The sequence below is a fragment of the Brassica napus genome, unplaced genomic scaffold, assembly GCF_020379485.1.
Source record: "Brassica napus cultivar Da-Ae unplaced genomic scaffold, Da-Ae ScsIHWf_168;HRSCAF=305, whole genome shotgun sequence".
In the NCBI taxonomy this organism is placed as follows: Eukaryota; Viridiplantae; Streptophyta; class Magnoliopsida; order Brassicales; family Brassicaceae; genus Brassica; species Brassica napus.
The window spans coordinates 61169-188399 of record NW_026015107.1 but is presented as its reverse complement, the minus strand read 5'-3'; the positions used below and the strand labels follow the sequence as shown (position 1 = coordinate 188399).

At 35.1% G+C, this 127231-nt stretch overlaps 23 protein-coding genes, 2 non-coding genes and 2 pseudogenes across 28 annotated transcripts; 19 read left to right on the top strand and 8 right to left on the bottom strand.

Moving 5' to 3' along the window:
* The first annotated feature begins 2268 nt into the window (after window positions 1-2268).
* TRNAY-GUA lies at window positions 2269-2352 on the top strand. The gene is given in 2 exon segments: window positions 2269-2305; window positions 2317-2352. It is a non-coding gene; the product is annotated as a tRNA-Tyr (tRNA).
* A 454-nt stretch (window positions 2353-2806) lies between these two features.
* LOC125598282 (callose synthase 10-like) lies at window positions 2807-16996 on the top strand. The gene is made up of 50 exons (XM_048772477.1): window positions 2807-3192; window positions 3329-3426; window positions 3654-3820; window positions 3925-4036; window positions 4218-4328; window positions 4433-4558; window positions 4646-4735; window positions 4820-4917; window positions 4998-5115; window positions 5442-5570; window positions 5976-6052; window positions 6135-6213; window positions 6476-6568; window positions 6652-6754; window positions 6861-6984; window positions 7075-7261; window positions 7332-7384; window positions 7694-7754; window positions 7859-7940; window positions 8237-8286; window positions 8443-8529; window positions 8629-8714; window positions 8849-8876; window positions 9373-9470; window positions 9563-9644; window positions 9731-9891; window positions 9989-10109; window positions 10829-10926; window positions 11024-11114; window positions 11205-11365; window positions 11458-11567; window positions 11650-11784; window positions 11926-11994; window positions 12076-12241; window positions 12584-12692; window positions 12854-12973; window positions 13267-13382; window positions 13472-13555; window positions 13793-13905; window positions 14043-14095; window positions 14188-14364; window positions 14442-14489; window positions 14840-14998; window positions 15110-15223; window positions 15320-15408; window positions 15518-15676; window positions 15794-15896; window positions 15988-16107; window positions 16227-16277; window positions 16374-16996. The coding sequence occupies exons 1-50, from the start codon at window positions 2985-2987 to the stop codon at window positions 16791-16793; spliced, it is 5694 nt and encodes a 1897-aa protein (XP_048628434.1). The 5' UTR covers window positions 2807-2984; the 3' UTR covers window positions 16794-16996.
* Window positions 16997-18502: 1506 nt separating this feature from the next.
* LOC106451090 lies at window positions 18503-19814 on the top strand. Its single transcript, XM_013892949.3, has 4 exons — window positions 18503-18767; window positions 18835-18945; window positions 19069-19137; window positions 19535-19814. Exons 1-4 carry the CDS (start codon window positions 18618-18620, stop codon window positions 19583-19585), a joined length of 381 nt encoding a protein of 126 aa, XP_013748403.2. The 5' UTR covers window positions 18503-18617; the 3' UTR covers window positions 19586-19814.
* Window positions 19815-20453: 639 nt separating this feature from the next.
* LOC106451088 (UDP-glycosyltransferase 73C12-like) lies at window positions 20454-22047 on the top strand. Its single transcript, XM_013892947.3, has one exon. The coding sequence runs from the start codon at window positions 20504-20506 to the stop codon at window positions 21992-21994; it is 1491 nt and encodes a 496-aa protein (XP_013748401.2). The 5' UTR covers window positions 20454-20503; the 3' UTR covers window positions 21995-22047.
* A 569-nt stretch (window positions 22048-22616) lies between these two features.
* On the top strand, window positions 22617-25879 carry LOC125598286. Its single transcript, XM_048772482.1, has 7 exons — window positions 22617-22635; window positions 22860-23722; window positions 23792-24055; window positions 24153-24452; window positions 24526-25004; window positions 25074-25182; window positions 25250-25879. Exons 1-7 carry the CDS (start codon window positions 22617-22619, stop codon window positions 25877-25879), a joined length of 2664 nt encoding a protein of 887 aa, XP_048628439.1.
* A 2190-nt stretch (window positions 25880-28069) lies between these two features.
* Window positions 28070-29702, top strand: LOC106451089 (UDP-glycosyltransferase 73C12-like). Its single transcript, XM_013892948.3, has one exon. It carries the CDS (start codon window positions 28165-28167, stop codon window positions 29650-29652), a length of 1488 nt encoding a protein of 495 aa, XP_013748402.2. The 5' UTR covers window positions 28070-28164; the 3' UTR covers window positions 29653-29702.
* Window positions 29703-30181: 479 nt separating this feature from the next.
* On the bottom strand, window positions 30182-32119 carry LOC125598298 (annotated as a pseudogene).
* A 2435-nt stretch (window positions 32120-34554) lies between these two features.
* Window positions 34555-36628, top strand: LOC125598297 (UDP-glycosyltransferase 73C3-like). Its single transcript, XM_048772497.1, has one exon. It carries the CDS (start codon window positions 34739-34741, stop codon window positions 36326-36328), a length of 1590 nt encoding a protein of 529 aa, XP_048628454.1. The 5' UTR covers window positions 34555-34738; the 3' UTR covers window positions 36329-36628.
* A 1619-nt stretch (window positions 36629-38247) lies between these two features.
* LOC106451096 (UDP-glycosyltransferase 73C1-like) lies at window positions 38248-39911 on the top strand. The gene has a single exon (XM_013892955.3). It carries the CDS (start codon window positions 38345-38347, stop codon window positions 39830-39832), a length of 1488 nt encoding a protein of 495 aa, XP_013748409.2. The 5' UTR covers window positions 38248-38344; the 3' UTR covers window positions 39833-39911.
* Window positions 39912-43935: 4024 nt separating this feature from the next.
* Window positions 43936-46515, top strand: LOC125598296 (SWR1 complex subunit 2-like). Its single transcript, XM_048772496.1, has 12 exons — window positions 43936-44018; window positions 44097-44184; window positions 44273-44342; window positions 44415-44486; window positions 44581-44624; window positions 44698-44959; window positions 45042-45117; window positions 45193-45312; window positions 45399-45467; window positions 45561-45603; window positions 45730-45795; window positions 45929-46515. The coding sequence occupies exons 2-12, from the start codon at window positions 44114-44116 to the stop codon at window positions 46134-46136; spliced, it is 1101 nt and encodes a 366-aa protein (XP_048628453.1). The 5' UTR covers window positions 43936-44018; window positions 44097-44113; the 3' UTR covers window positions 46137-46515.
* Window positions 46516-50470: 3955 nt separating this feature from the next.
* On the bottom strand, window positions 50471-52353 carry LOC106454698 (pentatricopeptide repeat-containing protein At2g36730). The gene has a single exon (XM_013896813.3). It carries the CDS (start codon window positions 52076-52078, stop codon window positions 50570-50572), a length of 1509 nt encoding a protein of 502 aa, XP_013752267.2. The 5' UTR covers window positions 52079-52353; the 3' UTR covers window positions 50471-50569.
* A 1099-nt stretch (window positions 52354-53452) lies between these two features.
* On the top strand, window positions 53453-81314 carry LOC111215829 (probable pectinesterase 15). Its single transcript, XM_022719999.2, has 5 exons — window positions 53453-53562; window positions 54229-54256; window positions 54320-54526; window positions 80778-81028; window positions 81107-81314. Exons 1-5 carry the CDS (start codon window positions 53453-53455, stop codon window positions 81312-81314), a joined length of 804 nt encoding a protein of 267 aa, XP_022575720.2.
* LOC106454699 (probable pectinesterase 15) lies at window positions 55650-57405 on the bottom strand. The gene is made up of 5 exons (XM_013896814.3): window positions 56942-57405; window positions 56669-56840; window positions 56385-56591; window positions 56066-56316; window positions 55650-55992 (listed from the first exon to the last, which is right to left on the bottom strand). The coding sequence occupies exons 1-5, from the start codon at window positions 57310-57312 to the stop codon at window positions 55782-55784; spliced, it is 1212 nt and encodes a 403-aa protein (XP_013752268.1). The 5' UTR covers window positions 57313-57405; the 3' UTR covers window positions 55650-55781.
* LOC125598295 (probable 2-oxoglutarate-dependent dioxygenase SLC1) lies at window positions 62183-68469 on the bottom strand. The gene is made up of 5 exons (XM_048772495.1): window positions 68376-68469; window positions 68011-68297; window positions 67678-67925; window positions 66781-67108; window positions 62183-63241 (listed from the first exon to the last, which is right to left on the bottom strand). Exons 2-5 carry the CDS (start codon window positions 68284-68286, stop codon window positions 62987-62989), a joined length of 1107 nt encoding a protein of 368 aa, XP_048628452.1. The 5' UTR covers window positions 68287-68297; window positions 68376-68469; the 3' UTR covers window positions 62183-62986.
* On the top strand, window positions 72789-76468 carry LOC106451098 (E3 ubiquitin-protein ligase CHFR). 2 transcript variants are annotated; one of them, XM_013892958.3, is made up of 14 exons: window positions 72789-72922; window positions 73009-73159; window positions 73227-73324; window positions 73714-73775; window positions 73872-73963; window positions 74053-74176; window positions 74277-74363; window positions 74549-74642; window positions 74901-75008; window positions 75159-75262; window positions 75566-75631; window positions 75711-75798; window positions 75934-75994; window positions 76117-76468. In XM_013892958.3, the coding sequence occupies exons 1-14, from the start codon at window positions 72856-72858 to the stop codon at window positions 76313-76315; spliced, it is 1401 nt and encodes a 466-aa protein (XP_013748412.1). In that variant the 5' UTR covers window positions 72789-72855; the 3' UTR covers window positions 76316-76468. The 2 variants fall into 2 exon arrangements, with proteins under 2 accessions (XP_013748412.1, XP_013748413.1); XM_013892959.3 differs by having other exon boundaries at window positions 72820-72922; window positions 76191-76468.
* On the top strand, window positions 79437-80703 carry LOC106453452. Its single transcript, XM_013895699.3, has 2 exons — window positions 79437-79597; window positions 79737-80703. The coding sequence occupies exons 1-2, from the start codon at window positions 79537-79539 to the stop codon at window positions 79940-79942; spliced, it is 267 nt and encodes an 88-aa protein (XP_013751153.2). The 5' UTR covers window positions 79437-79536; the 3' UTR covers window positions 79943-80703.
* A 618-nt stretch (window positions 81315-81932) lies between the features above and the next one.
* On the top strand, window positions 81933-83971 carry LOC106451100 (vacuolar protein-sorting-associated protein 37 homolog 2). 2 transcript variants are annotated; one of them, XM_013892961.3, is made up of 7 exons: window positions 81934-82143; window positions 82580-82768; window positions 82965-83052; window positions 83143-83182; window positions 83263-83309; window positions 83393-83513; window positions 83594-83971. In XM_013892961.3, the coding sequence occupies exons 1-7, from the start codon at window positions 82130-82132 to the stop codon at window positions 83755-83757; spliced, it is 663 nt and encodes a 220-aa protein (XP_013748415.2). In that variant the 5' UTR covers window positions 81934-82129; the 3' UTR covers window positions 83758-83971. The 2 variants fall into 2 exon arrangements, with proteins under 2 accessions (XP_048628447.1, XP_013748415.2); XM_048772490.1 differs by having other exon boundaries at window positions 81933-82143; window positions 82965-83182.
* Window positions 83972-84943: 972 nt separating this feature from the next.
* LOC125598289 (aspartic proteinase 36) lies at window positions 84944-87601 on the top strand. 2 transcript variants are annotated; one of them, XM_048772487.1, is made up of 11 exons: window positions 84944-85373; window positions 85458-85472; window positions 85547-85676; window positions 85762-86012; window positions 86082-86309; window positions 86388-86550; window positions 86632-86705; window positions 86775-86871; window positions 86951-87014; window positions 87099-87170; window positions 87253-87601. In XM_048772487.1, exons 1-11 carry the CDS (start codon window positions 85108-85110, stop codon window positions 87405-87407), a joined length of 1515 nt encoding a protein of 504 aa, XP_048628444.1. In that variant the 5' UTR covers window positions 84944-85107; the 3' UTR covers window positions 87408-87601. The 2 variants fall into 2 exon arrangements, with proteins under 2 accessions (XP_048628444.1, XP_048628445.1); XM_048772488.1 differs by lacking the exon at window positions 85458-85472.
* An 11-nt stretch (window positions 87602-87612) lies between these two features.
* LOC125598290 (protein CHUP1, chloroplastic-like) lies at window positions 87613-91004 on the bottom strand. Its single transcript, XM_048772489.1, has 2 exons — window positions 90017-91004; window positions 87613-88146 (listed from the first exon to the last, which is right to left on the bottom strand). Exons 1-2 carry the CDS (start codon window positions 90758-90760, stop codon window positions 87676-87678), a joined length of 1215 nt encoding a protein of 404 aa, XP_048628446.1. The 5' UTR covers window positions 90761-91004; the 3' UTR covers window positions 87613-87675.
* A 5036-nt stretch (window positions 91005-96040) lies between these two features.
* LOC125598285 lies at window positions 96041-97507 on the top strand. Its single transcript, XM_048772481.1, has one exon. The coding sequence runs from the start codon at window positions 96041-96043 to the stop codon at window positions 97505-97507; it is 1467 nt and encodes a 488-aa protein (XP_048628438.1).
* A 5626-nt stretch (window positions 97508-103133) lies between these two features.
* On the top strand, window positions 103134-104580 carry LOC125598288 (late embryogenesis abundant protein ECP63-like). Its single transcript, XM_048772484.1, has 3 exons — window positions 103134-103813; window positions 103879-104057; window positions 104134-104580. The coding sequence occupies exons 1-3, from the start codon at window positions 103217-103219 to the stop codon at window positions 104465-104467; spliced, it is 1110 nt and encodes a 369-aa protein (XP_048628441.1). The 5' UTR covers window positions 103134-103216; the 3' UTR covers window positions 104468-104580.
* Window positions 104581-107186: 2606 nt separating this feature from the next.
* Window positions 107187-109872, top strand: LOC106451103 (sulfite exporter TauE/SafE family protein 4). Its single transcript, XM_013892965.3, has 9 exons — window positions 107187-107487; window positions 107719-107878; window positions 108011-108273; window positions 108345-108396; window positions 108464-108519; window positions 108609-108695; window positions 108793-108843; window positions 109007-109340; window positions 109433-109872. Exons 1-9 carry the CDS (start codon window positions 107326-107328, stop codon window positions 109654-109656), a joined length of 1389 nt encoding a protein of 462 aa, XP_013748419.2. The 5' UTR covers window positions 107187-107325; the 3' UTR covers window positions 109657-109872.
* A 1030-nt stretch (window positions 109873-110902) lies between these two features.
* Window positions 110903-112332, top strand: LOC125598291 (60S ribosomal protein L24-1-like). Its single transcript, XM_048772491.1, has 5 exons — window positions 110903-111094; window positions 111455-111530; window positions 111606-111707; window positions 111793-111941; window positions 112028-112332. Exons 1-5 carry the CDS (start codon window positions 111084-111086, stop codon window positions 112176-112178), a joined length of 489 nt encoding a protein of 162 aa, XP_048628448.1. The 5' UTR covers window positions 110903-111083; the 3' UTR covers window positions 112179-112332.
* Window positions 112333-112531: 199 nt separating this feature from the next.
* LOC125598292 lies at window positions 112532-113431 on the bottom strand (annotated as a pseudogene).
* Window positions 113432-120009: 6578 nt separating this feature from the next.
* On the bottom strand, window positions 120010-120082 carry TRNAR-UCU. The gene has a single exon. It is a non-coding gene; the product is annotated as a tRNA-Arg (tRNA).
* Window positions 120083-120391: 309 nt separating this feature from the next.
* Window positions 120392-121898, bottom strand: LOC125598287 (probable C-terminal domain small phosphatase). The gene is made up of 6 exons (XM_048772483.1): window positions 121531-121898; window positions 121382-121463; window positions 121227-121293; window positions 120955-121116; window positions 120816-120876; window positions 120392-120729 (listed from the first exon to the last, which is right to left on the bottom strand). The coding sequence occupies exons 1-6, from the start codon at window positions 121787-121789 to the stop codon at window positions 120560-120562; spliced, it is 801 nt and encodes a 266-aa protein (XP_048628440.1). The 5' UTR covers window positions 121790-121898; the 3' UTR covers window positions 120392-120559.
* A 683-nt stretch (window positions 121899-122581) lies between these two features.
* On the top strand, window positions 122582-125734 carry LOC125598284 (bifunctional enolase 2/transcriptional activator-like). The gene is made up of 13 exons (XM_048772480.1): window positions 122582-122707; window positions 123179-123307; window positions 123386-123433; window positions 123532-123618; window positions 123709-123789; window positions 123889-123990; window positions 124081-124161; window positions 124292-124507; window positions 124613-124807; window positions 124897-124947; window positions 125025-125165; window positions 125250-125306; window positions 125393-125734. The coding sequence occupies exons 1-13, from the start codon at window positions 122642-122644 to the stop codon at window positions 125471-125473; spliced, it is 1335 nt and encodes a 444-aa protein (XP_048628437.1). The 5' UTR covers window positions 122582-122641; the 3' UTR covers window positions 125474-125734.
* Window positions 125735-127231: the final 1497 nt, after the last annotated feature.

Genomic DNA, 127231 nt, shown 5'->3' with positions numbered 1-127231 from the left:
TTGTCGATCAAGCTCCTAATATATATTATTTTGATATTTGGATTCTAATAATAATATAAATCACAGTCAAAACCTTAGATAAGAAAAGAGCCACTTCAAAATAAAATTCCACAATTATTTTTCCAAAATACTATTTTTATCAGTAAAGTTCTTGGAAACAATTTGGAAATTTAATCTAAGTCAGCCGTAAATCTTCCTGAATATATATATATATATATAATTAAGATATCGTAAATATTGAATCATATAAATAAATGAATTATATGTGTTTTGGGAATCACCGTTAATGATTAATTAGTCCCCTAAACAGAAATATATTCTCATGATTTTTTAGATAGGTAAGTAGATACATTGTTTAGATTATACACTTTATAAATTTCTGTGAATGACATCCGAAAACATTATTCACTGGTCAAATGAATTTTTATCGCATGATATTAAAAAAACAATATCTTCTGTGATATTTTTCGTATTATTTATAAATAAATGGAATGATGGTTGAATACGACTAAACAATGAGCAGGAGTATTCCATCTGAATTTGGTAGATGCGTACAAGACGATTGAAAACATCAAACATTCGTTAACAAAAATAGCCCACAAGCACTACTGACCCATGCTTCTCTTTTCCTCTTTTGGTATTTTATGAGAACGTTGACATTCATTCATAACTTCAAATGTGGTTGTAGATGTTCGAATGTAACTTTATTTTTTTTTCATTATGATTTTTTCATATTCTCTTAAGAACTAATTTTTTTCCAACAAAAGATATAAAATAGATCGTAAGCAGTTTAGATGGAATCCGTCCATGTCTTCCCGTGGACATTTATGCGAGTGGCAGAGTAAGCCATAATCAAAGGTAGGAACCGTGCGAAAACTAGTACTGTGAGCTCTTTTTTTTGGGACATCACTGTGAGCTCATAAGTATTACTATAATGGTGGTAAGAAAAAAAAAACTTGGGACAAAGCATAAATCAGTATGTCGTGAATTTAAATTCTGCTAAAATTTACTATTTGCTCGACCAAATGACATGAAACCATATATATTTCAAGTTTCATTAGAAAATACCAGATCAAATTTCCCGTTAGTACTGTCATCATCAAAGATTAATTGAACTTTGATCCAAATATATATCTCATAAGTGAACTGACCCTAATCTTCCATTAAAATTATGTTCTGATAGATAATTGTCGGAATTGGCATACTTTATTCTTAATAAAAAGTTAAGATACGCAAAACGATTTGAATTTTTTTTATTAAAGACATTGAAAATGTTGCTGAAAACTAGATTCAATCTTTCGAAGCTAATAAAAATCTATCTCTACGTTGTTTCTCCCACGTGCTTCCTAATTGCGACGTAAGAAATCTAATAACACTCAATCAGAGTACTATGTAGAGAATACGTTGTTAAACTACCGAGAGGCTTTATCATACAACATCTTAGAAACAATACACTAGTCTATAGTGTCCATCGTATGGAATTTGTGGAACATCAATATATCATCATGGTAACCCTTAGAGTTTAGAGTAAAAAATGCTTCAATGGTACTCTATTTCTCACTCTATAATAGAGTAAAAAATAGGTTTACTCCAAATATAAAGTAATTTGTTTTTTTTTGTTCATCACTCTATTTTCTACTCTGAAATAAAGTATCATTGGAGCAAACTCAAACTCTATTATAGAGTTACTCTATTTTAGAGTAAAAAATAGAGTAAGCCATTGGAGATGGTCTTAGGATTAGAAACATTTTTTTTTAATGAAAAGCATTAGAAACACTAATATTATCGACAATACTAGAAACATTATTATCAGAAAACAAACAAAAAGCCAAGGGCTTTCGAACTTTCACGTCGAAACGATTTCATTGGGCATTGATGAGATCTGCATATTATAGTGGGTTGGCTAGCCTTGTCTTTGAGTTTCGACAGACATTGTCTCCTTTCAAGCAATGTCCTTTTCTATATCTCTGTCTTTCCATTTTTTTGTTTGATTATTTTCATTGAGTATAGAAAAATTCATACAATCTATTCTTTTTGAAGTAGTTATAGTTAATCAGCAAATAGTGAATTTTTGTTTGAATGGTTTATCAGATAGGTTGAGAGAATAAGATGTGAGTAGTTCAAATGATATACAAGATTAGTAATAATTTAATATTTGAGACTTAATCTATAATTATTTTTAAACCGTTTTGCATGAGTTAAAGCATAGAAAGCACAAATTTCCATATATAGTGGATATATACAATTTATAGCAGGAAAATATTAATCCCGACCTTAGCTCAGTTGGTAGAGCGGAAGACTGTAGTTGTAGCTGTAATCTTTAGGTCGCTGGTTCGATTCCGGCAGGTCGGAATTTTAATTTTATATTTTTTTTTCCCTAAATATCACACGGCCATGAATCTTGTATTTAATAATGGGCCGATAAGTCCATAGCTAGGCCTGAGAGGTAGAAGTTAATCTTCTAAAGACCGTAGTTAGTTGCTGATAATCTTTAGGTCAATTTGAAGCCCACAGACTTTGTTTTCAGTTTCCATTTGTTTTGGGTTTTGTAAATTTATTGAGCCCTATTAATATTGTAATCATGGGCTGAAATGTCAACATATAGAAAGTAGAGTGTAAAAAGCATCAAGCACGCGGTTTCACAAAGGAAAAAACGACAGCGTTTAGTAGTCAATCCGTGTTTCGACCCTGACGGTTACATTTTCAAACGTAGGGTCAATACCGTAATTTCATTCGCTCCACCTTTTTCTTCTGTCAAACCCACTTTTATTTTTTTTTCTTTTTACATCTTTTATTTCTGAAAAACCACTATACGAAGGAATCTTCATCGACTCGTTTATTCACAGATCCGACACAATACCGCCACATCCGGGTTCGAATCGCATACCCCGGGTCGGGTTTTCGTTCCTTCACCTTCTTCAAGCTTTCAACCCCCATGCTGGCTCAGCGAGTTTAGGGCCCGAGCTTTTGATTCTGAATCGAGAATGGCTAGGGTTTACAGCAATTGGGATAGGCTGGTTCGAGCCACCTTGAGAAGAGAGCAGTTACGAGATTCAGGCCAAGGCCATGAGCGTGTCAACAGCGGACTCGCCGGAGCCGTTCCGCCGTCACTCGGCCGAGCTACGAACATCGATGCTATCTTACAAGCTGCTGACGAGATTCAGGCCGAAGATCCTAACGTCGCGAGGATCCGTAAGTTTTTTGTGTGGGATTCGTTGATTTTGAGAGTATAGCGTTGTTAAGGAGAAGAGATGATGGATGAATGAGTGAGGAGAAAGTGATTGTGATTGTTTGCAAATTGATTAGACTCTGCTTTTGTGTGATGCAGTGTGTGAGCAAGCGTACTCTATGGCGCAGAACTTGGACCCTAACAGTGATGGTAGAGGTGTTCTTCAATTCAAAACTGGTTTGATGTCAGTCATTAAGGTATTTTTCATCTTCTTGACTTGTATATATATTTGTCAATTGTTCTTTTTGTGTATTGGTTTTGGTCACATGTAGTCTATGGTTTTAGTATGATTGTTACTCTCTGGCTACCATTATATGTGAGATTTAAGGTGGAAACATCATTCTTTCTTGTGTTTTTTTTTCTATGTTATGTCAATTGGTGTGATTACTTGTTCTGAATCGAAGGGGTTTGTTTACTTTTGCAGCAAAAACTTGCCAAGAGAGATGGAGCTTCGATAAACCGTGATCGTGATATTGAACGACTATGGCAGTTTTACCAACTTTATAAAAGACGGCATAGAGTGGATGATATCCAAAGGGAAGAGCAAAAATGGAGGGAATCAGGAACTGCTTTTTCGTCTAATGTTGGGGAGTATGTGCTTACTTAATCCTTGTGGTTTTCTTATTTTGGGACAAATCTTTGGGTCCTTTTTGACTGACCAGTACTTTTTTTCTTTCTCTCTCCCTCTTTCATAGGATCTTGAAGATGAGGAAGGTCTTTGCCACTTTGAGGGCCTTAGTTGAAGTGTTAGAGGTGTTAAGTAGAGATGCAGATCCAAATGGTGTTGGGAGGTCTATCAGAGAGGAGGTACTTCTCTTGTAATTCTAAAGAAATTTAATCTGCTTCACGCTTCCTGTTTTGGTGATGCCTTTCGAAAGATCTTACTGAATGGTTATAATTGTTTCCTAATATCATTAGATCAGTCATTGGAAGTTGTCATCTTATATACTTATCTTATATGAGCTAACTGAGTTGTTTATGTTTTCAGCTTGGGCGAATTAAAAAAGCTGATGCAACTTTGTCTGCGGAACTAACTCCTTACAATATTGTCCCTCTAGAAGCGCAGTCCATGACCAATGCAATAAGTGTTTTCCCAGAAGTGAGTCAAACAAGAATGAAAGCAATTATTTTCATTTTTTTGTTAGTATTTTTTTACCTGCCAAGTTTTTCTTGCTCAGGAAAGAGTCTTTTGTCTTTATTTAGGTCCGTGGTGCGATACAGGCGATTAGATACACTGAACATTTCCCTAAGCTTCCTGATGATTATGAGATTTCCGGACAACGTGATGCAGACATGTTTGATTTATTGGAGTACATCTTCGGGTTTCAGGTATACTGTTATTATTGTATCAAAATCTTCCCTTGATTGCTGTTGATTCTTGTCACTTACACTATTATTTATTGAACATTATCTCAGAAAGATAATGTAAGGAACCAAAGGGAGCATCTGGTTCTCACACTTTCAAATGCACAATCTCAGCTCGGTTTACCCAGCCCGAATGACCCAGTGAGTTCTTCCTTTTTGACAACAGTCATGATTGTCTCGTTGGTGTAGTGATTGTCATCTTAAAATCTTCACCTTTATGTGTAGAAAATTGATGAGAAAGCAGTCAATGAGGTTTTCTTGAAGGTTTTGGATAACTACATCAAGTGGTGCAAATACTTGAGGATACGCCTTGTTTACAACAAGTAATTTTTTTGGTCTAGTTCTGATATGGAAATGGTGGCTTAATTTATGTAATTTGATCAAATTTGAGTTTCTCTATTAGGTTAGAAGCCATTAACCGGGACAGGAAGCTGTTTCTTGTTTCGTTGTACTTCCTAATCTGGGGTGAAGCTGCTAATGTCCGGTTTCTTCCAGAGTGTATCTGCTATATTTTTCACAATGTAAGATACCATCTTAGTGTTAATTACATACCGACTTTCCGCTATCAGTGTACTCATATTTTGTTTTCTAGTTGCTTAGTGAATATATATTTTTATTTTTTTTGTTAGTGTTGTTATGCTGTTCATAGTTGTTTTTTCCTCCTGTAAACCACACACACACACAACCAAGCCAAGAAGAGATTTGTCAGCACTGCTGTAGCATTTGATTCCCTCTGCATCTGGCTCTTAGTTTCTTTTAAAGCACCAGCCTGACATGATTTAATTTAGAAAGGACCCTTATCCTGGAACGACAGATCTTTTCACACGCAGTTGCTTTTGTTTGTTAGATGGCCAAGGAATTGGATGCAAAATTGGATCACGGAGAAGCTGTCCGTGCTGACAGTTGCGTAATTGAAAATGGTTCTGTATCATTTCTTGATCGAGTTATCTCCCCTATATATGCAGCAATGTCAGCGGTGAGTCCCTGCTATTACAATCATTTCTGTGCATCATAACTTTTTTTTTTTTTCTTAATTAGCTTTCTTTTGACGGTTTCTCACTCAGTTATTGGTATGTTGTTATTGTTAAGTATATTTAGTATCCAAGATTGTGTATTAAACTTCCATATTACTTATAATGCTTATTGTAGTATCTCCTAGCAGAACTAATCAGGTTCTTGACATAGTATCCAAGTGTTTCTGGTTCTGTGTTTGCAGAACATCCCTACTTCGTTTAAGTTTAGATCTTATTTCTATATTTTTGAGGAATTCGTAACATACTATCTTTGAAACTTGAAAGGTGGATTTAAGGGTGTGTTTTAATGGATATGCTACATGGTCGTGCAAGAACTTAACTTGGTTTTGAAATTGATATTCATGTAGGAAACTCTTCGAAACAACAATGGGAAAGCTGCGCATTCTGAATGGCGGAATTATGATGACTTCAATGAATACTTTTGGTTTGTTGTTTGCTAATATTTTTACATTTGTTAGTATAATCGCATCTCGAGGAGTATCGACTAATTGTGTTGTTATGTTCAGGACGCCTGGCTGCTTTGAGTTAAGCTGGCCTATGAAAACAGAGTCAAAATTTCTAACTGGTCCCAAAGGGCGGAAAAGGGTGAGTCTTGTTCATGCGGCTTCATTTTTTATGAGTTCTGCTCTGCTTAAGAGTTATTTTTCTCTTCTGTGTCTATATAGGGCATTTCTCCAATGAGAATTAGTTTCCAACCATTTTAATTATAAAGCACTGCATATACTTGTCAAGAGTCATTTTCATTTTCACTACCAAAGATGTCTCAGCTTCTTCTTCTATCTTCTTCTTTCATTTCCATGTGTCTACAAAATCTTTTGACATCCATTTTTCTGAAATTCAATGATAGACTGGTAAAAGCAGCTTTGTTGAGCATCGGACATACCTTCACCTTTTCAGAAGTTTTCACCGACTTTGGATCTTCATGGTTATAATGTTCCAGGTTGGTGTGGCAATTACGAACAGTATTCTCTGCTTAATTTGATAATTCGACTTAATTATTATTGTTATTTTACCTTTCTTCAGGCTTTGGCGATTATAGCCTTCAGGAAAGAGCATCTCGATAAAGATACTTTCAAAATCTTGCTCAGTGCTGGAGCTACATATGCTATAATGAACTTCATTGAAAGTAAAATTCTCTGATGGACTCTGTTACCATTAGAAAACTCAGAATCAGATTGTAAAGTTCTACTGTACCTTGTTTTTTGAGCATTACTTGTTTGTGATCTATGCAGGTTTTCTTGATGTTGTACTTATGTATGGCGCCTATAGCATGGCAAGAGGAATGGCTATATCCAGGGTGTTTATTAAGTTTTTCTGGTGGGGCTTGGGCTCAGTATTTGTGGTATATGTTTATGTGTACGTATCCAATCTGTCTACTTCGAGGTATCTTTTCTTGATAAAATTTGTATGCAGAACAGCTGAACTATTGTGAGAAAATTATTGCAGGCAAGTTCTGCAGGAAAGAAATAAACGAACCTCAGATGAGTTCTTCTACCGCTTATACATTCTTGTATTGGGTAGTTATGCCGCTGTTCGCCTCATCTTTGGACTTTTAGTCAAGCTTCCAGCATGCCATGCTCTGTCAGAAATGTCAGATCAATCTTTCTTCCAGTTTTTCAAGTGGATATATCAGGTATTCATTCAGTAAGACTTCAGATATCATAAATAGTAAGGAAATTGTTGACGTTTCTTCTCTCTTTCAGGAACGTTACTTCGTTGGCCGTGGCCTCTTTGAGAACATTAGCGATTATTGCAGGTTTTGAATACCTGCCTTTTCAAACTATAGATAATTACCAAAAAGAATTCGGTACTCACTGGCTAGTTGAAATAAGATTTGGAATTCGAATAAACTATTGGCATATATGATTAGTTAGTAGGGGAGTTGGCTGTTGAGAGTAGATATCCTGAATGTCTGTGTACCAGTTTCACCTGATGTAATTCGTGAGGTTGCACATAATGATTTAGTGGCTTTTAGATGGTTACAACTGATTTGGACTCTTAGAAAAATTTCGTATTTACACGCACGGTTCCAGAGTTTATTCGAACTTTTTCCTATATTATTCAGGTATGTGGCGTTTTGGTTGATTGTCCTGGCCTCCAAGTTCACGTTTGCATACTTTCTCCAGGCAAGGATGTTTCTACAGCTATATATTTTTGCTACTGTACATATTTAACTAACTAAGCGCATCTATGATAATGCACTGACGGTTAAACCTTCTTCATGTTGCAGATCAAACCACTTGTTAAACCCACCAAGACGATCATTGATCTTCCTTCGTTTGAATATTCATGGCATGATATTGTCTCAAAAAGTAAGTGCTTGTATACTTAGGTACTCGATCAAAATTATTTGCTGGCTGTTACTTGGCTTAATATGATGTGACCAAAAACCATAACATACAACTCAGTAACCTGGTAAGGTAGCCATGCACTTAACTCCTATTTGCCTGCTTCATTGGCTACACGAGCCTCTGGAACCTCAACTGAAGAATATTAGTTTTGTATATGATCAACTATAATACTAACTAGAACCTGTTGTTGAATGCCGTTTGGCCGTCTTTCAAAATGTTGCTGACATCAATGGTTCTGCGGATTATAAAATTGGCAGGTAACGATCATGCGCTGACCATTGTTAGCTTGTGGGCTCCAGTTGTGTGTGTGAGTATTTACCTTACTGTTCCTCATAATTTCAGAGGTTTGATGGTCTAAGATCTCGTTGTTATTTTTTTCTTTGAGGCCTGGTTTTCTTTCGTCAGTTATTTTTAATAAACTTGTGGGCTTAAAGGTTACTAATTGTGGAATACTAATGTCCAGATATATCTTATGGATATTCATATATGGTACACACTCTTGTCTGCTATCATTGGTGGTGTGATGGGAGCAAAAGCTCGTCTAGGCGAGGTACTGTTGAATACTAGTCTACTGGAATTCTTTTAAGAAATGTGCTACTCTTCAAAATCTTGGTCCCTTTACTAAACATGTTCAGTTTGTCTATTTTAGATACGCTCCATTGAGATGGTTCATAAGCGTTTTGAGAGTTTTCCAGAAGCTTTTGCCAAGAACCTTGTCTCTCCTGTTGTAAAAAGGTTATCTATTATGATTACTAGTTTACAATTTCCTTGACACTAAAAAAATAATTTTTATGATTACTAGTTTATGCAAAGTTTTTTCTGTTGGGCTCACTTCAAGGTCTAAACTCTGTTGTAATTTTATATTTCAGAGTATCATTCGGCCAACATACTTCTCAGGTTAGTAATAAGTTTAACTATTTGTCTCATCACTTGGCGTTTTAAGAACTATTCTTGCATGCCTTCCATTGTTAGTTCTTCCAAAATTGGCTCAGCAATCTTCTATTGAGTTTTTGGGCTTTGTATCTGTTGACAGTGAGAACTGATAATGTGTTCGCAAAAAGTAGATGTTTAAACTAACTGTTTTGGCTGTACTGAACATTCCTTCCTATCTTGTGCTTTTAGCTCTGTACTTAATAGGAAAAATAAAGTAGGTGATACTTGTGATTGTATCTGGAAATTTATTTGCCTACTGTTTCGTTCTCTCCTAATACTTTTCCGTAAATGTACCCCTCCCCCTTTTTTATACTTCATTGGTAGTTGTGCATAGCGCTGACTGTTATCTTACTGTTTCTCTGTCTATTGCTTCCTCCTTTGTGTAGTGGAATTTTATATGTTGATTACCAGTCTATAACTTGTTTTTTCAGGGTAATGATATATTCCGACTGTTTTGCAGGATGGTCAAGACATGAACAAGGCATATGCTGCAATGTTTTCCCCTTTTTGGAATGAGATAATAAAAAGCTTAAGAGAGGAAGATTATATAAGCAACAGGTTAATACATATTTCTTGCTTTCTTGTTCTTTCGTTTATTTGCCATTTTCTGCAAGGCCTCTAAGTTATACTTTTGAGTACTGTGATTATAGGGAGATGGATTTGCTTTCTATACCCAGTAACACGGGAAGTCTTGGACTAGTCCAGTGGCCCTTGTTTCTTCTCTGCAGTAAGGTCAGTTTGTTTTAAATTTCATCAGGTGTGATATTGTTCTCTCCTGTGTGAATTATTCTGAATTCCTTCTGTTTTTTTTTTCTCAGATTTTGGTAGCCATTGATTTAGCCATGGAGTGCACAGAAACGCAGGGTGTACTTTGGAGACAAATATGCGACGATGAATACATGGCGTATGCTGTTCAGGAGTGCTATTACAGCGTTCAGAACATATTGAATTCCATGGTTGATGGTGTAGGGCGACGTTGGTACAGTCTTTCAATTTGTTTATTTTCAACAGATCGATATTTTTGGAATTATACTTGTGTCACTTCAATTTATGCCTCGTTTTCACACTGGTAATAGGGTGGAAAGAGTTTTTATGGAAATTAGCAACAGTATACAGGAGGGTTCCCTTGCTATAACTCTGAATCTTAAGAAGCTTCAGTTGGTCGTTTCCAGATTTACGGCATTAACTGGGCTTTTGGTACGCTTCTCTGGCTTAATTCTGTGGCTAGTACTCTTTTGTTTGAAAGTTTAAACATATTGGATGTACTAAGCCAGTTATGCCAAACGTTCTAATTTCTGTGAGATAATCCCGTTTTCAGAAATTCATAGATATATCCATGCAAATTGAATCATCTCTTGCTGCTTGGATGTACCAAACCAGTTTTTGTTTTTACTGTTTTTCATTTTCTGACGTTGGTTTAATAAGCACTAAATGTGGAGAAGAAAGATTTTCCCTGTTGATCCTACTGGAACCCGGGCACGCTTAGACACTCTTTCTTTACCTTTCTCATCTCTGTTTTTGTTTGTATCCAACAAAACTTCTTTCTTTTCCTTAAAGAGTTATGATCCTTCTTACAAATATTGTAAGCTGTTTAATTTTCTTAGTCTACTTGGTAGGTCTGACTTCTCTTTTTCAGTTCTTATTGGTTCGAAACAAGCTTCTCTTAAATTATATCTTTCCTTCTATCATGGAGTTTAGGTAGCTTAAGCCGTAGGTAAGAGTGGTCTTATTGTGTCAATAAGTACTACCGGATATATGTTTTTAGTAGAAGTGTCTTTACATCTGATATTTTAGAATCATACTCAAATTGTAACTGCACATGTATATATACTATTGGTTGTTAGAATTTCAATTGTTTCACCTCGTGTTTGCTTTGGTTGCTGAACATTCTCTATGGAATAAATGACATGTCCCAGATTCGAAACGAAACTCCAGCTCTTGCAAAAGGTGCGGCAAAAGCTATGTTTGATTTTTACGAGGTGGTCACGCATGACCTTCTTGCAGAGAATTTGAGGTATATTGGAACGATTACTTGCTCACACAAATATCAACCTGTATTGGAAACCGTCCTGAAGAAAATATCTTACGGTTTCACTTATGTATGCATCCAGGGATCAGCTCGATACATGGAATATTCTAGCACGGGCTAGAAACGAGGGGAGTCTCTTTTCTAATATTGAGTGGCCTAGAGATCCAGAAATTGTAAGCCCCTCGAGAAGAAGCAAGACGGAAATTCATTCCAAATACTGATTTTGTGGTCTTATGCAATAATATTATTTTGTATATTTGCAGATAGAGCAGGTCAAGCGGCTACACCTTCTTCTTACTGTGAAGGATGCTGCTGCTAATGTCCCAAAAAATCTTGAAGCTAGGAGAAGATTGGAGTTTTTTACAAATTCTTTATTTATGGATATGCCCCAAGCAAAGCCCGTTGCTGAAATGGTACCGTTTAGGTATGTATGGTAGCACTTGCCTTACATTTTAGCCTCTTTTGTTTTGTTTCCAATAGATTAATATAGCTTTCTTAAATTGTTTCTGTGAACAGTGTCTTCACCCCATACTACAGTGAGACAGTTATCTATAGTTCCTCAGAACTGCGAAGTGAGAATGAAGATGGGATATCTACTCTCTTTTATCTTCAGAAGATATTTCCTGGTAAATAGATACTACTTCTGGGCGTGTTAGGTCGTTTCTTAGTCCATAGTCTTTAGCTGAGATCTCTTGTTTCTGGATATAGATGAATGGGAGAATTTTTTGGAGAGGATTGGTAGGTCTGACTCAACAGGGGACGCAGATCTTCAAGAAAGTGCAACTGATGCTTTGGAGCTTCGATTTTGGGTGTCTTTTCGAGGCCAGACTTTAGCAAGGACAGGTTAGATACTATCTATGCTAATCATCACTCCAAATATAGTTTCGCAAATAGAATTACGCTCATTACGTTTGGGTTTTAATGTGAAAATTTGGTGTTTCACGCTTGAATGCCTGATTCAAATTTGTTTGTCTGGACATAAAGTGCGAGGAATGATGTATTACCGAAGGGCGTTGATGCTCCAGAGTTTCTTAGAAAGACGAGGCTTGGGAGGTACTTGATTTCTAACTTTTGTTGCAGTTTTACCTTCATGGGAAAGGCATGTTCTGTAACAGCAACTTTTTTTTTCTACAGTGGATGATTTTTCTCTGACCAACATGCCACGAGGGTTTGAAGCATCACCTGAAGCACGAGCTCAAGCAGACCTGAAATTTACATATGTTGTGTCATGTCAAATTTATGGGCAACAGAAACAGCAAAAGAAACCAGAGGCTACTGATATCGCACTTTTGTTGCAAAGGTATGAGTTATTTTTTTCCCGCCAATCATTTATATTTGTTTATAAATTTTGAGGCTATAATCATTCGTTTTGTCATAAAGTGCAATGTCTTATAGGAACGGCTAAATAGTTTTTTCAATTCGTCCCATTTTCTGTTGATTGTTCTTTGGTTGCCGAGATACTAGATTGACCTGGAACCTTGCAGATTTTCTATTTTACCTGCAATCATTTTTTTTTCTTATGTATGAGTGAATATATGAGTTTGATACAGTTGCTATCTTTATATTCAGTCTTCAATGGAACATCTTTTAGTGATATCATCTTACAGAAATTCTATTAATCCATATTTACTGTCACAACTAGATTTGAGGCACTTCGAGTCGCTTTCATACACTCAGAGGATGTTGGTGTTGAAGGGAAAAAGGAATTCTATTCTAAGTTAGTAAAAGCTGACATTCACGGAAAAGATCAGGTACATGATATTTCTGTCGAGGCTTGCAGTGGTTAATTTGGAAAGATGGTTTTAGATGTTGAAATGCACGAAAAACCAATAGTGATTTTGGTCCAATAGTGCTTATTTTCCTGATCTGGGTAATGATATACAGCATACAATAAGTCTCACTTTTTCTACAGGAAATTTATTCAATTAAACTTCCCGGAGATCCTAAACTTGGGGAAGGAAAGCCTGAGAATCAAAATCATGCGATCGTTTTCACTCGTGGAGAAGCCATCCAGACCATAGATATGAATCAGGTTATTCATCATTTATCTGTCATTGCATTAGCAATATGAAAATTTAGCGTTGTAAAAGTTGTGTGTTTGAGTGAGAGAGTCGTATTGGCATTAAGCTAAACCTGTCGTACATGCTAGGATATTCATTGTCTTAGATTCCTAAGTTCCGCTTTTGGCCATCATTACGTGGCCAATTGTCACTTTTCTTCTCCCATATAACAAGGATTGGTAAAATTAAGTAGCAGCAATATGCTGGCGTCGTTCATATTGTAGCACTTTTCGCTGATCCACTATATTCCTATTTTTGTCTTCAGGACAATTATCTCGAGGAGGCAATCAAAATGAGAAATCTACTTGAAGAGTTTCATGGAAAGCATGGAATTCGACGTCCTACCATTTTGGGCGTTAGAGAGCATGTTTTCACGGGAAGGTTTGGAGTCGTCTCCTTGATAAATTAGTTGTTATGTTTAATATTTTATTGTTTATCTCCTTTACACTGATGTTAAATTTATATTGCAGTGTTTCATCATTGGCGTGGTTTATGTCCAATCAAGAAACCAGTTTTGTGACTCTGGGTCAACGTGTCTTAGCATATCCACTTAAGTGAGTATACTCGCTTCAGACTTTTAACTTGCCCAATAGGAACATATTTCATTTTAAATCTTTTGTTGTGTAGCTTGTACTTGTTATAGCATTCTTCTCATCTGTTTCCATTACTTGATTCCGGTTTTAACGTGATTTTATTACTTGTTTCCGGTTTACTGGATTGTTTTAATTCAATCTATTTCCACTTTTTAGTGACAGCTTAGTTTTAATCTGTGCAAAACTAATCTTTTGCAGAGTTCGAATGCACTATGGGCATCCAGATGTGTTCGATAGAGTATTTCATATAACTCGCGGTGGGATCAGCAAAGCATCCCGTGTTATTAACATCAGTGAAGATATATATGCTGGTATGCGTTGTATATAGGTTTATTCATTACATAAATGTTGAGTCGTTACTGTAATATTTTGAACGTGTGTGCAAACTGTTTGTAATACACTCGGTGTTACCATTTCTGACTGAGCTCAACTCTGTAATATTTCGTAGGATTTAACTCGACACTCAGGCAGGGAAATATCACCCACCATGAGTACATTCAGGTCAACGACTTTTTACACTTGATACATTTTTACTTTACTAGTATCTCCCGTAGATCTGAAAACGTGATCTATATACATCTTCTTTCATGTAGGTTGGTAAAGGAAGAGATGTAGGACTCAACCAGATTGCCCTATTTGAAGGGAAGGTGGCGGGTGGAAATGGAGAACAAGTTCTTAGTAGGGATGTCTACAGGATTGGGCAGCTGTTTGATTTCTTTAGGATGATGTCGTTCTACTTCACAACGGTTGGGTTCTATGTCTGCACAATGGTACTTTCCTTCTCTAGCGTTCTATACTTCTGTTTCCTTCATTATCACATGTAGTAAAACCTTTCTCTTTGATGCAGATGACCGTCCTTACTGTGTACGTGTTTCTCTACGGAAGAGTGTATCTGGTATGTCATAGAGCCTTTTTCTTCATTATGAAATGAGAGTAGTAATTGCTCTCTCCAATGTGGAGAGTGGCGAATGCTTAATCTCTTAAAACATCTTTGTTTTCTGCAATTTTTAGTATCGATACTGTTATTTTTGTTTGTTGTCCTCTATAGAGCGTACTGGTCTATGTAGTAAGCTTTAGTACATGTGGGGTACTCCATAGTACTTGGCCTACCACCTTTTGAGAATTGAAAGCATCTGTGCACTGATTTCACTTTTGTGTGTTTCTTTTATTTGTTAAGTCACTTCTTATAGTCATGAAGCTTTTGACATACTTCATTCGAGATGATATACTTTTTGGTCTTTTCAGGCCTTTTCGGGTTCTGATCGTGCAATCTCAAGAGTAGCCAAACTCTCTGGTAACACTGCACTGGATGCTGCGCTCAATGCACAGTTTTTGGTCCAGATTGGAGTCTTTACTGCGGTTCCTATGGTTATGGGTTTCATACTTGAACTTGGGTTACTGAAGGTTGGTCGACCAATTCTCTATGTTTTGTTTTGCTTACAAAACAGAAATAGCTTTCAGAATGCGTGCTCTTCAACTGAAGTCTCATGAAGCGTAATGTTTTTCATGTCACAGGCTATTTTCAGCTTTATTACGATGCAATTTCAGCTGTGCTCGGTCTTTTTCACATTTTCACTTGGGACAAGGACTCATTACTTTGGACGTACTATCCTTCATGGTGGTGCAAAGGTATTTTTCCTTGTATACATGAAAATAAACATTTACTTCTTTCTGCTTGTTAACTTTTCCAAACGCGTGTTCATTTTTTTTTTGTTTTAACAACAGTATCGAGCTACTGGCAGAGGCTTTGTGGTTCAGCACATCAAGTTTGCGGATAATTACAGACTCTATTCCAGAAGTCATTTTGTGAAAGCGTAAGTCCTCTGGCATGCTCTTTGATGTTCACAATGGTAATAAGAGCTTCCAAAGTTCAGTATCAGTTACAATGTGAACTGACTGATGTTAACCTCTTTCTCTATCCAGTTTTGAAGTAGCTCTACTGCTGATTGTCTACATTGCCTACGGGTATACGGATGGAGGTGCTGTCTCGTTCGTTCTGCTTACTATCAGCAGTTGGTTCCTGGTAATCTCCTGGCTGTTTGCACCGTACATCTTCAACCCATCTGGATTCGAATGGCAAAAGTAAGTATAATTCCTATTGTTTGGTCTTCATTTCATTTCGTATTCACTTGATTACCTGTGGTGCCACATCTTAAATTGTGTTCAATATTGACATTTAATTTCACCTGCTTGAGTTAGGACCGTTGAGGATTTCGATAATTGGGTCAGTTGGCTGATGTACAAAGGTGGAGTAGGAGTAAAGGGAGAGCTCAGTTGGGAGTCGTGGTGGGAGGAAGAACAGGTTTGTTCAATATTTTTTCTGCTTTAGGGTATTTGCTATTGTACTCTATACCTCACTTAAGTTTCTGTAAATATCATGGGTTCCTTCACAGATGCATATCCAAACATTAAGAGGACGGATTCTGGAGACCATTTTGAGCTTGAGGTTCTTCATGTTTCAGTATGGCGTCGTGTACAAGCTCAATCTCACTGCGAAAGACACCTCACTTGCGGTAAAGCTGACTTTTGATTCGCTTGTATTTAATTCACTTTAATCGAGTATTTGCAAATTGTTATGCAATACCCCTTACTATTATTGCAAGAAAGTTAATTTTGCTTTTTTGCTTTGCAGTTATATGGCTACTCCTGGATAGTGTTGGTTGCAGTTGTGCTCCTGTTTAAGGTATGTGCTAAGATTTTCGATTGTATCTTTCCATCTCCAGATTTGATTTTATATTTTCCTACTCATCCGCTAACATTTGTATCATTGTCTCTTCAGCTATTCTGGTATAGCCCCAGGAAGTCCAGCAACATCCTGCTGGCTCTGCGTTTCCTTCAGGGAGTGGTTTCTCTCGTAGTCATCGCCCTCATCGCTTTAGCAATTGCGTTGACAGATCTATCCATTCCAGACATGTTTGCATGTGTACTCGGCTTCATCCCGACAGGTTGGGCCATACTGTCTTTAGCCATCACGTGGAAGCGGTTGATCAAGCTGTTTGGGTTGTGGGAAACGGTCCGCGAGTTTGGACGTATTTATGATGCTGCGATGGGGATGCTCATCTTTGCTCCCATTGCTCTCCTCTCCTGGTTCCCGTTCATCTCGACGTTCCAGTCTCGTCTACTCTTCAACCAGGCCTTCAGTCGTGGACTCGAGATCTCCATCATCCTTGCCGGAAACAGAGCGAACGTTGAGACTTGAGAGGTTTAGTGTTGGAAGTAGAAGAAACTTATTTGTTGGGAATGTAAATGAGCTTTTGTAGAGTTTTGTTAGAACGTCATTGAAAGCTCGCTTTTGGATTTTTTTTTAATCTCTTTGGAATCTTGTTTGTGTGTTTTTTTCTCTAGCTTGAATGTTGTGATACTGAGCTTTGACTATGCATTGATTGATGATGACTTACTTCATTTTGTGTAACGGGTTTCTTTTACTTGGCTTAATCGTGTTCTTACACACGCGTTTAAATCACTTGTCAAAGATCAGAAATGCCTTGTCTATGATTTTATAAGAACCTTCAAGGATTTCAACATTCAGGTTTGTGCATATGGTTTTCTCATATCTGTGAGATGGACGTGCTAATTTTGCAATCCGATTGTTGGGAGATCCTCGACTCAAAGCAAGGAAGATGCATTGATCTATACTATTAAAGCAGAATCCTTCTTAGGACTATGCCCCTGATTTTTCAAATTAAATACAAAAATTTCCATTAATTTTTTAATTGTTTTTAATGATTTTCAGAAATTAAAAGCCCAACATTGCTTCTATCCAACTAAACAAAACAACCCAATAATTTAAAAACTTAAAGTCAAAGAAGCCCAACAGTGTTTTTTAAAAAAAAATAATTATAAGTCAATTTAAATATATATTATTATTTAATATTTGTGTAATTATAATTTAAAATTTATGCATTATTTAAAGGTATGCAGAATGAAAAACGTAATGTCTATTACATTTTTCATATAATATTTAATTAATAAGTTAAAATTGTAAATAAATAACCTTAGCAAATATAATCACAATATGATTAAATTTATTGAGTAGAAGTTTACCATTTTAAAATCTTTTAACTAAATAATTAGTACACAAATTTATTATTATATAATAAAAAATAAAGAAGACAAGATTATAAAAAAAATTACTATAAACAAATATTAAATCTATTAAAATATAGATTAGACAAATATTTATTAATTTAAATGAAATTTTAAAAAGAAATAATTCCGCGCTTTGAAAGCGAAGGTCAAAATCTAGTTACTTGTTTAAGAGCAGAGCTTGAACAATCTTTGAGAGTGGTAATGATGAATCAAGGACCAGATACTGAAACCATGTGGAGTTTTATCACGAAAAGGATGGCCACAAGTCTTCCACCACATTGCACTTGCCCCGAAGAACATCTTCTCGGTGTATAACTCAATCCAATCACACCATTCAAACTCACAGCAAAAACAGACCTTAACAATGTGCTTAACAGGCTGTAACTGGAAGATAGTTGGCGGGAAGCAGAGAATGTGAGGTGGACAAAGTGTTGATCAACTAAGAAGATATCTAACCGGTCCAGAGAAACAAATATTCAGACTTGAGAAACATCAGCTCACCTCAGACACAGAGCAAGAGTATATGCTGTAAGATAGTGACGATTACGATTTAATATGTAAATATATGGTTCGAGTTTGATTGTTAGTTTAGTAGATGAAAGTGGTTTGGTAGAAAGAAGAAGCTAAGCTAATGGTTCGAGTCCTTTGTATTTGTATAGGGCTGAGACGTCTTTGAGAATGGTCCTTTGTCTTCCTCTCTTCTACTAAATGGGTCAAGTTAAAAAGCCCAATAGCGAAAATGGCAGATCCGTAATTAAATGCTTAATGAGGGGTAAAATAATTGAAGGAGAAACCGAAAAAATGGAGCATCTCTTTTAACAAGAAGCACACGAACACAATCCGAAAGCTAACCACAAAGCTTCTCACTTTCGCAATCACATAAACCTTTCTTTCTAATCCTATCCAGAAAGAAAATAATCGCTTTAGGTGAAAAATGGCGAAGAAAGGAGGAGGAGGAGCAACACTCGCCGAGGACGCACCGTGGCGTGTCTCCTCAGTAAAGCCAGTCCCTCGAATCAGCCGCTCACCTGTTCTCTCCATCTCTCAAAGCCCAGAGACCGATTACGCCATTGCCGTCATGAAGGTTTTGCCTTTTTGATTGATTGTTAATATATTTGGAGAGACTCAATTGTGTTTTGATTGCTCTGCAGCATCCGAATCCGGTGGGAGGTGGTTTGGCGATGGAAGCAGTGCTTGAATCTGCAGGACCTGAATGCGTTGTTCCTGGTCAAGTCACGCCTCTTCGCCTTCTTGGTGTTAAGGTTACACTCTTGATTACGACTTTGCTTTATATTTATGGAAATGTCTTTTTTATTTATTTGCGTTTATGAGGTTTCGATTTGTGTAAGAGTTGTTTTCATCATGTTTGTTTGATGTTTGTGTAGGTGTGGCCTGTTGAAGTTGATCTTAAGTTCTTGGAACCTGTGGGGAAAGAGCTGAAGATGCTTGGGAAGGTAAAAAAAGACACGACATGTTATTGCTTTTGTGTCTGAATTTGATGTAATTCACTTTTTCTAGTATTAGTCAGTATCTCAGAGGACATCTTAAGGCTAGTGTGTGTGTGATTTGAAGTTTTGGTTTTTCTATATCAAGATCATAGTTGGCATCTTCTTTTTGGGTTTAGCTTGTTTCTTTGGGCAAAGCTGAAACTATCCATGGGGTTACCCTGAGACTGTTTCTGGTCTAAGATTCTTTATCGTAAGTAGTAATGAAATGTGCTCAGAACATAGCATGAACGCATTGGTTACATAAGCACGTTGTACTTATTTTATTGTTTTGTAAGACTTTTAAGATTATTCATTCATGTTGATTTAACAATTGATTCTCTCTGTTGTACCTCTGATACTGCAGTTCATGGATAATGCTGTGGACCTGATGAATAAGTCCTTCATCGACCGTTAAGCACAACTGGTTTGGTTATGTACTTGTCAAGGTTCTTCTACGGCTAGAGTTTTGGAATTGCGGAACTTATTACAGGCAGATAAAGATATATGATCTGAGCAAAGTTGAATATGGTGTGTGTATAGAGAGGATTATCTCCTTTGAATATTGTTACAGAAAAAAATCTATATGCTATCAAATCATTGGTTTGAATTACTGTTTTTTTAAGAATAATATTCTTAAAGTTTCATCCAATGTTCTTCAAGCTTTTATTAGAGAATCTTTACTATTCCTCGTCAAAGAGGTTCAAAACGGTTCCTGCCAAAAAGTTTTGGAGTCGTAAAGTGATTTATGTTTTTTTTTTTATCTTAGAAGGAAACTGTGACTAGTGTGGTAATCTAAATTACCGAACTCAGGAAAGAAACATACACACGAAAAGTGTTGTATGCTTCTGGACCTCTTGCTCCTCTTTTGTTGATTGTGATTTTTGAGGCTTCTTGGTACATATAGCTGTCTTGAGAAGAGTCCAAAGTTGTATTTATCTTCTTACTACGGCTTTATATTAGACTTTAATCAATCTTTAAAGTTTCAAACACAAATCAATATACTGCCTTTATTGCAGCAATTCATAAAAGTTGCAGTAGATGTGGCTAGCGAGCCTCCAAGTTTTTGCTTTTGTGTCTAAGGGGAAGACAATAGAGGATGCAAGATAGGGTCACAAACAGACAAACTATGGATTGGCTAAGAATGTCTTGTAGTAACATCAATCTGTGTGGACTTGGTTGGATGTGTTCGGCAAGTAAAATCTGTTTTACGTCATCTCTTACGTCTACAGCTAAGTTTCTTTTTGCTCTCCACGCATCTTTGTTTCTATATAAGCTCCTCACAAAGTATAATCAAGAATCAAAACAAAACTTCTCTTTTAGCTGAATCATCAGCATGGGTTCCGAAACAGCTCAAAAATCTTGTCCTCCTCTTCACTTTGTTCTCTTTCCTTTCATGGCTCAAGGCCACATGATTCCCATGGTGGATATCGCAAGGCTCTTGGCTCAGCGCGGCGTGACCATAACCATTGTCACAACGCCTTACAATGCAGGGAGGTTCAAGAATGTTCTAAGCCGTGCCATTGACTCTGGCTTGCCCATCAAAGTAGTGCATGTGAAGTTCCCATCTCAAGAAGCTGGCATGCCAGAGGGAAAAGAGAATATCGACATGCTCGACTCCATGGAGCTGATGATACCTTTCTTTAAAGCGGTTAACATGCTCGAAGAACCGGTCCAGAAGCTCATGGAAGAGATGAGCCCTAGGCCAAGCTGCTTAATCTCTGACATGTGTTTGTTTTATACAAGCAAACTCGCCAAGACGTTCAATATACCAAAGATCCTCTTCCATGGCATGTGTTGCTTTTGTCTTCTGTGTATGCATGTTTTACGCGAAAATCTTGAGATCTTGGAGAATTTGGAGTCAGACGAAGAGTACTTCACTGTTCCTTATTTTCCTGATAGAGTTGAATTCACAAGACCTCAGGTTCCTGTGGAAACATATGTTCCTGGAGACTGGAAGGAGTTCTTGGATGAGATTAAAGAAGCGGACAAGACATCCTATGGAGTGGTGGTCAACACATTTCAAGAGCTGGAGCCTGCTTATGTCAAGGGCTACAAGGAGGCAAGGTCAGGTAAAGCATGGTCCATTGGACCTGTTTCCTTGTGCAACAAGATAGGAGAAGATAAAGCTGAGAGGGGAAACAAAGCGGTCATTGGTCAAGATGAATGTTTTAAATGGCTTGATGCTAGAGAAGAAGGGTCGGTGCTATATGTTTGCCTTGGAAGTATCTGTAATCTTCCTCTGTCTCAGCTCAAGGAGCTTGGCCTAGGCTTAGAAGAATCCCAAAGACCTTTCATTTGGGTCATAAGAGGTTGGGAAAAGTATAATGAGCTTGCTGAGTGGATCCTAGAGAGCGGCTTTGAAGAAAGGGTGAAAGAGAGAGGGCTTCTCATAAAAGGATGGGCACCTCAAGTGCTTATCCTTTCACATTCTTCTGTTGGGGGATTCTTGACACATTGTGGATGGAACTCAACTCTTGAGGGGATAACCTCTGGTCTCCCACTCCTCACATGGCCTCTATTTGCAGACCAATTCTGCAATGAGAAACTAGTTGTGCAGGTACTAAAGGCCGGTGTGAAAGCCGGGGTTGAGCAGCCTATGAAATGGGGAGAGGAAGAGAAGATAGGAGTGTTGGTGGATAAAGAAGGAGTGAAGAAGGCAGTTGAAGAGTTAATGGGTGAGAGTGATGATGCAAAGGAGAGAAGAAGAAGAGCCAAAGAGCTTGGAGAGTTAGCTCACAAGGCTGTGGAAGAAGGAGGCTCTTCTCATTCCAATATCACTTCCCTCTTAGAAGACATAATGCAACTAGCACAATCCAATAATTGATTATGTCATTGTTAAAAGAAATACAAATATTTATACATTCTTTATTTGGAGGATAGGAGACTTAGTCCAACACGTCCATAAAGTTAGGTTAAACTTCTTTTAAACATATCTAAAAACTTTAATGAACAACTAGAATTTTTGGTGGATTCTCAACCAAGTAAATCAAATATAAATCTGTCATATAAGTTTGATATCGTCAGCTTCCTTTGGTTTTTGTTCACTCATTTTCTATAGAGTAATTACCTAGACTAACTCACATTCATCTTAAAATTACTACAATAACTCATATTAAAATTAAATTACTAGACTAAAATGAGGGATAAGCAAAAGTAGTAAAAGCCCATTACTAATTTGATTAACTACAAAATTGCCACTAAAAAAAAAGTAAAACATATCGACAAAAAAAAAGAGAAAAATAGAAACAAACCTTTTCTTTCTTCCTCTCACGACGACATCTACTTCTCCGTCGTCTGAGTTCTCTGTCACAGCCATCGTCGTCAAGACCTCTGCCACAGCCGCCGTCGACAACTCCTCTGTCACAACTGCCGTCGACAACTCCTCCTTCACAGCCGTGGTCGACACCTCCTCCTCAAGTTGCAATCGGCTTTGATTTGGGTAGGAGATGAATCCCAATTTCAACTGTAAGTGCTAAATCAATTTAATTACCACTAGTTATTACACTTTTTTAACATATTTCTTGATTCAGATGTTTGATTTCGAAAACCCTAAATCCCAATTTCAACATTCTTTCACTTTGAAATTTCAAAACTTTTTTTTTCTGTTATTAAAGTTTGGTTATGACAGTCTGTTGATCGGAGAATGTTTCTAGACAAGAAACTAACTTGTTAAGTACTTTATTTTTCAGGTACGGTTTCTTCTTCGGATATAAGAAAGTATCCTCGTCGTTTGTATGAGGTTGGGAAAACCCCAGTTCAGAGTAGGAGCATGAACCATAGTTGTTATCTCTCCAACATTCAAACCGTGAGAGAAGAACTTGGGGAAGATGTTTGGTCTGAGTTGAGGGAATCAGCTATTGGAGTTATTGTGAAGCTGAAAGAGCTGCCTTATATTTGGTCTGCGAAAGTTGTTCACCATTTTCTTGCCAATCAATTGGCAATTGAGAGCAGTCATGAGATTTGGTCTTTGATAGATGATTCTATGCCATTGCGTTTCTCTTTGTATGAGTTTGGAGAGATTACAGGTCTGAATTGTGATCCTTTCGACAAGCATGACGTTTGGGATGTTGACCATCAAGAGTTTTGGCTGGAGATGAACGTTCCGACATCAGATGGACCTACATTGCTAGAGTTGCAAGCCATATTGCCGATTTGCAGAAACTGGCCTCGAGAGAAGCGAGTGATGATTGGTTTGCTGTGTCTGCTATCCATTGGCATATTTGGCATTTCAAGCAACAGCAGAATTCCTTTGCATTGTGCTAAAAGGGTGATGGACACTGCAGCTTTCCAGCGATATCCATGGGGCCGTATTGGATTTAGCAGCCTTGTCGATTCCATTAAAGTACTCACATATGAAGCAGAGAAGAGTTACACACTTCACGGCTGTGTTCATGTGCTGTTAATATGGGTTTATGAGTCTGTCCCTGGTTTAGGAGAAATATATGGGAATCGGATTGATGGAGCTGATGTTCCTCTTCTGTCATGGAAGGGATCTCGTACGCGTATAAATTTCTCAGATTTTTGTGCCCAAGAAAAGAGAAAATATCCAAAGGTATAAACACAAGTAGTATTTCTTCCATTTAAATTTTGTGTCTTACTAATCTTGTATATTACTTTGCAGGTTCGTGTGAGGCATATGATTATGAAGCCAGTGGAGGATATATATCCGAAGTGGGACAATGATAAAATCTATACTGATCTGGACAACATGATAAAAGACATCCTTAATGGTCAGCTAAATGAGAAGTTTTGGGATGCAGTGCCCACTACCAAATGCCAGAAGAGAAAAAATGGTGTTGCCGCATCTGTTGTTCCAAACCAGAGGCCTTCTACTATGCGAAGAAAAGACAAAGAACCTGCTGATGGAAGTGAAGCATCTGATATAGTATGTACAAAATGTTCTTGTAGTTAGTAATAGAAAAATGTCTTTTTTTAATTTATTTTGTTAATGACATGGTTTTGTTTTGCCTATGCATATGAAGGCTGCAGCTCACAACGTTGCCATAAGTGGGTTAGCTGAGTTGGTTAAAATCCTCACTGCGAAAATGGAAGGCATCGATGATAGTGTAGCTGATAAGGTTACTAAAGCATTAGATGCTACTATTGACTCTAAGGTGAAAGCAAGAGTGCGAGCATATGAGTCTGACTTACGGAATCAGATTGCAAAATTGGAGGCACAAATAAATGATAGTAAAAACAACGCTGATGTGAACATTGCTCCTGATGTCGCCACCTCCAAAGCGTATGAGGATGAGGAAGATGGTGCTTGTAGCAATGACTTGGTACAATTCTTTATCATTTGTTCTTGTAATTTTTTTTAAAATTGTATACTAATTCTCACCGTCTATTTCTCAGTCATGGATTGTTCAAAAGAAGATCAATTCACAAGATGGACTGCCAGTTGATTGTGTTGTGAAGAAGGAGAAAAAAGATAAGAAGACGATGGATAGCACACAGAATCTTACGACTGAAGTGGTGATAAAGACTGGGAAGAAAGCTGGAATTCCACCAAGAAGAGTTAAGCAAGAGAAGGCCTTCGAGATCCCACAGCTAAATGATGAATTCATATCTTCAAAAGATTTGGAAAATCATCTACTGTGGGAGAAGAGTGTAAAATGTAGGGCGGTGTTGGAAGCACTTGCTTCAAATTTGAAGGAGCCTACACGCAGACGCAAGCCTCAGTTGACAAAGACTCAAGTTTGGCCGTTTGTTGGAAATTCAACAGTGAAGCGTATTATAAGTGGTGAGAAAGTCTCCAAGGAACCTTATGACCCATTAGCTAAGGTGGAGGCAGAGAAACTGCAGAAAGTTTTGGACTTCATCAACTCTGATTTGTAAGTTTCCTCTTGTACATCCTTGCTTCTTATTTCGATAGTCTAATAATTTATTTTTCTTGTTTGTAGGGAAGCAAAGGAGCCTGGTGTTGGAGATGAAAGTGCTGGATTTTTCTTGAAGTTATTGATACCTAGGGATGATTGGCCAACAAAAGACTACGGCTGGTTGAATGACTCCGTAAGTTTAATTTCTGATTTTTAATCTCTACGGCTGGTTGCTGACTGTAAATTGTGTCTTGTCTTAGCACATTGCAGCAGCAATGCTTATGTTTCACAGACGGTCCAGGCAAGAACAGTCTCCATATTCCTCTTCTCGAATTGCATTTCTGTCTCACTGGTTTGTGAACTCATGGGTGAACGACTACAAGAGCTGGGACCAGAACACTGAGTTGTCAGAAATGTACACCAAGGCTTTTAATGGAGAACACCCGGCTGATTTTGTCACAGGTAATAAGTGGATTGCAGACGTCGACGATCTTTTCCTCTGCCACCATGTTAATGGAGATCACTGGGTTGCTCTACGCATCGAGCTGCTTAAGGGGAAAACTCATGTCTATGATAGTATTTGCACACATGTGAGTGATAAGGAGATGAAAGAGGCATGCCGGCCTTTCATGAGAATGATACCAGCATTGCTTAACAAGATGGTGCCTGCTAAAACGAGAACGAAAAGTGGAAAGCAGTTCGGTTATATTAGGCACAAGAAGATCCCCCAAAATGAGAACCCGGGAGATTGCGGTGTGTACTCTTTGATGTACATTGAATGTCTAGCTCTTGGACGTAACTTTGATGGCTTGAATGATCAGATTATAACACAATTGCGCTTGAAGTTGGCAGGAGATATTTATGAGGAGGTGACTAAGACAGCCGAATAGTTTGGTTTCTAGCTTTAGAGATGTAACTTGATGTTTTTTTGGTTTTAGACGGATGTATAACTTGATGGTTTTTGGCTTTAGCGGATGTATAACTTGATGGTTTTTGGCTTTAGCGGATTTATAACTTGTTTGGTTTTTGGCTTTGCGTTTATGAGGATGTGTTTTGTTTAAAGTAAAATCTAATATACTATAAAACCATGAGGTGGTTCTTTACTCGGGAATGTAAAGCATAATCAACTTATTTTCTAGAAAATAAAATGGCAAAGGGACACCAAGGCAAATGCTTTGGATTCGTCCTCTTACTATGCTTCTTCAGTTCAACTGTCGCTGAACTCATCTTTGTAGGAGATCCCTGACTCTCTTGTACTTGGTCTGGCGGAAACCCATATGAGGTAAAGTTTTCGTCATCAGACGTTGCTCCATCAGAATCGTCGCAGTAATCAAATCGATCATTGTCTTCATCTGAATCTTCATCCTCTGCCAACAATGGGTCATCTTTTTGCAGGAATTCTTCTGGTTCTTTGCTAGCTTCTTCAACCTCTTTTTTCTTCAGTTTAAACTCTACACAGAGTCTAACGTTTTCGACTTTGTGAAGACACAAAAATCCATGAAATTGCCTATCGTTTCTTACTTTCACAGGAGGGGTATCGAGGTTTTCCTTGACCAGTTTAGGTTTTGGCAAAACGTACGTTAGCTCCAACTCGTGTTCTGCGAAATCAACTTCATAATCCTCATATATGGTTTTCACAAAATCTTCATATCTAGTTTCCTCGTTAGCTGCAAGTAATTTACTACCTTGATCATTATCCACTTCAAATAACCATTTTTTTTCTTTCAAATTTCTACTTTCCACAGACCAGAATGATGTGATCCATGTTTCTCCAACCAATAAGGATTGCAACAAGTGTTTAAAATAGAATGAAAAGAAACAACTTGAAAAGGAAGAGAAGAGGGATGAAAGAGATGACGACAAGTACAAAATTTCCCTAATTCTAAGTTTAATTAACCTAAAAACTAAACCAGATTCGGAATTATTAGTAAACCGGGTCGAAATTAAAATTGTTGTACATAAACCCAGATTTTCATTAATAAATCTGCCGCAACATAAACAAAAAGTCTGCTATCACGTAAAGAAAAAGTCTGCCACTTCATAAAAAAAAAGTCTGTCAACAATCTTAAATCGGCTATATAAATCTGCCTTAAGAAAATAAGTCGATCACAAAAAGTAAATCTACCCAGAAAAAAATAAGTTGATTTTATAAATCTACCATTTAGAAATAATCTACTACCATATTCGATAGACATATTCTTAAAAATCTGTTTTTTAATCAAATCTGACAATTAAATCTGCCGTGTGAACAAATCTGACGTTTTCTAAAAAATCTGCCACCACTTTAATAGTAGTTTTTTTTTTCTACACAGATTTTATAAATAGACTTATTGGTCGATAGATTTATTTTTTTGAAAACAAATCGGCCGTCGATTAAATAATAAGGGCATTTGGGTAATATTTTTTTTTTGTTATAACTATGTGTATGGGCAATTTCGACCAAAAAAATATTTTAATAAATTTTAAAAAATATGAGTCATTCTAGTAATAACATAACTAATTTGTGTCATTTTAGTAAACTTCCCTTTTCTATATTGCTCCTTTTTGCATTCACCTTTCTAATCTTTGTTTGATCTAATTCTTAAAAGTCTTATCATCTCATTATCTATAGAATCTTTTTCCATTACCGAACTCAGGAAAGAAACATTCACACGAAAGTGTTGTAGGCTCTGGACCTATGTTCTTTTTTTTTATTGATTGTGATTTTTGAGGCTTCTTGATACATATAGCTGTCTTGAAAAGAGTCCAAAGTTGGATTTATCTTCTCGTACTGTTTATATTGGATTGGAGTTTAATCGATCTTTAAAGTTTCAAACAGTTCTCCTTGGGGTTAAATTATTAATTTAGGTGCCTTTATTGTAACAATTTAAGGATTTACAGAACATGTAGCTATCAACAGGCCTCCAAGTTGTTGTTTTTGTGTCTGAATTATCTTCTTTGTGTAAGGGAAAGTCATTACAGGATGCAAGATAGGGTCGCAAAGGGACAAACTATGGATACACAATCTGTGGACTGTATTGGATGTGTTTGTCAAGTAAAATCTATTTTACGTCATGTATTACGTCTTCTGTTCAGTTTTTTTTTTGCTCTCCACGCATCTTTGTTCTATATAAGCTCTCTCTCTCTCACAAATATAATCCAGAACCAAGACAAAACTTGAGAGTTTATCATCAGCATGGGTTCTGAAACAGCTAAAAAATCTTATCCTCTTCACTTTGTTCTCTTCCCTTTCATGGCTCAAGGCCACATGATTCCCATGGTGGATATCGCAAGGCTCTTGGCTCAGCGAGGTGTGACCATAACCATTGTCACAACGCCTTACAATGCAGGGAGGTTCAAGAATGTTCTAAGCCGTGCCATTGAGTCTGGCTTGCCCATCAAGGTAGTGCATGTGAAGTTTCCATCTCAAGAAGCTGGTATACCAGAGGGAAAAGAAAATATAGATTTGCTTGACTCCATAGAGATGATGATACCTTTCTTTAAAGCAGTTAACATGCTCGAAGAACCGGTTCAGAAGCTCATGGAAGAGATGAGCCCTCCACCAAGCTGCTTAATCTCTGACATGTGTTTGTTTTATACAAGCAAACTCGCCAAGACGTTCAATATACCAAAGATCCTCTTCCATGGCATGTGTTGCTTTTGTCTTCTGTGTATGCATGTTTTACGTGAAAATCTTGAGATCTTGGAGAATTTGGAGTCTGACAAAGAGTACTTTACCGTTCCTTATTTTCCTGACAGAGTTGAATTCACAAGACCTCAGGTTCCTGTGGAAACATATGTTCCTAGAGAGTGGAAGGAGTTCTTGGATGGAACTAAAGAAGCTGATAAGACATCCTATGGAGTGGTGGTCAACACATTTCAAGAGCTGGAACCTGCTTATGTCGAAGACTACAAGGAGGCAAGGTCAGGTAAAGCATGGTCCATTGGACCTGTTTCCTTGTGCAACAAGGTGGGAGAAGATAAAGCTGAGAGAGGAAATAAATCAGATATTGATAAAGATGAGTGCCTTAAATGGCTTGATTCTAAGGAAGGTGGTTCTGTGCTCTACGTTTGTCTAGGAAGTGTCTGCAATCTTCCTCTGTCTCAGCTCAAGGAGCTTGGCCTAGGCCTAGAAGAATCTCAAAGACCTTTCATTTGGGTCATAAGAGGTTGGGAAAAATATAAAGAGCTTGCTGTGTGGATCTTGGAGAGCGGCTTTGAAGAAAGGGTGAAAGAGAGAGGGCTTCTCATTAAAGGATGGGCACCTCAAGTGCTTATCCTTTCACACCCTTCTGTTGGAGGATTCTTGACACACTGCGGATGGAACTCAACTCTTGAGGGGATAACCTTTGGTCTCCCACTGCTTACATGGCCGCTATTTGCTGACCAATTCTGTAATGAGAAATTAGTGGTGGAGGTGCTAAAAGCTGGTGTGAAAGTAGGGGTTGAGGAGCCTATGAAATGGGGAGAAGAGGAGAAGATAGGTGTGTTGGTGGATAAAGAAGGTGTTAAGAAGGCAGTTGAAGAGTTAATGGGTGAGAATGATGAGGCTAAGGAGAGGAGAAAAAGAGCCAAAGAGCTTGGAGAGTTAGCTCACAAGGCTGTGGAAGAAGGAGGCTCTTCGCATTCTAATATCACATTACTGTTAGAAGACATAATGCAACTAGCACAATCCAATAATTGATTTATGTCATTGTTAAAAGAAATAGACATTTATACATTATTCTTCATTTACTTTGTTTGGAGGATATGAGACTTAGTCCAACACGTCCAGCAGAAGACAAGTCAGTGATAATAACTTTCCCTTTTTGAAGTCAAGTTCAGAAGTTAGGTTAAACTTCTTTTTAAACATATCTATAAACTTTTATGAACAACTAGAATTTTGGTTGATTCTAAACCAAGTAATCAATATTGTCATATAAAATTTGATATTGTCAGCTTCCTTTTATTTGTTCACTTTCACCTTTCTAATATCTGTTTGATATATTCTTAGAAGTGTAATCATGTAATTATTTGTAGGGAAATTGGTCAAATGTTTATATTTCTTTTAACATTAGACTTGGCTATTAAGAAGCAACAAAAATCTACATATTCAAAAGAGGAGGTCATGAAAATATATAAGTAAAAGCTTGATTTAACAGTTTTCAATTTTTTTTTGTTTTATTTTTTCTTTTAAAGTCGAGAAAAACATTTTTGAGTCAACATTTATAATAATAAAATACACTCATGTTAAACTGTATTTTATTTAAGAAAAAAAATTATTTGTAACATCTATTTTATAAATTTAAACAAATATATATTAAAATAACTTAATTAGTTCTTGGATTGTGCTAATTGCGATATGTCTTGTAAGAGGAATGTATGTTAGAATGAGAAGAGCCTCCTTCATCCACAGCCCTGTGAGCTACCTTTCCAAGCTCTTTGACTACTCGTCTTCTCTCTTTTGCATCATCACCATCACCCATCAATTCGTCAACTGCCTTCTTCACTCCTTCGTTATCCACCAACACTCCTATTTTATCCTCTTCTCCCCATTTCATAGTTTCTTCAATCCCAGCTCCTACACCAACTTTAAGAACCTGCACAACCAGTTTCTGGTTGCAGAACTGGTCTCCAAACAATGGCCATGTGAGCAATGGAACACCTGAGGTGATTCCTTCTAGAGTCGAGTTCCATCCACAATGAGTCAAGAATCCTCCTACAGAAGGGTGTGAAAGGATAAGCACTTGTGGTGCCCATCCTTTTATGAGAAGCCCTCTCTCTTTGACCCTTTCTTCAAAACCACTCTCTAAGAACCACTCAGCTAGCTCATTATACTTTTCCCAACCTCTAATGACCCAAATAAAAGGTCTTTGGGATTTCTCTAGGCCTAGCCCTAGCTCCTTTAGCTGAGACAGAGGAAGATTGCAAATACTTCCAAGGCAAACATATAGCACTGACCCTTCTTCTTTAGAATCAAGCCATTCAAAACATTCTTCTTGATCAATGACCGCCTTGTTTCCCCTCTCGGCTTTGTCAGCTCCTTTCTTGTTGCACAAGGAAACAGGTCCAATGGACCATACTTTCCCATCTCTAGCCTCTTTGTAATCTTTGACATAAGCATCCTCTAACTCCTGAAATGTGTTGATTATTACACCATATGATGTGTTTTCTGCTTCTGCCATTGCATCCAAGAACTCCTTCCAGTCTCCAGTTGCATTGATTCTCACTGGAACTTGAGGCTTTGTGAATTCAACTTTGTCAGGAAAATTAGGAACAAAGAAATACTCTTTTTCCGACTTCAAATTCTGCAAGATCTCTAGGTTTTGGCGTAAAACATGCATACACAAAAGGCAAAAGCAAGAGAATCCATGAAAAACGATCTTTGGTATATTGAAGGCCTTGGCGATTTTGCTTGTATAAGGCAAACACAAATCACATATTAGACAGCTTGGTCTAGGCTTCATCTCTTCCAGTAGCTTCATGACCGGTTCTTCGAGCATGTTAACCATTTTAAAGAAAGGTACTATCAAATCCTTGGAGTCAAGCGAATCCATGTTCTCTTTTCCTTCTGGCAGCCCAGCTTCTTGGTATGGAAGCTTCACATGCACTACGTTGATGGGCAAACCAGCCTCCACGGCACGGTTTAAGACATTCTTGAACCTCTCTGCGTTGTGGGGCGTCGTGACAATTGTTATATGGTCACGCCGCGCTGAGCCAGGAGCCTTGCAATATCGACCATGGGAATCATGTGGCCTTGAGCCATGAAAGGGAAGAGAACAAAGTGAAGAGGTGGATGAGCTTGTTGAGGTTTTTGGGAAGCCATACTTGTTTTAAATCAGTGAAGAACTTTCGAGTTTTGTTTTTGACTATATGGAGGATAAGAAGAGTGGGAATAAAAATGGCTTAACCAAAATGATGTAGTAGATGACGTAAAACTGTACTTTAAAGACAGATTATTACGTTCAAGAAGACACAAATCAAATTGAACTCTCTCTCTCTCTCTCGGACATTACCAAAATCAATTTGTCTTTGAAAATTCAACGTTCAGTTCAAAGTCTCCTAATCTAAGCTTTGCCCACGGAAATAACTATCAGAGGCAGCAAAAATCAAATTCAATGGACTAACATGTTATTCTAGGATTCGTGTCTAACATATTATTATATGACAAGACTTTCTATGTAACGAATATACTTTTATTATATAGTATATTGAAAACTGAAAAATAATCTATCTAATTAAAAAATATTGCATAACATTATATTTAGTGTAATTTGTATGATATATCATATTATAATACATATCTTTTGAAATATTTGATGACTTGAATGAATAATTTTTGTTTTTAATTAAAAGCATCATATGTGAAAACTTCTATAAATAAGTATATATTGTTGGCTCTTTCTCATTAACCGATTAATAAAAGTGATTTATTAGTATATGTTGTGATAATATAAGGAAAGCTTTTTTATTTTTTATTTCTTTTGTTATATACTTAATTATGTTTTTTTGTCATTCAGCTCTATTTCCCTTGCTTTATTTATAATTGGAGACTTAGTCAGCAAGTCCAGCAGAAGACAAGTCAATGATAATAACTTTCACTTTCTGAAGTCAAATTCCGAAAGTCAGCTTAAATTTCTTTTAGACATATCTTAAAAATTTTATAAATGAATAACTAAAACTAATACCAATCGTGCAGGTTCTTAAAGCCGGTGTAGGAGCTGGGATTGAAGAGGTTATGAAATGGGGAGAAGAGGAGAAGATAGGCGTGTTGGTGGATAATGAAGGTGTGAAGAAGGCAGTGGAAGAATTGATGGGTGATGGTGATGATGCTAAGGAGAGAAGAAGAAGAGCCAAAGAGCTTGGAAAGCTGTCTCACAGGGCTATGTATGAAGGAGGCTCTTCTTATTCTAACATCACATTCCTCTTACAAGACATATCGTAGTTAGCACAATCCAAGAATTGATTACGTCAATATTTTCTTAAAGCTATAAAAAAATGTTACCAATAATGTCTTTCTTAAGAAAATATAGTTTATCATTCTTCTAATAATATAGTTTATCACAGAAAAGATAAACAATACTAAAGATAAATAAAATGTTGTAAAATGTTGGCGACTCAAGCGACTATCTTTCATCTTTGGAAACAGAGAAACACCGCTTATCACAACAGCTGTGTGGTTCTTTCTCCTGTGATCTCGAAAATGATTTATAAGGATGTCAACAATACGATCTTGGCAAGAAGAAATAGGAAGCAATTTCGTACCCTCTTGATCTCTTTGGATCACTTAATCTTTGTGTAATGTTGCTCTACTTAATCTACCTTTGTTTTATTTGTTTTTGCCTAGGTAGAGTTTTTTTTAGATTCTACTTTGTAAAATCTGAACATCATTAAATATGATATTAGCATTCTTAGCAAAAAAATAAATAAAATGTTGTACGACGAAGCTTTCATTTATATATTTGCATGGCAAGTCTTTTTTTTTTTTTTGCATGGCAAGTTTATTTGGCGGCTGTGGACTTAATACACAAGTGTTGTGATTTACTTATCTTTTGATGGTCATGATATATTATGAACGTGAAGTAATAGATCTTTTTTTCATTTTTTGTTTTATGAGGATTATCTAATATATATCTTTTGATGGTATATATATTAGTACTTTTCGGTTTCATAAATTTTTTTTTTTGTTCATAGTATTAAGAAGACATATTAAATTTATAATAAATGTATTAATTTTTATAAATATATTTTTTTAATAAAGTTACGATTTGTTATCATTAAATAATATAAAATTTACAGAATACACGAAAATTCTATATTTGCAAAACAAAATTTTCCCCAAACTTTTTAGTGGAATTAACGGAGGTAGTATCAATGAAACAAAATGATAAATGGGTGAAACCTATACTTAGTTCCACCATTTTCTTCGAGTTCCAACAATTTTTGTAGTTCCACTTCGAGTTCTAACACTCTTTACTCCAGTTCCAAATTCGAACAATCTTCTTAGGCGCAAAACTTACGTAAACAACAGCTTTGGATAATTGGCTTCAGTAGTAGGTATTGTCTCTTTGTAAAAAAATATGGGGGACCATGATTAGAATCCACGAAAATTTCAATAACAGTTTGTCACTATACATGTCTTCATGTCTTAAATGACAAGAAAACTGATCAATGTGCTTAATAGATAAGTCTAGAGTTAATTTGGTCTGGTTAACAAAAAGAAACACGTACGTTATATGCAAATTAGTCTTTAAAGCTATGTGGCTAGACAGAATATGAACCCTCAAAACAAGGACTAATATATACCATCCCTTGGAAGATTTTGGCATGCAAAAACCATAGTGGTACAGCATATATCTTAGTATGTAATTGTCCTATATACTTTTGAAGATGAGTACTCTTAAGTTTTATGCCTTTTTATTGGTGCTTTGATGGTTGTAAATATCAAATCTATGTTTATCCAGATAATGTTATAGAGATTACCGTGGGCGAAGTTATAGAGATTACCGTGGGCGAAGCTTGATTTGAAGGCTTTGAAATGAACGTTGAAGTTTCAAAGACAATTTGATTTTGGTAATGTCCGAGAGAGTTAAAATTGATTTTGCGTCTTGCGCATCAAGTATCTTAATTAATTTTAATTACCTCTTAGTAACTTTCAAGGGAAATAAAGGACACTAGGAGACGCAGAATAGTCACAAAAGGACAACAGAAGAAAGTATTGGCCAAGAAACGTCTTCTTGAACGTAGTAATCTGTCTTTTATGTCAACAATATTATGTGTTGCTTGACGTCATGTACTACATCAGTTTGGTCTTATACATCTTATATAAGCCAACGATCAGTCGATCACACACCCACAACACAAGCAAAACAAACTTGAAAGTTGAAATCACTATGGCTTCCCAAAACTCTCAACAACTTCATCCTCCTCTTCACTTTGTTCTCTTCCCTTTCATGGCTCAGGGCCACATGATTCCCATGGTTGATATTGCAAGGCTTCTGGCTCAGCGCGGTGTGACCATAACAATTGTCACAACTCCTCACAACGCAGAGAGGTTCAAGAATGTATTCGACCGTGCCATCGAGTCTGGTTTGCCCATCAACGTAGTGCATGTGAAGCTTCCATATGCAGAAGCTGGGCTGCCAGAAGGAAAAGAGAATCTCGACTTGCTCGACTCGATAGAGTTCAGGGTACCTTTCTTTAAAGCAGCTAACATGCTAGAAGAGCCGGTCCTGAAGCTACTAGAAGATATGAAACCTAGACCAAGCTGTCTAGTTTCTTCTTTTTGTTTGCCTTATACAAGTAAAGTCGCCAAGGCGTTCAATATACCAAAGATCGTTTTCCATGGATTGTCTTGCTTTTGTCTTTTGTGCATGCATGTTTTACGCCAAAACCTAGACATCTTGCAGAACTTAAAGTCTGACAAAGAGTATTTCTTTGTTCCTAGTTTTCCTGACAGAGTTCAATTCACAAAGCCTCAGTTCCCTGTGAGCACCAATGAAAAGGGAGGTTGGACGGACATCTTGGACGCAATGATAGAAGCAGATAACACATCTTACGGTGTAATCACCAACACATTTCAAGAGCTGGAACCTGCTTATGTCAAAGAGTACAAAGACGCTAGAGATGGGAAAGTATGGTCAATTGGACCTGTTTCCTTGTGCAACAAGATAGAAGACAAAGCTGAGAGGGGAAACAAGGCGGTTATTGGCCAAGAAGAGTGTATCAAGTGGCTTGATTCTAAAGAAAAAGGGTCGGTGATATATGTTTGCCTTGGAAGTATCTGCAATCTTCCTCTCTCTCAGCTCAAGGAGCTAGGGCTTGGCCTAGAGAAATCTCAAAGACCTTTCATCTGGGTCATTAGAGGTTGGGAAAAGTATAATGAGCTCGCTGAGTGGTTATTAGAGAGCGGTTTTGAAGAAAGGGTCAAAGAGAGAGGGCTTCTCATAAAAGGATGGGCACCTCAAGTGCTTATCCTTTCACATCCTTCTGTTGGAGGATTCTTGACACATTGTGGATGGAACTCAACTCTAGAAGGAATCACCTCGGGTGTTCCATTGCTCACATGGCCATTGTTTGGAGATCAGTTTTGTAACCAGAAGCTGATCGTGCAAGTTCTTAAAGTCGGTGTAGGAGCTGGGATTGAAGAGGTTATGAAATGGGGTGAAGAGGAGAAGATAGGAGTATTGGTGGATAATGAAGGTGTGAAGAAGGCAGTTGAAGAGTTGATGGGTGATGGTGATGATGCTAAGGAGAGAAGAAGAAGAGCCAAAGAGCTTGGAGAATTAGCTCACAGGGCTGTGGATGAAGGAGGCTCTTCTCATTCTGACATCACATTCCTCTTACAAGACATATCGCAGTTAGCACAATCCAGGAATTGATTATACGTCAATATTTTCTTAAAGCTATAAAAATAAAGTTACCAATAATGTCTTTCTTAAGTAAACTATAGTTTATCATTCCTATAATAATGTAGTTTATCATAGAAAAGATAAACAATATTAAAGATAAATAAAATCTCAAGTAAACTAGTTTATCATACGACGAAGCTTTCATTTGTATTTCTACATGGCAAGTTTAATTTGGCGGCTGTGGACTTAATACACAAAAGTGTTGTAGATTTACTTATCTTTTGATGGTCATGATATATTATTATGAATGGCTTTTTTTCATGAGGATTATCTTTCTTTTTCAATCTTTAGTACTGCGGCTTCATAAAAATATTTGTTTTCGTTTATAGTATTAAGAAAACATATTCAATTTATAATAGATGTATTAATTTTTATAAATATAATTTTTTACGATTTATTATCATTAAATAATATAAAATTTACTGAATACACAAAATTATATATTTGCAAAACAATATTTTCCCCAAAACTTTTAGTGGAACGGAGGTAGTATCAATGAAACAAAATGATAAATGGGTGAAACATATACTTAGTTCCACCATTTTTCCAGTTTCAACAATTTTTTCCGTTCCAATTCGAGTTCGAACACTCTTTGCTCCCGTTCATAATTCGAACAATCTTCTTAGGCGCAACACTTACGTAAACAACAGCTTTGGCTTCAGTAGTATAGGTAACATATGTGTTTTATCCCTTTTAAGCAAAAAAAAAATAACGATTAGAATCTCCCACGAAAATTTCAGTAACAGTTTGTCACCATAAATGTCTTAAACGACAAAACTCAATGCGCTTAATAGATAAGTCTAGAGTTAGGTCTGGTTAACAAAAATAAACAAGTTATATGGAAATTAGTCTGTAAAGCTATGTAGCTAGACAGAATATGAACCCTCAAAAACAAGGACTAATATATTCCATCCCTGGGAAGATTTTGGCATGCAAAAACCATAGTAGTACAGAATATCTTAGTATGTAATTGTCCTATATACTTTTGAAGATGAGTACTCTTAAGTCTTCTGCCTTTTTATTGGTGCTTTGATGGTTGTAAATATCAAAGCTATCTTTATCCAAATTTGAACCCCAAAACAAGGACTAATATATTCTATATTTTTATCCAAATAATGTTATAGAGATTACCGTGGGAGAAGCTTGATTTGAAGGCTTTGAAATGAACGTTGAAGTTTCAAAGAAAATTTGATTTTGGTGATGTCCCAGAGAGTTAAAATTGATTTTGTGTCTTGCGCATCAAGTATCTAGATTTAATTACCTATTAGTAACTTTCAAGGGAAATAAAGGACACTAGGAGACGCAGAATAGTCACAAAAGGACAGGACAATGAGAAGGAAATATTTGATTTTTGTTAATCTCTTACGAACCGCTTGTGTTACATAACGATCACATTGTGTTACACACGAGTTCGAGAGAAAGAATAAGATAGACGTTTCAGGCTTATAAACTTTTCTGAAAATACTTTTGTATTATTGAGATTCGGTGATGTGTTTACAACAGATGATTGATCTTTATATAGAGATCGAATCAGTACAAGTATAAGAGATACAACACTTTATACTAAAGAACACAATATGAAGAATTACAACTCTTTGTGTAATAACATAAATAACTAACTTATGTAAATGTATTAAGGAGAGATTAGATTATAGTTTAACAATTTTTGAGGCTGTGAGCTCTACGCTATCTTTTCGTTGTAGTTCTCAAGAATATTACTCCAGTTCTTTTTGGCATATAGTTATATAAATACAAAACGACGTATTCGTCCCCGCCAAGGAATGTACTTGTGAACCATATTGTGTTTTGTAATGAATAAACCAACTTGTTATTGTTCTCTTTTACAACACTTTTTATTTATTTTTCTTGAATTCCATTCTTTTCATGAGTCTATAAATATACATATATGTAAGCAGAGCAATTACACAACACACACACACAATCCAAATCAAAGCAAACAAAAAAAAAACTTAAAGAGAGTTTCTCATGGCTTCCAAAACAACCCGACAATTTCATCCTCATCTTCACTTTGTTCTCTTCCCTTTCATGGCGCAAGGCCACATGATCCCCATGGTCGATATTGCAAGGCTCTTGGCTCAGCGAGGTGTGACTATAACCATTGTCACAACACCTCACAACGCTTCCCGGTTCAAGAACGTTCTTAACCGGGCCATTCAGTCCGGCTTGCCCATCAACGTTGTCCAGGTGAAGTTTCCATCTCAAGAACCGGGTTCACCACAAGGACACGAGAATGTGGACTTGCTTGATTCATCGGTGCCGTTAGCATCTTTCTTTACAGATATTAATATGCTCGAGGAACCGGTGGAGAAGCTCTTGAAAGAGATTGAACCAAGGCCAAACTGCATAATCGCCGACATGTGTTTGCCTTTTACAAACAGAATCGCCAAGAACTTTGGTATACCGAAGATCATCTTTCATGGCATGTGTTGCTTCAACCTTCTTTGTCTGCACATCATGCGGCAAAACTACGAGTTTTGGGAAACTATAGAGTCTAATAAGGAGTACTTCCCCATCCCAAATTTTCCAGGCAGAGTTGAGTTCACAAAAGCTCAGCTTCCGCTGGTAACTGGTGATGGAGATTGGAAAGAGATTTTGGACGGGATGATTGATGGGGATAACACTTCTTATGGTGTGATTGTCAATACGTTTGAAGAGCTTGAACCAGCTTATGTTAGAGACTACAAAAAGGTTAAGGCAGGTAAGGTATGGAGCATCGGACCGGTTTCCTTGTGCAACAAGGTAGGTTTAGACAAAGCTGAGAGGGGAAATAAGGCGGCCATAGGTCAAGAAGAGTGTTTCAAATGGCTTGATTCTAAAGAAGAAGGGTCGGTGCTATATGTTTGCCTTGGAAGTATATGCAATCTTCCTCTGGCTCAGCTCAAAGAACTAGGGCTTGGCCTTGAGGAATCCCAAAGACCTTTCATTTGGGTCATAAGAAGTTGGGAGAAGTATAATGAATTAGATACATGGATCTCAGAGAGCGGATTTAAAGAAAGAATCAAAGAAAGGGGTCTTCTCATAAGAGGATGGTCGCCACAAGTGCTTATCCTTTCGCATCCTGCCGTTGGAGGATTCTTGACACACTGTGGATGGAACTCGACTCTTGAAGGAATCACCTCAGGAGTTCCTTTGCTCACATGGCCATTGTTTGGAGACCAATTCTGCAATGAGAAACTGGCTGTGGAGGTATTAAAAGTAGGTGTGCAGTCAGGTGTTGAAGATCCCATGAGTTGGGGAGAAGAGGAGAAAATTGGAGTATTGGTGGATAAAGAAGGAGTGAAGAAAGCAGTGGAAGCATTGATGGGTGATAGTGACGAAGCTAAAGAGAGGAAAGAAAGAGTCAAAAAGCTTGGTGAATTAGCTCACAAGGCTGTTGATGAAGGAGGCTCTTCTCATTTCAACATCACATTACTCTTGGAAGACATAATGCAACAAGCACAAATCAAGACTTGATTTTATCTTTGCTCTTCATAGGATCATATATATGCATGTAACGTGTTTGTTATTAATTAATCAAGATTCAGCTACCAAACTCGTATTAAAATAATGAAAACCAGTTAGAAAAAAGAAAATAAAAAAACCCACATTCTGATAGAGTTAACCAGCCAAATGCTAATCATGAGTTGACAACAAGCACATATTGAACGTCGTTTCTTCTTTCACTATAATCCTAGTATCGTACGTGTCACGTGTGTGATTTTCCGCCATAACATGTTATTTTTTATGTGGACATTTAGTTGATTCAATAATCTCCTATTTAAATCATCTAAGCAGGTGCTTTATTATCTTGATATTGTATATATTTTACGTAAGCGTGCATGGGAGGCATTGTTATACCTAGATCGCATGGTTATGCCGCATAACTTATGCGACAACGGTAGACGTCTATGTTAAGAACACATTATATTAAGAAACCAAGGGTATTCTTAACAGTTCAATGAAAATATGTAAAACTGTCTAAAAGTTATTTGCTATTTTTTAAATTATGATCTCTTTCAAATATTTTGAAGTGTAGTAGAGTGTAGAAACAGCTGTTTAGGTGGTCCTGGCTTCTGAGGAGTTCAACTTTGATATTTCTCCTAGCAGCTCCTCAGAGCTCAGACTTATCAACAGATTATTTGTTTCCGTGTGAATTTGACAGGACCCATTTCCCCACCGCCCCCGTCAACGTGGAGCTTTATTAGAGCATCAGCAATGCTGATACTCTCTCTCCATAACCAAGGTAAATTTTTTTATTAGTTTATTATTTTTATTTTTTAGTCAGTTAAAAAAAAAAAAAAAGAGAACCAATCATGGGTTTCCACGTGGCGATAGGACTCGTGCACAGTGAAAAATCTATGGAAGATTAATCCTTAGCTAAAAATTAATTTAGCACATATTTTTAAATATAAAGGGTTCCACAGTTTATTATAATAAATTTAATGTTAAAGATTTTGTTAAAAATCACCATTGGAGGTGATCTTACCATATATATATATATATATATATATATATATATATATATATTTTAGCTTACGGCTTTTAAATGTTATCACTTGTTAAATGGTTTAGTAGAGAGAGGTGAGAGAGAGTCCTTTTTCTCTCTTTTCTCTTTCCCCTCCGACTTCCTCTTCTCGACTCAGCCTCTCTGTCTCCAGTTTCCGGTGGCCGACGGAGGGTCTCTACCCGTCGGTCGCCACCCCTGTCTCCCGTGTGTCCAGCCTTCCCCTTCTCCAGCTACGACTCTGCCCCTTCCTCCTTGCTTCATCTACTCTGTTCTTCGTCGGGTTGCGGCCGGATCCGGCGTCCTAAATCGGAGTCTGTGGGCGTCTACAGCTTCCCTGGAGTGATGGCGAGGTCGTGGCTAGTCGGATCTGAGAAGGAGGCGCCGTCTTGATGGTAGATCTAGGGTTTGACCTTGAGCAGTCTGGGTCAGATCTCTCTCGGAGTGCCCGCCGGAGTGGTGTAGCGTCGCTGCCTTCGCCGTTCTGGTCTGTTCGCTGCTTCCACTGTCACCCCCTGTCTCCTCATCTGGCTGCTTTGGTAAGAACTTCCCTCACTTGTTTCAAGTTCAAAAGACGATATAAAGGCTTATCGTTGGGGACTTCTTCTTGGGTATGATTTCTCGACAACCACCATGGTGTTATGTTGGGCTTTGAACTGTCTGGGGTCTCGGGTTTGATTGGAGCTTTCATTCTGTTACTCTGCTATATCCTTGTAGGGGCTTCCTGCTCCTCCGCTTTCAAGCTTCAGAAGGAAGATTGCTACTGTCCCCTGCCTCTCTTGATGCTCTGCGACTGGATTCCTTTGTGCTCTGCTAGTGTGGTGGGACCGAAGTCGAGCCGTTAAAACCTCCGCTTCCACCAGCCAGTACTTCACCTGTACTTCATCAGCCGGTTTCTCTGTGTCAGTTTGGATTCCTAGAGGACGGTCTGACATCTTCTTGAGATTGCAACGTCTGGAGTAAACTTCACCAGTAGCGATGGACGGACCAGGACTTGCCGACCCTGCTTCGCCTGTCCCTCTGTCGGAGTTGCCTTAGGGATGGTCTGCGGTCCCTCAGACCGTTCTCCGGTTGTGTTCTCTTATGAGCAATGTGATTTTGAAGCAGGTCCCGGCTTCAAGAGAAACACATTGGTCTCCTGCTAGCTAAGTGTTGTCCATGAAATTGTAATGTTCTAGCTAAGCTTCAGTGCTTCTGTATGGTTGTGCTTGAACCTTCTTTGTCTTAGTTAGTCTTTTTTATTTTTTTTTATGGCTACCTAAGACACATCTGCTTTGTTTTCTGACTTAGCGACTTAGATACATTAGGATTAGATTCGTTAAAGCCGATTGTATCTCTCTGCTTCATTATTCGTTTAATGAGATTCACATACTTATCAAAAAACAAAAAAAAAATTTACTTACATTTATTTAGTTAGTTTAATTTTTTAACGATTTACCAAAATATTATCTGTCAAAATAAGTTATGTTTTTATCACTTATTTTGTTTTTCAGATGTTATTTTTGAATTTTGATATGTAGAATATGTAGTTGTCCAAAGAGATAAATAGAGAACCCACGTTTGATTTTTTTCGTTAATTTTGCGGCTGTGAACACTTTTCACTTTGTTTTCGACGTACTCATGAAGATATTCTCTTATTTGTTTGTGGTTTATGAGTACAAAAGAACACATGTGAGTGGGCCGCCACGGAACGTGGCTCCCTAAGCAATAAGCCAATTTGCTTACATGTTCTCTCAAACATCGCTTTCTCTCTTTCCTTGACTCTCTAACCTTTTCTTTTTCCTTTTTTCATGAGAAACCCGACAAATCAAAATAAGACCAAAACACTTAAGAGAATTCTTCATGGCTTCAGAATAACCCAACAATTCCATCCTAGTATTCACTTTGTTCTTCCCGTTGATGTTCAAGGCCACATGATCCACATGGTTGCTAGCACGGCTCTTGGCTCAGCGCGGTGTGGCGGTAACGATTGTCTCGACGCCTCACAACACAGCGAGGTTTAAGAATGTCGTAAGCCGGACCACCCAGTCCGGGTTTCCTATTAGGCTGAAGAATGTGAAGATTCCATATCAAGAAGCTGGTTTGCCAGAATGACAAGAGACTGTAGATTCGCTTGATGCTATGGGCGTTTCTCGACAGTTGATGGATTAAAAATATGGATCTAGTCAAATTCAGATTTAGCATGGGTTTAAAGATAATTGGCGGATAGTTACATCATTTTATATTAATTAATTTTTTTCAAACTATCGCTATCAATGTGAGAGTTCATTTTCATCAACATATGTGTTTTTGTCCATAGAAAACTATTAATTGTAAGTAGTTTGTGTGTTTGTAACGAATAAAGCAATTTGTTATTGTTCTCTCTTTTTCTTCCTTGGTCAAGAACACATCACCTTTTGTTAATTCCTTGTCTCCCAAGTTTCTTGCGGAAAACTCATCAACAATAACCAGTACTTTTTAGTTTTAAATGTGATGATTGATCTAATAAATGAAAGATTGGAAAATCAGAAACATGACAGCCATTACACATCCTACCAACTTTTTTTTTTGTCAACTAGACATCCTAGAAATTGTGGAAGCACTGTATCCTAGTGGTTATGGTTTAAAAACTTCTACACCCAGGTCTGGGGTTCAAATCCCAGACTATGCAATTTCTTGCAGATTGCACAGGAAATCCAGGTTTCAATTCCCGGAGCAAGCGATTTATTCAACAATTATGCGATTACGGAAGAAAGGCTTACAAGAGTTTCTCAACATGGTGCAAGTAAATCCGATCAGGTGTGATCTTCATAGGACGGCTCAAATGAGGCAGTTAGGCGTAGATCCTCAAAAGGCAGGTAGTATTGTCGGTAATCGAATCGTCTTTGTAATCTTTATCATAATTGTAATATCTAAATAAATCTCCGACAAAAAAAAAACATCCTACAAATTTTTGCACATGCATGAAGAAGATTTGTAGTTTCAATAGTGACTTAATATAACACGGGCTTTTAAATTGCTGTATTAGAAGGCCCAATAATACATAAAGCCCATTAACTATAGCTGCACGAGATCCAAACCATCTGAAAGAGTTTAATCACATTGCGGCGAGTCACCGGCGAGGAAACTCCTCCAACCTCATAAAGTTTCAGCCTTTGAATCCGAAACTCGCAACCCGTAAGCTTCATTAGAGACTCTTATCTCGATTCCCTTCTGTGTGTTGTCAGATTTCGTTAAAAGTAGTGAACTTTGCAGGAGCAAGTTAGTTACCAATGGAAAGCGATAAAGAAGAAGAGCAAATGGTGTTCTTGGATCGTACATCCCGAGCTACACGGGGTAAACGGTAAGGAACAACCCACTCGAAACTAATATGAGAAAAGGGTTGCACTTCACTCTGAGATTGTGTGGAATCTTCAATTGTGTTTTTGTAGAATGACTAAGTTGCTCGATGACGAAGTAGAAGAAGATGAACAGTTTTGGAATCAAGAAGCTCTTAAAGAGGTTCTCTTTATATACCCTCTTATGTGTAGTTGCTACTACAGATTGTGTATTTATATATCTTGGTATCTGCAGGAAGAGCATGATGATAACTATGAAGCAGAAGCTGAAGTTGCTGATGAGTTTGACAGCGACTTCAATGACGATGTAACTACTTTGTTCCTTGTCTTGTATATTAAGTACTTTTATTCATCAAAGTGTTCTTAAAACGTCCTTTCTTGTTTGCCTTTTGGGGGAATAGGAGCCTGAGCCTGAAGCAGTAGCAGAAAATGAAAAAGAAGAGAGGTTTGAGTTTGAACCATCTTCCAAGTTCATCTTACGAGTGCTATTATGTATTATATCATCTCTCTTGTTGCAGGGATGTGCCAAAGAAGCGGTTGATTTACCCTGGCAAAACAGCTCCAAAGAAGAACAAGAAGAAGAAGCTAGTTTCGAAGCTCGAAGACGCTCATGAAGATGAAGAAATGGGAGACAAGGAAGAAGAAGATGAAAAGGAACCGAATGAAACACAAGAAGATATGGAAAGTGAGAAGGTCATAAGAAAGTCTACTCGGACTTCAGTGATTGTGAGACAAGCTGAACGAGATGCATTGCGTGCTGCTATACAAGCCACAACAAAGGTTTTTTTTTTTTCTTGTGCATTAGCTATTTTTCACTAATGGCTACACAAAGGTTTGAACTCGTTTTATGTGCTTGTTTTAGCCGATAATAAGGAAGAAAGTAGGAGAGGAGAAGCGGATGACGCAAGAAGAGATGCTTCTGGAAGCTGCTCAGACAGGTTTGAGTTTTATTATCTGTTTCTATAACAGATTCAGAGACTTGGATTGTTAAAGTCTGTTTTTTTTTGTGGCAGAGATAATGAACTTGAGGAACTTAGAACGTGTATTGGCAAGGGAAGAGGAAGTGAAAAAGAAAGCTATCGTGCATAAAGATGTTTACAAGGGTCCTCAAGTTCGGTTTCTTTCAAAAGATGGTAAGCTCTTCTGATAAGATAGTGTTCTCTCATCTTATTGGTTCTTTCTAGAAAAAGTAGAAATCATGAAGCGGTTTTACTTGCAGGATGCAACTATCTAGAGTTTTGTAATGGTGCATCATTCAGTTCAGAGATTTCCACCAAGTCTGTTCCATGTAAGTGGTATTTGTAGATGAGCATAAGTGAGTTATGTTACCTATAAACCATATTGATATATCTTTTACTTTGGTTTGTTTTCTCTTTTGTAGATCCAGAAAAGGCTGTATGTGTGATTACTGGACTACCTGCCAAGTAAGAGTTTTTTCTGTTCTTCTACTTTGTAACACACACAAAGATCTGTTGAAAGAAGCCAACTATGTTTTAGCTCTGTAATGTAATAAATAGCATTCTTTAATGTTTGTTTTATGGGTGAGACAGGTACCGAGATCCAAAAACTGGTCTTGCTTATGCAACTCTAGACGCCTTCAAAGCAATACGAGAAAGGTGCTATTTGATCCCAAATGTTGTTGCATACTGTATCAAAATGATTCTCATTCTCTTGCTCTAATCAGATGGGAGACACCGTTCTCTTTCACTTTTGTGTTAGAATCTTTATGTTTAATTTGGTTCTGTGAAGGTTCATGGACGAACACAATGGCTTGAGGAAGAAAATGGAGATGGGAGAGTTGTTTGACACACTTGCTGCTGCTAACGGCTTTTCTTTAAAACGAAAGAGAACAATGGTTCCAAAGACGAGCAGGTCATTTTCCCTCAGAAACTCGGCTCGTTTCTGTAATTTGGAGACTCCAGAAGCGAGTGAAGATTCAGATTCAGATTCTGATTAACAACGACATTCCCTGGTTGGTTCGTGTATAGGACAAAGGTTTTACTTTCAATCAACATCATCATGAACTAACAGTCATTTGGAACATCTCTAACGGCTGCTGCTGTGTATTATTATATCATCGAGTGGTTTTGGTGTTCAGAGATGCTAAGTGTCGAGATGTTTTGACTGAGAAGTGAGATGAATATCATGTAGGAAGTTCTCATGATCAGAGCTTGAACTGGTAACAACACTCTCCTAGTAATTGATTTTCCCTAGCACAACCTTGTAACCTTCACAGAACCAGATAGAGTGTTACTCTCTTATATTTTGTTGACCTTTGCAAAAATCCATGTACTGTTAACATCGAATAATTTTAATTTTTTTTTTACTTGGATTCAGTCAATCCCTTGTATAGTAGGTATTAGATTAATGTTTAACGTGTGTTCAAAAAAAAAAAGATTAATTTTAACGTATTTTTCACTACAAAATAAAATACAGTGAAAATATGACAAATCAAAATTCAGCATCAATCATAAACGATAGGATATCAAGTTTTATAACAGATATATAGCACAAACACACAGATGCAGAGAAAATCAAAAACATTAAAAGGCAAATAATACAAACCAGGAGAAGTGAAACTATAAACCAACACAAGTTGAAAAGAACTCTCAAAGGGAAGAAGATACACACATCATCTTCTTCAGTCCCACTTAGAAAGAAATGCCAAAGGATCCGATCGAGTTGCCCTATTCACATAGATAGGAGAACCCGCTTGCTGAGACAGCGGGTTTCAGCTTCCCTAGGTTCTTCATAGAAGAGCCAACAGCACCGTCATATTGGTGTTGTGGAAGAGGGTTTCCTTTGATGCTTTTATGCTCTCTTTATAGACTCGCACACATAGTTACATACTTACATCTCTACATGTCCATCGTACGCTAGCAAACTTTCCAATTCCTGAATATATCGTTTTAAGAAAAACTAGAAAAACTATATATCATATGATAATATTTACTTTACTAATATTTTACATCCTCACTCTTACATTTGAAAAACAAAATGATGGGTTGAGAAATATGAGAATCTTCCAAGGGATATGCCATATTTCCACGGCTACCTTTTCACTTCAGCTTCAATCACACTCACATGAAATATATCTTTTTTGTCATAAATCATTTTGCTTTACTTTCTTGCTTTCTTTAAGAAAATGGGATCCGATTTCATTAGTTATCTTGTTTAATGAATACATTAATAATACAATACCTACGAAATTAAACAAACAAAAAAACAAGTGTGAAAGTTCATAAATCCTAAGATGGATCATAAGTATGCGATGCCTACAAACCATCAAATAACTAAAATATCGGGCATGCATTTTGTCTTTGTTATTCTGGTTCGTATTCTATACCTAAGATAGATACATAAACTTAAACAGCAGAATAATCACCAGATTAATTACTTTGGTGATGATCAATTGTTATGTTGTTGATTCACGTTAATATGCATCAGTGGATGAGTTTCTATTGGAGAGTGGATGATTTTTGTTTACTTTGGTCGTTAGTACTTTTGGAACTCTAGTGTAAACCACTATTTTTGTATTTCATTTATGATTTGTTATAACATTTCAGAAATTATTTTCATTATGAATCCTGAGTTTACTTTAATTTGATCCTTTTGAGTCAAATAAAAGTAGTGCTAAACTACCAGCGACTAGTTAGCCTAAGTGATAAAATCATAAAACTAATGGATTACGTAGTAAAAATTTGGAGTTCATTGCTGGAAAAAATCTATACTATACTAAAAGGGAGATATAAACCCCTCTTAGAGTGTCCACATCAGCATATATAATCATCCAATCAGAGAGTCCGAAGTTGCCACGTCATCTCATTTATTTTTTCGTAAAAAATGAAAAAAAAATGCAAAGGACAGGATAGAACCCGGGTTAGTATGACATAAATATAGAGCATATACCGCTAAATCATTGAAACTTTCTTGAACACATATACAAGAATCACTAAATATGTAATCACAAACTCTTATGTACATTTACAATAATATGGATTCAACTTTCAAGACTTCGATATTTTGTTTTGTAAAAAAAATAAGAAAGTGACTAAGCTAATATATTCTTTGAAAGTGTGAGAACATTGACAAATATGAAAAAACATAGATTTTTGTTTTCGTGACAAAGTTAAGACTTTTGTAAAAGTAAGTTTACATAAGCTTGCTTTCCCCGATTCTATATACACAAGATTCTATATACACAAATAAATATAATATAACAACATAAGCTTGCTTTCCCCGATTCATATGAAAACTTTTTAAGTTATCCACCAAAGCAAATTAATTAAATCAATCAAATTGTTAGAATACAATAAATTAATATATAATTTTATTTTAAATTAAATTATTTAAAAGTGTATTTTCATTAAAAATAAAATAATAAAAAAGTAAAACTGATTTGATGGTAATTTTTATGACACATATATATATATATATATATATATTATGTGAAAGAAATATAAGCTTAATATGGAAAAAAATCTTAAATACAAAAAATCTTAAAATTAACAAAAAAAACTAATAAAAATTAAACTATGATATCAATTGAAAGCTTCTTAGACAATATTAATAAAATATTTAAACGATAATTAGACAAATTTAATTTTTTTTGCCAGCCAAAAGTGTATTATTAATTAGCATCAGTTATTTCAAGATGTTTAAGAAAGGATGGACTTAAATGATATATGAACTATGAATAGTAGTACTTTGTAAAGCTGACTTAGATAACACATCTGCACATCATTTCCAATCCTTTTTGATGCCTAAATTCAATTTCTTCAGAGCAGTTATTCCACAAAGAGATCGTATGAGATATTGTTTTGATATTCAGATTTGTTTCTTGAATGTTAAGAAGATTGATAACTGTAAAAATGTCTTCTTCGAATATTATATGTCTATAACCGAATCTCCAACATGAGACAACTTTGTTTAAAAAGTAAATAATTTTATTTTTCTTATATTATATAATAAATATATATTATTTACTGATAATAAAAATATAATTATTCATCGTTCACAAATATCTATGCAAATATGTGAATCAAGTACTACAATCAAACAACATAATGATTTCCACAAAGAAAATTTAAAAAATATATTTATGTTATGTAGTCTTATTTTATATTCTTTAAATAATGTAATACAATATTATACATTATTTTTTTAGAATTGAGAAATACATATATATCAGTTAGACAAATTAAGCAATAATTAGACAATTTTGACTCTTTTTTTGCCAGCCAAAAGTTTATTATTAATTAGCATCAGTTATTTCAAGATGTTTAAGAAAATATGGACAAAAAATAGGATGAACATAAATGATATATGAATTATGAATAGTACTTTGTAAAACTGACTTAGATAACACATATGCACATCCATTTTCAGTCCTTTTTGATGCCTAAATTCAATTTCTTCATAGCAGTTATTCCACAAAGAGATCGTATGAGATATTGTTTTGATATTCAGATTTGTTTCTTGACTGTTAAGAAGATTGATAACTGTAAAATGTCTCATTTGAATATGATATGTCTATAACCGAGTCCCTACATCAGACAAGTTTGTTTTAGAAGAATATAATTTTATTTTTCTTATATTATATAATAAATATATATTATTTACTGATAATAAAAATATAGTTATTCATCTATCACAAATAACTATGCAAATATGTGAATCAATTACAACAATCAAACAACATAATGATTTCCACAAAGAAAATTTAAAAAATATATTTATGTTATATAGTCTTATTTTATATTCTTTAAATAATGTAATACAGTATTATACATTATATTTTTTTAGAATTGAGAAATACATATAATATCTTATCCGCGCGTAGCGCGGTTAAAAAATCTAGTTACTCTAAAAGTATTAATTACATAATTTGAACCTCGTCCAAAACAATAAGTGTATGTATCTCATAAGTCATAAAACTAATGCAACACTAGAAGCAGAAATCAATAACAATGCTTTTGATTTGACTTTTTGCAACTGATTTTGTTTAAAAATAAAATATATTTGTGAAACTATATAAGACATGAAATAAGAATGTTCTGTTGGATATACCATATTTCCATTGTCTATGTTTTCTTTTATTGTAGCTCCCATCACACATCCTTTCATATTTCCAATTTTAATTTTACACTTCCTATAGATTTCAATTACATTTTGATTGCATTTATAAAGTGTCTGAAAGAAAAGTGGCATATTGTGATTGATTATATATTTTGTAATTTATGATTAGATAAATATTTTTTTGTAAAAACATCAAAGCTTTACATGACGGTTGCTACTTCATAAAACTTCTAGATTATAAGAAAAAAACTTTCCTAGCCATTCATTACCCTTACAAAATGTTAAATTTTGAACAAGTCTCGTCTCTACAAGTCAAGAAAATGAATTTGAATCACTGACCATATAATTGTCACTTATCAAATGCAACTTGAACAAATCTAATAACTCATAGACAGATACATACTCAAAACGAGGATCATACCCTGAGAAGAATCTATGAACTGACCCTCCCAGAGCCAGACAACTCTCCCCAGCTATCTTCTTCAACTTATTCTCCTTCATCACTCTCCTAACTTCCGCTGCCTCATCCCACATCCTCGCTTCCGCAAACCTATTCGCTACAATCACCAAATTGCCACTCCTCTTTGGCTCCAACTCAATCAACCTCTCTTTCACTTTCTCTCCAATCCCTTCCCCATCTTCATCGTGATGGACACTGCAAGCAGAGAGCAGCGTCCTCCAAACAACCGCGTCAGGCTCAACAGGCATCTTCTTTATAAACTCATACGCCTCGTTTAATCTACCTGCACGTCCCAAGATATCTACCATCGCCCCGTAGTGAATCATCATCGGTTTGATCTTGTGTGTTCTCTCCATCTCGCTGAAGTATCTGTACCCTTCCTCCACCAATCCCACGTGGCTACAAGCGCATAGAACACCGAGAAAGGTCACGTAGTTTGGTCTCACCGATGATTCTTTCTTCATCTTAGAGAAAAGCTGAAGAGCTTCTTCAGCAAATCCATTCTGTGCTAACCCTACGATCATCGCGCTCCAAGTCCAAATGTTTCTGTCACACATTCTCTCGAAAACTAACCTAGCATACTCTAATCCACCAGACTTTCCATACATATCAACAAGTGCAGTACCTAGTCTACAATTTAACTCCAACTCTCTCACCATAACCTGCGAATGCACCAACTTCCCCAAACTCAAGTTACCGACACAAGCAGAGAGCAAAACCACCATTGTCGTCTCATCAGGACAGAACCGCGCACCGATCATCTCGGCAAAACACTCATTCGCTAAACTGAACATACGGTTTTCGACAAAAGCAGTCATAATCGAGTTCCAAGAAACAACGTTTCTCTCAGGCATTTCGTCGAACACCTTCCTAGCATCCGAAGTTTTCTTACAAGAACCGTACAAATGAATCAGATTGTTCCCGACATACACATCGGAAGCAAACCCATGTTTCAAAACATCGACTTGGATCTGTCTCCCCGCCGTGAGCCCCAGAAAGGAAGCGCAAGCGTTGAGAAGAAACGGAAACGTGAGCTTGTTGGGTTTGATTCGTCGTCGTTTCATCTCGGAGTAGATCCGAATCGAATCTACAGGGGAATCACTTGAAGCGTATCCTCTGCTGAGCATGTTCCAAGTGGAAGGAGACGAATCGGAGGAGTGAAGGAGAAGGGTTCGAGCAAAGGTGAGGTCTTTGGAGTGAGATAGTGAAGAAACACGTACAAGTTCGCTGATGATAAAGCTGTCGGATTGGAGAGCAGAGAGATGGACTTGGGCGTGGATCTGTAAGAGATGTTTGATGGAGGAACAGAGTTTGAGGAAGACAAGGCATTGATGTTTCTTGGATTTGAAGCTTGAACTCATAACTTTTGGCGGTTGGAATCTAAACTAAAGAGCTATTTATAATCTATCTATTTGGTTTATTTAACCTTGCAGAGCTTGGGATTAGCTGCGAGTTCGGTTTAGACGGTAAGGTCGGTTCGAGTGATTTGATTTTTGGTTATTTCGGTTCGCACAAAATCTAATGAAATTGATCAAATTAAAATTTGGTTCGGTTCGGTTTGATAAACAGTCTAATCTGCTTTTTCCTTTCCTCTCTAATTGTACCAAATTCTGATCCCGGTTTGATATTAGTTTAATTTGGTTAAAAATTTAGGTAATAGATTAAATTCAACTGATTTGGTTCAAAATTCAGTTTAGTACAAACCACTAGGATTTAGTTATAATTTTATTTTATAAGGTAAAATCAAAGTAACCGATCAAACCCAACCAAAAATTATTGCTTGAACCAAACCCTTAACCTAAAAAGGAATTTTTTTTTATTCGATTAAGCAAACTTGGCTAATTTTCCGCTGGCCTAATCAATCAATTATTTTATTAATACGAAAAACATGAAATTGGTTGTTAACATCATCCAATTAACATTTTTGTTTTGTTGTTTCATCTAGGAAAGTGTTTGATACTTCATCCCCATGTTGGTCACTCATAAGAAAAAATGAAAAAAGTAAGTTGAATAAAATAAACAAATATTTAGGAAAAATGAGAAAATAAGCAAAATATGAGCAAAAAATAAGCAAACAAATAGTGTCAAAAGTTTAAGACTTAGAACCAAAACTAATAATTTACTAATAATAGTTATACCAAAATAAGTAAAGAAGAAGAAGAGTATTAAAATTTTAAACTATACACATGGTCTTAGTTAAGCAGTGACTATATTAAAGTATATAGGTATAGAATGAGGTAGATAATTAAACACATGAACTCTATTGTATATACATGAATGTGACTTTTTATAGAAATAATATATATTGAGTTTGTATCTATGCATCATGATTATTATATATATTAGTCAAATTCGATAAGTTCATCTTGTTTGAAGGAACAAGGACTCTTTCCCTAACAAATTCATGAGTTTCATTAGCATCTTTTATGTTAAAAAATTCAAAGATTATCATAAACAGAGCATGAATGAATATATGTACTTACATGTAGATTCCAAAGTCAATTAGGATGAGATTTTTGACTTGGCTTGATGGAGTAATGGCATCTATGGCATCTTGAACTTTGGTAAAAACTCCACAGCCTTTGGAGGATACCCTGAAGACAAGGTATCCATTTGTTGTGAAGTTTGAGAAGTGGTCACAATTGGGAGGATTGTGATCATCTTTTCCATGGTAGAATGTTTGTTGAGATGGAGAGATCATTGACAAAAAGACAAGGAAGAAGATGAAGATAGACATGATGAACAAGCAGAGAAATTATTTGTCACGTGTGAAGAGGGTTTTGAAGATGACAAAGAGAAAGAGAAACAAGACCTTATTCCATAAGACTGACTCACTCTTAGCTTGGTATTGATGTCATTAATACTGAGCTTACACAGACTATAATAAACCTTAAATTTTTCTTTATTCTTCTTAGCAAGTATTTTTATTTTTGGTACCTAGTGTAACGAGAGTTTATACTTTTCAGATTATATTTTGGACCATATCATTTTTGCATAGGTATAGTTTTGATCATGATACATGTGCCACTCATCTTACTTTAATTTCTACTTTTTTTTTGTTATATATAAATGCACAATTTATTTATTCTTTTGGGTGCTTTGAGATAAATGAAAACTAAATATGGACATTTTACCTGGACTCGAAAATCCGAAACCAGAACCGACATAAAAATATCCAACCCGAAACCAAACAAAAAACTTACAAGTATCTAAATAAGTCTCAAATTCCTCTACCCGAAAGAATAAGAACCGAAAAAAATGATCCAAAGAGATTTGATCCAATAAGAACCGACCCGAGTAGACGTAACCTAGTAAAAACTTATCTGTACCGACTTAAAAGCATGAATCTCTAAAATTATGACTCCATGTGTTTTATTTTCTACCTTTTAGTTTTATGATTTAGTTGTAATGAATTATTCACAATCTTTATTATTATGTTGTAACATTCTAAAGTAATATGAAAAACTAAATGTCAAAATTTTGTGTCTTAAAATGTTTTGTTTGCAAACAGCTTCATAGCTCATGACATCAACTTTGTGGTAAGAATATTATGATAAAAATTTCAGATTTACTTTCATGCACATCTTTTTTATCCGGTGAAGAATGCTGCGCCAGGACCAGAGCACGGCGTCCAGGGAGCACAAGTTGTTGCTCTGAGGCTTGAAGGAGACCAAGCAGCATTTTATGGTTGCGGCTTTTACAGTGTACATGAGACGCTCCTTGACAGCGCTGGAAGACACTTCTTCAAAGGATGTTTCATCCAGGATGCAATAGACTTTATTTACGGTGCTGAAAGATCTATCTACCATGTAATAAAGAAAAACACGCTTGTTCACTAAAATTTACATATGAATATGAGATAACAATGTGATAGTGAAACATGATTGTACGATTAGGTCAAGGAGACTACTTCAGGGATAAGCGGAATTATTACAACTCAGGGAAAGGATTCAAAATCTCAGCCAACATGATTCTCGTTTGTGAACTGCAACATTTCTGGAACCAGGAAGATTTGGCTTGGACGAGCCTGGAGATCTTATGCAACTGTTGTATTCTCGAATACTTACATGTCAGAAGCCATCTCTCCAGTGGGCTGTTCGTTTCACCATCCAAATGAACCATCTGAATGGAGATGAAAGTTTTGTTCGTTTAGGCTCAAAGTTTAACATTTTGTAAGGGTAGAGACAAGACTTATTCAAAGTTAATTATATATCTAATATTTTTTTTGTTCAGTTTTATGATCATGTACCCTATGTTTATTCAAATGCTATACTATACTTATAAGTATGGTAAAACAAAGTAATGAAAATGAGTTATGGTCTTCATCATGATTGTAGAATCTAGAGCAGTTATTAAAGATTGTTTGGACTGACAAACTCTCAGTCTCCAAATTTGGAAAATAAGAGTGAGTTGAATTTCTACTTTATATTTGAACTTGATCGGTATAACTTTTAGAAAAACATTAACAAATTTAATCAATCAATTATTTTATTAATACTAAAAGCATGAAATTGGTTGTTAACATCATCCAATTAACATTTTTGTTTTGCTGTTTCATATAGGAAAGTGTTTGATACTTCATCCCCATGTTGGTTACTTATAGATAAGAAAAAATGAAAAAAATAAGTTGAATAAAAGGAAAAAATATTTAGAAAAATGAAAAAAATAAGCAAAATATGAAAAAAAAATAAGCAAACAAATGGTGAAATCAAAAGTTTAAGACTTAGAACCAAAACTAATAATTTACTAATAATAGTTATACCAAATAAGTGAATACAGCAGGAAGAGTATTAAATTTTTAAACTATACACATGATCTTATATGATTTGTGACACATAAGTAATTTCTTTTACTTATGTAGATTGGTAAAATTCTCTCAGAGATTAACTACTCTTTTAAAAATATTAAAGTATGTAGATATAGAATGAGGAAGATAATTAAACACATGAAATATTCTATTGTATATAGGAATATGGTCTTGTTTGGAAACTAGACATGAATGTTTCTTATAGAAATAATCTATATCTCGATATTTTGTGTTTGTATCTATGCATCATGATTATTCTATATGTTAATAAAATCCGATTTATCTATTTTTTCTTCAGATGTAAGCTCGGAGAGTATGTTAGTTTGACTAAGCCACTGGTCTCCATCTATGTAAGAAATGTCCGTGAATGAAGATGCTTCAGAATCGGTTAGTTGTTTCCCATATGAAACTCTTCTTTTGTAATTTGCTCCTTCTCCATAGCATTTATGCTCTCCAAAAGTCACTGTCCTGTAAAATAAAATGCATTTAGAACAATGTACTTAAGATCTTTATATGATTTGAATTTATTTAGTCGACTTACTTTTCTCTGGTAGGATCACCCCAATCATTCCAACCTTCTGGAGTGATGATTCCAGACATGTAGGTGTTTGAGAACACTACAGTAGCATAGGCTCCCCAAGCTCGTCCAAGCCACATGTTGCCACTTCCATCAATCTTACAATTAACGAAAGAGAATCCTGTTTGTTCATCTTCTGATTGCCTTCCATGAGCTGTGATAGATCCACTGATCCCTGATGTATTCTCCTTAGCTATCGAATTAATAGTACAATCCTGTTAAAGAATTTATATTGGTTATGATCATTTTTGGAATGCTCATGTATGTATTTTATAATTTTAACCTGATAGAGTGATCTTCCGTTGCCAAATATGAAATCTATGGACCCTTGGATGAAACAATTTTTGAAGAAATGTCTTCCTCTATCATCTAGAAGAGTATCTTGAGCACCATAGAATCCACATCCATAAAAAGCACACTGGTCTCCTTCAATCTTTAGAGCTACTGCTTGTGCATCATCTTCACCCGGATCTGGTTCCGGTGCATTGTTCTTCAAACCACTCAAAACAATACATGTTTGAGAACTCAAATCATCTTATTCATATGTTGTGATTTTGATTTTCTTACCTTGAAGCTAATATTGTAAGCTGTGAAGTTAGCTGCCAACACAGCAAAAGAGAAGCTATAAGCAGTGCCTCCTGCAGATTTTGATGTGTCATTCCATTCAATGGATGTGTTTTGATATCCTCTTCCTTGCATTACAATGTTTGTCTTGTTCTCATTAACTGTAACTTTTTCCCTGCTTACTTAACATTTAGCCAAACATTACTAAAACGATTTGATATTACACAAGAAAAGTATATAGAGTTATTAACAAAAGCTTGGAATTAAAGAGACGACCTATAAACACCCGAATTGACGATAATAAGGGTTTTGGAAGGGCTTAAATCCGGTACAGAATCAATCGCACTTTGAACATTGCTAAAGTTACCACAACCATTCAAATCAACAGTCAACACAAGTGAAGGCTTGTACAGGTGTGTAAGCCTTGACGTCCATTTCTCACAACACTTCACTGGAACATGATCGTTGTGAAGATGATGGTGTCTATGTCCAAAGAATGCTGAATATATTGATAATGGTCCGAGTTGAGAACTGGTTATAATAGTTGTAGCAATAGAAAAGAGAGAGGACGGCAATGGGATTATATAGAGAGCAAGAATGGTGGAGAAAAGAGCTATCACGGTGGTTACAACCGGTTTGATGGCCATGGTTAAGATCAACGGGGACTAAGTTTAATAAGCTGGGTAAATGTTGGCTGCTATTTATACATGTGTGAGTTAGAGTGCCGTGAGAGTAAAGTGAAGGATATGGGCTTCTATATAAACATTTATTATTGCATCAAACTTCCAGTGACGTTTCTGAATTGACATTTTCATTTTTTTCCTACTAATTAAAAGAACACTTGAAGAAAAAAATCTCCAACTTCATGTAGTTCATATAAAATTCTAGAAGATAATTTCATAAAATACATGTTCAACACGAAAACAATCTGAAAAATATGAATTCTTGCCGATACTTTTACGTAGAGGAAGAAGTATTTTAACTTTTTTTTTTTAAATCCTTGTTTGCAGGTAGCAATAAGCATTTTTAAAGAAAAGAAATAGCACTCAATCTAATCTAAAAGAATATATTTTATAAAAAATTTTGAAACAAAATATAATTTTACAAGCCTTGTATCTAGAAAGGATGTTTAAAAAAATTATTAAATGAATCCGATGAAATAGTTGTTGGGACTATAAAGAAAGAATTTTCAAACCGACAAGCGAGCGAGTTGGAGGTACGGTGAAATTGTACGCCAAGATGGCGAATGATGCTTAACAAAACCATTACGAAATCAATTATTATATTTTTAATTTGCGTTGATTTTTAATGATAAAGACTGACAGTTTGACTCGTCGTCTAATGAAGTAATATTTTCTAAACTACAAAATCTGATCAAAGCAAAATGCTGTCCCCGCTATTCGCTAAACTTCTTTATTCCATATTTGGCACTGGTATAGTGGTATGGTTTTATGAGAAATACATAACCATATGTTCACTCATCTACACTTAAAAATATAATTTAAATTTTAGTTTGACCTGTTTTGAACGCTTAACAGTTGGCATCATAAATGATTAGGTTATAAATTATAACAATATTATAATTAAAAAGTTTTTAAAAAAATAATATAATTAAACAGAGGTAATCTCTTCCAATATGAAAAATGATTAGCCGCAACTAAACGACAAAGTTCTGTATATTCTTAAAAACTCTTTATTTAATGGACCAACAACATTAATAATAAGCCCAGTTTCGTTTATCATAAGCCCATAAAGACAAGTAACTTACCAAACTAATCCGAACTGGTCGGTTTGAAGGTGCTGAACCAATGAGAATTGAAGATGAATATTTGAGAACCGATAGGTTTAAAGATTACGAATCGAACCAAACTGGTTTCAATTCAATTTTCATACATCCATTTCACCGTGTAAATTAAATTTATACCAAATCATCCTCTAATGAAATTGCAAATCAAGATAAATATTTTCCCCATTAGATGCTCATCCCTGCATATAGGAAAAAGCAAGTGTGTCGATATGCACTCATTTCCTGAATATTTAATCCGCATGTTTAACGAATATCATGACCAAAAAAGCAACATATTTCCAAAGTTTTGGTTATAAATCTTAAAACCATACTCTAATATCACAATTGTAACTTTCATACATGATTTGTTTTCTTGACAACATCTTATGTAATTATTGCATTTATGTGTTTTTCATTTTTGGACAATATATATTATATCCACATTTTAGATAAGTTTTGTATACTTTGGTAACATTTTAGATCTTCTGTGAAATTTTACCAAGCAGAAGTTCAAACCTAGTTTTCAATTTGAAAGCATCCAAAAGAATAAAAAGAGAATTTGAGCATTTAATTATATATTTTATCAGACTATAACCAAAAAATAGAAATTAAAGTAAGATCATTCGAGGTCTGTGTGGGACCTATGCATTAACGGATTATTTATTTATTTTATAGATATTTCATATTTATGTAAGGTAATTTAATTTAATTTGATGAATTATCCAAATTAGATAATAAACAAAAGAAATAAGACAAATTTTTGAATTTATAATAACATTATTACTAACTTAACAGATTTAAAATTAATTTAGATCAATTTAAACAGATTCATACTAATTTAGAAAGGTTTTGAACCAATTTAAGTTATATAAATTAGATTTTAAGAAAATCGTTTCGGTTAGGATTGATTTGCCACCTAGACCAATTTTTAGAACCATAATCAAAACTATGCAATATACCAACCATATGCAAAACATATATGGTCCAAAATATAGGGTGTGGCTGGTAACCATCATATGAACAATAGGAACGGATAGAAAAGAAATGAGTAGGAATAAAATTTTAGGAATGATGGTTCCATTCCTCATGAATGGTAAAAAATTTAAGGAATATTAAGGAACATAGTGTTCCTCCTCGTTCCCTTGGTCACCAGTCACACCCATAATCTTTTCTCTAATCTTAAAATCATAAACTCTTGTTACATTAATGATAGAAAAATAGAGATACTTGCTAAAAGAAAAATAAAGAAAAATTTAAAGATTATTATAGTTTGGGTAAGCAAGTATTAATGCCATCAAACATCAATACTAAGCAAGAGTGAGAGAGTAGTATGACATAAGGTATTATTACTTCTTTCTCACTTTAAAAGCTCATCTTCACACTTGACAAACCATTTCTCTTCTTATTCATCAAGTTGATATCTATCTTCTTACTTTCTTTTTTTCAATGATCTCTTCATCTAGTCAAACTTTCTTTCATGGGCTAGACAAAATGATCACAATCCTCTCAATTGTGATCATTTCTCAAATTCACAACCAATGGATACCTTTGTGAAAAGTTCACAAGAGTGTAAGAAATCATTGGTGTTATTCCTCCATAAAACCATGCGAAAAAGTTCATCATTGTTGACTATGAAATCTAGGTGAGCATAAAGATTCATCCATGCTTGTTTACCATTAGTTTTGACTTTCTAAAATCTAATTAAACACATGATTTTGTTAAGGAAATAGTCATTATTACTATAAACGAGATTAATGTAGTGATGCAAGGGAATGAGCTACTTAAGCACTTCCATAGAGTGGAACAACACAACAACATCTTCAAATCGAACATTTTCAAGCTTCTTTGCTGCAATTTGAGATTCTTTCAAAGCATTCAACATAAGTTTCAAGGTATTGAGTTTATGGTTGTTTGCTTGCATGTCAAGATTATGCTTTGTGATTATGTTATGGAAAACCTTAGAGCAATTATTATAAACATTTGAATTATTGTTTTTATTTGATTGGTGTCGAGAACAATGCTCCAACAGTAAATCCTTGTGAAAATGATGAACATGAACTTGCTCTAAGGATTGTTGGGGACAAAATTGAATTATAAGGATGTGGGTTCTATGGGAACCAAGACACCCTTCTAGACCAACAAGGAAGACGCTTTTACAAAGAATGTTTCATTGAAAGATTTATTGACTTCATATATGCTAATGCAAGGTCTCTTGTTATAATTGTCATGAGATGATGACATCATTCATACGAACCCATTCTTAAGTTATAAACTACATAACAAAATACTTATTTTGTTATCAATGCAGATATTGGTCACAAGTCAAATTATTAAGATGAAGATAAAAAATACAAATAAAAATGAAGGAATCCTTTAGTTTGGTAAGAAAATATTAATTATGTCGGTCATAAAATCAATCAACAAATGAAAATGAAATTGAACTATGTCAAAGATGTTTTTTAGTTTGTAAGACATTTTTCAAATACAAACGAACAAAATTGTAAAACGTTTTAGTTTGTGACAAGTAATGTAATTGTGATTTCATTAATATGATGTCGAAAACCTCATCAATCTCTTTTCCATGACAAAGAAATATTAAAATTTTGTAACTTTATTTAATTTTGTTATAATTTGGTAACATTTTAGGTTTTCTATGAGATTTTCCCAAATCAAAGTTCTCATTTTTTAAAGCAAATATCCAAAATAATAAAGCAAAATATAAGCATTTATATATTTTCTTAGAATGTAACAAAAAAAGGAAAGAACTTAAGTAAGATAAGTGTGCAAAGCTGAACAAAAAAGTGTAATACACCAATCATATATGAAAGATGAATAAGTCCAAAATATCTTCTTTAAAGCATAATCTCAAAAAGATATATATTGTTACAATGATTATCAAATATGAAAATGAAGTTAAAAATAAAAAAGAAAAATCGAAGGATTATTTTAGTTTGGGTAAGCAAGGATTAATTATGGTTGATTAAAAATATTAACATTTGAGAGATTTTCTAATTAAATATAAATATAAGTGATTGGAGTTATGAGAATAAAATGTGTGTACCTCCATTGCAAAGTCATTGGAAGCAAATTATCCTCACAACCCTTATGATTTTGTTGACTACATCATGTAATAATTGCATTCTTGTGTGTTTCCAATTTAGGTCTCGGTGTACTATATAATATATATAAACGAGGACATATATATATATATACTTTAAAATATGATTCTGAAAATTGGTAGGTGCCGCATAGGCAACAATTCAGTCTTATCCAAAATGAATTTTTAACAAATGTGATTTATACGGCTCAAATAAGTTAGTTATAAATTGGTTAAAATCAATTTAAATCAATCTAAAATTAGTCTAAATGCTTTAAATTAATTAATAATGTTATTACAAATCTATAAAATTATCCTTTTGTTTTGTTTTCTATATCTTAGTTTGATAATTCATCAAGATAATTTTATAATTAAAACTAAAAATTAAAATATCTTATATAAATACATTATAAAATATCAATAATTCAGTAACGCCTAAGCTTCCTCTAGGCTTTGAATAATAAGTTTAATCGCTAAACCTTTACAAAGCACCTAATTATCGCTTAGTGATTTCTTGAACATTGCTTTAAATAAATAAATAAATAAATATATAAGTGTGTATATATATATATATATATATATGTATGTGTCCTTTTTTAAAATAAAAATTCTTTTTTTGGTTTGTTTTATCGTAACAACTTGTACATGTTTTAAAAGTATAAAATACTCTTTTGAAAAGAAAGAAATAAAAAACTCAAAACTTCTTATGTTTTGGGAATCAAGAATGGCCAATTTTATAAATTCAAAACGTATATCTAAGATGATGAATTTAACCGTGCTTAATTTATTATAAATATTTAATGTTTATGACTCAGAAATTCTATTAAAATCTGTCAAAACCCTTGATCATACATATTACTACCGATATGTTGTGAATTGAAAATCTAGTTGAAAAAAAGAAAGACAACGACTCTCGATCTTTAAAGACCTTATTTGATCTGCATGAACTATTTTTGGTGCGTCTAGTTAACTGAACTCTCATTTCCAACAAATTCCATCCGTCAGAGCATGTATTGTGGTCCATTTCATTTTCTTATTAGTGAGGAGAAAAGAGATATAGAAGTTTCAGGCCAAATGCCTTCTGTAAAAAACAAAAAGTTTCAGGCCAACTAAAACTTCTTAAACCGGTAAACCAAGATCTGACTTGGCCACTTAACATGTATAAGCAAATCAATCAACTGGAATTCTTATTCGACTTCTTAGATTATCACAACAAGTGCTGTTAAAAGAAAGATTATGTTGAACATGTAATTCGAGATTAATGTAGGAGACATTTTGTTCCGGTTTGGTTGGGTTTAGGTTACCCCCTATATGAAACAAAGCTAGAGACTTATATTATTTATCATCTTTTAACCTTGACTTAGATCTATACCACAATTAATCTAATTCACCTTATCTTTATTAACATTACAAGAAGAAAGATGATCATATTTTTCGTTCATCTTATATGGTGAATCTTGCGTGATTCGAGAAAATTCTTCCACTTGGGTTCTCGAGAAGATATATACTGAAGAAAAGTGGCAAAATCGGTGTCCATATACTGTGGTGGATTATGCTCGTCGGTGAGTTTCGGCGAGGGCTTCACAACGGATGTCAAAGGGAAGCTATGCAGCGACGCAACTGATATCCTAGGCTTTGTGGAATTCACCAATACCCTATGTAACACGCTTTTGTACCTCCCGTTGCTAAATATCTATACAAATATGACAAAATTAGTCCAAACCAACTCAGGGGATATTAGTCGGATATAAATTTGTAGTGATTGTTAAAATTCTCAAATTCTATTGCTATTGGCTGGTGAATTCTAACATTCTTACTAAAATATAATGTTATTGGTTTGATAATTGTTTAATGACTTACAAAATCTCTTATTATTCAAAAAGTTTAATTTTTAATGATTCTAAGTTTCTATCAAATCTAGTGTTATTGGGAATTGAATTTTAGATAATTTTACTCATAAAACAAAACTTTAAAAATCTTACATATCTCCTCTAGATTCTTAAAATCTTTGAGCTAGAACATTTTCATAAACCTTTTAAATATGAAAAACTCTTTATAAGTCTTTACAAATTTAACAAATCTCTTAACTTTCAGAATCAACCAACCCTATAAAAATTCTACTCCCACTGAACACCCCCCCCCCCCACCTCCCCCTGAAATAGTAGTGTCAAGGCTATATTAATATAGGCTATATTAATATAGGGATATAGAAGTTTCCATACTTGTATCCGAATCAATCTCAATTGGGATTATCCTTTCCAATATTTGTTTACGAGGAATGCTTTATTATCTTTAAGATCGTAAAAGCATTTTTTAAAGTGAAAGAATTTATTATTCCAATCAAAAATATCCATAATATATTAAAAGAGAAGCATTACAACATATTTTTGTAGCCACATGTCACCACCACAATCATTCTTAGAATCCTTAGAAAAATACGCTGGTCCATATAAATATATAATAAGTTTTTTATTAAACTAACCATAAATTAATCATAAATGTTCTTCATTGTTTCCTTAAATAAAAATCACGAAATTAGCTAATATGGCTAAAGTATATATGACAATTAATGATTTTGAATAATAAATATTTGATAAAAATCAGTCTATTTTCTATCATTTTTAATTCATTTTAAAATAAATTAAACAACCACATTAACTATATAATAAAAATTTAGATTTTTTTTGTATATATTATATTTTGAATTTTAAAAAATGAATATAAATGACTAAAGTTGTTAAAAATCTCACATTGAAATTTTTGTGATCCATGGTTTAAAATTAATGTTATAACAAGATACAAATGATTACGAAATTACATAAGTAAGAAGTCTCATTTAATAAATATTATATATATGCATATTAATATTTTTTTTAATAAATTATATACCATATAAAATACATAAGTTCTAATTTCGAATTTGCTTTGAAATTTTTTGATAAACATTTTGAACAATTATTGACAACTTAATATATAGATTTTAAACTTTGCATTGAATGTTCTTAAAATTATAAATTACTAAAACTATTAAACATCCCACAAATTTTTTATTGTTATCATTGATTTAAAATTTTTGTTATAAAGAAATACAAACGATCAAAAATAATATGAGTATAAAATATTTTTAACATATGTCAATATTAAAAATGTACTATATATCTATGTTAATATCATTTAAACTTAATTTTATAACATATAAAATAGAAAAAGTGTTTGTTTGGATAAATAAAATTTATTTAAGTATTTGTACCAATTTATTATATATGTAATAGTTACTAAATTTTTAATTATTCAATATATATTTATTATTTCATAATATGTAAAAAATATATAATACTTAAAAATAATATATATATATATATATATAATATTCATTCCGCGCAAGGCGCGGATCTTAACTTAGTATATCTATTATAAAGCTTTGTTGTTAGGCTAAGAGCGCTAACCCTTAAATTTAAGAAAATAACTAGATTCTAACCCGCCCTTTGAAAGGGCGGGTATATTTTTTTGTTTTAATTTTTTATAGAAATTTAATTTTTATGTTTTTTGTAATCACATATTTGTATACCATTTTAAAAAAATTATTAGTAAGAGGTTTTGATAATTATATTGAATTTGTAATATTGCATAGCTATACACATGTACTCAATGTTTTGAAATCCGATCCAGATCTGCGGTTGAATCGGTAAATCCGGTGATCCGGTATGTAATCCGATTTGAATTTTAAGAAAAAAATATTATTTAATAATACAGTAAAACCTACAAAAACTCGCTAAAACCTAGAACCCGACTACCAATTAAACCAGTGGTTGAATCAATACATAACTTTTAATTATTAATTTTTTAAAGTTATATTATTAGAATGTTTTTGTATTCTAATTAGGAAGTTAAATTTTTAGTTTTATAAAAAGAAAGATGATATGATTGTGTAGATTAAATAAAACCCGCTAAAACTCAGAATCCGTCCTACCAGTTAAACCACTGGTTGAACCAATACATAACTTTCAATTATCATTTTTAGTTATATTATTATGAATCTGTTTGTAATATAAACAGGAAGTTAAATTTTTAGTTTTTATAAAAAAAAGATGATAGGATTTGTAGATTATGAATCTATTAACAGAACTAATTGTTTGATTTGGATTAGTTTATTTTTATTATCAGTTATCTATTATAATTTTATGATAGTCCACTGTACATATATGTTGTAAAATATAATAAAAGAAAATCCACAAGAAACCTGTATAACTAATTGGTATGAAAAAATATTTTATATTAGTTTCTATCACCCAGTAATACAGCATATTTGTTATTATCCTCTTTATGTTGTATAATATAAATAAAAAATCTTCAACTGCGTTTTGACAATTCTATTAAGATAGCATCGTTGGCGTTTTACAATGATCATAAAATGTTATAAATTGTTTCAACTGCGGTTGCGGATGGTTTTAGATAAATAAATGTAAAAATATTTTCTAAATGTATTTTAAATTTTAAATTTTAAATATTGTAAAGAAAAATATCATAAAGTTCATTTTATATTTCAATTTGTAGTCACTAACAATATTATAATTTATATTACAAAAAAATTTAAACCGAGAATATCCACTATAATTTGAAGTATTAATATTTCTGTTGCTGAAGATATGTAATTTAAATAGCGTAATCCAATTTCTTAAGGTTATTAGATATATCATAGTTTTCAGGTTTCTTAACGATATAAAAAAAACAAAGCCTATATTAAAGTTCATAACCCAATTTGGTTTAATCAATTTACGGGCTAGCCGTATAAATATTAGGATGGTATGCTTTTTTGAAAATAATAATAAGATGATGATATAGCATTACATACTATAGATGGTTGTAGACTTGTAAGAAATATATGTTACAGAACTTATATCAGTCGACAGTTTTATTTTAGCTATTGTTAGTGGGTTCCTACTATTAAGGAATTAAAGTAGTGGTTACAAAATATATATTTAGATATAGTTAGAAATTATATGGTTTATTTTTATAAGTATATATTATAGGATTTTTTTTTGGACTCAACTATTATCAATGGGGCATGTTCCTGTTTTAATAGTATTGATTATCTTACAGATAAACAATTTTTGGAACATAAAATGTGAAAATCAATTCTCTTAAAAATGTATTTACTGAATGTAATTTCATAATTTGGTGACAAAAATATATATATATAAGAAAGCTTTTTATGAATAAGATGATTAATACCTCGAGATGATCACCAACGTTGACGACAAAGGAGCCAGGAATGGGATCAACAGTGACCCATTCGTCACGGTACATAATCTGAAGCCCTTCAACGTCGTCTTGCAGAAGAAGAGTCACGAAGCCGTAATCGGAGTGTGGTGGCATCCCCAGCGTCAGCTCCGGCTGTGGACACGGCGGATAACAGTTCACAACCACCAACTGACTACCTTCTTTCAACTCCTCGGCCGCCTTGTCTCCCTCACCGTCGATTTCAAGGCTCTCCAATATGGCTTTCACCATCAAATCGAACATCTCTTTCGTTTCTTTCGCGTAAATAGCCGCCAAACTCCTGTTTTCGTTTTTAAAATTTTATAAGTTTAGTTATAGGCTCATGTAATTTTATTTGTTCACAATATTTTAATGTTACGCGTGATATGTAACCCGTGACTGCTATTATAATGATAGTGGTGTAGAAAGAAAAATAAGTTGTAACTTCTAATATATTGGACCTTAATTTTCTTTGTTATTTTTTTTTATTGTTATTTAGTAGTTCTTAGTTCCACCCATCTTTATAGATTCCCAAGCCGCCACTTACATATCTATTACAAAACTTATGTCAAATAATACCATTCGCTGACCCTATTAATTAATTGAGTTTGCACTTTGTGACCAGAAGATTATAAAATGTGTCTAAAGCTGCAATACCAAATATTTTTACTTTGACAGCTAATCTTTCTTCAGATGTATTTAAAATATTTTATAGAGTCATATAGGTAATAATGTTGAACTACCCGCTTAATACTTGAAACACGTGCTATATTTGTCTTTCTTGAAACTATATTTATTTTCAAAAAAAAAAAAATCAGCATAAGATTAATTAACTTTCCATTTATAGAATGTATATATGGGAAATCTCACCTGAAATCGGATGGAGAAGAAGGCCAGTAAGGAAAATAATCAGGGAGAGGATGTGCAGAGAGTTTCAAGAAGTCCCTCCAGCAAAAGATATTGTCTTTGCTCTGGTTAAAACTCGTGCCGTACCGTACTGGAGCCGACATGTCCGACGTCATGTACTTTGATCTCTCCTCGTACGGAAGCTCAAAGAATCTCTTACAGACTTCTATCATATACCTGCTCACGTCTCCCTCCATTCCATGATTCACCACCTGTATGCCCATTAACATAGCTTACTTTCTTAGGAAGCAAGTAATCATTATAACAATCAATATAATTTACGGTTTGAGAACTAACCTGGAAGAATCCATAGTTTTCGCAGGCCTCGGCTATGGTTCGTAGGACATGAGACCGGTTAGGTCCAAGGAGCTCGGCGATATCTATGATGGGAAGCTTTAGGTTTTGTTTTGGTTTGATGAGCTTGTCGGGTTTTGTGAAGATGGGTCGGTCAGGTTCAGGCCATATATATTTGGTTGGCACTTTGGTCAGACCGTTGTCACAAAGATGTTTCACACCTCTTTGGTATTTCTTGTTCTCTTCTTCCACCACCAGCGCTATCATTGACGGCGACATTCTACGTATATCTATCATGAAATCAATTAATATATACAAAGAACTTATAAAAGAACGTCACGGAAACTCAAGAGATGTATGTAATTTACCTGGTGGATCTTGATTTTATATGTGTATATGTAAATGTGAAGAATCGATCGATGTTTCAGGACTTGGTAATTAAGTTGTGGTGGGTTTTTCATGTTGGTAGGTGTAGGTATTTATATATACGTGTTTGATGATGCGACGTTGAAATGAATAGTCGAGAATTGATACTTTGACGAGCAAAACCAGCTTTGGTATTGTTCTCAGTCAAATTCGTGGAGATGACCTCTTCTCAACTCGTCTCCTTACCAGAAAATCGTTGACATATTATTAGTATCATTACTCTATAGTTTTTGGCAATAAGACCACGAGATGGTAGGGTCTAACTCGCAAGAATATTAAATACATTTGAAATGATACAGAAAAATATAGTAACTATTAGTATTATTAAAAGTCTAGATAGTTTGCGTTGTTGGAGCTACGTTATGTACTTTTACGCACACACAACAAAAAAAGGTTTGAAATGTTTTTTTTTTTGCTAAAATTTGGTTGAAATGTTTTGTTTAGAGAAAAAATACAATTTATATATAATTTTTTATATTAATAAAATCAAGGGATATTTATATATGTTGACTTTTATACAAATATAAAATTTGCCTTAAAATGTGTAATTCTCAATATAAAGAAACACCAAGAGATTGAATCATAAAGCTTAGGACCGGCCACAAAGGATAGAAAGCTACATGTTGGACTGGGAAAATATTACGAGAAAAAATATATTATAGTCTTCAAAAACACTGCTGGACTGAAAATATAATAACTACATGTTGAAATTATAAGTTTTTCCTTTTTTTGAACAATATAAGTTTTTCATTTGCTAGTCCATTTCCACTTTTTTAGCTGTGAGAGATTTTACACTTGGTTGAAAAAAATAAGTTGCTAACTAGATGTTCTTGTCATATACAAGGAAGATATAAAATGTTCAATAAGAGAAATAATATTTCATCCGTTTCAAAAAGATACATATTTTAGATTTTTCACATATATTAAGAAAATACATTAAAATTATATATATATATATATATATATATAACGTACGTATTTCGACGAATGCCCCAAGTATATAAGTTGATTAGTTTCATCGAGGGATTCCAGCTGTTGATAAGAACAAATAACAATACGTAGTTAAGATAATACAGAAGTCAGCATGCACGCCCTATCTCGATTTAATATGAAAGATTGTTTAAAGTAATTTTTCCATCCAATAAAGACCTTCACAATATTTTACATCAGAAACAAAATCTGATTTAACTATATTATGTGTGAGGATATGATGGATATCGGATATTTTATGAAAGTCAAATTAACGACAACATCTTCTACAATATTGGTTGGTTTTTACAAAATCCACGTCAAATCTATGAAAGGGCACGTCGTTAACTCAACTATTGGACGTAAGATTAAGCCATAAAGGCCCCCTAATGTGTTGTTATTTATTTTCTTAAAGACAATGTTAATAGTTAAAATTTCGTTTTTGCTACTTTTTCTTTTGTTTAGCAAAATTATATGTAATAAGTATTAACCTTGACAACTCATTGTAGTTTAAGTCCGACTAAACCAACAAACCACAAGTTTTTCTTGAACATTGATGCCCTAAAACTATTGGAAAAACACTTTTTATAGTGACTACGCCCACAGTAAAACTGTTCATATTTATTTATTGTTCAGATTTACGGTTTAGTATACACTATTTGTCCTTGCGCATATGAAAGAGTATTTACTTGAAAAGATTTTAATACCACGAAGACAGAATCCTTGACATATCCGTGAGAAGGAAGTACCGCATGGATATAAATATATAATCACTTCTCAACATTATAAATCACGACAAACCTTTTAATCGTAGATGCATGTTACTTATGCCCGATAGTGGATTTTAATTGCTTGTATTTGATTTGATGAACTCAAATTGATCTATAGATTTGAAGTTTGTTAAACACATCAATTCATGGACTGAAAAGAAAAATAAACATCGACCGACTTAGTTAACGATTGTTTAGTGTTTAACATGTTTAGTCCTCATCATACGAGTCCAATCGAGTGACAACTACATCAAATAAATGGAGTCCAGAAACCAGGATAGGAAGGTTAAGTTGTTAAAATAAAATTAAACTATTAAATTTTAGAAACAGTTGCATGAGTTGGCAAAAATAAATAATTTCGAAAACAGTTACTAAAACTTGCGAAGTCAAAGACAAAAGTATCTGCATGCATTTCGTCTTTTTCCTCTCCATTCGTTGCATTGGTTTTGTAGGACATGTGTTCTCTATTTCTTTATATTCTGTGTATTCCGCAATTAAACTTTTGCTTTTCGCACAGAAGAAAATCAGTTGACGTAAAAGAGAGGAAAATTCATTTTTTCACGGCAATTTTTTTTTTTTTTTTTGAGAAACATGGGTTTCTGTTTTATACTGAACTTTTTTTGCAACTAAAAAGTTAAATCTAAACCTATTAAAAACACAAATCTAACTCTCGGATAGGAAGTACAATCCACAGATGGATTCTCTCCCGGGTATTTAAATGGACCGTAAACATAGACTATATCAACGTGGCCACATGACAACATTAATGTTCTTTTTTTTCTGGAGAAAATGCTCTTTGTTCAACGCTGTTTTAGTTGTCAATATTCACACACACGAGGCATTCAATTTTCTGAAGAGAAAAAAACAATGTCTTGTGCCAAATGTTAAACTAAAAATCTGAAGCGGCATAATAAGAGAAAAAATGAGAGTATATAATTACGTGATAGTTATCTCAAATATTTCTAAAATGTTATGAGATATTGACACGTTAAGTTTATGTGAAATTAATGAAAGAGTAGGTATAAGAGAAATTGTATTAAATTATTGCGCACTGCGACTTAGCATCCTTCAGTTTATCATAAAATATTCCGTGGACCTTTCCAAGTCTTGTCTAATAACAATTGCCCAAGTCAATAGATTAAATCGTATATAGTTGTTTTAATAATTATGAATAAAGTCAAACAATATAAAACCTACAAGAGTTATAAGGACATATTGCTGACGAGCAGTTGCCAGTTGCATCGGTAACGTTACTCAAACTAACTTATTAAGGTGACAAGACACGAAACTAACAAATTTCACGTTTTAAACTTTGCTTTCAAGTTTCAACTATTTATGTTGGCGCCATCGTAAACAAATGATTTTTTTTTTTTGCTAAAAACATCGTAAACAAATGATACTCGGCAGTCAAATTTAATAATTTAATCTAGAGATACTGCAATTTCCCTAACGGTAAATAATATGTACTACACAGTACACTGAAAAGTTGCAACTATTTTCATGGATTTTATTCAACTTGATCGATTGCTGTATACGTAATTTAGTTAATCAAGTATCTAAACCAGCGCAAGAGAATTATTTTGTCCAAAATGATTATTGGTAACGATCATGGTATTTGCTTTGTGTAACTGATATCAATTTTTATAGAAGATTGAGTTTTGGAAAATGGATTTACTCATGTACACGTGTTGCAAAATATTTTGATAGTGTTCGAAAGTAGGATTGTGTTAAAACTTAAACGAGACTTGGTCATCTAAACTTGCGCGGTGTTAATGTTACTAATTGATTGTAGGCTAATCCTACTAGGCTTGTAGCTAACTCAGCAGCATGCTGTTTGGAATAGTCAAAGAGCTGACCGTTGAAAGCCGACAAGGTCTCCTATGATTCGACGAATGTTCTAAAGAATTAGCCATGTCCGTAAAATGAAATAGTACATGAGTTGTACTATGTCGTCCCTACGTGCTCTTTCTTTTATCTGTCCAGCTCCTCACCGGGAAATTGTGGTTTGTTATAAAGTTTTTTTTTGGGTTTTGTTTAAGAAGCTCAACGTTGCAACGTAGTCTCACTGTTACATACTTAAAAAAAAATAAACAATAAAATTATGTAGAAGAAATATGTCGACAAAATTTAAAAATAAGAACACGTTTTTTTGTTGTTGTTGCATGTACAGTTGCAACGTGTGACGATCAAAAGATCGGGTCCGAACTAATTACAATGCATAACTAAACAATTCATAACATGTTATCCTCTTACAAAAAAAAAACAATTCATAACATGTTTTCCAATAATCAAACATAAATATATATATTTCTATGTAATAACTACATACACGAATCTATTTTCATAGTACTTTTGATGATTTTGCATTATTTCATACATAATTTAAACACCAAAAACTAGTGTTGTTTTAGTTTTAAAAAGTAAGCTAAAATAACCAAAAACGTATATATATCTAATATAGTTTTGTAGTTTGTTCGAGTAAGGTCGAAGGCCAGAAGCTGAGTGTATAATCTACATCATGGGCTGAATATGACTGACGCTAGTAAAAGCCCATACGTCTATAAAGGCCCATAACCAAAACGGTTATACGAATAAACAAAAAAAGTTCACTCCTTTGACGAGAGAAAAAACAAAAAAAATAGGAGTAGAGTCGTTCTCTGAAAGCTTTCGAAAGTGAACTCCGATGACGACGGAATCAGGTCAATCCTCTGGTTCTAAACCCTCCGATGATGAAGCATGGGCCAAACTGGGTCTGCCCTTTTCTCTCCCCTCCCTTTGTTTCCGAGATTTCTATCGAATGTCCATTGACCTTTAAAAGTTTCTCTTTTTTTCGCAGTTCCGTTGGACACTAGATTCTCTGACATCGAGATTAGGCGTAGTGATATGGTGATATGCTCTGAGATTAAACCATCTTCCTCGGAAAGACATGAATGGTGCAGAATCACTAAGAACTTGGGTCAAGGCTCTGCCACTTTACATAACAAAAGGTTGAGTCTTTTAATGTTTTCTCTGTTTACATTTCTGCTTTCTGATTTTTTTTGGTAACTTGTTTAGTTCGGATGCTATACTTGTTGACGAGGCTCTCATCCCCAAAGATGGTGCTGTCGATATAATGTCTGGATCCGAAATTGTTCCTGGCCCTGGAGGACAAGGTTCGACCTTCCTTACATCTTAATGTCTCTGAGTTAGTTTATTTCTTAAAGCAAGACTTTTTTTTGTTTTCATTTGGAATTGGTATGGTTGATAAAGATGTGTTAATTCATATTGGTGCATTCTTATTGCATTGGATCTATGACGGAATAAAGTAACAGCTACGGTTTAGTTTATAGGTAACACTTTAATTGAAGACAATATTATGGACAGAACAGTGGTATTGCTATAGTAATGTTTCTCATTGAACTAGTTCTGAGCTTCTGATAATGAAAGCTGTAGTTTCAGATTTTATTTCAAGTTACTGTTTGTGCCGTTTATTTGTTAGGTTACCTTTTAAGAAGACAATAAACTTCGAGGTATATAATTTTTCTTTAATTTAATTTTGTAGGTTACTTGCAGTACAGATTTACGGTAATGCCTGCTCCAGATTCAAGATCCCAGCTACTGAAGGTGCTCTATGATATCTAGTTATCTACTCATAGTCCCTAATTCTAGATTCTATTCTTTGAAGTTTCTTATTCGGTCTCTTTGGTTTTTGCTTTTCAGATCTCCATAGATCCTGACCACGCAAAATGCAGTATCTGCTTAAACGTGTGGCATGATGTTGTCACAGCTGCGCCTTGCCTTCATAATTTCTGGTCTGCTCATTCGCTTGGTCTAGTGCAGTTCTCATCTGAGATAAAAATATATTGGTAGGTAACTGATGGTTGATGTGTTCTGCCTGCAGTAATGGCTGTTTCTCAGAATGGATGCGGAGATCTGAGGCGAGACATCAACATGTGCTGTGTCCACAGTGCAGAACAACCGTACAGTTTGTTGGGAGGAATCATTTCCTGCAAAACATACAAGAGGTAGTATTATCTGTTCACTTGCATATGACTATACTCTTGTGCTTCATATACGCATGCTTCTTGAGCTTTTTAGTGACTATATCAGAGCCTGTTATTTTAGGATATATTAAAAGCGGATACAGGACTGAGGCGGCCAGCTGAAGATCTCGCAGTGTTAGACTCATCTTCATCAATCCAATCAAATCTTGTAAGTATTTGCTGCAATATCTTCTATTAAGTAACTGATTTTGTAAATATATAAAGCATTTGTTATCAAGATGATTAAGTCATTACCATTTCTTAAACACGCTGATAGTATTTCTTGTGCAACTAGTCGTGAGTTATACGTACCTGCCATGCTGTCTTAAATACCACAATTTACATACGTCTTAGATCATTGGGAGCAAGAGAAAACGTCGTTTCAGTACGCTAGTCTCGCCCACACTTGAAGAAAGAGATAGCTTGCGTTTGCAATGCCCACAATGTGGTAAGATATTTTATCTGGATGCTTGCTTCTTATATTTTTCACTGTAGAGAAAAACTTAAGATTTGTCTTTATCTTCTTATTATTCTCTTGAATAAGTTGATTCAAAGTATACCAAAAGTAAACTGTTTCTAGTCGTACGAAAGAATCAATGTACTTGAGGAAACGGAAATAAAAAACGATGAGGACTTGAGGTATCATCGTACAATGCTATCATTGATGGGTTGATTTGTTCTTTTGCGCCAATGGCTCTATTGTCAGCTGCTACGATTGGTGGTTATCGGTGTGAACGCCATGGTGCACATCTGCAATGCCACCTGTGTAGAGGAATGATGCCTAATAGAACCAATTTCCAAGTGCCGTTACACTGTAAGTAATAGTACGTACTTCTTTTTACAGGTTAAAATCATCTACCGTTCTAGCTTTCAATACTGGTTGTTATCTTCTTTCTACCCTTGACATTGTAAGTTCATTGCTGTTGTTGCTTTCACTTGCTCAGCTAAGAAAGTTTATTTGCAGGCATGGGATGTGATAGGCCTTTTTGTGGTGCTTATTGGAGTTCCCAAAGTGTTACACATGGTGAATCATCTACTCCAGTCTGCAGTCGAGACACTTTCAGACCTGTAGGTTAAGCTGTGATCTAACCAAAACTGTTCACTGTTTACTATTATTAAGCCATGTTGATAATACTTGTTCGTTTTATAAGATTAGAATAGTTTTCATTAAAACTGATCTCTTTGAACTTTGGCTCTCTGTTATGTATGTATTATACGCAACATGACTTGATCTTAGCTTTTCTTTTCCTTCTCTGAGGTATTGCAACAAAAAGAATTTGCCCTGTGGTTAGAATTGCTATGATACAAGAGTGTATTGTGTATTTGTTATTCTCTTCTTCTTTTTCATTATTTTCTTACTAATATTTGTAGATCTCGGAACGCACAGTTACAAGGATTCCCTCCATAACCCATGAAATGAATCGCCATGAACAAGATGTAAGGAACTACCTCTAACGGAGTATTTATATCTCTCTCTTTTTTTTTCTTTTGTGACACTCTCTGTGTTTCTCTGTAGATAACGCAAAGATGCATTGCTAAGATGGGGAGAACCGTGCAAGATGTTGTAGCAGAGTGGTTCAGTCTTTTCAACGACAGACAAATCGGTAAAAATCTTAATATCAAAATTTTTAACCGTTCAAGATTGTTTTAACAATAAGATCATTTGTGCAAACTTATGTTATGTAAACTTAAAAACTTGATCTCCATCCTTGAGTTGTAATGATGTCTTTCTTATGCAGACCGCTCTCGGATGCCACTCAATCATGCTGAGTCGATAACCGTGTCAACACATGTTTGCAAGTAAGTTACTAGTCTAGGGTGGAGACTCTTTTGTCTCAAATGGATCGTTTGAAACAATAGTTAAGACTGCAAATTGATTTTCTTCCTACTGTGATGTTAAAGATTGTTGTTGTACATTGCAGTGAGTGTTATGATAAGCTGGTGGGGTTCCTTTTATACTGGTTCCGTGTAACGCTTATCGTAGATTATTTTCCAGCTGATGCAGCAGCTAGAGAAAATTGTTGGTATGGATACGCATGTAGGACACAGCACCACAATGAAGAGCATGCTCGTAAACGTAACCATGTGTGTCGTCCTACCAGAGGGAACCATCCCTCTTAGACCATATTAACATTTTTCTCTTCCTTTTATTTTGTATGAACGTGCTGATGAGTCGGCTTTTTGGTTATATTTTGGTGGATATTGAAGTACAATCCACAGTAAGGAATATTGACTTATGGATGTTGAAGTATATATTCTACTTGCATCCACGTATCTTCATTTCTAATGTCTGGATGGGGATTCTTGGTTGGGGTTTAGTGGATTTTAAAATCCTATAATAGATTAATGATTTTATTTTGGGAAATTGCAGTAGATAACTATGATAACAAATTTAATGATTTTAAATACTAATTGAAATTTTCTTAGAAACTTAATGGAATTAAACGATTTTATGTTTTATAAAAGATTAAAAATTTAACTAAAACTTGGGAGTACTAATAAAACTTTAATTTTAATCTCTACTATATAAAAGTAACTAATTTCAAGATTTCTAAGCTGTGCCACAGAGACACAAATATTCTCATCCAATCAAACTTACATGTCAGCTACTCTTCCGTGTCACTCAACAAATGTAACCCATCAAAAAAGACCCAGATTTAAGACCAACAAACTACAACGAAACCTAATTTGTGGCCCAATTAAACTGCTCACCATCTTTTCATGTGGCAACGTGTGGGCCCCACCCAGAAAAAAATAATAAAATAATTGAAAAAATTGTTAGCCCGTTTGTGAAGTGTCGTCGTTAGCCCGTTTGTGAAGTGTCATCGTTTTTAACGTAGGGTTATCTTTCTCGCTTCACTTCAGACACATCTCGAAACACATAGCCGTTTGTCTTTTCGTAATCTCTCAATCTCCGGCGAACTTTACATCTCCCCATCTTCAATAACTTCTTCATTAATGGCCCTGTTTCATATCATCTCTGTTAACCCTTCTTATATAAACTTCATCATAGAAAAACTTCATCTCTGTTAACCCTTCTTTACAGCATCTCATCGAAAACGTCTCTCTACTTCTCCAGTTGCTCAAACCGGAGCAGTGCATCTCATATCAAGTCAAAGCTTTATTGAACCGGCGCAGATTTCAACCCATCATTGACAATGTCCTCCTCTGCTGCTAGCCTGCTACTGTTGCTCAAACAGTCGTCTCCTATCTCTGCCTTGGTCTGACTTCTCAGTTCGTTGTTGGCCAGATCGCTTTTAGGATTCAAGGACCATCAAAAAGAATGGTGAATTCGTGGGTATCATCACCCTCCTCCTAGCCTTTTTTTCTAAAAAAATCTGCAATTTAACATATAATAAAGCTTTACTTGGATTTCAGTTAAGGGATCTTTCAGGGATGGTTGCATATCGGGAAAGCAAGGCTCTGCTTCACATAATAAAAGCTGCTCACTCCGTAAGCTTTTCAACCATCGTTATCTATCCATGTTTAATTACAAGTTTGATATACTTTAAAAGAGATTCATCGATATTTTGTTATTTTTCTTTGCTGTGTATATGATGTTAATTTATAGTTTTGTGTGGTGGTCTGAGAATGATGTTCTCATTTACATATTGTTTTGGTCAATGGGTTTTATTTTAGGTGTAAAACTGTGTCTACGTCGGAGGTCATACGAGTCCTCGCTGCTGCAGATCGGCTTCATAAAGGTCTGGGGCAGATTGTTATTCAAGAGTGATTATGATGTTGACTCAGCTGTAAGAATGAGGGTTTTACCTACCATCTATGAGTTGTTTCACTCTCTTAGGCCACCAGAGAAACAATTCAAGGAATAGAGGTCAATCGTGATTAAGGGAATGAAAACTTTCTTTAGTTGTTGGGCTGAGGGGATAGAACTGATACAGTGGAAAGAAACATATTTGGGAAGGAGCAAAGTGTCCGCTGTATTGTCACTTCTGAACTCATTGCAGACTCAAACCAAAGATGGAGTGTTTGAACCATAATAAGGTTATTTAAGTCTGTGATGGATTCTGAAGCTTCTCAAGACTACTGCCTTTTGAGAACATGCTCTACACCAAAGCAAGAAAAGAGGAAGCGGATTGCAGAGGTGAAGATGAAATCATAATAACCTTGAGGACAAAGTTCTTCAAAGGGGGAGTAATGATAAGTTTGGTAATTTGGTTGTCACGAACAAAATTGCGAAGCCAGATTAAATTTGAAGCTTTTATGCAAGTAACGAGAGTTTTTTGTGACGGTAACGAGAGTATTTGTATTGAAAACTTTATCAAACAACAAAATTTCTTAATCTTCTCTCTTCTCTTCTGATAGTGTTTTTCACCCATTTTGTCACAGATCAGCTGATAAGCTAAAAGAAATAAAATGTTCTTTGGAATAGTTAATTAGCCGCCAATAAATACACCAACTATCATAAATGTTCTTTGGAATACCACCCGCATCTTAACTTCTCTTCCAACGACGAGTGTTCTCCGCTAATACACCAACTATCATAAACCTAGCCGATAACCATCTTACCTCCGCCCTTCAAAGTATCCACAGCTTAGCAATAAAACTCTACAAGCTTAAAAACAACTTTACAAATGTGAATTACTTCTTCAGAGATTAAGCAACACTTATGTTCACAACCCGGCGCTTGCGCCGGCCCTGCCCCTAGTTTCTTTTTAAAATTGCTAAAGTGTGTCAGATTTGCAACCCCCACTTCCATTTACAAATCAATTAAAATATAGAAAAAAATAAGCCCCCTCTAATTTTTTTCGGGTGAAGAAGGTTAATTAATAGGACTGAAGTAGTATACTCAAATGATTTAGACGCGCAAAAATGATAACTTTAATTTTTAATTATATTATTGGTTAAGTTTTGTTAAATCCCATGATATATTGGTGAATTTTTTCAAAATAATAAATTATTTATCTAATATTTTTAAATACAGATTGTAAATTTATTAGAGATTTTAATAGATTTTTAAAAAACGTTTCTTAAACTCAAAGATATAAATTGAAAAACTTACGAATTTGCAAATATTAATTAAAATTAATTTTACATTTTAAAATAATTAAAGTTTATAAGGATTTGCAAATCCTATTCCAATTTACAAATCAACTAAAATATAGAAACAAATAATAGTTCTCTGAATTTTTAAGTGGATACGTATCCGTTCCTGTATGATTTGCGATTCTATTCCTTATATAACATTAATTAGCGAGAATGGATGGATTCTCATTATTATCATCTCCGTTATAAATAGTATATGTATTTGCAAGCGTCAGCACACATCGGTGATAATTCTCATCATTAATCCAAGAAAATAATATTAGTTGAGAAGAGCAAAGATGGGTCCTAAAATATTGGTTACTATTCTCATTATTGTCTCTCTCTTTGGTCTCCACCAGTGTAAGAAGTGAATCTATATCTTCCTTCTTCAAAACTCAATACTAATAAGATAGATGTAGGCGTTACACACGTTGTATTATACTTTATGGATTCAGCCATTGCTGCCACATGATTTTATAGTTTGAGATAATCATTGCAGGTTATGATCCCGAACATCCGATTGGGCTAGAAAGATGCTTCAAAAAGTTTGAGGGAAAGCCATGGCAACTCGAGGTCTTGTGTTGTGTCAAAGATCCTTCTAACTGCTTCCCTGGATTCGAAACAGAAAAGTGTATCAAATGTCCGCCCCTACGCAAAGGTGACGCACCATCCACTTCGCTTGGTGCAACACCTTCTCCTCTATAAATTATAACTAGATTTTGATCCGCGCTTCGAAAGCGCGAATTTTATGGGTTATATACAAAGTTAAATATGAGATAGTATTTTGAGAATATTATGTATTATTATGTTATAAAGTCGTATTATATCGAATACAAAAATTTGTTTAAAATTATATAACTTATGAATAAGTTTATTTGAGATTTTTAATATACACTCTTATGTAACTCTTTCTTAAGTATGAAAATTTTACCCAAATTTGATAAACAAACCAAACCAATACGAAATACAGGTTGAGGTTCGGGATTGGAGAAAAATACTATTAGATTTTTTTGGACCTGCGGGTCTCTATTGGACTCTGGATACCCAAAGTACCCGGAATGTTTTGTTCATATTATGTATATTTGAGTAATTCATATATGTTCTCAGTATAAAAATATTATTGTAAATTTTGGATTCGCGTTTTTTGTTATAGTTTCAGGTTTTGGGTAAAATTTCAAATTTTAAAAATATATTTAAAATATTGGATATTTTTGGTTCTCGGATAAGATTTTAGTCTTTTAGATACTTAGTTATTTCTGGTATTTGTTTGATTTTGGGTATTTTTGTGTTCTGATTTTTTGGCTTTTCGGATTCTTTAGATCTTTTTGTCCTAAATACTTTTATCGAGCTAGACTTATTACGTAGTCAAATTACATAGTAAATTTTACAGATACTTGAATTATTGACTCAAACTGACCTGAAACTAAAAGGAACTGATATAAACAAAAAAAAAATTGAAATACCTAGTTGGATATAAATGCCAAAGACCCAAAGAACTTGTACCTCAAAGAAACCGATTTATATTTATAAATGCTAGCAGGATTGTACGATTAATTCAATAGCTAAGGAGAATACATCAGGGGTCAGTGGATCTATCACAGCACATGGAAGACAATCAAAAGATGAACAAACAGGATTCTCTTCCATTAACTGTAAGATAGATGGAAGTGGGCAAGTGTGGCTTGGACGAGCTTGGGGAGCCTATGCTACCATAGTGTTCTCAAACACCTACATATCTGGAATCATCACTCCAAAAGGTTGGAATGATTGGGGCGACCCGACAAGAGAAAAGTAAGTCGGCTAAAACAAACTTCAAATCATACATAGAACATCTAACTTACATTGTTCTAAATGCATTTTATTTCCCAGGACAGTGACTTTTGGAGAGCATAAATGCTATGGAGAAGGAGCAAATTACCAAAGCAGAGTGTCATATGGGAAACAACTAACAGATTCTGAAGCATCTTCATTCACAGACGTTTCCTATATAGATGGAGACCAGTGGCTAACTCAAACTGACATACTCCCAGAGCTTAAATATGAAGACAACATATATGAACTTATCAGATTTTACTAGCATATATAAGGATCATGATGCATAGATACACACCACAAAACATTGAGATATAGATTATGTCTATAAGAAATCACAGTCATATCTAGTTTTCAAAAAAGACCATATTCGTATATTTAGTGGATTTGCATGTGTTTAATAATCTCCCTCTTTTCATATCTAGATGATTGATGATTTTTAAAAGAGTTTCACCAATCTACATAAATAAAAGAAATTGCGTTTGTGGCACAAATCATTAAGCCATTGCTTAATTAAGATCACATCTGTATAATTTAAAAAAATTGATACTCTTCTTGTTGTATTCATTTACTTGGTGCAAATACTATTAGTAAATAACCAGTTTTGGTACTTAAGTTTTCTTGTTAATGATTTGGTGCGAGTTTATGCGCATGGATGCTCTTTTGAACCTCATCATTTGGTAGCACACCTGTTTCAGTGTTATGAGATTATCACAAAGAACAAATACAACACAGTTCAAAAAAAAATCTCAAATTCATGGTTTAACCTATTCATTTGCATGTTAATACTAATGACCATCAAAAAGAACTTGGCAGAAAATAACTAACGGCCCAATAATAAAGGCCCATATATTTGTCAATTAATAAAGAGGCCTTAATAAGTAAGAAGCATGAAACAAAACGAGAAACGAAAGAGAAGAAGTATTATTCCTCATAGAGGCAAAAACAAAAAAGAATACGATTCCGCCTCGATCCTTCATCTGATCGAATCGATTTTGTTTCTTGTATCAGCGATCGGGATCATCTGATTGCGATCTTTCGAAATCGAGAAACCTTTGGTGTGATCGAGGAATCACCACCATGTTCAATTTCTGGTAAAAATCAACAAACTCCATGATCTGATTTTGTTATTTTTCATGATTTGGGATGTATCTGCTTCTGGGCATGTCTCTTGGTGGTTAAAGAGCTTTGCTTTTGATGGTGTAGTTACTTACTGCTGCTAATAGCGATTAGTGTTGATCTCTGCTTACTTTGGATTCCCTAAAGTCACTGACTTTGTTTATCAATTTTTGTATATATATACACAATCTTCCTTAGTAGATTTGAGACCTTAACATAATGAAATAGAATATATATATTCTCATTGATTTGATGTGTTTCTGATAAGACAAGTATTGGTTGTAATGTTTTAAAAAAGAACCTCATTTCGTGTTTAGTTTCTGCAATGTTTGTATATATCCATAAGATGCTGTTAGTGAACACTTTTAAGATAGTGTTTGAGGATGTTTTTGTTGTGATAAACCCACGCAGGGGATCAAAGGAGCAACTTGGGGAGTCTCGCCCTTCTTCTTCGGAACCATCTCCACAGCAACCTTGGTATTCTCCGTCTCTTGTCACCTCTCCTAGCTCATCCAGGCCTCAGTCATCAGGAGGGCAGATCCCATCACATGTTTCGCCAGGTGAAGCTGCCGGCATTATTGCTCTTTTGAAAGACAAAAGGTTAGTAGCTACTCTTTCTGGTTACTTTTTTTATATACTTGGGATCATTTCAGACCAAACCATAGATTATTACTTGTTCTGATAGTTTTGTTTCTGAAGCTCTCTGTGATATTACGTATATGAAAGGAATCGATTTCTGGACTTGATCTTTCTCTTTACCACTCATATCTTGTCTTCTTTAAAATTTGGACTCTAGTGTGGATGAGCTCGGGAAGCTTCTGACTGACAAGAATGCGTACCAACAGTTCTTGAACTCGCTTGACCAGGTCTCTATTCAAAACAACGTAAGTCTCTCAAACCATCATCATCATTCTGTCTTAAGAACTGTAGAATCGTCACTGTTTACATCTATTTTTCTTCTTAATGTTCACCAGATCAGAGAAGAGCTACGCAAAGAGACATTACATCTAGCTAGTGAGTTCTCGTAAAACTTTTATTTTAACAGCCTAAAAATGCTTAAAGAAACCTAAAACTTATATGCTGATATATAACAGGAGAAAACTTGGAGAAGGAGCCACAGATAGTGGAGCTCAGAAACCAAGTGGGTATATCATTCATACTTTTGTTTTGAGTATTTATAAAACTTCTTCTCACCATCTGTGAAATTGTTTGTATATATAACAGTGTAGAATAATCCGTACAAGTGAGCTTGCAACTGCACAAGAGAAGCTCAATGAGCTTGAGAATCAAAGAGACGAGATCCTCAGATTCTACTCTCCTGGTTCTCTTCTTCATAGACTTCAAGGTAAAAAAAACATAGGTCTTCACTCAATATGTCTAACAAAATGATGCACATTGCTTTCTAAACACAATGGTTCATGGTAGATGCAATGAAGAAGGGAGATGAAGAATCAGAGGAGCTGCAACAGAAGTATATGGAGAAGGAGATTGATACAGCAGCGTTTGTGCAGAAATACAAGAAGCTAAGAAGCATGTATCATCGTCGCGCTTTAATCCATCTCGCTGCAAAAACTTCATCCATGGGTTGAAGAACTTGAAACACATTTAAAGAGCTTTTGGTTTGTTTCCTTAAGCCGTTGTGTAAAGTAAAAAAAAGAAACACATTTAAAGATAGCTCACTACTGAGACTTATCTGAAAAAACAATAGTATTGGATTACAGAATCATTGCTATTATGATCTCTGAATCTGAACCTTGTAATGTTTGAATCTTTTCGTTATATACATGGGTGTGAAACAGTGAAGATTATATGTATTATGAAACTTACAAGAGCTTGCAATATACGACCATACAGTAATTCTTTTCAGTATATTACTAAAGTTTACGTTACAAAGAAAGGAAGAAGAGCAAATGCATTTTGGCGTGGCATGTGTCCAATTTTGTCTTAACACCACAGTTGACCAGTATGGTTCTCGTTGACGTGCCATTTTGAATCAAAGACTAAAGACGCGAGACTCACCTGCAAGTCAATTTTTAATATTTAAGTTTTAACTATATTCATTTTATGTTGTTGTGAATTACTATCATTTACTCTTATTTGTTTATTCATTGCTGCAATTTGTTACACAAACGATTGTTCAGAAACATGGTTTAAAATAGAATATTAAACCATCTAACGAAAGGAAAATGGTTCATTACTAATGGACCATGTCGTGTAGAAGCTTCTTATGACTAATTTAGTAAGACTCAGTGAACCTAAGTACCTAACACTTGCTCAGATCAAATGTCTTTTTACTTGTACTTGTTTTGGGAACAATCTTTATACTTCCTCATGGTCAAAAGATTGTCCAAGATTGGCGTATAAGAAAGTTTTTATCTTGTTATAAAAGAAAGAAGAAGAGACAAAGAATCTCAGTTGGTCCGAATCACATGCTCTTTTACCAACATCCGTTAATTTAAACTTGTTTCCCGGTTTCTATATTGCTCTAATCACTTTCTTCTAAATTTCTGAAGACTGATAATAAAATTATGTAAAAGAGAAAGAAGATGAATGAAATTCGAAAGTTATTTAGTTATTATGTTACTTATGTATGGAACCATCTACCAATCGTTAATTTATAAAATAGTTAAACAAGATTCAAAATTAAACCAAAACCAAACCAAACCGAAACTAAACCGATAATTTCGAATTTTATATATATTGCACTTTAAGTCCCTCATCAATCTCCGCTAAAACATTTTTAAGAACCTCTCTCTCTCTCTCTCTCTCTCTCTCTCTTACATTCTTTTTCTCTCTCTCTCTCTCTCTCTCTGACAGTTCTTTCTTGTTTTCTTGTCTCTCCCTACGACTCTCGATGCGAAGAATCGAGCAAAGTTGTCGCGATTAGTAACTTTTGTCTCGTATCGAGAACACAACCAGAACCCCAACGAGCTACTTGAATGCCTATCTTTCACTCCTTAACACCGATGTTGTTAGCAGTTGCGGTGGCCTTCGCGGCGGCGATCACTACCTTCGCCTCACCTCTCAAGATTCTCCCTTTACAAAGGGCTTTCCCCTTAGACGAGCCAGTTGAGCTCAGCGACCTCAGAGCCCGCGACAGTGTCCGCCACGCGCGAATCTTACTAAGCAAAGGCGGTCGCCAGAGCTCAATCGGCGGCGTCGTGAACTTCCCAGTCCAAGGCTCCTCCGATCCTTTCCTCGTCGGGTAATCAAAGGACTTTCCTTTTTTAGAAAGCAGTCCACTTTGATTTGATTTAAAAGAAGAATCGTTTTCTTTTGTGTGTTGCAGCTCCAAGACGACTATGTAAATGTCAAAACATTATGCACTCTCTCTCTCTCTATTAAATGTGATATATATAATAATGTTTTATTGGTTAGGCTTTATTTCACAAAGGTGAAACTGGGTTCTCCTCCGACAGAGTTCAACGTTCAGATTGATACTGGAAGCGACATCTTGTGGGTTACTTGTGGCTCTTGCTCTAACTGTCCTCGCTCTAGTGGACTTGGAGTAAGTTAGTTAGTTAGTTTTACACTTTCTTGTGTGGGAATGGGATCAAATGGCTTTATCTTTTGTCTTTGATTTTGATTTTCAGATTGAGCTTCATTTCTTTGACGCTCCTGGCTCCTTGACTGCCTCCTCCCTCACTTGTTCGGATCCGGTTTGTTCTTCGGCTTTTCAGACAACAGCTGCGCAGTGCTCCGAGAATAGTAACCAGTGTGGTTACTCGTTTCGTTATGGTGATGGAAGTGGGACTTCTGGTTACTACATGACTGATACGTTCCATTTTGACGCTGTTTTGGGAGAGTCTTTGGTTGCTAACTCATCTGCTCCCATTGTCTTCGGGTGAGGGATCTTTTTTCTTTTCTTATCAAAGTGTTTGAATCAGAGTGTTAAGCTTTGTTTCTCAAACAGATGTAGTACATACCAGTCTGGAGACTTGACGAAGTCAGACAAGGCAGTGGATGGGATCTTTGGTTTTGGCAAGGGGAAGTTATCTGTTGTCTCTCAGCTGTCTTCACGAGGAATCACGCCTCCTGTGTTTTCTCATTGCTTGAAAGGGGATGGTAGTGGAGGTGGTGTCTTTGTCCTCGGCGAGATTTTGGTCCCAGGGATGGTTTATAGTCCTCTCGTCCCATCACAGTAAGCTCTCACTAACCCATTTAGTTTCATTGTATTATGCTGTCAGAAGCTGATAAGAATGTGTGTTTTCATCTACAGGCCTCACTATAACTTAAATCTCCTGAGCATTAGCGTGAATGGAGAGATGCTGCCTATCGATGCGGTGGCGTTTGAGACTTCGAACACACGTGGTACTATTGTTGACACGGGAACCACTTTGACGTATCTGGTGAAAGAGGCTTATGATCCCTTTCTCAGTGCTGTAAGTTTTGTGACTTATCTGGTGATTATGAGAATCTTTCTTTCAAATCAATGATGGTTGTTGTACTTGTGTTATCTCCAGATATCAAATAGCGTGTCGCAGTTGGTAACACCGATCATGTCTAATGGAGAGCAGTGCTATTTGGTCTCCACTAGGTATGCATTCTTCTCTGTAACTTCAAAGCTAAGAGAGAGTTCTCATGGTTTTGGTGTGTGTTGTTGCAGCATTAATGACATGTTTCCTCCGGTTAGTCTCAATTTTGCTGGTGGTGCATCAATGATGTTGAGACCTCAAGACTACTTATTTCATTATGGTTTCTATGTAAGCTCTTCTACTAGTAGCACTGAAACCTTTCTGCTTTTATATGTAATCTATTAACTTAGTCTCTTCTATCTATCAGGATGGTTCGTCGATGTGGTGCATTGGATTTTCCCAAGCTCTTGAAGAACAAAACATTTTAGGAGGTCAGGCATTGAGCTTTAAGTTATTGATGATTGGCTTGTTTCCCAACAGTGCGTTTACATATAAATCCTGTTTTGTTTTTGTAGATCTTGTCCTTAAAGATAAAGTGTTTGTGTATGATCTTGCTCGGCAACGGATTGGATGGGCAAACTATGATTGTAAGTAAAAATCTTTGTCACAGTCATATCATTTAGCCAAGAATAGTCATCTAAACTTCATAAACTTGATTTGTTTGAACAGGTTCGATGTCTGTGAATGTATCGGTAACTTCAGGAAAGGATATAGTAAACTCAGGGCAACCATGCTTGATGATCTCAAGAAAGGACATGGTTTTGAAGTTGTTCTCTAGCATCTTACTGGCTCTTCTTCTTTGTACTTTCTTCTCCTTGACTTAAATCTATAGAGTTTCATGTTTTGTTTTAGAGTAGGTCATGCTGATTCTTTTGGCCATTCGCACATCTTCTCTGCTGTAGTTAAGTAGATGTCTTTTTAATTGTAGATAGCTCTACTTGTGGCCTTTAGAAGTCTTACTTCTGTAAAACCTTGGTTTGTTTTATTTTCATATTTAATATATAGGCTTTTTATTTCAGTTCTTGGATACATTGCATAAATCAATTTTCATGACACTGAAAGCTATTCTTGTTAAGCAAGAAACTGTTTCATTTACACACTAGAACAAGATCTTCTGGAGTGAAACGTCTGTTCATCCTCAGGCTCCACCTTCAAAGAGTGCCTTCCAAAACATCTTTCCTCTAGCTTTGTTGATCTTCCCTTCTCATTTCCTTCAACCCATCTCTTTAGCTTCTTCATCAGCCTCTTCCTCCTCGAAGTTTCGGTATGATGCTCATGATGATCATCATCATCATGATGGTTATTCTCTTCATGATGCTCATGATCAGCTACTACTGTCAATGCAAGAGCCTCTGCTTGTTCCTCCATTTCCAAGTACTCTTGCAAGTTTCTATTGGGAGAAAATGCTACTTCCTCATGATTGGTTTCATTTCTCATCACCTTGTGCCTCAAACAAGCATTGCTCCATCGCAGGTTAATCACTTCCTTCACTCCATTAGCAACATCCTTCTTCAAATCCTCATACTCTTCTAACACCCTTCTATAATCTTCTTCACTCACCATCTTCACAAAAGCAAGAAAAAAGCCAATCGTTAGATTTGGATAGTGCTCTAGTAGTCGGTTTAGGCGGCGGTTAGACGCCTATTTAGTCAGTAAATCGGATATGAACAAAATTATTTTCTCAAATCAATCTTTTAAAAAGAATCGGCCTAAACGTTCAAAAAATCGGATCTAAACAAAATGATTTTTTGAACCAATCTTTTAAAAAGAATCAGCATAAACATTCAAAAAAATTGGTATGTTCTTCCTCCCAAACAATCTACTCTATTAAAATAGAGTCCTAAATTTATCTACCATTGAAGTTGTCATTTAAATTTTGGACTGTTTCAAGTTTGTTAGTGTGTTACATAATTTATGGACCATATCCTGTTAGTTACAATTAATTATACAATAAAATTAAAACAAGATAACTTAAATTAAACCAACAATCTATTATATTATAACAACCAAACTAATTATGTTCTATTGAATTATGTTCTATCTACTCTATTAAACTATACCGATTGTATATTTACAATTATATTATCAATTCAATAACTCTCACTTGGACCTCTTTTACTATAGATTAAACTTTGCTCTAAGTTGATTTATAATATAACAACTTAATACAATTTATTTATTACGAGATTCTCTCATATTTGAAAGTTTATATTTTTAAAATAAATTAAACAATCACATTAACCATATAATAAAAAAATTAGATTTTTTTCTTATATGTTATATTTTGAATTTTTTAAAACGTCTATAAATTACTAAATCTCGGTCGATACAACAAAGATTTATTTAGAAACTATTGAAATCACCTAGCGAGAATATAGATTGCATAACAAATTTGCTTTCGTAACCTTTACCCCCTTTCTCTTCGTCACAATACCGAAAATGAATAATTTGAAAGTATCAATTAAAAATCTGAAATGGTAATGTTTTCTTTAGTTCAGTCCATTGTTTTCCTTAACTAGATGGGCCACGTACATAGAAGAATGTATTTTGGCCTAAAAATGATTCCATACCCAAAATCAATACGAATCATCATCAATTTCGTTTAAAATTTTGTTACAATAAAAAATATAGGTTTGGGCAAAAAATCTGAATCCAAAAAATCGTACCAAATATAATCCGAAAGGTAGTAATGAACTTTAATCAAAATTGGTTAGATATCCGAACGGGTTCAAAATTTTGGTATCTAGAGAACCATAATGGAATCGGATCCGAAACAAAATATTTCGGGTATCCGAATATATTCGAACCATATTTATATACTTAAATATATTAATTATTTTTAAATTTAATATTTAAAGAATATACAAAATATATAAGATATTTTTAAGTTGTCCAAAGTACTTAAAAATATATATAAATAGTTAAAAGTACATGTTTAAAATAGTTAAAGGATACTCAAAATACCAAAATTACTTAAAATATCTATTTATTTCATATCCAAATATTTAAGGTAAACCAAATTATATTTTAAGTTTAAGTATTTTGGCATACATTATTCAAATTTATATGTTATATATTATTTTTATTTTTAGATTTTGAGATATTTAAAGTATATATGAATTTTATTTTGTTTTTAAAGTTAAAGTAGTTATCATAATACAAACTCAAACCAAACCCGCAAAGATTCGAATTAAATCGAACTCGCAAAGATCAGAACAAACCGAACCGAGCCAAATCGAACCGAACCAAATGGTACCCGAGTGTCCACTCCTAAGATTCAAATGTAAAAAAAAAGTTATTCATAGCAAAGTATACTATTTATAATATTTAAATACAACATATTTTTAAAAAATCATTCCGCGCAGAGCGCGGGTTATCATCTAGTAATATTCTATAAAGCGCCTGATCCACGCTTTTCAAAATCAATACTTACCTCTGATGACTTCATGGACACTTCTTTCTTCTCCTCTTGCAACACATCAATCCTAGCTTTTAGATTTTTCACTTCACCTTCAAGCTCCTTCACAACGCTGTTCTTCATCTCTAATTCATCAATACACTTCAATAGCTCTTTCTCCACGGCAATGCTTCTCCTGTTCTTCTCGTTTACAAGACGGTATAAATGCTTCCCTCCTCTCCTAAGCTTCTTTGCTTGCTTCTCAAGAAACCAATTCTCTGATCTCAGCTCTTGGATCTCTCCCACCAGTTTGAGAAACACAATCACCAAATCTTGGCCCCTCTTGTGTTCTTCCTCCATCGCCGAGAGTTCTCTACGGTAGAAATCTAACTGAGCTTTCTCAAGGCTCAACATGGTTTTATGCTCCATAAGCATCACTTCTTGTTCCTTCATGTTACAATAACGTTCGAAACGTAGCTCCATCTCGTATTCCTTCCTCTGAAGCTCCTCGAGTCTGGATCTTAACCCTAGAATCTCCTGCTGTTGATGATCACCTGGGATCTCAGTCTCCTCTTCTTGTTCTCCATCGTTTCTTCCGCTAGATGATGAAGTAGACTCTTGATTTCTTGCGGAAGAAGTTACCTCGTTATCTTCTTTTCGAGACACGAACCTGGCCAAGATCAAACCAGTTGCTGATAACACAAGAGCAACACCAACTTTCAGAATCACAGGCTTCATAACTCCTCCTCCTCCTTCTCTTGGACCTGAGCCATCCATCATCTGTTATTATACGTTTAAACTCCAAAAGCTTTCTTTCTCACTAATATTATTGTTTCCTTAATTCTTTTGATTATATGATCGAAGCTCAGAGTAGAGAATTGATTGATGGATCTTGTAAGGCTTTGATCAGATCATAATGGTTTTTATATGAGAAACGGTCTTTCTTTTATTATTAACTTTACTACATATACTTTTGGTTGTGGAGGAGACATGTCTTGTAAGATTATTCGTTTCCTTTGGGGTGTGCCTTTTGTGTCCTTTTCATTGGTTTTCTTTAAGTAATTGAGATTGGTTGCTTTTTGACCATTGCTTGCTTTACTCGCTTGGGCATCGGATTCTCCACTTACAAGACGCACGTTTCTACTCCCTCGCACGTAGGAACCTACCTAGATCTGCATGTAATACAGTTATGGGCCCGTTTGTTTCTTCATATGGATGAATCATCTAAACTATTAAAACTGAAGTACAAATTTAAAATAACCCTAATTTTTCCTAAAGAATTACCATCTCATGCCATTGGCTTTAATTATTAAACCAGCCAAATTAAATTGATAGAATTAACTTTAAATAATTACAAAACCAACTAAACTTAAAATAACGTGTTTCAATGATTGTCTTCTTTAAATTCATGGGTTGTTGGTAGATGCAAATTATTTTGTCAAATTTGTAATTTTTATGAAGAAAGGATTGATTTTTTTTTAACACAATGAAGAAAGGATTCATCATTTTTATATTGTAATGTGTTTGGCTTTATCAGTTTAGGCTCTTGGGTAGTTCTGCATCACCACGTCACATCGATCTCCTTTTTTTTTTTTTGATATTTGAGGCTTGGATGTGAAGCGACACTTAGCTTTGATAGTAGCTCTTTATTTATATGTATTAAACCATTAGTTTTCTAATGAATGGTGCTCCTCCTTCTGCTTCTGTTTATGAATGCTGATATTGCTTTGAAGTCTTTCTACGATGGTAACGAGTTAATATTGTTTGTTTATTGTTTTCTTTTCTTGAATTTTTCTGGATATTTTTTTCCTGAATATTATTGATGGAAAAGAAAAACTTTTCTTGGTATTTTTTTTATTACTTCCTAAGATTGTTCCTAATATTTTTTAACATGGTTAGTATATAACTATCAGATTCCTAAAATTTAGCTATACCTTAAACGTAAAAGATTACGCTCTTTTACTTATCCCAAGAAAATCTAATATATAAATAAAAAGAAATTAGAATATTTTTTTTTTTTTTTGATTAACCTGGGGGTATCCCAGGCCCATGGAGAGGCCCAGACTAATCTCCAAGGGGAGGTGCAGCCCACGGATAGACCCTCTCTCCGGGTATTCAAAATGGGCCCTAAAGCATGGGCCCATATCCGTGTTGGGTGACCAGGATAATAAGAAATTAGAATATTCCAATACTAATAGAAATAATATTTAGAAACATGCTATAATATACAATAATTAATAATGGAATCGATAATATGAAATGGAAATAACTTGGATACCTTTTCTAAACCTTATACATACAGTTTGTATATTATATGTGTTTTCTAAACCTTATACATACACTTTATAGATTCTATAAATACCTTTTCTAAACATTATACATATACTTTGTATATTTTTCAAAAAGTAAATGAAAATAAAATGAAATGAATAAACTGAATAAAACCCACAAATATACTTAAAACACTAATATTTTAAACTTTAATGTTTACTTTACCAAATAAAATGAATAAAAGCACAATAAAAAACACAATACCATAGTTTAAAAATGGAAACTAAACGCATCTGTCAAAACTGAATAATGTATAAGTTTGTAATAACAACATCTAAACTATTAAGTTTATAGCATTGCCAAAAGTTAAAAATATATCATTATGGAAAACAAATACCCGCGCATCCGCGCGGGTCAAAGGCTAGTTTAGATTAAGATGAGAGTTTGTTTGTTTAGGCATTAAAAGTGCAATTCATTCAGATGGATCATCCGAATGACTTTTGGAAATTTAGGCTTAATTTTAAAGTCCATTCAGCTGAACCAATTTGAATCATTTTAATGGAGATGGTTCATTCAAAATGGTATAATGTCTATTATGTCCCTTATGTAATTCACAAATTACAAACCTAAAAATAATATCATTTTTGTCACATACGAAAACTGACAAAACTAGAAAAACACGTTTTCTCGCGAAAACCTAAAAACTATTTTTTCACGCCAAAATCCCAAAAACGCAATTTCCCGTCAAAATTGCAAAAACGTGTTTTCCCGTCAAAATTGCAAAAACGTGTTTTTCCACAAAAACTAAAAAACGTGTTTTCATGCTAAAATTCCAAAAAAAACATGTTTTCACGCTAACACCCCAAAACACATTTTTCCGCCAAAACACAAAAACACATTTTCCCGCCAAAATCGCAAAAAAGTTTTTTTCCGCCAAAACAAAAAAAAAAGTGTTTTCTTTGCTAAAACCGAAAAATCTTGTTTTCCCGCCAAAACCGAAAAATCTCGTTTTCCCGCCAAAACCAAAAAATCTTGTTTTCCAGCGAAAACCGTAAAAACGCAAAAATGCGTTTTCCTTCGAAAAAACGCGTTTTTCCTGCCAAAACTGCAGAAACGCGTTTTCCCGCCAAAACAGCAAAAACGCATTTTCCCGCAAAAACAAGTTTTCCCGCCAAAACCACAAAAAACGCGTTTTCCCGTCAAAACCGCAAAAACGTGTTTTTCCGCCAAAACCGCAAAAACGTGTTTTTCCGCCAAAACCGCAAAAATACATTTTCCGCCAAAAACAAGTTTTCCCGCCAAAAACAAGTTTTTTCCGCCAAAACCGCAAAACGCGTTTCCCGCCAATAACGAAAAAATCTCGTTTTCTCGCCAAAACCGAAAAATTTTGTTTTTCCGCGAAAATCGCAAAAACGGGTTTCTCTCCAAAACCACAAAAAACGCGTTTCCCGTCAAAAACGTCTTTTTCCGCCAAAACTGCAAAAATGTGTTTTATCGCCAAAACCGAAAATTTGAATTTTCCCGCCAAAACCGAAAAAATCTCGTTTTCCCACCATAACCGAAAAATTTTGTTTTTCTGCCGAAACCGAAAAATGTGGGTTTCTCGCTAAAACCGAAAAATCTTTTTTTCCCGCCCAAACCGGAAAAAAATCGTTAATTTTGAAATAATTCTAATGTAAATATATTAAACTAAATAATTAAATGTAATATAGTTGAAATTAATATCAAACATATGATTAAACCAACATAAGGGTATTTTGGTAATTTGTTTACTAAACTCATTTGAATGGAAATGAAAATAAAAAAACAAACATAAGATCCATTTACATGATTCATCTAGATGAGCCATGTGGATGGACAAACAAACAATCATAAAAATGTGAATGGATCATCTGAATAGATCATACAAATAAATCATTTGGATGAAGATGACAAATGGTGAAACAAACAGCCCCTATGAGTGCATCAATGTGCTGTTTTCTTTTCTTTTATGTCAAAAATTATTTTATTATTTAAATGTGTAGTGTTTGAAAAACCAAATCAAAATAAAATAACCAGTAAAAACAAAGGGCAATTGTCAATAGTAGCACATTTTGAAGTTTATGTCTCAAAAATAGCACTAGAAGGAGAAAGTCACAAAAATGACATTCATTAAAGGGTAAAATATCTCTAGTACCCTTGGTTTAAAATTAAATAAACAAACAAAAATAAATAAATAAAATTCATTTTTTTTTATAGATTCAGATTATATGTTTTCAGATTCGAAATTTTTATAATTTTTTTTTTGAAATTTTTTTTTCCATTTTTTTTTATTTTTTTTGAATTTTTTTTTATAATTTAAAAATACTTTTTGAAACTGTTTTTAAAATTTATTTTTTATTTTAGTATTTATTTTTTATAAAATTTAAACCCTAATTCCAAAACTCCACCTCTTAACTCTAAACCCTAAGGTTTGGATTCACTAACCCAAGGGGTATAAGTGTATATTTACTTCTTTAATGAAACCTATTTTTGTGATTTTGAACTTTGAGTGCTACTTTGGGGAACAAAAAGTTGGTTTGGTGCTATTCTAGTCTTTTTCTCAAAAACAAATTCCATTTAAAAACCAAGAAGTATTATCTTGTTAAGGTTAACTAAAATCAAAACCAAGAAGTATATAAAGTTGATCATATACCTCAAAACTAAAGTTTGATGTGGCTAATTCACGGTTAGTTTATATTTAATTTGAGTATAAATGATTAAGCATATCATAAATAACAAGATCATATGCAAAACGTGACTGATTTAGAGCTTGATTGGTTTCCCCGCTACCACCCGCAAACGCAGCTTTTGCGGTTGGTAGCGGTTGACAGCGTTTCGAAACAATCATCCAACCCGTTACAAATCGCTTCAAACTGCTCCGAACCTCTTAAAATCAAAAGCTGGTTCCAGCTAGCGTTTGCGGTTGCGGGCGGTTGCGGGAGGATAATTTTTTTTTTTTTTATTAAAAACCATATAAATACAAAAATAAAAATATTCAATAAATTTTTTAAAATGGAATTATAAAATACTAAATATATCTATTATATTTTAATTAATATTATAAAATTTAAAATAAAAATATTTTCTATAATTTTAAAAATTTAAAACTATAACTTTGAAAATATAATTTACATATTTATTATAATATTATGATTTTTGATATTTTTATAATTATATAAAATGTAAATATTGTTAATTTATTATTTAACCGCTGCTGTATTTGGTAGTTAACCAGTCATAATTATCCCGCAAACGCACCAATTTTTAACCGCAGAACCAGTCGTACAAATCTCTTAAAGCCGCTAGAAACCGCAACCACCCGCATCCGCAAACGCCCGCAGCCGCAACCGCAACCACTGCGTTTGAACCAGTCAGGCCCTAAGAGTTGAGTTCAATTACGCGTCGGGATGTTGTCGGAGAAATAAGAAAAAGGAGTGGCGTTTATATTTAAATATAGAGACGTTCACAGAGCAATTCAGACGAGAAAAGTAGAGGGAGAAAATTCCCTCAAAAAAGCACCCCTGAGTGGGCATTAGGCTAATATCCGTTGAATATTGTAGGATTATCTCATTGGTTCCTACACCTTAGCTGTCTTTAAACACGTTTTAGACTAAATTGTCAACTCTTTTCTTGGGTTTTGGGGGTATCTTGGTTACTTTATTACAGATCTCAACTGTTTCTTCTTCTTGTTCTTCGTTCATTGAAGAGGAAAAGAACAAAGTTGGTGAAAATTTATTGCTCTTTTTACTCTTTGGAAGAATTTAAAGCATGTCTTTAGCTATGGACAAAGCCTTAATGGCTCTATCGTTGGATGAAGAAGACGTACCTTTCGTCATGTCGGATCTTCCGGAGTTCAGTTCGGCGGAGGAGAACAAGTTAAGCTTGATAGGGAGAATCTTAAACCCTGCTCGCCAGAAAATGCCTCTCCTGATAAAGAAGATGCCAAGGAAATGGCTTAAGGAAGGCAAGGTTCGTGGGATAGCTCTATCCCAAGAACGGTTTCAATTCATTTTCAAAACTGAACACGACCTGCTGGACGTCCTTGACAGAGGAGTTCATACCTTTGAAGAGTGGGTAATTGTGCTTGAGAGATGGGTGGAGAATCCTCCTGAGGATTTTCTCCAATACATCCCTCTCTGGGTCCAAATCAGGAACATCCCAGTGAACTGTTACACAACAGAGGCTCTGGCTGCGTTGGGGGACTTGGTAGGCAAGACGGTTCTGGTCGGTTTCGACCCAACTAAACCAGTCACTCAAGACTTCATCAGAGTCTTGGTAAAATTCAATGTTGCTAACCCTCTTCGAACGTCCAAGGTCATTGAGCTGAAAGGAGTTCCATCAACGGTCCGCTTCAGCTATGAAAGAGTTCAAAAGAGATGTTTCACTTGTCAGCGACTCAACCATGAGAACGACCTTTGCCCCCTAAAAGTGGGACAAAGACAAGAAGAAGCTAAAGCTCGTCGAGAGGTGGCAATGGAGAATTTGGAAAAGAACAAACGTGTTCTATCTGTGGATGATCCTCTCTTCGGAGTGCTTGAGGAGAATCAAGTGATTGATGTACAATCAGGTCAATGGAAGATTGCGAAGGACATTCTGGATGAAATGAGGAGATATTTGAGGGCTGAGACGGGTGAAAGTCATGGAGTGAAGGTTGATAAGATTCAAAGATCCGTGACTCTGGCTGAGAATGGCACAACATCTCAGAGGCTGGCGCTGAGAATGGAAGCTCCTCCGATATTCACAACTGATTTCAACAAAAGGAAAGGGATTGTCTTTGACTACAATGAAAAGGGAGACAACTCTGATGCTTTGAGTGTGAAGAGTAACCCAAAGAAACTGATGGCAGCATCCTTCTCTGCTTATTCAAGTGATGCTCGCAGAACTGCTCCTCCTTTGCTCCTGCTTCAAGATAAATCGGAAAGTGTTGGTGATGGTGGCTCCTCCAAACCTGAGTATCTTACGGTGTTCAAAGCAGCTAACACTGCTCCCTGTTCTTCCGGGATACTTAGGAAAAGACCTGCCCCAAGAAGACGCCCCCCGAAATATGTTCGTCAGCAGAAGACCAAGGAAATTAAGAAAGGGGATGATAGGCCCCAAGGTGACAAGAGAGAGGGCAAAGAAGTGATGGGAAACAAGAAGCAGAAGTGTTCAGGGGAGGAAACTGAAGATTTCTCCAACAGTAAGGCGGTTTGCCTCCAGGCGGTCCCAAAGGAGGGACTGCCCTCTCCCCAATGAGCTTCTTGAGCTGGAATTGTCAAGGCTTGGGGCGGCCTCAAGGCTTGACAATTCAACGTCTGCGGGAACTGCGTCAATACCACTTCCCGGAGATACTATTTTTGATGGAAACAAAAAAATGTCGGAATGTAGTTGTAGACCTTCAAGTTTGGTTAGGGTATGAGCGTGTTCACACTGTCAATCCGGTTGGATACAGTGGGGGATTAGCTATTTTGTGGAAGAAAAATGTCAACTTATGTATTAAACATCCGGATAAAAACATTGTTGACTGCTATGTAAAATTTGGTGATGCTTCTTTCTACTTAACTTGCGTATATGGAGAGCCAGCCACTGATGGTCGTAGCATTGTGTGGGAACGTTTAATGAGATTGGGCGTTGGGCGATCTGAATCATGGTGCTTGGTAGGGGATTTCAATGAAATTTTGAGCAATGAGGAAAAGCTGGGTGGACCAAAAAGATCGGAAGCATCTTTCAAACCCTTTGCGGAGATGCTCTCTATTTGTCAAATGGAGGAATTGAGCAGTAAGGGAGACAGATATACATGGTCTGGTACCCGGTGGAAGAAGCATATTCAATGCTACCTTGATCGTTGTTTTGGAAATAAAGCGTGGAGAGCAAGTTTCCCAGAAGCTAACCAAACCTTTCTTGAGAAGAGAGGTTCTGATCACAGACCGGTGCTGGTGAGCCTTCGTGCTAATGCAGATATTCATAGAGGCCAGTTCCGGTTTGATAGACGGCTACTTCACCACCCTGATGCGCGAAAGGAAGTGGAACTCGAATGGGGAAGGAACAGAGGAGTAGGGTCAGTGACTTTCAAGATCAGAAACTGCAGGAAAGTAATGAGCAATTGGAAGCGAAGGAAAAGATTAAATGCTCAGAACAAGATCAATCAACTGCAACAGAGACTGGAATTCTTCCAATCCAAGCCTTACCCTTGCTGGTTTGTCATCAATAACTTGAAGAAGGAGTTGATGCTGGCATACAGAGAAGAGGAAATGTACTGGAGACAAAAGAGTAGAGAGAAGTGGCTAAAAATGGGGGATAGGAATTCGAAGTTCTTTCATCTTTCGGTGAAAGCTACCAGAACGAAGAACAGAATTCTGAAATTAAAAGATAAATTCGGTGTTTACCAGTGGTCAGACTCAGCCAAGGCTGAGGTAGCCATTGACTATTTCTCTCACCTCTTTTCCTCCTCAAACCCTCCATCCTACGACCCGGTTTTCCAAAGCATGGCTCCTAGAGTTTCTGACGTGATGAACCGATGCCTTACAGCAGAAGTTTCACAGGAAGAAGTAAGGTTAGCGGTTTTCTCAATTAAAGCGGAGAGTGCACCCGGGCCTGATGGGATGACGGGACTGTTCTTCCAAAAGTTCTGGAATGTCGTGGGAGAATCGGTGACACAAGAAATCAGGGAGGTCTTTGCGAAAGGTTCTCTTCCCCCTGATTGGAACTTTACGTACTTATGTCTTATCCCGAAGATCCCAAACCCGGAACACATGGCTGACTTGAGACCCATCAGCCTCTGCTCGGTCCTCTACAAGATTGTCTCTAAGATTTTGGTGTCTAGACTTCAACCTTTTCTTAGAGTGCTGGTCGCAGAGAATCAATCGGCGTTTGTCAGTGAAAGATTGATACAAGATAACATCATCATAGCTCATGAGGCAGTCCACGCGCTCAAGTCGCACCCTGTTATTGCTTCTGATTTTGTTGCGGTTAAAACCGACATGTCGAAAGCATATGATAGGGTGGAATGGAGTTATTTAAAAGCTCTGTTAACAGCCATGGGGTTCGAAGAGAAATGGATTGGGTGGATCATGATGTGCGTGACGTCGACTTCTTTTGCGGTCTTGATAAATGATCAACCTTTTGGTCTCATTTCTCCCACGAGAGGTTTGCGCCAAGGTGATCCACTATCGCCCTTTCTTTTTGTGCTTTGTACGGAAGGACTGTCGCACCTGCTAGATGTGGCTGAAAGAAACAACATCCTAACGGGCATGAGATTCTCAGAAACTGGACCATCTATCTCCCATCTTCTATTCGCTGATGACAGTCTTTTTCTCTGTCAAGCCTCAGTTACTCAATGTAAAAATCTGAAGAAGATTCTTGATTTCTACGGAGAGGCAACAGGGCAGTGTATAAACTATCAGAAGTCTTCGATCACCTTCGGCGGTTTGGTACCGGAAAGGGATAAGGAGAAGATTCAAGATGTCTTGGGGATTTATAGCAAAGGGGGAACAAGCAAATATCTTGGACTTCCTGAGTCCTTTTCAGGATCCAAAGTGAAGCTGCTATCTTATCTGAAGGAACGCACTCAATGCAGGATGGAAAGCTGGTTTTTGAGAAAACTTTCTCAGGGAGGGAAAGAGATTCTGATAAAGACTACGGCTTCTGCTCTTCCAGTTTTCGCTATGTCTTGCTTTAAGATCCCAAAGACTATTTTGGACAAAATCAAGAGCATCATGGCTAATTACTGGTGGAACTCAGACTTTCACGAAAACAAAATCCATTGGATTGCGTGGGAGAGATTGTGTCTGCCCAAAGCGCTGGGAGGATTAGGCTTCAAAGATCTTGAAAGTTTCAACCAAGCCTTGCTTGCCAAACAAGGGTGGAAGTTAATCAACCAACCGGAGTCTTTGGTTGCGAGGTTTTTAAAGAGCAGATATTATGCAGACTCAACCTTCACTGAAGCGGTGATTGGTGCTCGTCCTTCCTTCGCTTGGAGAAGTATCATGTTTGGTAGAGAGCTTCTCAAGAAAGGGTTAAAGTGGAGAGTTGGAAATGGTAAAAGGACAAGAGTGTGGATCGACAGATGGGTTGATGACCCTGTGTTAGGAATGCGACCCCCGTGGATCAAGAATGGAACTTTCAACGTCAATCTCATGGCTAGTGACTTGATAGACTGTAACTCGAGACGATGGAACGCACAAGCTCTAGAGGAAATTTTTGTGCCTGGAGATGTTAAACTGGTCCTTGAGAACCAACCGGTTATATCAAGAGAAGACTCCTTCCTATGGAAGTACAACAACAGCGGAAGTTTGACGGTTAAATCGGCTTACTGGTTGGCAAGAGAGGAGAAGATAAGAGTGAATCATCCTGAAGCCCTAGATCAACCGTCTTTAAATGCCATCAAAGAGAAAGCTTGGAAAATTCAGACGGCCTCCAAAATTAGGACTTTTGTTTGGAAAGCTTTAAGTGAGGCAATTCCAGTGGCAGATCTTATTATCAAAAGAGGATTGAGAATTGATGAGAGATGTCAACTATGTGGTCTAGATGGGGAATCTATTAACCATGCCTTGTTTCAGTGTGACCCTGCAAGACAAGTTTGGGCTTTGTCCGGAATTCCACAACCTGAATGGGGATTCAGAGATGGCAGTCTCTTCTCCAATCTGAATTTCTTGATGACCTCTCGGTCGTTGCAGAGGGCAGAGATGGAAGACCGGAGAGCCTGGCCTTGGATGATCTGGTTTATTTGGAAAAGCAGAAACGACTTTCTGTTCAATGGGGTGAGATGGGATCCGACAGAAATACAATGTAAAGCCAGGCATGAAGCGGATGAGTGGTTCTTAGCTCAACTTGTGGAGGAAGAAATTCTGTCTGAGACGAATATCCAGTCCACAAAATGCAGTCGAAAGTGGACACCTCCCCCTCAGGGCTGGACGATGTGCAATGTTGCCTTCGAATTAGAGAAAGGTTCCAAGTTATTAGGTGTCGCCTGGGTGGTGAGAAATCACAGAGGAGTGGTCTTGTTGCACAGTAGAAGAGCCTTTTCTAACATTGGCTCCTTGAAAGAGGCGAGAGTAACAACTATCTTATGGGTAGCAGAGAGTATGGCTAGTCTTCATTTTGACAAGATCATCATTGCAGGAGATTTTAAAGATCTAGCTTTAGCTTTGCTAAAACCGCACCAGTGGCCTGCTTTGGAATCCCAAGCAGAAGAAGTAAAACGTTCTTTAATGGGGGTTGCGGAGTATCAGCTGAAGTTTGCGTGGAAAGAGGAGAACAGAGGTGCGACACTCATTGCTCAAAGCGTTACAAGACAGAAGAGACTCAGATCATATGTGGCAAGGGGTCATCCCGCTTAGCTGTTTGAACTTTTTGTTAATGAGAGTCGATCCCTCTGACTTCCTCTTCTTACTCGTTTGCTGAACAGAGCATGACCTTTTTGTGGTTTGTGTTTGGTTTCTAAGGGTGTATATGGTCACCGTTGGGTGAGTTTGCTATGTGGTAGCTGTATCTTGTGAATGTGGCTCAAGGAGTTTGTAATCTTGAAAACATTCATCTTTATAAAGTATTTCAGAAGGAAAAAAAAAAAAAGAGACGTTCACACATTAGAGCACTTTTTAACGTGATTGGTTTATGTGATTAATATAACACTAATGTGCGAACACGACTAATGTGATTAATTAGCTTGTTAACTAAAAATGTTAACGTCATAAATTTAGATCTTCAATATAGAGCGTAATCTCTGGCAATAACATGCTAACCTGAATCCGTAATCTCTGGCAATAACATGCTAACCTGAATCAACTAAAATATATGTGTAGATCGGAACCCATAGTAAAGAGAAATGAGATGCTAGCCTGAATCAAGTTAGAACATGGGTCAAAAAATATCTAATAAAGTTAAGAGGTGAACAAATGTGAATTAGTTAACAGAGAAACAATTACTTGCGTTCGACCTTGCTGGATCGTTTGGACTACTAGCAGACAATTCATCCTTTTTAACTGCGTTAAAGCAAATGCAACTATCTCGTCGTTTCCTCAACTAGCTATTGTGTTTAGCGTAGTTTTAGAAGTCTTTTTACTCAACCACGGTTTACATCAACCTTTGATTAAGCTAAAGTTATCCTGGTTAGTAATTTTAAATCTCATCAAGTTAATACCTCCACAGCAACGTTCAGCTCTACTATTAATTCCTCCAGCAACTCAAAAGTACTCATTCCTTAAAGTAAGATGTTTTAAATTTTTTAATTGTTTCACAAAAATATATTTTTTTTATATTTTAAAGTACCGTTTTATATTTTTAGAAAACATTAAATGAAAATATTTGAATCGATTAAATTTCATTGGTGAAAAGTTAAAGTATATAATAAAGTAAAAAAAAAATTAAATTATAATATTTATTAAATTATTAATAAATATGAATATTTTAGAAAATCTTACTTTTTCGACAGAGGGAATATGTTATACATCCGAGTCAACCAACCATCAATGACTTAAGTCAAGAACATGAAGACTAAAGATCTATGCATGAAAGTTATAAGAGTTTTTATACTCAACCACGGTTTACATCAACCTTTGATTAAGCTAAAGTTATCCTGGTTAGTAATTTTAAATCTCATCAAGTTAATACCTCCACAGCAACGTTCGGCTCTACTATTAATTCCTCGAGGAACTCAAAAAGAATCTTATAGAAACGAGTCAACCGACCATCAATGCTTGCTTATAACTTAAGTCAAGACCATGAAGACTAAGGATCTATGCATGAAAGGTCCACGTACTCAAGATACGTGTCGCACGAAAGGCTACATGGCAGCTCTTACGTCTGTTAATCTACCACGTGGAGTCTCCACAGAAACAGACCATTTACTATAAGAAGCAACAAAAGCACTTTAACTGCTGAGACCAGTAACAAAAGATTCAAACAAAAATCACAAAGCACTTGAAACTATCACAAACCCGTAACTCTAGTTTTACTAATTCTCAAGTAATGGCGTCGGAGAAACAACAAAAGACGGAAAGAGCCGAAGTTGCAGCGAGGCTAGCAGCTGAAGACTTGCATGACATTAACAAACACCATCGCGATAACGTCAGGATGTATAAGGTAACGGAGAGAACAGTTGAACATCCACCAGAGCAGGAGAGGCCAGGAGTGATAGGATCAGTGTTCAGGGCCGTCCAAGGAACATATGAGCATGCGAGAGATGCTGTTGTCGGAAAAAGCCATGACGTCGCCGAGTCGACCAGAGAAGGAGCTCAAATAGCCTCAGAAAAAGCGGCTGGAGCCAAAGATGCAACCCTTGAGAAGGCAAAAGACACGGCGGATTATACGGCCGAGAAGGCAAGAGAGGTTAATGATAAGACGGCAGAGAAGGCCAAGGAGACAGCCAACTATACGGCTGACAAGGCCGGAGAGTATAAGGACTACACGGTGGAGAAGGTGGCTGAAGGAAAAGATGCTGGAGTGAGTAAGCTTGGAGAGTTTAAAGATAGTGCAGTTGATACGGCGAAGAGAGCTATGGGTTTCTTGTCTGGGAAGACAGAGGAACCCAAACAAAAAGCTGTAGAGACCAAAGATAGTGCCAAGGTAATGATTTTTTTGGGACGTTACATTGTGTTTTTTCATGTTAAGATGGCCTATTTCCCTTGTAGGAAAAAATGGTGGAGGCTGGAGATGAAGCTGGACGAAAGATGGAGGAGATGAGATTGGAAGGTAAAGAACTCAAAGAAGAAGCTAGAGACAAAGCACGAGAGGGGTCTCAAAAGACCAAGGAGACTGCTGACTCAGCAGCTGAAAGAGCCCACGAGACAAAAGATTCAGCTGCGGTTAGGTAAATATAGTATAAGGAAGTGACATTCATTTGATGTTTTGACGTTAATTTATTGTTTGTATCTTTGACTTCATAGGGGAAATGAAGCGAAGGGGACTATATTTGGTGCAATAGGGAATGTGACAGAGGCTATAAAGAGAAAAGTAACTATGCCGTCAGACATTGTAGAGGAAACACGAGTGGCACGTGAGCGTGGAAGCACGGGGAGGACGGTGGTTGAGGTCACAGTCGAAGATGCAAAACCTGGCAAGGTAGCGGCTACTCTGAAGGCGCCTGACCGGATGACCAGTCCGACATTCAACGAAATCGAAGTTGAAGATACAAAACCTGGTAAGGTGGCGGCTACCCTGAAGGCGGCGGATCAGATGACCGGTCAAACATTCAACGACGTTGGGCGGATGGATTATTAGTTTCGGAAAGAGACAGCCTTTGGGCCTGTCTAGGGCCTTTAAAATATATACTTTTTGGGCCTTTGTTTTGGATGGATATGATGTAGCAAATATAGTTTGCTGATATTTTCTCGACTAAGGGGGCGATTGGTTTTCCCGCTACCACCCGCAAACGCAGCTTTTGCGGTTGGTAGCGGTTGTCGGTGGTTTGCAACAATCACTCAAATCGCTCTAAACCGCTTCAAACCGCTCCGAATCTCATAAATTCAAAAGCTGGCTCCAGCTAGCATTTGTGGTTGCGGGCGGTTGCGGGAGGGTAAATTTTTTTTCTTTTTTTAAAAACAATATATATACAAAAGTAAAAATATTTAATAAAAAATTTAAAATTGAAATTTTGAAAATATTAAAATATATCTATTATATTTTAATTAATATTATAAAATTTTATAATAAAAACAATTTCAATAAATTCTCAAAAATTAAAATTATAACTTTCTAAATATAAATTTTATATTTATTATAATTTTATGATTTTTGATATTTTTATAATTATATTAAATGTAAATATTGTTAATTTATTATTTGACTGTTACAGCATTTGGTAGTTAACCAGTCATAAGTCACCCGCAAACGCACCAATTTTAAACCGCAGTACCAGTCGTACAAATCTCTTAAAACCGCTAGAAACCACAACCGCCCACATCCACAAACTCCCGCAACCGCAACCGCAACCGCTGCGTTTGAACCAGTCAGGCCCTAAGGGGGCGACTGGTTTTCCCGCTACCACCCGCAAACGCAGCTTTTACGGTTGTTAGCGGTTGTCGGCGGTTTGCAACAATCACTCAAATCGCTCTAAATCGCTTCAAACCGCTCCGAATCTCATAAATTCAAAAGCTGGTTCCAGCTAGCGTTTGCGGTTGCGGGCGGTTGCGGGAGGGTAAATTTTTTTTCTTTTTTCTAAAACAATATATATACAAAAGTAAAAATATTTAATAAAAATTTTAAAATTGAAATTATGAAAATATTAAAATATATCTATTATATTTTAATTAATGTTATAAAATTTTATAATAAAAACAATTTCAATAAATTTTCAAAAATTAAAATTATAACTTTCTAAATATAAATTTTATATTTATTAAAATTTTATGATTTTTGATATTTTTATAATTATATTAAATGTAAATATTGTTAATTTATTATTTGACTGTTACCGCATTTGGTAGTTAACCAGTCATAAATCACCCGCAAACGCACCAATTTTTAACCGCTGTACCAGTCGTACAAATCTCTTAAAACCGTTAGAAACCGCAACCGCAACCGCTGCGTTTGAACCAGTCAGGCCCTAAGTTTTTAATTTCCCTACTTGGTTATGGAACTGAATCTTCGTTGTGACTTTTAAGAGGATTAGCTGTCATGTTGAACAACTCGAGTCAACAATTACGACATAGTCTTTCTATTTTTAGCTTAACCAAACAAATGGTTGCCTTAAAGTTTGGGTTATAGATTTCTTGATACCATAACCGGACATATAAGATCACAACACGCCACTAAGTAACATACTGTCTCGTCTATACTAAGATTTAACAATAATAAAGGCTCGTTTTGGTACAAGATGGAAAGAATGTTTCACGTGTATGTTAGTTTATAATCCACAACAGTAGCATAATAACAACTTTAGAACTATGTCGCCAAAAATAGTCGGTGCATTTGAATTTTATGGACGTCCAAAACTACTTATTAACAGATTTGTGGGATTTGAGGTATTGACGACGAGATGAGATCTTTGTTTGGATCCGAAGATTTACAACCACTTGATTTATTTTGATTGGTGTTACATAAAAAGACATATGTGGAGCCGTGGAGCCAATATTGAAGTACGGTTGTCTTGTTCCTGAAGGTGGGCACGGCCACATGGTTTCGATTAGCCCTTGATCTTGTTGATCAATCACCAGTCACTGACGTCTGTTTTGTTTCTTTTCTATCTGCTTATGGAGCATGCATATATATCAAGCCGGTAACATTCATTTCACTAGTTTATTTGTTTTTATTATTTTCATTCATTGGTTTATTTGTTTTTATTAATTCCAGTTGTCAAAAAAAATCCAGTTGTCTACTGGATTTATAGTTTTATTCTATACATACATTAATGGATGGAAATGTTAAAGAAAAACAATTCAATAGATCCACTCTATCAAATTCTCGGTTAAAAATGCATTGAATATTTTTTATTTATGGTTTAGAACAAGAGAAGCATATGGCCTAAAATTTTACAACATCAAAACTAATATACTTCTTTTCAAGATTAACAGAGTCTGGACTAATTTTCGGGTTGTACCATCCTAATGTTTAAGGAAAAACTTTCTAGGTCAAATAGACAATGTATTTTTGAGTAAAAGAAAGGAAGTAAATCTTCTTTATTTTTGATACGTTGTTTATCATTATTCGTATATTTTTTTCCTATTTTCTCTAAAATTACTTTCTATATATTTTTTATTCTTTGAACTTATCTTATTTATTTTGTCGACTTCTTTGAAATATATGTATGGATAAAAACAAGGCAAGATTACATCGTCAAAAAAATTAAATAGAGAATCAAAACCAAATTTCGAAAAAACCACATAAAACCTTCCACGTGTAAGGCTCATACAAAAGATAGTATCGTAACAACATACGCAAGAGCATAGTTGATTATAAAACTCTCTCTATCGCTCGTCTTAACCTCTCATACTCTGCCTTTTATAAGCCGCTTCTCCTCTGCTTCATCACCACCAGATACAAAACCACCAAAGAAATCATTGTTCTCTCCAAATTTTCATTTTCATTTAGCGTTTTCCGACAGAACATAAACGAGTTTGACGGTCATCTAGGGTTTAAAGATGGAATTGTCGTTGAAAAGAGGCACCGGAGGGTTCCTCGTATACCTCCTCGTGGGTTTCTCCGTCGCCGTATTCTCCGTTTCTTACGTCGGAGATACAAACCCTAATCCTCATCTCTCCTCCTCCTCCTCTCCGCTCTCCGTCACCGAGAAAGTTTGGCCGGTAAGCAAAGTTTCATCCATTTTTTTTATCTTCTCAACATCTGAATATTCGTCGTGTTATTAAAATTTAATGACGTTGAGGACCATAACAGCTAACCCATTTTGAATAAAACAGATACGTGTTGTTTATTACAATAAACGGGAACGTGTTCTGTTTTGTTACGTACGGTGCACTCAAAAAAGCATAGAAGAAGAATCTATAATAACTTTTTGACTTTTTGTGAAAAAGTAGGATTTGAAGTTTAGCTGGAGGCTTGTGGTGGCTACTCTCATAGGGTTTCTAGGATCTGCGTGTGGGACCGTTGGTGGCGTTGGAGGCGGTGGAATATTCGTTCCTATGCTCACTCTCATTCTAGGGTTCGATACAAAATCTGCAGCTGCGATCTCTAAATGTAAGAGAGAGTTTTTATTAAATGATAATGTTACATTTGTTAATGTAAGAGATTATAATGATATGTTACATTAATAATAGGTTTAGTTAATGTTGATGTTGTGTCATGTGTGTGTGTGTGTGTGTGATAAAGGTATGATAATGGGGGCATCAGCGTCATCGGTTTGGTACAATGTGAGAGTACGTCATCCGACAAAGGAAGTACCGATCTTGGACTATGATCTTGCGCTCCTCTTTCAACCTATGCTTCTTCTGGGAATCACTGTTGGTGTTTCTCTGAGTGTTGTATTCCCTTACTGGCTCATCACCGTTCTCATCATCATTCTATTCGTTGGTACTTCTTCGAGATCTTTTTTTAAAGGGATTGAGATGTGGAAGGAGGAGACTTTGTTGAAGGTATTATAGGTCTCGTTTTCTTGTTTCTATGTGGGATGATCACTGACTGTGTTTATGTGTGTTTAAAACAGAATGAAATAGCCAAACAGCACCAAGGCTCCACGGTTAACTCCAGGGGAGAACGTAAGTAAAGCCTCACACTTATGATTCTGATTACAACACATTATCTCTAACTTTCTTTTTTGTGCAGTTTTGATAGACACAGAGTATGAGCCTCTTTATCCAAGAGAAGAGAAGTCAGAACTGGTAAGCATGATATTAGCTACTTAATGTTGCTTCAAGACTAGTATAAAAGATTCAAGAACTAATCACGTTTTTTTTTGTTTTGCTTACAGGAAATAATAAGGTCTAACCTCAAGTGGAAACGGCTTCTGCTTTTAGTCACTCTGTGGTCTGCTTTCTTGCTCATCCAAGTTATCAAGGCAAGTCATCTCCTTCTTGTTTTAGCTTTTTGGTTATTCAATATTGATGTTGATGAGTTCTGATTAGTCTAACTCTCTCTGGATTGTAACACAACAGAATGAAATCAAGGTTTGCAGCACAATCTATTGGGTGCTTTTCATCTTACAGGTAACATATTATGTTCCTTTTTGTAACACCCGTCTCATACTCTCTCGAGAACAGCGTGCTACTTACGCTTAAATATCGAATCAAGTCGTTACACCTTTATCCTCAGGCATTTAGCTAGATCTCCAAATTTTTTGAACCATGTTTTCGGTTTTTTTTTTTTTAGTTCCCTGTGGCTTTGGGGGTGTATGGGTTTGAAGCAGTGAGATTGTATAGAGAGAACAAGAAGAGGCTAAGAAGTGGAAACACTGAATCAATCTGTGAGGCTACAATAGAGTGGACTCCTTTGAGTCTTATCTTCTGTGCTCTATGTGGACTCGTTGGAGGAGTTGTAGGTGGTCTCCTTGGTTCCGGTGGTGGGTTTGTTCTCGGTCCGTTGCTTCTTGAGATTGGAGTCATTCCACAGGTTGCTAGCGCGACAGCTACATTTGTGATGATGTTTTCGTCGTCCTTATCAGTAGTTGAGTTCTATCTCCTCAAGAGGTTCCCAATCCCATACGGTAAGATCTCTTTATAATCACACAACATGAGGAAAACGTTTAGAATAAGCAAAAAACAAAGGAAACTGATGGGTTTCTTTTTACATTTGCAGCATTGTACTTGATGTCGGTATCGATCCTTGCCGGTTTTTGGGGACAGTTCTTTATAAGAAAGCTTGTGGCCATCCTCAGAAGAGCTTCCATCATCGTCTTTGTCCTCTCAGGAGTCATATGTGCCAGTGCTCTCACAATGGGAGTGATTGGGATAGAGAATAGCATTAAGATGATACATAACCATGAGTTCATGGGATTCTTAGGATTCTGCAGCAGTCAGTGAATCATCCTCAATTTGTTTAAAGAATATTTGAACAAAGTGTTTTCTTTTGATTTATTGGATAATTTCGGTTGTCCAACATTATCATTGTTTTAAGTTATGGAATTAGATTGTACTGTTGAGTGGGGTTTGCTTGTAACCCAAGTCATTTGTGTTCTCTGTTCTTGGCCAATGCATCAGTTGGACCATCTTCAGAAAAATAAAAGATTATTTATCAAACTTGAAAGTGTTAGTATTTTCTTTCTTTTTTTCTACCAAACGTCGTATTATTGCATATTTGGATGCTTGCCAGAAAGACAAAAAAGGCTCTCCAGTCTCACATGTGCAATGAAAGTAGAGCAAGAAAACAGAACATGATTTGGTTGTTTCCCAATCGGAGAAGGCAACAGATTTGGACTCTTGGTAAGGTTGTTGACACTTGATGTTTGGCATCATCATCAGACTGAGAAAAAGACATTTTAAAACAAATCTCATCCTCACCACATAATTTCTGTGTGATTTCAAACGTTTTGGCTGAAGAGATCTCTGCACTTTGCATATCCAGAGTACGGCCACAACAATTGTTGTGATTCCAACTTTTTTTTTTTTGGCCAACTACCACATGAATCAGAGAGATTTTGCAGTAGATTGATGATACATACTCTTTTGGTCCAAACACCACATGGATATTATATTCTGTTGATCTTTGATTTTTCTTTTCCTAATTTAAGTCTACTGTTGTGATATTGCGATCTAGTAGTTCGTAGTTAAACGTCTATTTCAAAAACAAGAAAATAACGAAATTGAGATCCCTGGTCCAACCAACCCTGATAAGAATTGATTCTATAGACACAATGTAGGATGCCTACTTTTTTTCTTCTTGTTAAAACCTAATCAATACTACTGATTATTACTGGAGAAATAATTGAGCTGCTAGCTGTTCAGTATCATCTATACCTCGGATAGTTCTAAAAATTTTATATAAAAACATTGATGAGATAATGTTTGAACACAAACTTGAGATATGTTGTTGTTATCTTCTTATCCAATTCGTTTGGGAGAGGGGGGACTGGATAAATATCGTGTATTAGAATTTAGAAAATAGAGACCACATAATATCTCTGGGTATTTTTGGTTTACTTTGGTTATTGTTTTTTGGTTTAATTTGGTTACTGTATTTTGGTTTAGTCTCACTTCCACACCACATTGTATTAACATCAGAAAATATCGGTTCTGAGCGTATTTGGATCTAAGAGGCCAGCAAATGTTCTTTAATGGGCTTGACTGTACTAAAGACCTTACACTATGGTCTCAAACTGGGTCTAATAGGCCCATTATAAAAAGCTAGGGTTCAGACAAACTCATCTGCCTTATATACAAATCTGTTTATCTACTGCTTAGATTTTTAGGGCTTCCAGTGTAAAAAAAAGTTTAAGCGCGGCGGCGGAGCCATGGTTCTCAAGTAATCACTCTCATCTCTCTCTCTATGTTTCATTGTACTGCTTAGCTCATAGGGCTTGCATTATTGTAAATGATCTTGTTTGATTCTTCTGCTTATTGTATGGTCAAAATGGTCTGCAAGTTGGGATTTTTATGTACATGACATGGTTAGTGTTCGGTAATAACTATACGTAGTCGTGTGTCATTGTTTGCACTCATTGCCCTTATGATCCAATGTGATTCCATTACATAGTATTACTTCGAACATTTGTCAAAATGTAATAGCTTTATGTGTGTTCTGTTTTTGTGTTTGGTTTTTATTGAGACATGTTTGAGTGATATTCTCTAAGCCCTTTGATTATGTTTTTTTTTGACGTTTTAGGACTGAGCTTTGCCGATTCAGTGGCCACAAGATTTACCCAGGCAGGGGTATCAGATTCATCAGATCTGACTCTCAGGTTCTTTTCTTACTTAATCAGTTTTGCTCAATGTCTCTTTGTATACTTATTGTTATCTTCATGATTTCATCTCAGGTGTTTTTGTTCATCAACTCTAAATGTAAACATTATTTTCACAATAAGTTGAAGCCTTCCAAGCTTGCTTGGACCACAATGTACCGTAAACAGCACAAGAAGGTTGACTAAACTCTTGTTCTTGATTATTTTTTTGTTTTAATAGTTTTGTTCTGTGTAAGTGATACTAATTTTTTGCATCTTATAGGATGCTGCTCAAGAGGCTGTGAAGAAGAGGAGACGTGCAACCAAGAAGCCTTACTCAAGGTCCATCGTTGGTGCTACTTTGGAAGTCATTCAGAAGAAGCGAGCAGAGAAGCCTGAAGTTCGTGATGCAGCCAGGGAAGCTGCCCTACGGTTAGTTTTCTTTGTAAGCTGTATGAATCTTTTGAAACCCTGCAAAATGAGAAGAGACTCTAAAAGAATGTTGATGATTGTTGCAGTGACATTAAGGAGAGAATCAAGAAGACCAAGGACGAGAAGAAGGCAAAGAAGGCCGAGTTTGCTTCCAAGCAACAAAAAATCAAGGCCAATATCCCCAAGACTGCCGCACCCAAGGCTGCTAAGTTGGGTGGTGGTGGTGGCAGACGTTGAATAGATTAGCCCTCATTCATCTCTGCACTTATCTTTTTTTAATTGTTTCGACTTTTGTTTTGTTACAAGTTTTTATTATAGTCTTGCACCCCTATCTGATATATTGTACTCAAAAGAGATTTTTATGCAGATTATGAAATTTTTTGTTTGTTTACTTATCCCATTTTTTATTTGAATCTTTACTATGTGGAAGACATTGCTGATCAGTCCATGGCTTGTCTATGGCTTTAATGTTCTTCAATAGCAATGTCTTGCGTGTGAACGAACATAAAAAACTATTTTCTTGAAAGCAATTTTAATTAAAACAGGACCTGACATTGTAACAAAGCAACAATTATGGATTCTATTGAGATCTAGTTGAGTTGGAACTGAGCTGATAAAGCATTTTCCCACGTTTGCTGCTTGTTGTTGCTTGCACCATTCTCTCTTATCATCGCCTTCAGTTGCATAAGCTGTTTAAACAAGTGAAAAAAGTAAGTCAAGTAAATGCCACTTGAGATAATAAGATAAACTAATAACGTACCTCTTCTTGTAGCAACTTCTTTTCTTGACAGATAACATCAAACTCTTGCCTTAATGATTCGTAGAGATGCTCAAGTTGTTTGTTCTTCCACCTGGCTTTCCTGTTCTAGAACCAAACCGCAATCTGTCTAGGTTGCAGCCCGAGTTCTTTGGACAGCTTCATCTTCCTGTCCGGGTCAAGCTTCATCTCCTCTTGGAAATTTATCTCGAGTAACTTCAGCTGCTCGTTAGTCATCTTCTTCTTCTTCGTTTCATATCCATTGTTGGTGTTGCTTGCTTCTCCATAACTGCTCTCCACCATTGCTGGAGGGGCTGCATAGTAATGTTCATGAAGAGGTCGACCTCCTTGTGTCTCCAAAATTGTACCTGAAGAAAACAAAATATTTGTTTTCTTGGATTTGATTCCGGAGTGTACTATAGTTTTCTATATGGTTAAGATAGTGATAACTATTGCACATTGAGCTCACGAATTAGTACCAAGAACACACATTAGTTTCCTTACCTGAAACATTGTTAAAGCTATGGAAAGGATAGATGAAGTTGGAAGAAGATTGGCCACTGATGAAGGGGGTGCTCCAGCATTCCATATTGTCTTCTTCCATTTTCCTTTTTTTTTTCTTTTGCCTATTTCTGCATACAACAATGTGTTCCAAGAGACAACGTTTTAGCCAAGCAAAGAAATGAATAACTTATGGTTTGATCTGGAACTTGGAGTGTAGGTTGTGTATATTTATGGACATGTTACTACATGTATTTGCGTAAGTAAATATTGTTGAAAAGCCCCCTAGGTCTTCTGATTTTAACCTCTTGTAATTAATTGAGTCACTGTTGAGTGTTGACTGTTGAGTGTTGAATGTTAAGTAAAGAGATAGATCAAATATGTTAAGTAATGAATGGTTTCCCACTTTCTCCATTTAGGCTTTAACACAAAAAAAAACATAGGATTCAACTAATGGCAGTAAGTACATGTTAGGAAACAAAAGGGTGGTTAGTGTTAGTGTAGATGACAGAGCCATACAACATATATAGTTATCAATATTTGATTGACATTTTGGGTGATAAAATAGTTTATTGGATATATTTTATGGGCCAACGAGTAATTCTAAATATTTTAAATTTAATGAAAAATTAAGAAACCAAAATCGCAATATTTGATTGACAGTTTGGGTGATAAAATCGCATGTATATTACATTGGTTAGTAGACGGTAAAAAAAAACTAAAAGTTATGCCTAAAATCAAAAGGTTAAAATATGTGTTAATATTTATTAATTATTTCAATAATGATATAAAGTTCTTTTTTTTTTTTTGCTAAACTACATGTAGTTAGAATTTACATGTTGTTAGAATTTTCACATGATACCTGTCACAAAAGATGCTAAAAATGTGTTCCTCTGCGTGTGCATGTCTCCTCCCTAACAAAACATGAGAAAAAAATATGCCAACTGAATCGTACTGAAACAACTGCAGATTTTAAGATAATAGCTAAAGGGGTATTATTGGATTGAATCGATGACTTTAATTAAGTTAAAACTCTATCAAATTAAAACTCTATATTTTATAACCTTCAGTTTTGGCGACGTTTATAAGAATGTGTTTGGATTACAAACAAAAACTAACACTTGTGTTTCATATACGTGTATGGTAAATCACATAGAAAAAGTGAGTATTCAAAGCCTTTTAAAAAGTAGAAAAAAGAGAGTATTTTATAAATCTGTAAATAAGTTGACCAAAAAATTGTAAATAAGTAATTGGTGATCAATAGTTAGTGTTGATATAATGTCGACAAAATAGTTAATGTGAATATTAGTATATGAAAAATTAAAGGAGTAAGTGAGTTGAGAAAAGGAACAGTTTCATATAGAGGGAAAATAGATGAACAGAGAATGGTCCAGATTCTACTTTTGTACACATGTCTATCACTCTCTCTACCTTAATCAATCTCTAAATCGGACCTGACAAATACCAATTCAAACTCCTACTCTCAATCAATATACATAGCCTCCCAGTTTCATCTCTTTATATGTATTTGTGTAAGTGGCCCCCTATAGTCTTTTATTTAACACTGTGAAGCTGCAGGAGTGCTACTACTCAAAACAGAAAGATCAGAGCTGAGAAAGGTCCAATTCTATTACTGACAGAAATTCGGAGCACAGTTCACTAGGTTGTGAAAATAGTATCATCGATCTACGAGTTTTGTGTAATGTTGAAATATCTGATCCGGTGTTAAATTAGAGACTGATGCAACGTGTTTTTATTTTCAAATGTCTTTATCAAACTAATTAATCTTTGTGAGCGACTGGAATGTTGTCGAGCTGGTCCAGCTTGAAAAACTCAAGTTGTTGATTGGTATAAATACTTAGGGCATCTCCAACCCTACTCCATTTTCAACTCCAAACATCATTATGGAGTAAAATCTTCTCCAACCCCACTCCATTTTGGAGTTAAAAATGGAGTAATGGCTAGGGTTACTCCATTTATGGAGTAATCTTACCCATTACTCCATTTTGGAGTTGAACTTTTTTTATTTATAAAATGATCCTTTGAATCTTTAATGTTTCTATTTTTTACTTAAATAATATTTAAAATGATACAATAACATGAAATTGCAGAAGATGAAAATGAGCGCAAACTTGATGCACCAATTGAACTTGAAAGAGAAGCTCCACCTCCAGATATTGAAATTGCAGAAGATGAAAATGTCCGATTTCAAAATTTTCTTGCTCGATTTAGGAATATCAAAAATAAAGAAGCTCATTTTTCATTACGAAATGCATTAGTTGATCATTTGTGGGAAAAATATTCTAATGCTCATTGTTGAACCTATATATATATTGTCTTTTTTAATGATTTCTTGTACTTTTTAATAATAAATATTTAATTCAAATAGTTTATATTTTAATTATTATCGTAAACATAAAATAATTGGGGTTAATTGGTAAATTTTTATAAGTATAAGATTTTATTTGTAATTATTAATAAAATAAAAATGAAATTATTTAAAAAATATTATTTTTGGAGTAGAAAATGGAGTAATACATTGAAGTAAAACCTTACTCCATTTTGGTGTTGCACCATTTTGGAGTAAAAAATGGGGTAATACATTGGAGATGCTCTTAGGCGCTTGATTTGAAAACAGGCCGAGAACTTTTGAACATGCAATATATGTAACTAAATTATGCTCATGACTCATGAGATTATTGTTCTGTAGACTCAATATTGATATCTTTTCTTTTTTCAAAGCTAGAGGAAGTAGATGGCATTTTAATACTCTCTCGCTCTCTATTTCCCGTATTCCTATAGATAAATGTAGCTTATCTGAACCTATGCGCACCTCTTGAAAGACTAGATCAGAAGAATAAGATGTTTTTGATAGAAAAGGTCATGACTTATTTTCCCAGCCGTTGCAGTATTATTAGGGAGCTCATCGATATTCATGCTGAAAAGAGTTTTTACTAGATCAGAGAAATAATTTCAGCAGTTTAACGTTCTTTGAACGAATTATACGATGACAAACTAGAACCAAACTCGTAGGTTTGTGGTTAAATCGCCAAAAGTCGAAAGCAAACAATTTTTTTATAGCATCTTCGACCCATTGATATTTTTGATTAGAATTGCTACAATAAAAGAATGTATTTGAATTCATGTATATTTTTCTCTCCTAAAATATAAATTGATATTTTTATGTATTTAAAAGCAAATATTATTCATCTATTATAGATTCATAGTTTTTATTTTATTTTATAATAGTCTTTAAGCTTTTAGCTTTATATAACTATAACTAAAATAAAAACTTAGTTGAGAAATATAAATGCTTTATACAAAATAGAGACATAATTTTTTGTTTACATAATATATAATGTCTACTTTGTTTTATTATTTTTGTATAATGTACCCTTTATATAATAAATATAGTTTAAATAATATTATACTTTTATGAATATGTTAAGTAAGTAGGGATAATTTTCAAATTTCACAACTGAAAGGTACGTAGTTGTAAAAAATATATATAAAAAAAAAATAGATTTTAAAATAAAAATGTATTTATACATCGGTGAGAAACATATTTCTGTTTTAGAGTTCTTCTATTAGAGAAAAGGAGAATAGAGGAAGAGATGGTCTTACCACTATATTAACAGTTATCATGATCGTTACGAGAGTTTATATTGTTGGATCAAGCTAGAAATTAAAGCACTAAAACAAACCACTAACACTATATGGCATTGTCAAATGTGAAAACTTAATTCTTTATTAGCTTATCCGGACAAAATCAGAATTTAAAGACATGAAACTATAATGTCAATCCAACATTGAATTCCATATGGATTTGGGGTGTATAAAGGCTTAAATAAAAACAAATGTAGATTCATGAAATGGTAAACCCTATTGAATTGTTAATCTTTTTCTTACACAAGTAGTTATATATTATATTGAACAATTTTACCAAAAAAATTATATTGAACAAAAGAGTAACACGGCTGATTACATAGATGAGGCGAGCTAAGCTATTGAATTATTAATGTAACAAGATTTTTTCAAAAAAAAAAAATCTATTGGATTCAATATGTTGCAGTTCCTTTGGGATTGGAGAACTTGGTCACGATCTAATTAATTGAGCTAGAAAAAGGTAATAAATAGAGTGAGTAAAATGGTAAAAACCATAATGATAAATGTAAACCCTATAGCTATATAGAACGGAAGCTCAATAGAGAGAGAAAGAGTAATGCGCGTGTGTGTCTCTGTGTCATAGGTGAAGATTTTAGTCTAAAGCAGAAGCACATTTCATTTCTTTCTAGCTCGACTTTCTCTGCTAGTTACACCGATAAAACTCCATGTTCGTTTTTGATCAAAAAAAAAAAAACTCCTTGTTCGTTAAAAACCAAAACCAACGGTCAATGGTTTTTGAAATATATATATACTTGCTAAATAGAAGAGAACATTGTGAAATCTGTAAGTTTCTTTTAACATGTACTTGAGACTGCCAAGTGCCAAACCGGTGAAGACATAGTCTGACTTTCCTTCCTTTTGCCATTATTACCTTTTTGGTAATTTAAGTCGAAATTGTCATTGTCTCCGTTCTCCAATATCCATGGTGAAAAATAATCAAAACAAGCATTCAATAGGATAATAACATTCGAGTAACAAGAATACACGTTGTGTAACAATTAATACTAATGGTCCCTTTCAGAGAAAAGAAATGGTCCTGGCCATTGAACAAGAGTACAAGACCCTTGTAGTCTTTCAGGTTAGATAAGTCAAACCCAATCTATTTCAGTTTTCAAGCTTCTCACAACTTGTACTAGTAGTACTTAGGCGGGAAAACGGCTTATTCATGCCCGAACTAGGGGTTGCTGAGAGAATACATACCTCAACTTTTACTGCAAGTCGAAACATACCTACACTAATCAAAAATTTAAAATTCATGCCTGAACTATGGGTTGATAAAAAAATACATACCCCAACTCTTATTGCTTGCCAAAACATACCTTAACTAATCAAAAATTTGAAATTTATGCCTAGTCTTTAGAAGTCAACGCTAATTTCAATCTATACTATTATTTTTGAAATAATTTTATAGCAACGGAGCTCTCACGTTAAAAAACAGAGTGGCTAAAGTTTATGTTATCCTTAATGAATTTTTATATATATTCTATTATATAATAAAAAATTATATTAAAAATCTTATATATTTTAAAAAAATTATGATGATTCTTATATATTGTGTTGTTATCTTAAAATAATAGTTTACTATTGTAAAAGTAAAAAAAATTAAGAGACATGATTTTTGCAATATTATATTTTCTTAAAAATATAGGATAATTCTTATATATTGTGTTGTTATCTTGAAATAATATTTTACTATTTTGAAAGTTCAAATTTAAGATAAAAATAATATCTAAGTAAATATTAATGGAGCAATATATTTGTATAAGGATATTTTCTAAGAAGTGATTTTAAGATATATTTGTATATATAAGAATTATCTTTTTTTAAATATAATATTGTAAAAAATCACTTCTTTTAATTTTTTTACTTTTATAATAGTAAAATATTATTTTAAGATAACAACATAATATATAAGAATCATCATAATTATTTTAAAAAAATATATAAGATTTTTAAAATAAAATTCATTTTATTTAAAAATTCATTAAGGGTAACATAGAATTTAGCCAATCTAATTTTTAACGTGAGAGCTCTGTTGCGAAAAATTACTTCGCAAATAAAATTCATTTTATTATATAATAGAATATATATAAAAATTTATTAGGGGTAACATAGATTTTAGCTACTCTAATTTTTAACGTGAGAGCTCCGTTACGAAAATTTACTTCGCAAATAATAGTATAGATTGAAATTGGCGTTGACTTCTAAAGACTAGGCATAAATTTCAAATTTTTGATTAGTTAAGGTATGTTTTGGCATGCAATAAGAGTTGGGGTATGTATTTTTTTATCGATCCATAATTCAGGCATGAATTTTAAATTTTTGATTAATGTAGGTATGTTTTGACTTGCAGTAAAAGTTGAGGTATGTATTTTCTCAGCAATCCCTAGTTCAGGCATGAATAACCCGTTTTCCCGTACTTAGGCCTATTATTGTACCCACTTGTATCTCCTTAGTTGTGTCCTTTCAGTATCATGTTACGTGGGACAAATGAGTGTGTTGAATAATGATTTATTTCACATCACTTTCTTGGATTAGAAACACCTTGAATCTTGAACCAAACGGAGTATGAAGTAAAAACAACAAACTCGATCTAATTTACAATGCTATTTACTATAACCTAATTCACGAACCAAATCAAGATGACAAACAGTTTCTACCTTCCAAGTATATATCGTATATGCAAAAAGTGTTGATGTACATCTCCTTCTTCCACCATCCCGTCTACTATACACCAAATCTGCTGTGGTTTGCTACAACATGGAACCTGCCAAAGCCGAGAAGGATAAAAAAACAGCATCGAAACTTTGACAGATGCAAAAGCAAACACCGGTTCTTTTATGTTTTTTTTTTAAACTTCGGTTCTTTTATGTTTTCAAGTTCAAAACATTACGGTAACCATCAATCAAAGCTGAGAGGGACCACTAATTAAACTAATAACACTACTCATGCAAGCTTTCAAGAATTGTTCTGAAAACAGCATTCCTCAAAGATTCAAGAAGCTGGCAAAATCTGATAATCAAGAACCAACACGACAAAATGTTGCTAAAATCTTGACCGTGATGCTGAAGAGCCATAGTGATTGAGAGAAAGTGTGCATGTGTGCAGGATGGTGAAAAGGAGAAAACAAAATGAAAATAATAACACGCCCGGTGGGACTCGAACCCACAATCGTTTGATTAGAAGTCAAACGCCTTATCCATTAGGCCACGGGCGCACTTGTTCTTTGAGTGGGTATAGGTTTTACAAAAATATATCCCGCTTGTCTTTTGATGATAAGTTAAGATCTGAACTTAACGTGTACTCTCATCCGAATTTAAGTCAATTAGATCCTTACAAACGTTTATTTGGAGAGTATAAGACTCCATTGATGCTAGCAAAATGCAAAACAAGACATTATGTGGTTTTAATTATATTTTCAGTGTTACTATAATCCTTTTATCTTTTGAACATTTTTATGGTAAAATATTTTTTTTAGCCTTCATCATCACTTTGTTATAATCCTGTGGACTAAAACTCATTTTCGTTTGATCTCAGAAAATCATTAACTCTACTAAAACTTAAACAAAACATTCGAGATGATTAAATAATTGATAACAAAAACAGAATGTGTTCAAGTTCAACATTTTTACTAGAAATGTGTTCAATACTCAATAGTAAGCTAAAGAACAGAGTAAATATTAATAAAACTAGACTAACAGACATATGCAAGGTAATAATCCTTTATGACTTTGCTGTAGAAAGACCAGTCCGGATGAGAAGAATCAATCATGGGCTGACCAAAAGAATGCTCCTTAACGTAATCTTGAACATCCGGTGAACTTGCGATATCATCCAAGTAAGAACAGAACTCTCCTTCTGGATCTAACAGGATCAAAAAACCAAACCAATCATAACCAAAAAGGACAAGACATGGAAACGTCAAAAGTTAAGATAAAACGATCATATACCAAGAAAGTCATCGTTCTTGTCTGTAGGATCGTAACTCACTGGGAACACACCTGTATTGTCCTGCATGCATTCACATAAAGATCAAGCAAGGAGCAAAAACTAAACTAGTAAATAACATTACATCGAAAGTAATTTTACAGGATTAAGAAGAGCTTTGTATGGTTCATCATCGATGAAGATAGTGTTTGAAGCAGAGAAGCCTTTGAAGTACTTAAACACTTTAGAGAGATCCTTGAAAAACATAGGTTTATCACTGTTATGTAATGTCGTACTTCCACTGTCAGTACACTCTTCTTGGTCCTATAGCAAAAGAGTATATCAACAAATGCTTAAATACGAACACATACTCACATATATATCATAAGTCTTTTTTTTTGTTCAAAATACAAATATCATGAGAGTTGTCTTACCCACACAAAAAGTAGATTATCTTGAAGATTTTCAAGAACAATGTTTAGAACTATATCAACATTTTTCCTATAAGACAAAAACCATAAGGAATCAAACATATTAAAATGAAAATTAATTTGAGTTTTAAGAGATGGAAAAATGAAGAGAGACTAACTCGCAAGCAGATGACCAAATCCCAACTTCAAATCTCTCGAGAATAAACTTCATGAACTCTTCAGCAAATGGCCTCTTATACACTAAACAAAACAAACATAATTAGTAGATTAAAAATAATAAAATTGGAAATTAAAAAACATAAGTTACCTAGGTTTGGGCCACAAGAAGCATCAGGAGATCTGTTCTTGGGAGTTTTGCGGTAAGTTCTTCGATGAACTCTATGAAGAAGTAGACCACTCAGACTTAAGACCAAGAGTTTCTTCTTCTGCTTCTCTTTCTTAGGTTCTAAACTAAGTTTATCCAGAATAGAACTCAGTTCTGTCTCCTGTTCTGCTTCTTCTTTGTCACATGTGGACTCATCTTCGGGTGCAACAACGATGCTGTTCTTGTTCTCTTCATCAGCCATTGTTATTCTGATTATGATCGACAAAATATGGTCTATTTTTATAGAGTCAAAGTCATGTCAAGTTTAGTTTCACGAGGTCAAATCCCATTTAATTAACCTTTTTGCGGCTCATTGGATACTGAGTTGTAGATTCTATTATTCCAAGGGCATCCAATGGTGTGGTAGTCAAAAAGACTCGAAACCTTTTACTATTGTTTTTGGTAGGTAACCTTTTACTATTGTTGTGATGTCCGCCTTTTAACAGTTATACTAAATGGCCTGTAATCTTTGGGCTAAAATATTGAATTGTTGTGTTTGATTACAGAGGTTTATGAGCGAGCACAAAAACCCAATACGAAAAATACAGCAGAAGACTTATGAAGTTCTTAACATAAAACGATGTTGAAAAATATATTTCTTAGCTATAAAAACGATATGAAACGAAACATGCTAACAAAAAAAGAGAGAGAGAGAGGAAACTACACATAATCAAAAATGGAATAAAATCAAGACCCAAATATTAATTTGACTTTAATTTGTTTCTAGAGTTGTAAAACTAGCCGAATATTCCACGCATGAAATTTCAGTGGAAAGAAAAAAGCTACTCGAATATTCGATTACTTGGACAAGGCGCAAAGAAAAAAAAAAAAAAGAAAACCTTTCCTGGTTTGCAAAAGACGTGCAGCACATCGTTTTGTCATCTTCTTTTGAACCTAACTCATCATCCAACGGTTCATATTAAAACAATCCAACGGCTGCTCCCTTACTCAATTCCTCTTTATATATTTAACCAGACCACCCGATTCATCATATACTGTAACCGTTTCACTGAACCCTCTCGTACTCATCGCCTCCTAGATCTACTCTCGAACCATGGCCACTATCACCGTCGTTAAGGCTAGGCAGATCTTCGACAGCCGTGGCAACCCCACCGTCGAGGTTATTAATCTCTTCTCCCTTTCCCGATCCACTTTCCGCGTATTCCGATCACTCTCGGCCTCTACACTGTTTATTCCTTGTGGATCGGTTTGACAGTTGATTTTGAGCTTAAGTGAATGCGAATCTGCGTTTTGATCGTGAATAGAACTTTAATTTATGTTTATTACTATATGTGAATCTCGATGACGATGAGTCATTGATCGTGGAGCTGATTGTGTTTGAGATGATTCTTGCGACGGATCTGTTTTATCTGATGACAGTTGAATTTGAGCTTAACTGAATGAGAATCTGCGTTTTTGATCGTGAATAAAGCTATTATTTATGTTTATTACTATATGTGAATCTCGATGAGATGATTCTTGCGACGGATCTGCTGATTTGAATATGTTTAGATCGTACTAGTATTTGAACTTCGTGCTGAGAAAGATTGAGCTGATGATCTGTATTGGTTTCATCTGATGATTGAATTAGGTCGATGTGCATACGTCCACTGGTGTAAAGGTAACAGCAGCTGTTCCGAGTGGAGCTTCCACTGGTATCTACGAAGCTCTTGAGCTCAGGGATGGTGGTTCTGACTACCTTGGCAAGGGTGTTTCTAAGGTTTAGAGATTGTTTTTTTTTTTTGATATTAGTATGAACTTTTTTTTGTCTGATTTGGTATTGGCTTGATGTCATTAGGCTGTTGGCAATGTGAACAACATCATCGGCCCAGCTTTGATTGGAAAGGTGAGTGTCTCTCTTTGGTTTTACGTTTTAATGCATCTCTAATTTGTTTTTAAAGCTAATGTTATCTGACATTCATGTATTTTTGTTGTTTCTTGCAGGACCCAACTCAGCAGACTGCTATTGACAACTTCATGGTCCATGAACTTGATGGAACCCAGAACGAGTGGGGTTGGTGCAAGCAAAAGGTCATTTGATAAAGAAGTTCGAGTTTTATTTATTCAATTAATAGTGAAAGACGATTCTGACCTGTCTTGTTTCTTTTTTTTTGCGTTCAGCTTGGAGCTAATGCTATTCTTGCTGTGTCTCTTGCCGTCTGCAAGGCTGGAGCCGTTGTCAGTGGCATTCCTCTCTACAAGGTAGGATGATCTTGAGACTTAATAGCGAATCTGTTGCTACTTGTTTTTTCTGGTGCTAGATTTTCTAAGGTTTTCCTTTTATGTGGTTTTTGGATGCAGCACATTGCCAATCTTGCTGGTAACCCTAAGATTGTGCTACCTGTTCCTGCCTTCAACGTCATCAATGGTGGTTCACATGCCGGAAACAAGCTCGCTATGCAGGCACGTTCGTTGTGATTCTTTTCTATTGACTTGTCAAATATCAAACTTTTGCACCGTTGAATGTTTCTGATAGGCTGTTGATGTTTGCAGGAGTTTATGATTCTCCCTGTTGGAGCTTCTTCATTCAAAGAAGCCATGAAAATGGGTGTTGAAGTTTACCACAACTTGAAGGTAAACCCTCAAATCATTGTGGTCTTTGACATGCCCTCATAAATGATATGCAAACTATATGTTCCTATTACAGCTGCTGTGACTTTAGTTAAATCCTGTTAACTTACATGTCTTTTTATGCTCTTCCCAGTCTGTGATTAAGAAGAAGTATGGTCAGGATGCCACAAACGTTGGTGATGAAGGTGGCTTTGCACCAAACATTCAGGAAAACAAGGAAGGTCTTGAATTGCTTAAGACTGCCATTGAAAAGGCTGGCTACACTGGCAAGGTTGTCATTGGAATGGATGTTGCCGCTTCAGAGTTTTACTCATCAGACAAGACCTACGACTTGAACTTCAAAGAAGAGGTAGATCTTCTCTTTCCATATTAATTGCTTTCTCTTTCTACATTCGATAAAAACACAAGGACAAAGCTCTAACCTCGAGCTCCTGCTATGTTTGTTTCTCTGCAGAACAACAATGGCTCTCAGAAGATTTCTGGTGATGCACTAAAGGACCTCTACAAGTCCTTTGTCTCTGAGTACCCAATTGTGTCTATTGAGGATCCCTTCGACCAAGATGACTGGGAGCACTACGCTAAGATGACCGCTGAGTGTGGAGACAATGTTCAGATTGTCGGTGATGATTTGTTGGTCACCAACCCCAAGGTTTGTATCCTAATCAGATCTTTTTACTACTTTGTGTCTGTTTCTCGCTCAAAGTGCTTATATCTCTTTTTAACTCTTTCTTATTCCAGAGGGTTGCAAAGGCAATTGCAGAAAAGTCTTGCAATGCTCTTCTCTTGAAGGTACTTCCCGATCCAGATTATACTGATACAGATTATATAACCTTTGAACAGTTACTGACTAAATCATTGGCCAACAGGTTAACCAAATCGGGTCAGTGACCGAGAGTATTGAGGCAGTGAAGATGTCTAAGAGAGCAGGATGGGGAGTGATGGCCAGCCACAGAAGTGGTGAAACAGAGGACACCTTCATTGCTGACCTATCTGTTGGCTTGTCCACTGTAAGTTATAAACCCATTTAGAAGCCAAATTCCAAAGCAACAGTTCATTGTTTGTGTGATTCGTATTTGATTCTCTCTTTACAGGGTCAAATCAAGACGGGAGCTCCTTGCAGATCCGAGCGTCTTGCCAAGTACAACCAGGTTAAACATCCATAAAACCAAATTGGTCTAAGCAAGAATCAAAAGCATTGTTAACTTTTGTTATTGACTAATATGTTTGGTTACAGCTTTTGCGTATTGAGGAGGAATTGGGATCAGAGGCAGTATACGCTGGAGCTAACTTCCGCAAACCTGTGGAGCCCTACTAGACAAGTGCCACCTTTTTAGTAGCAAAGTGGTCTCTCTTTGTGACGAGAAGAAGATGAGAGTTGTGTTTGCTCATTTTGCTTAAATAAAACATTTTACGTTTGGTTCTGTTTTCTCTGTTTTTTTTTCCTTATGTTTATGGTTTGAACCCTTTTTGGGGAGAAAGTTGCTTTACTTTTTGTAAGAGACCTGAGATAGCTCTCTCTGCCTCTATGAGAGAGAGCAGCCTTTTTTTTTATATTCTGATTTCGGCTTTATTCTTATTATTTCGGCTTTATTCTTATTATCTCCAATGACAGACGTTGGGTTTTGTCGGTAAACCTGTTCGATGGGCTTGATTGGTTCGAATGCAAACCAAAGGTCAGATTTGTGACACTGTGTGAAGAAGACTAGTGAGACACTCAAACCAAATTGCATATAAGATTGTGGAGTTGTAACCAGAATAGTTGGTATCCTTTATATATTAATCGATAAACATTACACTATTTTTTAGTTACGTGTAATCACTAGAATGATTTTTAAAATCTTTAGAAAAATTAGTTAGTCTATCTAAATATATATTATATTTTTTATTAAACCAAATATAAAATTTATTAGTAGTGTACAAAAAATATTATATTTTCTTAAATAAAAACTACGAAATTATCTAATATGATTAACATATAAATAACAATTAATGATTTTGAATAATAAAAAATTTGATAACAATATTTTGTATCCTTCATAATTTTTTTTATTTTATATTCTTAAAAGAAACTAAACAATCACATTAATTATATAATAAAAAGCTTAAATTTTTTTTCTTACATTTTGAATTTTTTAAAACAACTATAAATTAGTAATAATGCTAAAAGTTTCATATTAAAAAATTTGTGATCAATGATTTAACTTTTTGTTATAACAAGATACAAATCATTATAAAATTATATGAATAATAAGTTTCATTTAATAGATATTCAGATTAAATATATATATATATATATTAATATTATTAAAATTAAACTATATACCATATAAAAATACATAAATATGTTAATTTGAAAATTTTCAATGCAAAAGTATTGAGACCATAATATTTTAATTTTGAAATTTATATTGAATTTTTAAACATGATTATAAATTACTAAAAATTATTAAAATCTCACATGGAAAGGTTTGTGATTTATGGTTTAATCTTTTTTGGTATAATAAATATACAAATGTTAATAAAATTATATGAGTTGGAAGCTTCAATTAATAAATATCCATATTAAAATATAAAATATATCTATGTCAATATCATTTAAATTTAATTATATAACATATAAAATAAATAAAATGATTATTTTTTTATTATTTGCCAATAAAAAATATTGTAAATGAACGAGAGAAATTATTTTTATTTATGTGATTATTCAAATTTAATTATATACATAATAGTTATTCGCTTCTCAATTATTTAATATTATTATTTCATAATACGTAATAAACACAATAAATAATAATATGTAAAATTAATTTGTATATATATAATATTTATTTCGCGCCTTCATCCCGTGCAAAGCGCGGATCTTCACCTAGTTCTTTGTTACATTGTTCACTTTAACGTTGAAGATTTTTAGTGTTTATGTATTAAAGCAAAATTTTAAAACAGTTGATCAGAAAACAATTATAATTTTATTTAACTTGAGCAATACAAAATTGGGGTTAACCAGTTGGGAAGATAAATACAATTGGTGAGAAAAAAAACACCATGGACTATTTTATGCAGCACATGTGCA

What these genes read in the sequence shown, in the direction of transcription:
- LOC106453452 (XM_013895699.3), top strand. Translation starts at nt 79,537, where the DNA reads ATGGGTCCTAAAATATTGGTTACTATTCTCATTATTGTCTCTCTCTTT. An exon ending in TCTCTTTGGTCTCCACCAGT is followed by an intron (nt 79,598 to 79,736) that starts GTAAGAAGTGAA and finishes TAATCATTGCAG; the next exon opens with GTTATGATCCCGAACATCCG.
- LOC125598290 (XM_048772489.1), bottom strand. Translation starts at nt 90,760, where the DNA reads ATGATGGATGGCTCAGGTCCAAGAGAAGGAGGAGGAGGAGTTATGAAG. An exon ending in TGTCCATGAAGTCATCAGAG is followed by an intron (nt 88,147 to 90,016) that starts GTAAGTATTGAT and finishes GCTTTTGTGAAG; the next exon opens with ATGGTGAGTGAAGAAGATTA.
- LOC106451089 (XM_013892948.3), top strand. Translation starts at nt 28,165, where the DNA reads ATGGGTTCTGAAACAGCTAAAAAATCTTATCCTCTTCACTTTGTTCTC.
- LOC125598297 (XM_048772497.1), top strand. Translation starts at nt 34,739, where the DNA reads ATGTACTACATCAGTTTGGTCTTATACATCTTATATAAGCCAACGATC.
- LOC106451090 (XM_013892949.3), top strand. Translation starts at nt 18,618, where the DNA reads ATGGCGAAGAAAGGAGGAGGAGGAGCAACACTCGCCGAGGACGCACCG. An exon ending in TTCGCCTTCTTGGTGTTAAG is followed by an intron (nt 18,946 to 19,068) that starts GTTACACTCTTG and finishes ATGTTTGTGTAG; the next exon opens with GTGTGGCCTGTTGAAGTTGA. An exon ending in AGCTGAAGATGCTTGGGAAG is followed by an intron (nt 19,138 to 19,534) that starts GTAAAAAAAGAC and finishes CTGATACTGCAG; the next exon opens with TTCATGGATAATGCTGTGGA.
- LOC125598296 (XM_048772496.1), top strand. Translation starts at nt 44,114, where the DNA reads ATGGAAAGCGATAAAGAAGAAGAGCAAATGGTGTTCTTGGATCGTACA. An exon ending in ACAGCGACTTCAATGACGAT is followed by an intron (nt 44,487 to 44,580) that starts GTAACTACTTTG and finishes TTGGGGGAATAG; the next exon opens with GAGCCTGAGCCTGAAGCAGT. An exon ending in TCGGTTTCTTTCAAAAGATG is followed by an intron (nt 45,313 to 45,398) that starts GTAAGCTCTTCT and finishes TTTTACTTGCAG; the next exon opens with GATGCAACTATCTAGAGTTT.
- LOC106454699 (XM_013896814.3), bottom strand. Translation starts at nt 57,312, where the DNA reads ATGGCCATCAAACCGGTTGTAACCACCGTGATAGCTCTTTTCTCCACC. An exon ending in GTCAATTCGGGTGTTTATAG is followed by an intron (nt 56,841 to 56,941) that starts GTCGTCTCTTTA and finishes TTAAGTAAGCAG; the next exon opens with GGAAAAAGTTACAGTTAATG. An exon ending in GGTGATCCTACCAGAGAAAA is followed by an intron (nt 55,993 to 56,065) that starts GTAAGTCGACTA and finishes TTTATTTTACAG; the next exon opens with GACAGTGACTTTTGGAGAGC.
- LOC125598295 (XM_048772495.1), bottom strand. Translation starts at nt 68,286, where the DNA reads ATGTCGCCGTCAATGATAGCGCTGGTGGTGGAAGAAGAGAACAAGAAA. An exon ending in TCTTCTCCATCCGATTTCAG is followed by an intron (nt 67,109 to 67,677) that starts GTGAGATTTCCC and finishes AAACGAAAACAG; the next exon opens with GAGTTTGGCGGCTATTTACG. An exon ending in ACGTTGGTGATCATCTCGAG is followed by an intron (nt 63,242 to 66,780) that starts GTATTAATCATC and finishes ATATTTGTATAG; the next exon opens with ATATTTAGCAACGGGAGGTA.
- LOC106454698 (XM_013896813.3), bottom strand. Translation starts at nt 52,078, where the DNA reads ATGAGTTCAAGCTTCAAATCCAAGAAACATCAATGCCTTGTCTTCCTC.
- LOC111215829 (XM_022719999.2), top strand. Translation starts at nt 53,453, where the DNA reads ATGATGAACAAGCAGAGAAATTATTTGTCACGTGTGAAGAGGGTTTTG. An exon ending in CTGAAAGATCTATCTACCAT is followed by an intron (nt 54,527 to 80,777) that starts GTAATAAAGAAA and finishes AAATGCTAGCAG; the next exon opens with GATTGTACGATTAATTCAAT. An exon ending in GGCGACCCGACAAGAGAAAA is followed by an intron (nt 81,029 to 81,106) that starts GTAAGTCGGCTA and finishes TTTATTTCCCAG; the next exon opens with GACAGTGACTTTTGGAGAGC.
- LOC106451103 (XM_013892965.3), top strand. Translation starts at nt 107,326, where the DNA reads ATGGAATTGTCGTTGAAAAGAGGCACCGGAGGGTTCCTCGTATACCTC. An exon ending in TGCTCATCCAAGTTATCAAG is followed by an intron (nt 108,696 to 108,792) that starts GCAAGTCATCTC and finishes GTAACACAACAG; the next exon opens with AATGAAATCAAGGTTTGCAG. An exon ending in GAGGTTCCCAATCCCATACG is followed by an intron (nt 109,341 to 109,432) that starts GTAAGATCTCTT and finishes TTACATTTGCAG; the next exon opens with CATTGTACTTGATGTCGGTA.
- LOC125598289 (XM_048772487.1), top strand. Translation starts at nt 85,108, where the DNA reads ATGCCTATCTTTCACTCCTTAACACCGATGTTGTTAGCAGTTGCGGTG. An exon ending in AGTCCTCTCGTCCCATCACA is followed by an intron (nt 86,310 to 86,387) that starts GTAAGCTCTCAC and finishes TTTCATCTACAG; the next exon opens with GCCTCACTATAACTTAAATC. An exon ending in AGAACAAAACATTTTAGGAG is followed by an intron (nt 87,015 to 87,098) that starts GTCAGGCATTGA and finishes TTGTTTTTGTAG; the next exon opens with ATCTTGTCCTTAAAGATAAA.
- LOC125598287 (XM_048772483.1), bottom strand. Translation starts at nt 121,789, where the DNA reads ATGGCTGATGAAGAGAACAAGAACAGCATCGTTGTTGCACCCGAAGAT. An exon ending in TTCTTGTGGCCCAAACCTAG is followed by an intron (nt 121,464 to 121,530) that starts GTAACTTATGTT and finishes TGTTTTGTTTAG; the next exon opens with TGTATAAGAGGCCATTTGCT. An exon ending in ATAATCTACTTTTTGTGTGG is followed by an intron (nt 121,117 to 121,226) that starts GTAAGACAACTC and finishes CTTTTGCTATAG; the next exon opens with GACCAAGAAGAGTGTACTGA.
- LOC125598285 (XM_048772481.1), top strand. Translation starts at nt 96,041, where the DNA reads ATGTCTTTAGCTATGGACAAAGCCTTAATGGCTCTATCGTTGGATGAA.
- LOC106451096 (XM_013892955.3), top strand. Translation starts at nt 38,345, where the DNA reads ATGGCTTCCAAAACAACCCGACAATTTCATCCTCATCTTCACTTTGTT.
- LOC106451098 (XM_013892958.3), top strand. Translation starts at nt 72,856, where the DNA reads ATGACGACGGAATCAGGTCAATCCTCTGGTTCTAAACCCTCCGATGAT. An exon ending in GCCACTTTACATAACAAAAG is followed by an intron (nt 73,160 to 73,226) that starts GTTGAGTCTTTT and finishes TAACTTGTTTAG; the next exon opens with TTCGGATGCTATACTTGTTG. An exon ending in TTTCAACGACAGACAAATCG is followed by an intron (nt 75,799 to 75,933) that starts GTAAAAATCTTA and finishes TTTCTTATGCAG; the next exon opens with ACCGCTCTCGGATGCCACTC.
- LOC125598282 (XM_048772477.1), top strand. Translation starts at nt 2,985, where the DNA reads ATGGCTAGGGTTTACAGCAATTGGGATAGGCTGGTTCGAGCCACCTTG. An exon ending in TATATGCAGCAATGTCAGCG is followed by an intron (nt 5,571 to 5,975) that starts GTGAGTCCCTGC and finishes ATATTCATGTAG; the next exon opens with GAAACTCTTCGAAACAACAA. An exon ending in TCATGGTTATAATGTTCCAG is followed by an intron (nt 6,569 to 6,651) that starts GTTGGTGTGGCA and finishes ACCTTTCTTCAG; the next exon opens with GCTTTGGCGATTATAGCCTT.
- LOC125598286 (XM_048772482.1), top strand. An exon ending in GTGCTTGTAGCAATGACTTG is followed by an intron (nt 24,453 to 24,525) that starts GTACAATTCTTT and finishes TCTATTTCTCAG; the next exon opens with TCATGGATTGTTCAAAAGAA. An exon ending in GACTTCATCAACTCTGATTT is followed by an intron (nt 25,005 to 25,073) that starts GTAAGTTTCCTC and finishes TCTTGTTTGTAG; the next exon opens with GGAAGCAAAGGAGCCTGGTG.
- LOC106451100 (XM_048772490.1), top strand. An exon ending in GCTCTTTTGAAAGACAAAAG is followed by an intron (nt 82,769 to 82,964) that starts GTTAGTAGCTAC and finishes TTTGGACTCTAG; the next exon opens with TGTGGATGAGCTCGGGAAGC. An exon ending in TAGTGGAGCTCAGAAACCAA is followed by an intron (nt 83,310 to 83,392) that starts GTGGGTATATCA and finishes TATATATAACAG; the next exon opens with TGTAGAATAATCCGTACAAG.
- LOC125598284 (XM_048772480.1), top strand. Translation starts at nt 122,642, where the DNA reads ATGGCCACTATCACCGTCGTTAAGGCTAGGCAGATCTTCGACAGCCGT. An exon ending in GCCCAGCTTTGATTGGAAAG is followed by an intron (nt 123,434 to 123,531) that starts GTGAGTGTCTCT and finishes TGTTTCTTGCAG; the next exon opens with GACCCAACTCAGCAGACTGC. An exon ending in TATCTGTTGGCTTGTCCACT is followed by an intron (nt 125,166 to 125,249) that starts GTAAGTTATAAA and finishes CTCTCTTTACAG; the next exon opens with GGTCAAATCAAGACGGGAGC.
- LOC125598291 (XM_048772491.1), top strand. An exon ending in ACCGTAAACAGCACAAGAAG is followed by an intron (nt 111,708 to 111,792) that starts GTTGACTAAACT and finishes TGCATCTTATAG; the next exon opens with GATGCTGCTCAAGAGGCTGT. An exon ending in GCCAGGGAAGCTGCCCTACG is followed by an intron (nt 111,942 to 112,027) that starts GTTAGTTTTCTT and finishes TGATTGTTGCAG; the next exon opens with TGACATTAAGGAGAGAATCA.
- LOC106451088 (XM_013892947.3), top strand. Translation starts at nt 20,504, where the DNA reads ATGGGTTCCGAAACAGCTCAAAAATCTTGTCCTCCTCTTCACTTTGTT.
- LOC125598288 (XM_048772484.1), top strand. Translation starts at nt 103,217, where the DNA reads ATGGCGTCGGAGAAACAACAAAAGACGGAAAGAGCCGAAGTTGCAGCG. An exon ending in AGACCAAAGATAGTGCCAAG is followed by an intron (nt 103,814 to 103,878) that starts GTAATGATTTTT and finishes TTTCCCTTGTAG; the next exon opens with GAAAAAATGGTGGAGGCTGG. An exon ending in AAAGATTCAGCTGCGGTTAG is followed by an intron (nt 104,058 to 104,133) that starts GTAAATATAGTA and finishes TTGACTTCATAG; the next exon opens with GGGAAATGAAGCGAAGGGGA.